Source organism: Argentina silus, assembly GCF_951799395.1.
Source record: "Argentina silus genome assembly, chromosome: 10".
Classification (NCBI taxonomy): Eukaryota; Metazoa; Chordata; class Actinopteri; order Argentiniformes; family Argentinidae; genus Argentina; species Argentina silus.
The window spans coordinates 22,033,011-22,168,689 of NC_139664.1; the positions used below are offsets into that span (position 1 = coordinate 22,033,011).

At 42.4% G+C, this 135,679-nt stretch overlaps 3 protein-coding genes across 3 annotated transcripts; 1 reads left to right on the forward strand and 2 right to left on the reverse strand.

Moving 5' to 3' along the window:
* Positions 1–3,076: 3,076 nt before the first annotated feature.
* On the forward strand, positions 3,077–42,913 carry LOC310811359 (collagen alpha-6(VI) chain-like; the record flags this gene model as incomplete). Its single annotated transcript, XM_083679479.1, has 35 exons — positions 3,077–3,152; positions 4,430–5,017; positions 5,472–6,032; positions 6,257–6,874; positions 8,320–8,880; positions 9,287–9,844; positions 10,201–10,779; positions 11,837–12,415; positions 12,834–13,183; positions 13,330–13,408; positions 17,481–17,626; positions 18,575–18,667; positions 19,098–19,151; positions 19,342–19,413; positions 19,520–19,546; positions 19,728–19,772; positions 20,003–20,056; positions 20,432–20,494; positions 21,475–21,540; positions 23,654–23,707; positions 23,886–23,921; positions 24,062–24,124; positions 24,387–24,449; positions 25,026–25,088; positions 25,819–25,881; positions 27,499–27,549; positions 27,769–27,804; positions 36,157–36,219; positions 36,519–36,581; positions 36,853–36,888; positions 36,985–37,021; positions 37,189–37,204; positions 37,454–38,015; positions 38,145–38,241; positions 42,719–42,913. 35 exons carry the CDS (start codon positions 3,077–3,079, stop codon positions 42,754–42,756), a joined length of 6,510 nt encoding a protein of 2,169 aa, XP_083535605.1. The 3' UTR covers positions 42,757–42,913.
* A 2,660-nt stretch (positions 42,914–45,573) lies between these two features.
* On the reverse strand, positions 45,574–57,283 carry LOC310811361 (ectonucleotide pyrophosphatase/phosphodiesterase family member 7; the record flags this gene model as incomplete). Its single annotated transcript, XM_083679481.1, has 5 exons — positions 45,574–45,969; positions 47,029–47,248; positions 48,715–49,338; positions 49,863–50,008; positions 57,046–57,283. The coding sequence occupies 5 exons, from the start codon at positions 57,281–57,283 to the stop codon at positions 45,896–45,898; spliced, it is 1,302 nt and encodes a 433-aa protein (XP_083535607.1). The 3' UTR covers positions 45,574–45,895.
* Positions 57,284–106,298: 49,015 nt separating this feature from the next.
* Positions 106,299–107,900, reverse strand: ankrd34a (ankyrin repeat domain 34A; the record flags this gene model as incomplete). Its single annotated transcript, XM_083678326.1, has 1 exon — positions 106,299–107,900. One exon carries the CDS (start codon positions 107,898–107,900, stop codon positions 106,299–106,301), a length of 1,602 nt encoding a protein of 533 aa, XP_083534452.1.
* Positions 107,901–135,679: the final 27,779 nt, after the last annotated feature.

Below are 135,679 nucleotides of genomic sequence, written 5' to 3' on the forward strand. Positions count from 1 at the left end.
TTCAACTCTCATTAAGACATATTCAAAAACTAGTCTACAGCTTTAACAACAGTACATTGATACATGTATTGGATTTTGGACACACAATTGTTACCTTTTACAGTGACATGCTTGAATGGATAGCTGAGTGATTCCATCCACACGACTTTGTGCATAAAACCTTTTTTTGTTTTATGGAAACAGTGTGGAGACTTGGACACAAAAAAAACGAGATTGGTCCAATCTTATTCGGAAAACATTTCACAGACCTTTTGTAACATTCAGAGGGTCCTCTGTGTTCCCAAATAATAATGTATGCTGGTTGAAGATGAACGGTGGCGGAGGTAGTGGAGCATCATGCCAGCTGTATGCTATTGCAGGATTTCACAGAGACTCAGAACTGTTGCAGATCATGTTACATTTTCTTCACATTATGTGATATAATTTACAATTATACAACAGTTTGATCAAACAGGCACTGAGAATGATGGAGAAGCATTCGATGCCGTGCTTTATTCCCTGATAAAGCTACAGCTATGACATGTTTTACCTCTTTACCATAATTCGTTAATGTCCCGGCGCAAAACACTCAAATGACAAATATTGAGTCATAGAAATTAAGAACTAGCCTCTGACTTGTCCCTGAAGCTGTGTGATTTAATTAAGCAATAATTCCCTGAAGGCCGTGATTTTTGGTCAATATTATCACTGGTAGGGGGAGTTATTAGGCACGACGTGCAGCGGAGTGCCAGCAAACTTCTACCAAGTGACAATATTGACCACAAATCACGGCCTTGAGGGCATTATTGCTTTTATACAACAAATACAGAAATTGTGACAAGATTTCAAGTATTTATTTTGTGATATATTGTGGTGGTTTGTGTCCTGCAGTGAGAAATAAAATTACAGCCTTTGTCAAGGGAACATGACACACAAAGCTACTGCAGTGTAGGAATATCATAATATGTGATTTATCTATGACATTAGCATTATTAAATCACGGCTTCGAACGCCTCTATAATAGTTAATGTGATTTCAGAATGAATATCTTATATTTATAAATATATAATATATTTTATACGGTCTCTGATTTTAATAGGAATCACACATTGTGTGGATCAGGTTGTCATTACAAACTGAACAAATGGAGAGGAACAAAACTGCTCTGGAATGCCAACCTGAGGCCTGAGGAGACTTACAGTACAACAAGTTTTAAATGGCTGACAGGAAAAAGCACAGTCGATGGGAAAACATAATCTCAGTCACTCTACAAAATTGATCTATAAACGATTGGCGAAAGACAATCCCTTTAAGTTTAGTGCAAATCCAGCACATGCAATGCAGTTTCCACACCATCCCTCGTTTGAAGGATAGTGGTAGCTGCATCATGTTATGGGTATGCTTGTCACCGGCAGAGAATAGGGAGTTTGTCAGGAGCAAGAGAAAATTATGAAATTTGCTGAGTTGGTAGTGACAGCCTAATGTACACAGTGTGTAATTGATTCCTATGCAAATCAGAGACCCTATAAAAACAAGTGTACAGTAAACATGTTGTCCCCCCACGAATGATGTAGCGCCCCTCTATAAAAGGAGAGTGATGGAATGAAGCCTGTGAATGAAGCAAGACATTTATTCATAACCCTTTTACTAAGACCGATATATCTGGCTTCTACTTTTTTTTTTTTTACAGAGTTCCTTTTTAGTACACAATAGCAAAAAGATGCTCTTAATGCTGATTAGGCATACGTCCATATCTCTATAATGACCTGAAATGATCTCCCTTGATAAATAGAGCAACGTTTATTTATTTATTTATTTTATGTGTACTATGCCTAATGAGAATTTCACCATGGAAATTACTGTGGCTGGCAACTCTTATGTTTTAAGAATGGTTTTCATTTCACCAAAATTTGCAGCATGAAAACCATTCTTAAAACATAAGAGTTGCCAGCCACAGTAATTTCCAGTAATGGTTTATTCCAGCCCTCCCCATCCGAGACGTACTTTATCAAAGTGGTCAATTCCGATCTCTTCACGAGAGTAAACAAACCTGCGCTGTGCAGTCCATGCTGATACGGTTGATTGGAACTACACACCCAAGCTGCTTAGCTAGTCCAAAGAGCTATGAGCTTTGCTAAATTCAGAGACTTAAGTAGGCACTCCAGTAAAAGCAAATGCCAATAAACAAGTTTATTCATTCATAAAAATCCATATATGTCTATAATTTTCTCTGGAAAACCCAATTACACACATTTTCTATAATTTCGGAATGTCAGGCCCATCGGTGCATTATCAGAGGAATATGTGCCGATACAGATATTTCTGTAAAAGGCCAATATCATCCGATAATATCGTTGCTCCGATATATCTGTCAAGCTCTAACCCAAATATAATGCTTGGATCAGTTTCATTGCCTCTTAATACATGAAGCATCTCTGAGTACACCTCTTCTTTATTCAGAGCTCTCTCCATTCTCCTCCCCTCACTCACTCTCCTCTCCACTCTCCTCTTCTCACTCGCTCTCCTCTCCACGCTTCTCTCCTCACTCCTGGATGGCAGGGATGTCCCTGCTGACTCTTCAAAACTGTATTCACCAGCCTCCTTAAGAAGAAAAACAAAGAACAAAGAAATTGACATTCTGTTGTACTATATGTAGCTCACTACCATCACTTCATCAAATCAATAAATCTGTACATTGGCTTTAAAAACACAAAAGGGTTTATATTTTACCAGACTTGATAGTTGGTTAATACTTAATCTCTCAAATGGGTATGACAGTGGTTTAAGGTTTGCATTACGGTTCATGGCTCATTGATTAGCAAAACAGGCCCTGGGTGAAACAGACTTGAACTGACTCCACAGACTTGATTCTGGAATGGTGTTATTTCTAACTCTTTGAATCCAATATGAATGTGTTTCTTTAATCATACAGAAAAAAAGCCCATTACATTAGGCATGGCTCCTTCCCAACCCCTTTTTCTTTTGGCGGGGCGTGTGGATAAGTTTTAGCTGCCAAACTCAGGCCTGATTCAAGTCAGATGATGAACTCCCATTCCTATGATGAAGTATCTCTTAATTTTCTTTGTTTCAGGGAAATATGGAGGGGACACAGAGCCTTCTGACAATCTTCATCATAGCAACATGTTTTTTCATCAGTGGTGCACAAAAAACAGGTAAGCATGAATGTTTGTCTCCAAGGCCCAGTATTTCAAAACCTTTAATATGGGTCAGAACAATCCAGAATCTGTAATCCTCTTTTTGCTATTCAGGATCACATAAAACTGTCTGATTTTGAGTAGTATAGGGGACATCAGCCAGATCGATCTGATCCTGGATAGCAAAAAAGGGGATGGACAGAATGTAAGACATATATAGGACCAGCTCCATCATTTTCAGTCGCTTGTGCCCCTAATAATAAGAGAATCCCAGCTTTCTAACCAAGCGAAATGCGTGTCTCAACTCCAAATAAAGAGCGAGAAAAAAAAGCCAGTTACAGTCAAAGTATTACTGAACACATTGTAGAAGTCCACTCCTGACGTTTACTCTATTTGAAGTATGCGACCCATTGACCCCACTAGACGCTGAGTATCTTCTCTGATGAAGTTCTGCCTGGCAATCCTGTTTTTGTGGCAAGGTGGTTTGCACCTTGCAGATTAGCCTCTGTGGTTCTGCTGGTGAAGTCTTCTGCTGGTGGTAGTCTCTGACACATTCACGCCTACCTCCTGGAGAGTGTTCCTGATCTGTGGGACAGTTGTTTTGGGGGGTTCTTAATCATGGTGAGCATTCTTCAGTCATCCACTGTGGAAGTCTTCTTTTGCCTTCTTTGGCATTTTCAGAGCTCTTTAATGATGTTCCAAACTGTTGATTTTGGTAGGTTGAAGGTTTTGGCAATGTTTCTGATAGATTTTATCTGATATTTCAGCCTCATAATGACTTCCCTGACTTTCATTGATGTCTCATTGCTTTCTTATGACTGCACAAAATGTGATGGAACACACCTGAGAAACCAGAAACACCTGTCATGCCAATTGTCCCATCACTTTTGGGTACCCTGAAATAGGGGGACTATCCATAAAAGGTTTTGTCATTTCTGAATGGTGAAACCATTATGTACACAAATCAAACAAAAGCAGAGAATCTGTACTTTAACCTCATAGTATTCATTTGTATGTTTGACATTGTTTGATTTAAAATCAATGCTTCACTGTCCCATCACTTACACAGGGCACTGCTCAGATATGAGGACAGATGTATTTTATGCTACCACCTTATGAGAAATGATGTGCACTTCACTACAACCCTTTTGAAATGCACACAAAAAATCTGTACTTTAGACAAATACATGTATCTTAAAAATATTCCACAAAATGTAGATTTAATGTCACACAAGTTTCCAATTATACATTGTTGTTATGACAACATAATTAAAACAATTTTTCCTCCTCACCAGACTGCCGCAACGCCACAGTGGCGGACATTGTGTTTCTTGTGACCGGCTCCTCCAGCATTGGGAATGAAAACTTCCAGGAGGTGCGGCAGTTTCTACGCAACTTTGTGGAGGGGCTGGATATCGGCACAGACAAGGTTCGTGTGGGCCTGGCTCAGTTGAGTGATGAGCCTCACCAGGAATTCCGATTGGCGGATCACACGAACAAAAGTGCTCTACTAGAGCAAGTGGACAATCTCCCATACCGTACAGGCGGTACAGCCATCGGCAAAGCCATCACCTTCCTCCAGATGCAGTACTTCATCAAGGAGGCCGGTAGCCGCGCCGACCAGAGAGTGCCGCAGATTGCAGTGGTGATCACTGACGGGGACTCTTCAGATGACGTGCTGGAGCCTGCCAAACTTCTGAGGAAGCAGGGGGTCATTGTGTTCGCCATTGGGGTGGGGGTGGCCAATGTGACCGAACTCCAGAGTATCGCTAACAAGCCCCATGAGCGTTTCCTGTTCAGCATTGACAACTACAAGGCCTTGCAGAGACTTTCAGAATGTCTACTGCAGACAGTGTGCGTCTCAGTGCAGGATCAGACGCTGGGTAAAGCAAACAATTGTGACAAATGTGACAAGTGACAAATGTGCTCAAACAAATGTCAGCTCTAATGAATATGTTCAAACAAGTGACGTCTCAAATGAAAAGCTGAATGAGACAATTTCTATTTTATATTACTTTCTGTTATCCTCATGCAACTACTTTGCATATCTTATTATTATTATGATTGAAGCTTGAGTTATAGGGTCGGTTTACATCCCTTATCCCTTAACTAAAAAACATTTGAAATAGAAAAACTTAATTCAATGTGCATTTTAGTCTAGGATTAGGCTTAATCTGTGTCTGGCAAACGGTTTGCTCAAAGTGAGTTGTCCATGTGAGCCCATTCCAAGCAAACTTTTGAGAGATGGACATAATTCACTGCCAAAAGGGTTAATTGACATTGATGTTATAATGTCTGAACATTGTCATTGTCTTTTTGTTTTAAATATTTTTTCAGCTCTGACGCAGAAATTTGCAGACATTTTCTTCTTGGTGGACAGCAGCATGGCACAGGCAGACTTTCAGCAGTTCAGAACCCTACTGGTCCGACTGGGAAACCAGCTCAACTTGGGCAGTGCCGCCCACCGTTTCGGTCTGGCCCAGTTTGGCAGAGACACAAAGATAGAGTTTTTACTCAATGCCTACAAAGGCAAGGAGGAGACCATGGCTGGTATCCGACGTTTGAGGCTGCGCCAGAATGGGGCTCGTAACCTAGGCGATGCCCTGGAGTATGCCCGCACCCACTTTTTTACTGCAGCATCCGGCAGCCGTGCCGAACAAGGCTTCAGGCAGTATCTGGTCGTGGTGACAGGAGGGAATTCGAACGATGCCGTAGTTAAGCCAGCACACTCAATCAAAGCTGAAGGGGTGACTGTTGTCTCCATCGGGCTGGGCTCAGCAACACTTAAGGAGCTGAAGACAGTGGCCACTGTGTCATACGGGTACCAAAGTGCAGCCATTGCTCCTCTGTTGAAGACTGTCTTTGACACTGAGGAGGAGGCAGTCTATGTGAGTGGAGGTAAGTGGTTTTCTTTTCATTATCAAGTAAATATTTCTGTGAGTCAACTGAATGTTTTTCTCTGCATGTAAAACAAATCACAACTGCTGTTGATTTGAAATACATCATCTTTCTTTTTCTCTCACAACGTAAACCTTTCAACCATATGGTATTCTTGTTCTGGGAACTCTACAAAACATCAATCATGAAAGACTGTTTACTAAAGACTCACCTCTCTATTGCAGATTGCAAATCAGCCAAACTGGCAGACATAGTATTCATTGTGGATTCTGGGAGCATCGGAGCAGCAAACTTTCAACTGATTCGTGGATTCCTCCGCAAGATTGTAGATAGCCTTGATGTGAGCTTGAAGAGGGTGAGGGTTGGTATAGTCGTGTATAGTGACATGCCGTCTGTCCAGGTCTACCTGAATGCCTTCAACGACAAGAGCGAAATCCTTCAGTTCATCAATATCCTGCCGTACCGCAGAGGTGGCACCAACACTGGTGCCGCCCTGCAGTTTGCCAGGGAGAAGGTTTTCCTCAAGGAGAAGGGCAGTCGAAAAGGTCAGGGCGTGCAGCAAGTGGCTATAGTCATCACTGATGGCAAGTCTCAGGACGATGTGAGTACCGCGGCCGCTGAGCTGCGCCGATCTGGAGTCACAGTCTACGCTGTGGGAGTCAAGAGTGCCAGTGTGAACGAGCTAAGGCAGATAGCATCTCATCCCACCCAGAAGCATGTTTTTAACGAGAACAGCTTTGCCAGGCTCAAGACCTTGGGGCAGAACCTGAAGAAGATGCTGTGCTACAACATCATCAGCTCAGCAGTGTCGGTCAATACCAGGAAATACAGTGCCAAGAAAGGTTAGAGACAAAGAGGATTTGTTCTTATTATGTGTCTGTTTTTTAAATAGGAAAGAAAAAAGCACTCAAATCGCCGATCAATGGGGTTACATGCCCTCCTCCCAAAAGCAGTGCTTGATAGGGCTCTGTAAAATGTTGCAAATTAAGAATCAATCTAAACATTCTATCATAGCGATCAAGTATATTTTGGGAAGCCCAATCAAAGGTGATATGAGATGTATCAAATTTATTTGGAAAAAATGTCATGGTTTCACAATCCTAGCTTTTCTTATCTCTCTGCCGATAGAATGAGGAAATTATGAAGGTATAGTATGTGGGGACTCAGAAAGGGATGGGCGGAAGTGCACAACTAAATACTTGTTCTGATTCGCCTATCCCTCTCTGTCACAACGCATCAAACCACAACTCATCGAAAAATACACGTTCTCCATACTCTGGTGTTCCCCTTTAACGTCTATTTCATAAAGCAGCCACACCACCCTGCATCGTCTATGATACCTTTCATCCAGCAACCACACCACCCTGCATCCCTCTGCTGGCTTGTCTGGGAAGCTAAGCAGGGTATGCCTTGGTCGATCCTTGCATGGGGGACCAAAAAAGGCTTCTGGAAGTGATGTTGGAGGACCAGTAGGTGGACTTCTCCCTCTGGTCTACCAGGGCAGTGAATGGGGCAAAGGTTGCTGTCCTTCAGATGATAAGTTAAACCAAGGTCCCATGGCACTTATTGCAAAATTAGGTGTGTTAATTAATGGCTTGGCTAAAGCCCTTGTACTATCATGGCCACCTAATAATCCCCTGTTTTCAATTCGCTCATTCCTCCCCACTCCTCTCCCCTGCTAACTATTCCCCAGGTCATTGCTGAAAATGAGAATATGTTCTCAGTCAACTTGCCTGGTGAAATAAATAAAGGAATAGAATTCTTTGAGAAAAATTCCCCAGCTACATCCTACAGCTATATACCAAAACCAAAAGTGATGAATAAATAAATAATCGATTGTGGCTCTAACTAGCATGTACCACTGAGGGACATTACAACATGCAAAGCCCAGCCTAATAGTCATGTATGGCAAAAATCAACTAAAATCAACTCAGACTTGGGTTGATTTGGCCACACCTTTGAAACTTGGTCAAGCTCACTCACATTGTTTTTCTGTTACTTAAGTTCATTAAAGGTAGTAGTGGCCATTTACTGAAATCTGAATAATACATTCCAGTTTCTCCTGTCACATAGACTACTTTCAGGATAAGGAACCATCTGAATATAGGGTGTAAAATATTAAACATATCCTTTAATGTGATTATGTTTACTCATCGTATCAGAAATGGTGAGAGGACACTGCCGTTAAACAATGCTATTTGTAGTCCGGTTCAGGAATATTGGCAAAGACAGCTCAAAATGTGGTGAAAGGAAATATATCCAATAATGTAAAGGTTTTCTCCTTTAGGTTGTGAGCTAACAGAGGAGGGTGACATATTCTTCCTGATCGACACCTCAGGGAGTATTGGATACCAAGACTTCAACGACATGAAGAAGTTCATCATGGAGTTCATCCACACATTCCACATTGGGCCGCATAACATCCGCATGGGCGTGGCAAAGTACTCAGATAACATCAGTGTGGAATTTGACCTGACAACTTACACAGACAGCAAACAGCTGGAGAAGGCCGTGGAAGGTATCATACAACCAGGAGGCGGGACGAACACTGGAGCTGCGCTGTCCTCTATCGGCCCTTACTTTGAGAGGGCAGAGGCCAGTCGCGGTGCCAAGGTACCCGAGCACCTCATTGTCATCACGGACGGGAAGTCTCATGACAAGGTGAAAGAACCGGCAAAGAAGCTGAGGGACCAGGGCATCACTATCTATGCCATTGGGGTGAAGGCTGCCAATGAGACCGAGCTGCTGGATATTGGTGGAAGCCAGGAGAAAATGTTCTTTGTCAATGACTTTGATGCCCTGAAGCACATTAAGGATGAAATCATCACAGATATGTGCTCTCCTGACGGTAACCTGGCTATGTTCCAATTTTCTACCCTTTACTAACTCACTTAAGTGCACACTCGCTCACTCCCTGTCGTGAATTTAAAAGCTTTGGATTGATGTAAAGCATGGGCGAGAGGGGTTTCCTTTTCAGATCCATTAGTATTGAACAATATCACATGGGTATAAGTTACAGACTTGTAACTCATATGGACAAATCTATATAGACTAGTCCTTATGTCTGAACAATATATTGACATTTCCAAGTAGCCTATCAAACAGCGTGGTGGATCCTTTACCATTTTGCTAATACCTATCCAATGTTTCTAAAATAGTCATGACATGTCTATGGGCTAGGGCTAGAGGTTGATTATGATTCCAATATGAGATAACTAACAACAAGAATTCCCCATTTTGTTGTCCCTTCACAGTTTGCAAGGATATTAAGGGGGACCTCCTCTTTCTGATCGACAGCTCAGGCAGCATCAACCCTGAGGACTTTCAGAAGATGAAGGACTTCATGAAATCCATTGTGGGCAAATCTGTCATTGGCCTGGATAAAGTGCACGTTGGAGTCATGCAATTCAGCACTGTCCAACGAATGGAATTCTCTCTCAACCAACTGTATGATAAACCTAGCATTGGTCAGGCTATCGACACGATGCAGCGGATAGGGGGAGGCACACACACTGGTGAAGCCATCTCCCTCATCTCGCAGTACTTTGACGCAGACAAAGGGGGGCGCACTAACATAAAGCAGTTCCTGATTGTTGTAACTGATGGCAAGGCCCAGGATGAAGTGGCGGCACCTTCCAAAGCTCTCAGGGATAAGAGTGTGTTAATCTACGCCATTGGAGTGGTTAACGCCAACACCACACAACTGCTGGAGATCAGTGGTGTACAAGAGAGGGTCTACTCCCTGACAGACTTTGACGGACTCAAGTCTTTGGAGAGCCAACTAGCATTGGCAATCTGTCAACCGGATAGAGGTGAGTGGCATGTATTACACTACCCTTATCTCTACACTAAGCTGCATCTTAGCTCATCTACAGCTCAGCATAGTTAATAGGTTAATAGGATATTTTCTGTGTTATTTTATGTTTTTGATGTATGGGCTGTAATGTTATTATGTGTGTTTTATGGATCATTGTGGAGTAGATATTAGATGACTGGTTAAAGAAGAGAACCAAAACTAGGATATATTTTCTGACACTATAACGTCCTTCTTATTACTATCTATCTATATCCCCTCACACCACACACACACACACACACACACACACACACACGCACATACACATTATTATTTAAAACTCTTAGATTCTCTTCTCTGCTCTTCCACCAGACTGTAAGAAGACGGAGGTTGCAGACATTATATTCTTGGTGGATGGCTCCGGAAGCATCACCCTGGACAAGTTCAGTAGCATGCTCTCTTTCATGGTGGCCATGGTGAACCAAACCACTGTCGGGGAGCAGAAGACTCGCTTTGGTGTCATTCTCTACTCCAATGAGGCTCAGTCCGTGTTCACCCTTAACCAATACTACTCGAAGAGAGAGGTCCACTCTGCCATACTGGCACTCAGGTCACCCCATGGCAATACTTACACAGGCCAGGCTCTGAGGTATACATTGGAATACTTTAACACGGCACATGGCGGTCGACGGGCACTCCAGGTACCTCAGGTGCTGATGGTCATCACAGATGGTGAGGCTACAGACCCTCACGATTTGGCAGCTCCATCTAAGGAGCTGCGGAATAATGGCATCAGCATCTACAGCATCGGAGTGGAGAACGCGAACCGGAATGAACTTGAGATCATGACTGGCGGGGACACGTCGAAGGTTTTCCAGGTGGATGACTTCAAGTCTCTGGAGACACTATATACAAATATTTCCAAGGTGTTCTGTGACGATATCAAACCAGGTAAAAAAAAATCTAACTGTGTAGTCTTCCCAATTCACAAATTCAAAGAAAAAAGGAGTTTGAAAACATGAAATATGTGTGTCAGTGTTACGACTCTAGATCAAAACTCTACTTCTAGGGGATGTAGAGGAGTCACAATAAAAACGAGCACACCAAACTTATTGTAGGAATTAAACAGGCCACAATCCAACTAAATTGCAAGTATTTATTTGCTCAGGGCAAATACAAACACAAGACACACCAAGGGGAAAAGGGAACTACGAGTGGTGCCAAAGCAAAGAAATCATAACCAAAAGTGATCCCCTAAACGAGTGCAATAGTAGGCTATATTATCAAGGCTATGCTATAATGCTATGCTACACTAGACTAATACATACAGAGGGAGGCACCCACTCCTAACCTGGTGAATTGTAACAGAGGTAAGCCTATATGATGGAAATGTAAACCCATGGGTCTCTTACCTATTCACCTTACCCCTATGGTGTACAAATAATAAAGAGACAAACTATGAGAAAACAAGATGAGGACTAGAAAAAAGAATAAGTAAACAATGACTTAAACAACCACTGACTACAACCTAACAAAAGAAAACACGATGCAGACTATAATACGAAGGTGATTCGAACAAACAATGGGACAGTGAGTCGACAGCTAACACATGAGTACAAAGAAATTGGTCAACTCTCAAAGGGGAGACAGACGGAGCTTTTGAAGGAAATGGACAGCCCTCTGATTGGACAAGAACAGATGAGTGGTGACGGGGACGAATGGCCAATTGCCGACGGACACTTGAATGTAGAATGATAAGATAAGGGAGAAACAGAAGGAAACACAAAACACAACAAGGACACACGCACATGCAGGAGTGGGAACGCAACAGTCAGCTGTTTGTCTTTTTGCTTGTTTTTGTCATCTCTAGCAATAACTCCTTTATAGTACCTTAAATAGTTGGTCAGTAATGGTACATCAATAACCCATTTAAAAAGCCCTGTATTACATGTATGTTAAAATGAATGGTTCTGCATGATAAGTGTCTTCTCTTTCTCTGTTCTCTCAGTCTGTGAAAAACAGCAGGCGGACCTGGTCATGCTGATCGATGGCTCAAGCAGCATCCGGCCACCTAACTTCAGCATCATGAAGACATTCATGACAGACCTTGTTGGCAGTTTCAACATCAGTGAGAAATATATGCGGGTAGGAGTTGCCCAGTTTAGCACTGATCCTCAAGAGGAATTCTTCCTGAACCAGTTTTATACAGAGGCAGAAGTAAAAGACCGTATACTAACGATGACGCAGGTTGGAGGGAACACATATATTGGAAAGGCTCTAACGTTCATCCGGGAGTACTTCAGACCAGCTAGAGGGAGCCGTATTAACGCCGGGGTCTCCCAGAACCTGGTGGTGATCACGGACGGGAAATCGAACGATGGCGTTGAGGATGCGGTGGAGGCACTCAGGGCACTGAACATTGAGGTGTTTGTCATTGGCATAGGGGATGTCCACTATCTCCAGCTTTTGCAAATTGCCGGCTCCTCAGAGAGGTTATTCACCGTGCAGAACTTTACCTCCCTGGCAAATATCAAGAAGAAGGTGTTGGCTACAATATGCACCTCCAGGCCAATACCAAACCCACCAAGTGAGCACAATTCCTCCCTCATCTCTATCTGTCTCTATCTATCTATCTATCTATCAAATTACTTTATCTCTCAGATGACATACTGTACAACTCATGTGAAGAAACATAATATACTAATGGGCTTTACACACTACAGGGCTGACCCAAAATGTACTGCGCTGGCTCGGATATTGTCCTTTCACATTGTCCTTTTCCAGCACTTTTTGAGCAACTCTGGTAGATACCCACTCAGGCCAGCCCAGTACAGCTCAACTCAGCTCAGCTTGGTTTGGCTCTGTAGTGTGAATTAGGGTTAAGCTTTGTATGAGTACATTATCTTCAATAAATGGTATGGTATTACCAGATAAATTGTATTTACTGGAGTTAAGTAGATTCATTTGAATGAGAAGTTAGAAGGAGTGTGTCTCTCCCTCAATAGGCTGCAGCATAGACATCGCCATGGGATTCGATATTTCACGCAGGCCCACGTCCCAGCTGCTGTTCGGAGGCCAGCCCAAGTTACAGGCCTATCTGCCAGAGATCATCAGATATGTGTCCACCCTGGAGGGACTGTGCTGTGTTGGGACCACCCCCGTCAAGACCAAAATTGGCTTCCGCGTGGTGGCCAGGGGCGGACGGCAATTGAAAGACATCAACTTTGAGGAGTACAACGAGGGGGTCTTGAAGAAAGTCATGTCCCTGACGACCTCAGAGGACACCTTTTTCAACCCCTCTCTCCTTAACTCCTTCAAGGACAAGTTTAAAACACAGTCAGGGGCTGGCGTGAAGGTGGGCCTTAACACATCCCTTCTTTCTGCTTATCTGACAATCAGGGGTAGAACAATACAATACAGTGAAGAACAGTACATGCTTCAATTCAGATTTAAAAGTTATAGGATTCTTGTTATAACAATGTCACAACTTGTCCTACCCAGGTGCTGGTGATTTTCTCTGACGGGCTTGATGCTGATGAGGAGAAACTGAAGCAACAGTCAGAGCTTCTCCGTCAAAATGGTAAAACAAACAAACAGGGTCAACACATGTATGTACTGCTACTACTTGACTCCTCATTAGCAGAAATAGAAAATAATATTAAGAAAAGAGAAGTGTAAAAGAATAAGTGTCTGCAATTCTGACATTTCAAAGACACACCAACATATTGTAGAATGCTTGAATGTTATCTAAGCTTGTCTTTTGTGGTCTGTCATGTCAGGCACATTTTTGTGGAATGACACTGCTGTGGATATTTTTTCTGTCCTATTTATCTCCTAGTCATATTTATTGAGAGTCAACAGAGTTAATATCCGACGATAAGAATTATCATTTTGTTACTCAGTTGGACATTTTGTGCCTTTTTTTTTGTGTCATTTTGTGAATTTCAAGTACAGTACCTGTCTATTAGGGTTGGACCGATAAAATATTATTGAATATTGTGATATTTGGAACATATGGTGATATTGTTGTCTTATCGTAAATAGTCTGTAAAAGTGCTATAAACTGCAGATATGTGCATAACTACATACAGTGGGGGAAATAATTATTTGATCCCCTGCTGATGTTGTTAGTTTGCCCGATTACAAAGAAATGAGCGGTCTATAATTTTTATGGTACTTTTAGTTTAACAAATAGAGACAGAATATCAACAAAGAAGTCCAGAAAAAACACATTATATAAAGTTATAAATTCATTTGCATTTGATCGAAGGAAATAAGTATTTGATCCCCAAGCAAAACATGACTTAGTACTTGGTGGAGAAACCCTTGCTGGCAAGCACAGAAGTCAGACGTTTCTTATAGTTGGTCACCAGGTTTGCACACATCTCAGGAGGGATTTTGGTCCACTTCTCTTTACAGATCCTTTCCAAATCCTAAAGATTTCAAGGCTTTTGCTTGGCAACTCGAAGCTTCAGCTCCCTCCACAAACTTCGATAGGATTAAGGTCTGGAGACTAGCTAGGTCACTCCATGACCTTAGTGTGCTTCTTCTTGAGCCACTCCTTTATTGCCTTGGCTGTATGTTTTGGGTCATTGTCATGCTGGAAGACCCATCCACGACCCATCCTCAGTGCTCTGGCTGAGGGAAGGAGGTTCTCGTCCAAGATCTTACGGTACATGGCCCCGTCCATTGGCCCCTCAATGCAGTGAAGTCGTCCTGTACCCTTAGCAGAGAAACAACCCCAAAGCATAATGTTTCCACCTCCGTGTTTGACGGTGGGGATGGTGTTCTTGGGATTGTAGCATTCAGCATTTCTCTCCCTCCAAACACGAAGAGTCGAATTTATGCCAAAGAGTTCAATTTTGGTCTCATCTGACCACATCACCTTCTCCCAAGCCTTCTCTGAATCATTTAGGTGTTCATTGGCAAACTTCAGATGGGCCTGTACATGTGCCTTCTTGAGCAGGGGGACCTTGCGGGCACTGCAGGATTTCAATCCGTTACGGTGTAGTGTGTTACCAATGGTTTTCTTGGTGACTGTGGTCCCAGCTGCCTTGAGATCATTACCGAGCTCCTCCCGTGTAGTTCTGGGCTGATCCCTCACCCTTCTCATGATCAGCTTTACCCCACGAGGCAAGGTCTTGCATGGAGCTCCAGGCCGAGGGCGATTGATGGTTATTTTGTATTTCTTCCATTTTCTAATAATTGCACCAACAGTTGTCTCCTTCTCACCAAGCTTCTTGCTGATGGTCTTGTAGCCCATTCCAGCCTTGTGCAGGTCTACAACTCTTACCCTGATGTCCTTTGAATGTTCTTTGGTCTTGCCCATGGTGGTGGAGAGGTTGGAATGGAAGAGATTGATTCTATTGACAGGTGTCTTTTATACCCATAACAAGCAGAGATTAGGAGTACTTTTCCTAAAGTGACAGGACTAATCTGTGTGCCTCATGGGCATATAACCGGTCTGTATGAGCCAGAATTCTTGCTGGTTTGTAGGGGATCAAATACTTATTTCCTTCGATCAAATGCAAATTAATTTATAACTTTATATAATGTGTTTTTTCTGGACTTTTTTGTTGATATTCTGTCTCTATTTGTTAAACTAAAAGTACCATAAAAATTATAGACCGCCCATTTCTTTGTAATCGGGCAAAATAACAAAATCAGCAGGGGATCAAATCATTATTTCCCCCACTGTATGTGCATAACCACATCTAACGGTGAACACGTCTCACATACTACAGTTAGGTCCGGAAATATTTGGACAGTGACACAATTTTCAATTTTGTACGCCACCACAATGGATTTGAAATGAAACAACCAAGATGCAATTGAAATGCAGACTTTCAGCTTTAATTCAAGGGATTGAACAAAAATATCGTATGAAACATTTAGGAATTGTAACCATTTTTATACACAGTCCCCTACTTTCAGGGGCTCAAATGTAATTGGATAAATTAACATAATCATAAATAAAATGTTCATTTTTAATACTTTGTCGAGAATCATTTGTAGGCAATGACTGGCTGAAGTCTGGAACCCATGGACACCAAATGCTGAGTTTGCTTAGCCAGGCCTTTAGTGTAGCTGTCTTCAGTTGTTGTTTGTTCATGGGTCTTTCTGCCTTTAGTTTTGTCTTCAGCAAGTGAAATGCATGCTTGATCGGGTTGAGATCAGGTGATTGACTAGGCTATTGCAGAATATTCCACTTCTTTGCCTTAAAAAACTCCTGGGTTGCTTTCGCAGTATATTTTGGGTCATAGTCCATCTGTACTGTGAAGTGCTGTCCAATCAACTTTGCTGAATTTGGCTGAATCTGAGCAGACAGTATATCCCTAAACACTTCAGAATTCTTCCGGCTGCTTCTGTCCTCTGTCACATCATCAATAAACACTAGTGACCCAGTGCCATTGGAAGCCATGCATGCCCATGCCATCACACTGCCTCTACCGTGTTTTACAGAAGATGAGGTATGATTCAGATCATGAGCCGTTCCAAGCCTTCTCCATACTTTTTTCTTCCCATCATTCTGGCACAGGTTGATCTTAGTTTCATCTGTCCAAAGAATGCTGTTCCAGAACTGGGCTGGCTTTTTTTAGATGTTTTTTTGGCAAAGTCTAATCTGGCCTTTGTATTCTTGAGGCTTATGAATGGTTTGCACCTTGTGGTGAACCTTCTGCATTTGCTCTTGTGAAGTCTTCTCTTTATGGTAGACTTGGATAATGACATGCCTACCTCCTGGAGAGTGTTCTTCACTTGGCTGGATGTTGTGAAGGGGTTTTTCTTTACCATGTGAAGGATCCTGCGATCATCCACCACTGTTGTGTTCCGTGGACACAGGCCTGGCCTTTTTGTGTTGCCGAGCTCACCATCTTTCCCCTTCTTTTTTTTCTCAGAATGTACTAAACTATTGATTTGATCACACCTAATATTGGAGTGGATTTTTTTTGTTTGTGCAGCCTAAGGATGGCCTTTTTCACTTGCATTGAGAGCTCCTTTGACTGCATGTTGTGAGTTCACAGCAAAAGCTTCCAAATGCAAATGCCACACTTGGAATCAACTCAGTCCTTTTACCTGCTTAATTGATAAATAAATAACAGGAGGAATAGCCCACACCTGTCCATGAAACAGCTTTTGAGTCCAATTACTGTTGGTCCCTTGAAAAAGAGGGGGCTACATATAAAAGAGTTGTAATTCCTAAACCCTTCCTCCAAGTTGGAAGCAAATATTCTCAAATTAAAGCCCATTAAGCCCATATTCATATATAACACTGTAACTTGAATATGTTTTAGTCAACAGCTAAAATAACAAAAATTGTGTCAGAGTCTAAATATATATGGACCTAACTGTATATACAAAACAAGCCTATGCGCTGAAGCTGTCATTTTTGCTCACGTTGGCATGTATCTCCACCATCAATGAAACATACTACTGCATATCGTGATCTTTTCTAAGTGAATTTGGAGAAAAAGAAAATGTGGGTATTGCCCAACCATACTGTCTATTTTCTTTACCTTACATTTCTTTTCTCAGGAGTTGAAGGCATAGTGATAACATCTAACCAAATTTAAAATAAAAGTATATTAAAGATACAGTATAATATTGGAATTTGAAAAGAGGAGATAATGAAAATATGTTGCAATGTCCAACAGGTATCCATGCCCTGCTGACAGTAGCTTTGGAGGGGGTCCAAAACGCCAACCACCTTCAGATGGTGGAGTTTGGCCGAGGATTCGGCTACAAGCAGCCTCTCAATATTGGCATGCAGAGTGTTGGCAGTACCATGCTGAAACAAATAGTATGTTTTAATGCCTTTGTCACCACCATATAGTACAAACCTCCTGATGTCCTCTCTCACCTACCTGTCTATGCTGTTACTGTTATTGTTTCAGATGTCATTCAGATTCCTAATATTTAGGTGCTGTTGTTTACTGCAAATGTAGGCTCAAGCCAGAATTGTATGGTCCAAATGGTTTCATGATTGTGAAAGTAGGCTATCCACATTGCACAAAATAATTTTTGTATCATAATTCACAAATTTGCATTTGTACTGACAAAAGTTGCAATCGTGAATGCCAATCCTGCAAATGGAAACTGTATGAAATTAAATGCATATGCAGTGCACTCCAAGGAAGAATACTGTGATACTGAGAATTCATTCCCCCCATTGCTTGACTTTCATACATGTTCATTCCATGTCCACCTTTTACAATGCCCAAGAGCACATAGAACCATTCTAGTTAATACCATAGTTCCTAATGGACTAATCCACAGCCTTAGGGATGGAAAAATGGTTCCAATAGAAAAGGAGTTTTATGGATGTTGATGATGTCAGGGTGTCAAGTCTGATAGCCCTCAAGCCTCTATGAAACGTTGTTCTTGTCAAGGCTTGTCAAGGCTTGTCTAGCTTAAAGTTATACAACTACAATTCAAGGGTGGTAGGAGATTGGATATCAGGTGCCATGCGATGGACTCGTCATGTGCCTGTTGTGTACTTAGCAAGATGAGACAAGCAAAACAGAGTGGAAATATGAACTACTGTTTTTAGATTGGCGCCTGTGATAAGTGTCTACCATAATGCCAACAAATGATTTTCATAGTGTATTCCCTCATTCTCCTTTTCTCTCCTTGTTCTCTCTTTCCCACCCTTTCTGTCATTTTGATCTCTCTTTCTCTCTGTCCCACCCTTCTCTTTGTCCTTTCCCCCACTGTCTTACCCCCTCCCCCTCTCTCTCTCTCTCTGTAGGACACCGTGGCTGAGAGGGAGTGTTGTGGGGTGATGTGTAAGTGCTCTGGAAATGAGGGGATCCGTGGCTTCCGGGGCCCTTTAGGGTCAATGGTGAGAGGCCCCATTGCAGAGAAAGCATGGGGATTGGGTTAGTGTGCTGACTGTGCCTTTCCTGTCTGTGAAAACATGAAATGTGGAGACAAACAGAAACATTGTATTTTACATATGAATGTAAATTATAGTAGTAAACTAATTGACTTTTTGACAACATCATGTGTAAGCAAAGTGTGATTGTGTCTAATACACCCAATGCTGTTAATGGTAATGTACCTCAAATTCTGCAGGTTCCATGTTCTTTGATAAATGCTGGTTGAGACTGTAACAGAACAGACATATGACACATGACACAGTTGCATTCCAAAATAAAGACTGTGGATATTGTAAAGAATAAGTGGCTGGTATGTAAATATAAGGTACAAAAAAACAACTCCCTGTTCCTTTTCAGTTCCCTCATCTGCTTTTTATCTCTCTCTCTAAACAGGGTCTCCCCGGACAGAAGGGTCTCCCCGGCTTCCCTGGAGAGGAGGGAGGAATCGTAAGTGTTTGTGTTTATCGGATGTGATGGGGCTCATGTTTTGTGACTGATTGATTGAACCTCATCCACCATTCACACCACACTATGCTTTAAGATGTCTGAGACCCGGATGATAATGATGATGATGATGATGATGATGATGAACCTTTGACCTGTAAGACCCTCAATATCTCTTGGTGCTTTATTCCAGGGTGAGAGAGGGCCACCAGGTCCATCTGGACCCCAGGGTTTACAGGGCTGTGCTGGGAGAAGAGGCCTCAAGGTGAGCCTCCCTCCTGTCCGCTTTTTCATCACAGAATCAGTTACAGTTTCATTCATCTGAGACAATTCAATCTCACTGGACCTCTTACTCTGCTTTTGTGTTACAGGGTTCAAGAGGCTACAGGGGGAACAGGGTAAGTGAATGTGGCTTTGGAATTTGAATAACAGAGTGAATGTTCAGTATGAAAGTATACCTGGTCATTTGTTATTCTCTTCAGATGTAAAATAATGTTTTGGTCTTTGTTGTATGTATGGACGTGTTGTGCTGTCATTGTGTAAACATGTTCTAAATCAGTGTACACATGACCTTTGAAGGGCGACGATGGAGACCACGGGCTTGATGGGGTGAACGGTGAACAGGTAACCTCAGCCATTTTGTCGCTCTGAGATTGGACCACATCGACACCTACTATAAAAAATTAAAATCCCTCATATGATTGGATCTGCGTCTCATTTCGAAATCTGTTGTGTAATTGCTTGTTAAGTACATGCAGACAGATTGGTTAATTGAATGATTGGTTGATTGATTGTTCATTGATTGATTAGTTAGTTTTGAATTATTGATCTTTTTCCTCACTGCATGTCTGCAGGGTGTTACAGGATTGGCCGGAGCTGCAGGAGACAGAGGAAACCCAGGCGGCCCAGTAAAGATATCTTCTTTCATTCATACTCTTATTCCCTTCTGCTCTCATATTAGATATATTTTTGACTGATATTTCATATTTCACATCAGCAAAACTAACTATAAGAAAATAATTTATATTTTAGATTATTATATGGTCTTCATATTTGATCTAAATATGCCTGAAATGTTCTTATGATTTACCGATGCTTTGCCCAATGCCTCATTCCCTTATATTCAACAGTACTTACTGTAACCTCATTTCTACATGTAAGCACTAAGATAATATATTTATCTCTGATGTTCTTATGGCCTACCATGCATGTGAATCATTGCCTTTCACCTTTTTAGTTTTTACCTCTAATCTAAATCTTTCTTGTCGGGGTTTCTCTTGCAGGGCAACAGGGGCATTAGGGGAGAGCAAGGAGTGAAAGGACAACGTGGACTAAGAGGTGACCCTGTAAGTTACAAAGAAAAGTAATCTAAAACTGATGTACAGGCTCCATTGACTGTGCAAAGAAAACTGGAATGAATGCGTAGGCATTAGCTTTGTGGGCTAAGGTGGTCTTATGGCACAGCGTACCTTGGTCTGAATCCCGTCAGTTACAGTACCTTAAGTAACATTTCATTTTTTCCTTGGTGTTCAAGTTCGCCCTCGCAAAAGGTTTACTGTACCTGGTTAAATAAAGGTTCAATACAATTATTATTATTATTATTATTATTATTATTATTATTATTATTATTATTATTATATTGATCTAGGTCTCACACCTAACCAAAATTATTCCTTAAGATCTAAGAATGTTTTCCTATGTGCTGGTTGAATTATATATCTGATATCACTTGTCTCAATGTATTTCTCGGGTGAGGAAAAAATACTTTTGTCATCACTGATTCACTGCAGTAGAAAAAGGAGAGTTGATGCAGAGATACTGTTGGAGAGTTAAATACATTATCTTGTATGAATACATTGATTACATGATCTTGTTACATAAGTCTGTTGAATACATGATCTTGTTTTCAATCATATTTGATTAGTTTTCACAAGCTTACATGGTTTGAAAGAGGTAGGCAGAGGTTAGTTAAGTATGACAACCTTATGGCTTGCTTACTGTTCATTCTGCTGCACGTGAGCTTCCCCTAGTGTTATCATTGAAGCAGCTCAGTAAACTGATAGGTGGATGTCAAGTGTGTAAAACAGTGGTTGATATCACAACGTTGTTATCAGTAAACTATGATAGGTGGATGTCAGGTGTTTAAAACAGAGGTTGATCACAATGTTGTTTACATTAATAATTGTCACAATTATCCAATTTACTATGGTAGGTTTCAGTAAAGGAACACCCTTAGTGTCTCATCCATAAACATTTAGAAATACAATGCAATTTATGGCAAGGTGTTTTCTTTAGTTGAACTGCTGTCTTTCTGTTGTTCTTTTAGGGAGACTCTGGAGTGGACAGCACAGTTCAGGGGCCGAAAGGCAAAAGTGGAAACCGAGGGTTACCGGTATGTAACATGGTTGGCTACAGTCCAGTCACTGGAATGTGCTGATCTTAGAACAGTTTGCTTTACACCCTCCAGCGAATAGAGTATAAGCTTATTCCAGATATGTGGTCAGGTGGACCTTGTTAACCTGCCTGTTAACCAATAATGCACCTAATCAAGATACGACCGCTCATACTCATCATATGTTCTATTGTTTCCTGCATCTAGTGTCTAGTAATTGAACTTGCTGTAATTTTACATTTTACATTTTAATAATTTAGCAGACACTCTTATCCAGAGCGACTTATAATAATGTAACGACCCTGTGTAGGCCCGTTAGCAGCTCCGCCAAGTGAGTTAACTCTCTTGGTGTTGTGGCTAGCGCGGCCGGTTTGTAAGCGGAAGGTTGCGAGTTCGATACCCGCTTAAGGCAAGCTGCTCTGCCCCGCCGTTCGCTACATTGGTGTCAGAAGTGGGATGGCGCCCGTGAGGCCATCGGAGAGGCGTGTCCACGTGAGAGACTTGTATAGTGAAGCGTGATGGCACGCTCTCCCGAACGGAGGGGATAGTGTAACGACCCTGTGTAGGCCCGTTAGCAGCTCCGCCAAGTGAGTTAACTCTCTTGGTGTTGTGGCTAGCGCGGCCGGTTTGTAAGCGGAAGGTTGCGAGTTCGATACCCGCTTAAGGCAAGCTGCTCTGCCCCGCCGTTCGCTACAATAAGTATTTTTTTTAGAGTAAATAACTCAACTATACATTTATAGGGCTTTATTTCTTGAGGAGGCTCAAATCCTTTGGCGTGTGCAGGACTCTGCTGAACATGTTCTACTAGTCGGTGGTGGCCAGCGCAGTGCTGTACACGGTGGTATGCTGGGGGGGCAGCATCAAGGAAGGTGACACCAAGAGGCTGAACAAACTTATTAGGAAGGCTAGTTCTGTCCTTGGTGTCACCCTGGACACTATGGAGTAGGTGGCCAATAGGAGGATGAGGACCAAACTCCTGGCCATCATGGACAATCCCTCCCATCCCCTACATGACACTGTGGCAGAGCAGAGAAGCTCCTTTCACAACAGACTACTACAACCATGTTGCACTAAGGAGCGCTATAGGAGATCTTTTCTGCCTAATAAGACTGTACAACTCCTCCTCCGGCTGGCTCAATCGGAGTGATCAGAGTCAGGCTGGGGGATGTTAAATCATACTGACTGTTCTTACTGTATATAATGTTTCAGATGTCTATTTTATTCAATTATTCTATTGTCACGTTATTTTGTTGTTGTTTGTGAAGTGAGCTGCTGGAACACCTTAATATCCCCTCGGGGATCAATAAACTATCTATCTATCTATCTATCTACATCACAGTCATCACAAGTACAACATAACAATAAGTGGCAAAAGCAGTCACAATGCTAGAGAAATGGAAGAAACTATTTGTTAGTCTTTTATTTACTTCCAACTGATAAAGCAACTGCAAAATGTTTAGAAATATTAAAATAATGATGCATACCCCTACATACAGGACAGAAAAAAGGGGCTATTTTGATGTGATAATGTATTTGTTTCATTCATTGGTGACCCGGTATGCAGATATCACTGAATGGGGCTTACAGTGTGAATACAGAGATGTGATGATACATCTTCTGATGCAAATCCAGGGCACATCATCAGTGATGTATCCTGAGATCATTGGGTGTTTCGGGTCTCTCAAACATCAGACACCCTCCCTCAGGTGACCCAGCTGAGGTTGATTAAGCCTCAGCTTGTGCCCTGGCAGCTCATCCACGGATCCGCTGTCTTTATCCAGAGCCACCTAGAGGCTTTCTCTGCCACCTCTGTGCTGTTAAAGATGGCTCTCCTCCTCCTTTCACCTGTGATGCCAAGTGAAAAATACACAAGCTACCAAGAGCACACTGGCTTTAAACATGATTAAACTATCTTACTTAGACTGGAGATCAGGCTTCACCACTCACTCAATCCCAAATGTCATAATATTCTTGAAGTTGTAATCAATCTTGATTATTTCCATTTTGTTATGCAAAATGTAACCTGTCAAAAAAGGCCTATATAGCATTTTGGAATGAAACACTTTTAATTTCTCTCACACTTTCTCTCTCATCGTTCCGTCCATTCCCACAGGGAGAGGCAGGAGCGGATGGACTTCAGGCAGAGAGCGGAGTCAATGGACACAGAGTAAGAGAGTTTTCATTTCATCATCTTACAGGCTTGGATCGCAACTAACTGCTATTGTTGCATTCTCTTTTGATACCACTGATTATACCATTAATATTATTATTATATTATTAATATTATACCATATTTTGGTCAATTGTAAACAGTGATGATAACGTTCCAACTGCTGCTTCTGTAGGGTCCTCCAGGAAGAAGAGGTCTACCTGGTCTCGAGGTACAGTGACATCAGTGAGACGGCTACTTCATGTATTATCGATTTCCCCCTTTTGGACACTTTGTGTGTGTGTGTGTGTGTGTGTGTGTGTGTGTGTGTGTGTGTGTGTGTGTGTGTTCTGTACATGTGTTTGCCACCAGGGATCTAGTGGAGATCCAGGCACTGTAGGACTTCCAGGGAACCCTGGCCCTTCTGGACCACAGGTAATTGTCAAGGACAGAATATTGTTCCAGAAATACACACTGTTTGATGTCAAAAAGCATCACTCTGCTTGCTGACTTTTCATTTTCCCATTCATCCTCTCGGCTGTTATGAATACATGCGTTGAGTCACACATTTCTGTCAAGTCTTAAATATGTTCCATGGTTTGTCAACCGTCACCAGGTAACTTAACTGAGCTGTGAGTGTGGTGACTCTCTCAGGGTCTGAGAGCATTATAAAACATATGAACATGTGTTTCTAAAGGGGGGGCAAGGAGTGAGAGGCCAGCCTGGACCCAGGGGTGTGATGGGCCTACCTGGACCTCAGGTGAGTTCATGTACCACTCACCCTCTATCCCATCCAACTATCGCAGTTGGTCACAGTAGCACTTTCAAATTGATCTGCCACCTTTGACATCACTCGTAGGCCTTATATTGTACAGTATACAGTAGTAGAATAATGTAGTGTAATGTGTTCTTTATCAAGCAACTGGGTAACAAGCAGGAGCAGTTATGGAGTACTTATTGTTTGCTGCGCTGGCTTCTTCTGTGAAAGCATAATTAAAGTGGTGGGTTCTACATCCATTATAAGTCCATTATATATGTTTTTCCCATCACGGTTGCCCTGGAATACTGCCTTTGTGATGTAATATGTTGTCATTTGATTGTACAGGAGTTGCTGTACAGCAGTTTATTCCAGTTGCAAATTGTATTATGAATGGATATTATCTAAATACAACATAGGGGTCTAACCTCCATTGAAATGACTTGATTAGAATGTTGATTTTAGCAGGGCCGGGAGTTGTTCCTGACTATGTGACCTGGGCAGATCATGTGGTCACGAAAAACTCTTGGCCTTGATTAATTTGTAAGTATAATTATGCCATATGAATGACTGTTCCAGGGCCAACCTGGAACAGTGGGACCCAAGGGATCCATTGGAACTCATGGGCTCAACGGACAGAAGGTGTGTGACTCCACCTACTGTGTCCTCTTTACACTGTTCCCCAGCTGCTCATGTCCTTTGTTCACACATGAAGGGCTCCAATTTGCTTGAGCAAATAGTGCCGAGCAGAGCAAAAAATACCTAACAATATGATTTTTATCATACCTTGTCTTTAACAATGTTTTTGTGAAAACAGTGATTATTCTACCAGAGGTTTAGTAACCAGTCTAAAAATGCATTGCACATCATGCACATCATGCAGTATTTGAAATTCCACTTGGATTGGTCTCATTGTGTCGATTAGAAATATGTGGCCGACTGCCATAATAATGGCCGACTGCTCATGCAAATTGGAGCCTACAATACAATATAACACAACAGGCCTACTATACAATACAATACAATACAATATAATACAATACAATACAATACAATACAATACAATACAATACAACAGGCCTACTATACAATACAACATGTAATATATACAATATCCTCCTTGGAAGCTCTTTGGAAATAGGAAACTCTGAAACTTCCGACGTGAAAACGATAAAATACGATACAATACAATGCCATATTTATTAATTTACTTTTGCATTTATTCAAGACTGTAGAAGGTGTAGCAGTGCAACTTACAACAACGTACAGTAAAGACTATGAAATAGATTTCCAGATAGCAACATGAAAAATAGCTTTAAATGTTTTATAGTCATTACTCAGTATTTTACAATACCATACTGCGTTCTATCAGGGTCAACCTGGGGATCCGGGGGTGAAAGGAGCCAGTGGACCACTTGGGCCTAGAGGGATGCAGGTAAAGTAGAGCTGTGTTTTTACACATTCCTTTTGCACTCAGTGATAGTTTGTAAGGGAACACTGTATTTACAGATGTGGTCAGAAGTTTACATACACTTGTAAAGAACATGTATGTCATGGCAGTCTTGAGTTTCCAATCATTTCTACAACTCTTATTTTTCTGTGATGGATTGATTGGAGCACATACTTCTTTGTCACAAAAAACATTCATGAAGTTTGGTTCTTTTATGAATTTATTATGGGTCTTCTGAAAATGTGACAAAATCTGCTGGGTCAAAAATATACATACAGCACCTTGAATTATCAATTTTGGTGATGTAGAAAGTTGTGTCAATCAAATTTGCTTTGTGGCATGGCCTCTTAACTTCTTATGACTGATTATGATTGACTACAGCTGGTGACTTATTTCAGCCCATTTAAATAGGGCACGTTTGATATACTCAGCCAAAAACACGACAATGGGAAAGTCTAAGGAGCTCAGCACGGGTCTGAAAAAGTGCATCATTGACTTGAACAAGTCAGGAATTCACTAAGAGCCATTTCAAAGCAGCTACAGGTCCCAAGATCAACTGTGCAAACAATTGTTTGTAAGTATAAAATGCATGGCACAGTTGTGTCACTGCCACGATCAGGCTGAGAGAAAATTGGTCAGGATGGTCAAGAGTCAACCAAGAACCACCAAAAAGCAGGTCTGCCATGAATTAGAAGCTGCTGGAACACAGGTGTCAGTGTCCACAGTCAAGCATGTTTTACATCGCCATGGGCTGATAGGCTGCCGTGCAAGAAGGAAGCCATTGCTCCAGAAGCGGCACCTTAAGGCTCGACTGAAGTTTGCTGCTGATCACATGGACAAAGAAAAGGTCTTCTGGAGGAAAGTTCTGTGGTCAGATGAAACAAAAATTTAGCTATTTAGCCACAATGACCAGAAATATGTTTGGAGGAGAGAAGGTGAGGCCTTTCACCCCAAGAACACCATACCTACCGTCAAGCATGGTGGTGGTAGTATTATGCTCTGGGCCTGTTTTGCTGCCAGTGGAACTGGTGCTTTACAGAAAGTAAATGGAATAATGAAGAAGGAGGATTACCTCCTTCAGGAAAACCTAAAATGATCAGTCAGAAGGTTGGGTCTTGGACGTAGTTGGGTGTTCCAATAGGACAATGACCCCAAACACACATCAAACGTGGTAAAGGAATGGCTAAATCAGGTTAGAATTAAGGTCTTAGAATGGCCTTCACAAAGTCCTGACTTAAACCCCATCGACAACATGTGGAGTGTGCTGAAGAAACAAGTCAGTTTCAGAAAGCCAACGAATTTAGTTGAACTGCACCGATTCTGTCAAGAGGAGTGGTCAAAGATTCAGCCAGATTCTTGCCAGAAGCTTGTGGATGGCAACCAAAAGCGTCTAACTGAGGTGAAAATGGCCAAGGGACATTTAACCAAATATTAGCATTGCTGTATGTTTATTTTTGACCCAGCAGATTTTGTCACATTTTCAGAAGACCCATAATAAAGACATACATGTTCTTTACAAGTGTATGTAAACTTCTGGCCACAACTGTATGTGTGTGTGCATGCGTGTGTGTGAAGTGATAAAAGACGATTGCTTGATTGCAGGGTCTTGATGGCAGAGACGGCTACGGAGATCCTGGACCCAAGGGAATTAAGGTGAGCAACTAACTCTACTCAAATAGATAAGGTTGTCTGCAGATAATTCAAAGACTGATAAAATTACTGACTGACTTATAAATGGATGAATCCTACCTTACTTGATATACGATTTAAACCTTTGTATAAATTATGTTTATCCAAATCAAATGATTGTCATGGTGTTATACAGAGACATTTTGATTGCAAGTCATTTATTGTGAATTGTTTTCTTGAAAGGGAGAACTGGGTTTCCCTGGCTACCCTGGAATACCGGTATGTTATTGATTATTAGCATCAGAATTCTTTTATTGGCCAAGTATATTTGCACAAACAGGAAATTGACTTGGTGAGGTTGGTGCATGGACATAAAAAACAAATAGCAAAAAGTGACAAGAAATTTACAAAATAGCTAAATATTAACAAAATAGCAATAACAAATTTACAAATTTACAAAAAAGAGCAGCAGAACAATACATCTTGTAGGCTGTGTGAGACTAAGTGGCAATGAGGCTAGAGGCTGTGAAATGGTTATGGGGCATGTACACTATAAATTAGAATAATTTGAAATAATTATAAATTACACTGTCAGTGCATCATGTGTGTGACAGGGTGGGGGGGGAAGTCCCAGAGGCAGGGGGCTTGTTTGTGAGCCCCACTGCCATGGGGAAAAAACTGTTCAGGTGGTGCAAGGTTTTAGTCTGGATTGACCGGAACCTTTTGCCGGATGGAAGTCTCTGGAAGAGGTTGTGACCAGGATGGGAAGGATCTGCGATGATCTTTCCTGCTCCCTTACTGGTCTTGGAGTGGAACAGGTCCAGGAGAGATGGCAGGTTGCAGCCAATGACCTTCTCGGCTGACCGAATGATCCGCTGCAGTTTGCCTTTGTCCTTGGCAGTGGAGGCAGCAAACCAGACAGTGATTGATGAGCTGAGGATGGACTCAATGATGGCCGTGTAGAACTCGACCATCACTTTCTGCGGCATGTTGAATTTCTTCAGCTGCCGCAGGAAGAACATCCTCTGCTAGGCCTTCTTGATGGTGGAGGTGATGTTCTCCGCCCACCTGAGGTCGTTTGAAATTATTGTCCCCAGGAATCTGAATGACTCCACAGTGTTAACTTTGGAGTCACACATGATGAGGGGGGCGGTTGGGGCTGGGCTTCTTCTGAAGTCTACTACCATCTCTACAGTTTTAGGGCATTCAGCTCCAAGTGGTTCTGGCTGCACCAGGAAGCCAGGCTGTCAACTTTCTCTCTGTAGGCGGCCTCATCACCATTGGAGATTAATCCAATGAGGGTTGTGTCATCCGCGAACTTCAGGAGTTTGACAGAAGAGTGGCTAGAGGTGCAGCTGTTGGTGTAGAGGGATAAGAGTAGAGGAGAGAGCACACAGCCTTGTGGGGCTCCAGTGCTGATGGTCCCGGGGCTCTGAGACAAGCTTGCCCAGCCATACCTGCTGCTTCCTGTCTGTCAGGAAGTCAGTGATCCACCTGCAGGTGGGCTCAGGCACACTCAGCTGGGATAGCTGGGGCGATAATGTTGAATGCAGAGCTGAAGTCCACAAACAGGATCCTGGCGTAGGTGCCGGGGGAGTCTAGATGCTGGAGGATGCTACAGGATGATACAGACCTGTTGGCGCTATAGGCAAACTGCAGTGGGTCAAGGAGGGGGTTGGTGATGGCCTTGAGGTGGGTGAGCACTAGGCGCTCAAAGGTCTTCATTACCACAGAGGTCAGGGCGACTGGTCTGTAGTCATTAAGGCCTGTGATCTTCTGCTTTTTGGGAATGGGGATGATGGTGGATGTTTTGAAGCAGGCAGGTACCATGCATTCAACCAGTGAAGTGTTAAAGATGTCCATAAACACTGGAGACAGCTGGTCTGCACAGTGCTTCAGTGTGGAGGGGGAGACAGCGTCTGGTCCAGCTGCCTTGCGGGGGCTCTGTTTCTTTAACAGTTTGTTGACGTCTCTCTCCTGGATGGAGAGAGGTGCGATGGGGGGGAGGGGGCTGTCTGGGTCCATTGTGTGTGTGTGGGGGGGGGGGGGGTAGTGCCTCTGTCCAGGCTGGGAAGAAGAGGTGTGATAGCTGTGGGGGGGGGGTTGGTTGTGTGGGTCAGAGTCAGGACTGCTCCATTGTCTGTCAAATCTACAGTAGAACTCATTCAGGTCGTTTGCAAGTCTGAGGTCATCCATAGAGTGGGGGATTTGTTTTTGCAGTCTGTGATCACTCGAAGGGCTTTCCAGACTGACGAGGAGTCGTTGGCTGCAAATTGTTGTTCTAGCTTCTTTGAGTATTGTCATCTGGCCTCCTTAATCTCCTTGCCAAACGAGTATTTAGCCAGTCTAAACCTTTCCTTGTCTCCACTCGTGAAAGCCCTCGCCTTCTCCAAACGAAGATGTTTGAGTCTTGGAAATTGGTTGTCGAGGATTTGTGGCCAAGACAACCTATGCACTGCTAACGGAGCTGGGTATTCGCGGACGAGAATTGAAACTGGCGATAAAGAATATGTCGGTAGCAGCGGAGAGCGCTAGCCAGTGGCTGTGGCTGAGGCGGAAGATCAGTAGCTGGGGTTCCCGTTAAAGGTAAGATGCAACAGCGACTTGACTAGAGCATGAGGTAGCATAGCTTGGCATTGTTTGGCTATATTAATGAGAAGGCATCGTGTCATATTGTGGTGGTGAGGGGTTTTGTACTGCCATTGTTTGGCTATATTTATGAGAGGATATCGTGTCATAGTGTGGTGGGGGGGGTTAGTACTGCTAGCCAGTGTAGGCTAGCCATGAAGTTGCACGGACACAAACATTCCCCCACAACATAAATAAAGGGCACACTCACCCCTCCTTTCCCTAATCCGGGACCGTATCCACCCGGGGGCTTCCCCACCTCTAACCCTTCCCTCTACCCTAAATTAGGGTTTGAATCCCTGCATCTACACTTACATAAAGACATAAACATAAACACATGCACACACTATTTAGGCCCCCACATACACCGTTCCCTTACCTTACAGAAAACATTTACCCTAGATAGGGCATCACACACACACACTGATGGGGTGGGTAGGCTGATAGGTTGGTTGTAGGGTTTAAGTTAAAGATAGTATTGAGGTAGTGGTGTTGAGGGGGGTGTTTCCAGGACGCTGGACTACACAGTTAAGCCTTCTCGAGGTGTCGTGGGCCTAACTTAACGAAACACCGGTGACAGAAGGTGCCCACTTGATAACCCCAATGACATGCTGCTTACCTCAGTTGGCTAGAGTAGGTAACCGGTGAATGGTACCACCTGAGGAATGACTCCGTAGACCTATGACGGCGTAGCCTGATGTTTGCTATGGTGTTGCATCGAATGGTGGATATATCACTCGCTTTGTTGGTTTGATTTGGCCTTCTACATCTGTTTTACCTTGGATCATGGCACAAGGGATTATAACATCTTGTCCTGTGTATTAATAAATGCTAAAGCTAGCTTAGGCTAGTGACTGTTGTGAATAGAGCAGCTGACAACTAGGGAAAGACCTTGTGACAGAATGGAAAGACAGCTGACAGGAGGAAATAGACCCCACCGGGGCGGCATTGGGTTAGCAACTCAATGCTGCAGTAACCAAGGTTGTATAAACCTAGTGGTTACACCCTACCTAGCTACAGAAACGACTTTGAGAAAAACACCCCTAGAGTCTGCGAGAGCGGGGGCGGAAGATGACTCATCTATGGCTAACATGGTTATTGACTCTGGAACGGACCTGACTACGAGTAGGGAAAACATGGCTGTGGAAGGCACTAGATCAGAGATGGGTGGGAAGAAGCTCCAAACTTGTTCATGCGGCTGGCAAAAGGTAACAACTTTGAAGGGTCTTAGAATCCATCAAGGGAGGAGGAAGTGCTTGGTAGAGGGAACACAGGGATCCCGCATTGACAATTATTTCCTCAGAAGTATGTCAAGTCAGTCGGTTGAAGTCCAGCGGCAGGAAGTAAACCACAGTTCGCAGGACATCAGCACCCCTGAAGTAGGTCCTAGCACTGAAGAAGACAGAGAGACCAGCCAGCCCAAAAGGGAAAAGATTAGTGCCCAGAAGCCGAGAGTTAAATGGCCAGGGGCTTCAGAAAACAGGGTATGGGAAGGTATCAACAGTGACTTGAGTAGGATTTTAGACAAGTTGAAAGGTACTGCCGAGAGTAAACTGGAGAAAATGGGCGATATTATCTATGATTATGGAGCAGAAAGATTTGGCGTGTCCGAGAAAAAGAAGAAGACAGGTACTGAGGTAATTAAATCTAGGCGCCAACAGGAAATGGATAGACTTATCAGGGAGAGAAGACAGCTCAGGAAACAGTGGAGGAAAGCTACAGAGGCTGAGAAGGAAGGGTTAAATAGGCTGCAGGTAGATGTGAAGGAGAGACTGGCAGTGTTAAGAAGAGCAGAGAGCATTAGGAAAAACAGGAAAAAGAGAGAGCGAGCTAGAACAGCATTTTACAAAGATCCATTTAGATTTGTGAAATCGTTATTTAGTAAGGGGAAAAATGGTAGCCTTAGGGCTCCAAAACAGGAGCTTGAGGGACATCTGGAGGAAGTGCATAGAGACAGAGAAAGGTCTAGACAGCTACCCCTCCCCCCTGACATTCCACCTATTGGAGAGATAACCAGTCAGTGTGACGATAGCCCACCTAGGTGGAAAGAGGTACAAGAGATAGTAAGGCGGGCTAGGGCGTCTTCAGCCCCAGGGCCCAATGGAGTCCCTTACAGGCTGTACAAGAGTGCGCCAGATGTGCTGAGGTTCTTATGGACATTGATGAAGGTAGTCTGGAAGAAACAGGTTATTCCTAGGGCATGGCGTAGAGCAGGGGGAATTTTTATTCCCAAAGAAAGAGACTCTGTAGACATTAGTCAGTTTAGGCCTATAAGCCTTCTTAATGTGGAAGGGAAGGTTTTCTTTAGTGTGGTGGCACAGAGGTTGTCTAGTTACTTAGTAAAGAATAGCTTAATTGACACTACGGTGCAAAAGGCTGGAATTCCAGGCTTCTCCGGGTGCTTGGAACACACCAGCATGATTTGGAATCAAATTCAGACAGCTAGACATGAGAAGAAAGACCTTCATGTGGTATTTTTGGATCTGGCGAATGCTTTTGGGTCAGTACCGCATAGTCTGTTATGGGAGGCGTTTGACTTTTTTAAAGTGCCAGACAGTATAAAGAGGTTAGTTAAAGCTTACTTTTGTGACATTCAACTCTGTTTTACTACAGCAGAGTACACTACAGCTTGGCAACAGCTAGAGATAGGCATTATGGCAGGCTGTACAATTTCCCCTTTGGCCTTTACCATGGCAATGGAAGTCATAATCAGAGCCTCGAAATGGGTAGTGGGTGGGGAAAGGTTGCAGGGAGGGCTGCGCCTCCCACCAATCAGGGCTTACATGGATGACATGACAACTATGACATCAACAGCCCCTTGTACTAGGAGGCTACTGGATAAACTAAATAGCAACCTAGAATGGGCTAGGATGAAAGTGAAGCCAAGCAAGTCTAGGAGTATCTCCATTGTCAAAGGGAAGATAGCTGATAAAAAGTTTTTCATTGGTGGGGAAGTGGTTCCAACAGTGTTAGAGAAACCGGTTAAAAGCTTAGGAAGATGGTATGACGCAAGCCTCAATGACAAGAGTCAATGTGAGGAGTTGAGGCAGGAGATGATTCAAGGCATCAAAGGTATAGATAAGTCAGGGCTCCCAGGCAAGCTAAAGTTGTGGTGCCTACAGTTTGGATTGTTGCCTCGGCTGATGTGGCCACTGACAGTTTACGAGGTTCCCATATCGAAGGTTGAAAAAATGGAAAGGTTGATTAACTCTAATATTAGAAAGTGGCTTGGAGCCCCGCGCTGTCTGACCAGTGTGGCCCTGTATGGAAAGGGCATGCTAGAGCTGCCGATTTCTAGTCTGACAGAGGAATTTAAATGTGCCAAGGCTAGACTGGAAATGACTCTAACCCAGTCAAAGGACCCAGTTGTTAGAAGTGCAGCGCCCATAGTTAAAACTGGAAGGAAGTGGAAGCCTAAAGAGGCAGTGCAACAGGCACAGGCAGCCCTTAGCCATAGGGATATCATTGGGCAGGTTCAGCATGGACGTGGAGGTCTAGGGCTGTGTGCAGGAAAACCTGTGTGGAGTAAGGCAACAGCAGTAGAAAGGAGGAAACTGGTAGTGGAAGAAATACACAGACAGGAGGAGATGATAAGATGTACAAGGGCGGTGGCACAGGCAAAACAAGGCCAGTGGGTAAACTGGGAGAGTGTAGTGAAGAGAAGCTTGAAGTGGAAGGATTTGTGGAGCATGGAGGCAAGCAGAATTAAATTTATCGTAGGGGCTACTTATGACGTACTGCCATCTCCCCAAAATCTTAATCAATGGTTGGGTGAGGATGCTGCCTGCCCGTTATGTTCCAGCGTATGCACACTTAGGCATATAATGACTGGGTGTAGAATCAGTCTTTCTCAAGGGCGATACACGTGGCGTCACAATCAAGTGTTGAAATGTTTAGCTGCTGCAGTTGAGGGAAAACGGCTAGAAGTAAACTCGCTAGCTAGTAGTGGCCAGCGGAAAGACATTGCATTTATAAGAGAGGGAGAGACTGGCGTAAGGAGGCCAGGGCGCAGCTGCGCGCAGGGACAGTTGCGAACTGGCGCAGATTGGAAGTTAAAGGTAGATTTAATTGAACAGCTAATCGTACCGGCTGAAATTGCTAGCACTAATTTGCGGCCAGACATGCTGCTGTGGTCTGAAGCACAGAAGCTAGTTTATATTATCGAACTCACGGTCCCTTGGGAAGACCGGGTTGACGAGGCTTATGAACGAAAGAAAGCTAAATATGCAGAATTAGCGGCAGACGCGACACAGCGTGGGTGGACCGCTTTTGTTCGCCCAGTGGAAATTGGTTGTCGAGGATTTGTGGCCAAGACAACCTATGCACTGCTAACGGAGCTGGGTATTCGCGGACGAGAATTGAAACTGGCGATAAAGAATATGTCGGTAGCAGCGGAGAGCGCTAGCCAGTGGCTGTGGCTGAGGCGGAAGATCAGTAGCTGGGGTTCCCGTTAAAGGTAAGATGCAACAGCGACTTGACTAGAGCATGAGGTAGCATAGCTTGGCATTGTTTGGCTATATTAATGAGAAGGCATCGTGTCATATTGTGGTGGTGAGGGGTTTTGTACTGCCATTGTTTGGCTATATTTATGAGAGGATATCGTGTCATAGTGTGGTGGGGGGGGTTAGTACTGCTAGCCAGTGTAGGCTAGCCATGAAGTTGCACGGACACACACATTCCCCCACAACATAAATAAAGGGCACACTCACCCCTCCTTTCCCTAATCCGGGACCGTATCCACCCGGGGGCTTCCCCACCTCTAACCCTTCCCTCTACCCTAAATTAGGGTTTGAATCCCTGCATCTACACTTATATAAAGACATAAACATAAACACATGCACACACTATTTAGGCCCCCACATACACCGTTCCCTTACCTTACAGAAAACATTTACCCTAGATAGGGCATCACACACACACACTGATGGGGTGGGTAGGCTGATAGGTTGGTTGTAGGGTTTAAGTTAAAGATAGTATTGAGGTAGTGGTGTTGAGGGGGGTGTTTCCAGGACGCTGGACTACACAGTTAAGCCTTCTCGAGGTGTCGTGGGCCTAACTTAACGAAACACCGGTGACAGAAGGTGCCCACTTGATAACCCCAATGACATGCTGCTTACCTCAGTTGGCTAGAGTAGGTAACCGGTGAATGGTACCACCTGAGGAATGACTCCGTAGACCTATGACGGCGTAGCCTGATGTTTGCTATGGTGTTGCATCGAATGGTGGATATATCACTCGCTTTGTTGGTTTGATTTGGCCTTCTACATCTGTTTTACCTTGGATCATGGCACAAGGGATTATAACATCTTGTCCTGTGTATTAATAAATTGCTGTGAACCAGGGCTTGTCATTGTTGTAACTCACCCTGGTGCGTGTTGGAATATATCTGTCCTCACAGAAGCTGATGTATGACATCACAGACTCTGTGTATTCGTCCAGGCTGTTGGAAGCAGTCTTAAAAATGTCCCAGTCTGTGGTGTCTAGGCAGTCACGCAGCTCCTCCACTGCTTCTCTGCTGCTCCAATTCTTAGATGTCCACACAGCAGGTTTAGAAAGTTTTAGTTTCTGCCTGTATGCCGGGATCAGATGAATAAGAGCGTGGTCAGATAGTCCCAGAGCGGGGAACTGCGTGATAAGCTCTGCTGATGGTGCTGTAATAGTGATCCAAAATCTTCTCCTCCCTGGTTGGGCATTTGTTTTTGATTGTACAGTTTTATCATTTTAAAATAAATAATTAAACAAATAATCCATATACACGGACAGACTGCAGTATAAGCCCAAATGAACAGAAAAGATAAGCACTAAATTAAATCAGGAAGTTATATAGTGCATCTTTTCCATTAATTTGGGACTGACACATCTGCACAAGATACATCATCGACTCATCTTGGCAATAGGCAAATTCAGAGGTTTGATTTTGTTTACTGTCCCTTTAGTTTATGACTTGAATAAACCTTTGTGCTTGTTTTCCTGTTCTCTTTCTTCTGTTTTTGTGGTGGTCAGGGTGAGAGTGGGACTGTTGGAGACAAAGGTGGTCCAGGCCCCAAAGGAAACCGGGGCAGAGGGGTGAGACACACACACACACATACACGTATGCATATTGCATACAGGCATACTGTAGATAACTCATACATACCCATTATTGAGTATAGCACTACACCACTCCCCAAATGGGGTCTTATACTTCATAGCTTGTTTATGACCATTAAGATGTGCACTGGTATGCTCTTTCTAATAAGATGTAATACAGTGTTATTCAGATAAACCCCAGACATGATGAGCAGAACTTTAGTTGACTTATGATTTCGTTATTTACTGCTACTGTTTGTTGATCATGTTGTTGTTGAATCATTTGATTGATTCAGGGAAACTCAGGCAGATCAGGTGAACCAGGGGACCCAGGGACTACAGGACCACTGGGACACACAGTTAGTAGATGATGATGATGATCCTGCTCTTGCTGCTGTTGCTGTATGATAAGGATGATCATGATGGTCATGTTGATGATAAGAGTAATAACAGCCACGGGTGTTACTGTTTACTGATCTTAATCTTTATGGAATTCCACTGTCCTTCTGTGTTTTTCACTTTTTAATGAGACCGTGGGAAAGTGAGAGGGACCAATGAAGAGGGCTCATAGGATAGAAAGTGGCGATGGGTGGTTGCGGATTATAATGCCAATTCTGTATTTTTCCCCAGGGTCCCAGAGGTCCTCCGGGAGTACGACATATGTCTGTATGTATATCCCTCCCTTTTCTCCAGGATCCTTTACTTTATGCTGCACATTTTTACTTTTAGGACCTGTTTGGTAAGGCTTCTGTTTCTCTCTAGACTTGCCAGCTGGTCACCTATATCCGAGATAATTGTGGTAAGCTCTTAGTTCTTCTATTTTGTGTAACTAATTGTACAGCAGTATCAAATCGCTAACTTTCCAATGTTAGAATCGGAAGAAGAATGTGTTTTTGTAAGCAAAGTTGAATCTATGGATAAACTATATCTAAACTATGAATTATGTTGTTTCTCTCCCCTAAACAGCATGCTCCCAAGGTATGTTGCTCCATTAACCCTTTCCCCTCTACTCATGGATGGTAAGAGCAGGCAGTATGTCCTTGTTGTACCGTAGAATCAGGTGTAACCTACGTAACTCTATGCAGTTAAATCTATATCAGCTCTCATAAATGTTTGTTATGGTTGTGTATGATTTTTGCTAAGTAATAAGGAGCTGAATATGTAAAGTTACAGGTACTATTCGTTGATGAATTGTAATGAGAAAGTAATGAAGTGAGATGCTTACTCTAAGTGAGCTGACCACAGTGAAAAAAGGTATTGTTGTCTGCCTCTGCCCCCTCTCTCTCTCTCTCTCTCTAGGTCGGTCTGGGTGCCCGGCTTACCCCACAGAGGTGGTCATCGCCTTGGACATGTCAGAGGATGTGACTCCGTCCGCGTTTGAGAGGATGCGCTCCACTCTCCTCTCCCTATTGGACGACATCTCCATCACTGAGAGCAACTGCCCAACAGGAGCTCGGGTCGCCGTGGTAGCCTACAGTGCCAACACTAAGTATGCAATCCGTTTCCAAGACTACCGCCACAAAAAGCAGCTGATGGAGGCCGTTCAGAACATCACCCTGGAGCGAACAGCGAATCGACGTAACCTTGGGGCAGCCATGCTCTACGTAGCGCGCAACGTCTTCAAACGCGTTCGGCAAGCAGTGACAATGAGGAAGGTGGCGGTCTTCCTCGCCAACGGACCCTCACAGGACTCCTCGGTAATTGCAACTGCAGCAATGGAGTTTAAGGCCCTAAATATTGTCCCTGCTGTCATTGCCCTCAAGAACGCCCCAGAAGTTCGCCGGGCTTTTGAGGTATGAACGACAAAGAATATAATAATATAATTATAATATATTATATAAATATAATAATAAATAAAATACCACTGGAACTGGTTAGGAAAGGCAAATATTAATAATAGATTGCATTTTCTTGTGGCGCAGGCTGATGACACAGGCAGCTCCGTCTTCACTGTGTTGGATAGATCTCAGGACCAGACTGCTGAGCTGAGAAGAGTCAAACAATGTGTAATCTGCTACGGTAAGCACAAATGGTGTGAGATCTGCACACTTAACTCACATTTTTGTGCTATTATACTATTGACAATTTTGTTTGCTCGAAATTCAGAGTTATATATTTATTACATATTTCCTTTTTAATTATTAGTAACTTGATTTCCGTCAGCAATTTTCATGAATTATATGATCATAGTGATCCGTCTTAAATGTGCATGACATTTCTGAGGGGGCACAACTACAGTATTTGAGTAATTTTATTTTGGCTCTCCACTCCAAAAGTTTGGATTTGAAATCAAACAATTACTATGAGGTTAAAGTAGAGATTCTCAGATTTTATTTGATGGAATCTGTGTACATATTGGTTTCACCTTTCATAATTTACAACACTTTTTATGCATAGTCCCCCTACCCAAAAGTGATAGGACAGGTGTTTCTTGTTCATCAGGTGTATTCCGTCACATCATTTCTGCAGTCAAAAGAGAGCTCTCAATGTATTATACACTTTGCATTTGCCTTTGGAGTCTGCTATTAGTGTCTGTCAACATGAGGACCAAAGAGACAGGAAAAGTCAGGGAAGCCATTATGAGGCTGAAATATTTGAAAAAAATCTAGCAGATACCTTAAACCTACCAAAATCAAAATGTTGGAACATTAAAAGGAAAGAAAGCACTGGTGAGCTCAGAAATCAGCCTGGTAGGCCAAGGAAGACTTCTACAGTGGATCGAAGAATGCTCACCATGATTAAGAAAAACCTCAAAACAACTGTCCCACAGATCAGGAACATTCTTCGGGAGGTAGGCATGAATGTGTCAGAGACTACCATCCATAGAAGACTTCACCAGCAGAACTACAGAGGTTACACTGCAAGGTGCAAACCACTAGTTAGCCACAAAAACAGGATGGCCACAGTTTGCTAAAAAGTACCTAAAAGAGGCTGCAGAGTTCTGGAAAAGATCTTGTGGACAGATGGGACAAAGATGAACATGGACCAGAGTGATGGCAAGAGTAAAGTATGGAGAAAAAAAAGGCCTGTATTGTTTCTTTAAGTTTCTGATAGATTTTCTCCAATATTTTATTGCCTTCTCTTGGGTCCTCATGTTGACAGACACTAATAGCAGACTCCAAAGGCAAACGTAAAGCTTAGAATCAATACTAGACATTTGACAGCTCTTTTATGACTGCACAAATGATGTGATGGGACACACCTGATGAAGCAGCCAATTGCCCCATTTCTTTTGGGTACCCTAAAATAGGGGGACCATGCATAAAAAGTTTCTGAATGGTGAAACCAATATGTTCACACATTTTAACCTCATAGTAATTATTTTATTTCAAATGCAAACTTTTGGAGTGTAGAGCCAAAAGAAGAAAAAAGTTTCACTGTCCCATTACTCACGCAGGGCACCTCCAACCCCAGCTGACAAATAGAATGTTTGCAGCCTATTGTGAGAGCCTATTGTGACGCTTAATGATAACAACTTATATAGGACAGCAGAAGGTGATTGTGACATCAGCCCACAGTTGCTGACAAATTCGCTCACCTTCCACCACTCCACAGCTCCCCCCACGCCTTCCCCCACACATTCGCCCACTATTTTGTAATTCGCTGCCCATCACTGGCATTTGAAAAGAGATAAATTACTGAACCCTCATCATATTTTGATCACCTAACTTATTGCAGCAGAGATGTTCATCATGGTTCTGTGATCTGTCTAATGTTAGCCTATGCATTGGGAAAGTATTTAGACCTGTTCACTTTATCCACATTTTGTTATGTTACAGCCTTATTCTAAAATGGATTAAATAAAACATTTTCCTCATCAATCTACACACAATACCCCATAATGACAAAGCCAAAACAGATTTGTAGAAATGTTTGTTATTTTATTAAAAATAAAAAATTGAAATATCACATTTACATAAGTATTCAGACCCTTTGCTATGACACTCGATATTGAGCTCAGGTGCATCCTGTTTCCATTGATTATCCTTAAGATGTTTCTACGACTTGATTGGAGTCCACCTGTGGTAAATTCAATTGATTGAGTGGACATGATTTGGAACGGCACACACCTGTCTATATAAGGTTGACAGTGCATGTCAGAGCAAAAACCAGGCTATGAGGTCGAAGGAATCGTTTGTAGACCCACGAGACAGGATTGTGTCACGGCACAGATCTGGGAAAGGGTACAAAAAAAAATTCTGCAGTATTGAAGGTCCCCAAGAACACAGCAGCCTCCATCATTCTTAAATGGAAGAAGTTTGGAACCACCAAGACTCTTCCTAGAGCTGGCAGCCCGGCCAAACTGAGCAATAGGGGGAGAAGGGTGGTGACCAAGAACCCAATGGTAGAGTGGCCAGAGGGAAGCCACTCCTCAGTAAAAAGCACATGACAGCCCGCTTTGAGTTTGCCAAACGGCACCTAAAGGACTCTCGAACCATGAGAAACAAGATTCTCTGGTCTGATGAAACCAAGATTGAACTCTTTGGCCTGAATGCCAAGCATCACGTCTGGAGGAAACCAGGCACCGCTCATCACTTGGCCAATACCATCCCTCAGTGAAGCATGGTGGTGGCAGCATAGACTACACTAGTCAGGATCAAGGCAAAGATGAACGGAGCAAAGTACAGAGAGATCCTTGATGAAAACCTGTTCCGGAGCACTCAGGACCTCAGACTGGGGCGAAGGTTCACCTTCCAACAGGACAACAACCCTAAGCACACAGCCAAGACAACGCAGGAGTGGCTTCGGGACAGGTCTCTGAATGTCCTTGAGTGGCCCAGCCAGAGCCCGGACTTGAACCCGATCGAACATCTCTGGAGAGATCTGCAAATAGCTGTGCAGCGACGCTCCCCATCCAACCTGACAGAGCTTGAGAGGATCTGCAGAGAACAATGGGACAAACTCCCCAGGTGTGGCAAGCTTGTAGTGTCATACCCAAGAAGACTCGAGGCTGCCAAAGGTGCTTCAGTAAAGGATCTGAATACCAATGTAAATGTGATATTTAAATTTTTAATAAATTAGCAGTAATTTCTAAAAGCCTGTTTTCACTTTGTCATTATTGGGTATTGTGTGTAAATTGATGAGGGAAAAAATGAATTTAATCCATTTTAGAATAGGACTGTAACATAATGCGGAAAAGGTGAAGTGGTCTGAATGCTTTCCGAATGCACTGTATGTTGCCATGTTACGATGCAGTTGTCATAGAGAGCATAACTCCTTAATATACAGATAGCAACTTGTGCTCTGGTAGACTAGATATCACACAACATTTTGGCTACAGTAAAATCAATGTTGGCATGTCAATCTTCTATGAGCTATCAGAATTTGTTAAAGGAAGAACTTTATTGTTCTAGGGGAGGAGTGGGCCTGGATTGAACTCAGCATTAGAATTTTATCTCTGAAAGGCTTTGAGCTTGTTGTAAGCGGAGCTCAAGCAAGCACACACAGGAGCTGCAGCAAAATGTATAGCCTACAGATTATGAATGTCAAACATATCAAGCACCGTCCAAGGCTACAGCAATGATATGGCACCTATATAAAAGTTATTCATTTGTAGCCAACTATGATTAAAAAAAAAAGTAATAATAAAATAGTAAAATACTGACAGTTAGACAACTACAAATGACTTGTTGGATACGGGCAGTAAAACTGTGAAAATATAATATATAATATATAATAATATAATTTGTTAACAGATTAACAGTTGTGAGTTTTATATATTAGGCTATAGCCCACAGAATATGAATAATTGCATTCTTCTAAATTAAGGTTTATCCAAGGACATCATTTCAAATTTCTCCAACCAGACAATAATTTCTCCTTTTCCAAATTGAAACAACGTAATTCATCCAGGCTGCCATTATTGTTAATTCAGAATGAAAAAAAATATATATAAATTAAAATATACAATTAATATCAGCTCACAAATTGGGCAAGTGAAGACACTGATGTGAGCTACTGTTTCACAATTTTTTTACACAAAAAAATGTACTTGCTCAAAAATGCCACCTGGTGGTTGTATTACCAAGGTGAAACAAATAAAATAAAATGTTTGGAGAAGACTAGTTTACTGCCACTGTACCCCAGCGATATATTTGCACAAGCATGAACCTTTTAAAGTCTGACATAATGTACATTTGTTCACGTAATGGATGACATTTTTGGTCTATCAAACAGTGTTCAAATGTGCAAAGTGTACCCTATTACTTACTTGCATGAGGATTTATCTCCAAACTTCTCTTTTTAGAATGTCCAGGTGGCAATAATTTATGCAATCCTAAATTAACACTGTATCCATGCGAGTTGCGTTATTCCAAAAGCGTTAAGTGCCCTTCCTGTACATGTAGTGTTTTCTTTTGGTGACCTTCCATCATTTTTGTGCAATTCAAGATCTGTTTAGTGGGTAGAAAGTATAACCCAGTCTTAAGAGCTGTTGATGCAGCAGTGAAAGATCTTCTTGAGTTTTTGTCTGACCTTTGGTTCTCTGATCCCTCAGACCCCTGCAGTCCAGACGTGGTATGCGCCAGTGGTTGACATGGACCTGGCTGTGGTGGTGGATTAACATGCATTTAATTTGCTGAAGAGGAGACTTAAGGCATGGGGGAGTATGTTTAAAAAGTGTAATTTCTGAATGGTGAAACCAATATGTACACAATTACCATCAAATAAAAGCTGAGGATCTCTACTTTAACCGCATAGTAATTGTTTGATTTCAACTCCAAACTTCTGGAGTGTAGAGCCAAAAGAAGAAAAGATGGCTTCACTGTCCCAATACTTACGCAGGGCACTGTATGCAATTTATAGTATGTTATTATTAGAGCCCTGAGTTTTCCAGTTTTCCATGTTCCCTAACTAGGAAAAACACGGAGTAACAGGCTATAGTTACTGTATGTGATTAGACATTAAAAATTGGAGTTACTGTATGTACATTTTTTCCCCACCCAACCTGAGGTGGTGCTGGAGGAAGAGGAGGAGCAGGAACAGGAGAGGTTTTTGAAGCACCAAGGTCTTTACCAGACTAACACTGGGCTTACACAGGTGGATATCTTAGATTCCCTTGCCAAGGGGGGGGCGGAGGTGCCTTGTCGTCACGACCAAACTTGAATGGTATCGTATTCAGTCATTCACTTCACCCAAATACTGTACATTTCTCACAGACAACTCACTCTGTGAGAAAATATTTCTGTTTCACTTGGTGCTATAAACATCAATGTAAAAGTAAAGCGACTTCTGTTTGGAATACTAGTTAGCAAGTCATCAGCCATATTCATGCACAAGCAGTTAGGTGAATGCATGCAATATATACGTTGAATGCATGTTGTTTTTTCTTTTAGGCTACAAGCTAGTTATAGATACAGATAAACTTGACCTCATATTTACTGCAAACCCTTACTGTTAGCTGGTTATGACAGGTTTGGTGGTCGTGCATCTCTCTGCTGTTTGACAGACAAGGAGTCAAAAAGTATAAAATGAATCACTGGTTACCACTGGCTGGTACTCTTTTATTTAATATCACTCAAATATTAAATCATGTTGCCAATTATGATAAAAAGATCAGGGTTTTACATTATGAGAACGTCTGCACCCTATGACATTTTTTATGATAACAACTGTATGCTACGTTCCTATCCAGTCTCAATCCCACTGAAACCCACAATCCATACTCCTGTCTCGCATGAAAATTATTTACTTTATTCTGAGATCAATATGTTGCATTATAAAAGCCGACTCGCGCTTATTCATGTCAGATTCTGCTCACATCTTCTTCAGTTGTCCTTCCCACGATATAACAAATGGCTATGAGCTCTCTGAAATGTCAAACTGAATTCCGATTGGTCTCCTTAAAAAACAGCTCCTAATTTAAATACTTAAGCCTATATAACAGGGGCAAAGGGATACATTATCTCTCTTTCCTGTGTCCTGTTGAGGTTCTCATCATGTTGTGTCATCTCTCTCTCTCTCTCTCTCTCTCTCTCTCTCTCTCTCTCTCTCTCTCTCTCTCTCTCTCTATATATATATATATATATATATATATAAATTAGAATGTAACATTTCTCTAAGAAGTATTTGCCTTGTAATAGTTGTATAAGTATACAGTATTATTAAAGCCTTATTTGATTCATTCTATTTGACTCAACAATTCTTTGCACAGTGATAATTACATTGGAGTAAGATTATTAATATTAGCTATGCTTTGCTATTAACAAAATATGGGCAAAAGTCTCTGCCAAACCTTCGTGTGGAAACTGATATTATTATTAAATGCTCTACAGCTACATGGACAAGCTGGATGTGAAGAATGTTTTCCGTCGGTTCCGCATTTCCCATTTTTGCAAAATCTAAAGCACATAAACTGGTGCTGCTTATGCTCTCTAGTCGTTAATTAATTAGTCAATTCATTTGAAACCAAAAACGTTTAGTTAACCAGCTGGCTAGTTGTAATATCCAGATCGGTTTTGTAGTGTTAGGCTGTGCATTTGTCATTTTGCTATTTTCGCTCACCTGCCCTGATCGCATGTGGATGTACAAAAATGACACTCGCTTGTGAGTAATGTCGGGCTGGTGTAGGCTTCATGAAAGCCAACCAGTTCCTCCACCAATTTTTCATCGCAGCTCGACGAACCTTACAACAAATCCGTTATATTTGTTTTCGTTTTAGCGGCACATTTCACCAGCGCCTCACAGCTGCCTCGAAATTGATTTTGTAAAGTTGTCCCTCAATGTGATATTACAGACAGACAGGTGAGACAATTATGGTGTTATGGTTTAAAGTGTAATTCAACATCAGACTTTTTAATGTGTCCTTCCGCCAAATCTATGGGATTTTCAATGAGATGCAGGGAAGTAGGACCAACACACTTCTAAGGATAACTCCTTGTTTATTTATTTGCTAAGCCTTGAGTTGCAAGAGCATACAGGCACAGTGAAAAGCCACATATACTATATAGCCAATGTGTGTTGGTGCAATCAGAAAGATGAGTGACTGTGTTTTGTATCAGTGCTGGGAGGCACACAAGTAATCAATCATGTTACAGCAATTTCACTTACATGAAACAGTAACATCTTTTTCGTTTTTAGAATATTTTTTACATTCTTTACCTCATGTTACAGGAATTTCATTGAATTTGTTTACACAGTACATATCAATACAACAATTAAAAGAACCAGGTATGAAATCCTGGACAACCTCATAAACCAATAAGGGGAAGCATACAGTATGGGAAGCTGTTGGGGGAATCAGGTAGGAAGTACCCAGTCAGCCAAGATCTGGCCTTTTCATAGCAAAGATAAGGCTCATGAATGGCAGCCGGAGCCGGCCCACTTCTGGCCCGGGGAACAAAGTACCTGGACCACATCTGGATGCCGGTAGAAAACAGACATGGGCCAGATCTGAGCCGTCAGTACCCTGCTGACAGGGTAACAGTTATACATTTCAGATTTTTAGACTCTTGAACTAAAGAAATGATCAGAACAAAACTAAATTTGTATGCAATCAATGGGCATACATTATTCAATGAAAAACATTTGGCAAGGGTATTGGAGCTGATTCATAAAGGCTGGTCAAGCACGATTTCCGTCATGTATTCAGTATCAAGTATTGCAGGCCAGGTTTGTGTGTGTCGTCCAGCTCTTAAGGGTGTGAGGGTGGATGCTTATCCTCAACCCAACAACATCACAGACTTAACATGTAGACAATGATTGATGCCAGAACACCAAGAGACATTGAGCTTCTTCTACTACTTCCACCTGTAGAGAACAATGAGAGAGATGTAGCGATTATCTTAAAGGCATACCTTTATAATATATCTGTCTACGTTTTTTTTTAATATATACTCCAAAAGTTGTATACATATTGGTTTCACCATTTAGAAATGGCAACACTTTTTATACATAGTCCCCCTATTTCAGGGCATCAAAAGTAATGGGACAGATTCATATAATGTCCAAATCAAGCACTCATGTTTACTCATGTTTGAAGTGTACAGAACCATTTTGTCTGCTTGAGTACAAGCAAATGCCTCCGAATTCATTGGAAGGCGCTTCATCATACAGTAAGACAATGACCTAAAACATACTGACAAAGCAACTAGGGAGTTTTTCAGGGCCAACAAGTGGAAGGTTCTTGACTGACCAAGTCAATCTTCAGATTTAAATACAATTGAACATGCATTTAATTTCCTGATGATAAAGTTTTCGGCAAAATACCTCAAAACAAACAACAACTGAAGATGGGTGCAGTACAGGCCTGGCAGAGCATCACCAGAGAAGATACCCAGTGTCTGGTGGGGTCAATGGGTTGACTTCAGGCAGTTATTGCATGCAAATGATTGTTGACCAAATACTAAACTTGACTGCTTAATTTGGACATTTGATGAATCTGTCCCATCAATTTTTTGTACCTTGAAATACGGGGACTGCATAAAAAGTATTTTCTGAATGGTGAAACCAATATGTACACAAATACCACAAAAAACCTGGTAAACTCCACTTTAACCTGATAACAATTGTTTGATTTCAAATCAAACAATCATGCTTCACTGTCCCATAATTTACACTAGACACTGTGTGTATGTGTGTATATCTATCTATCGAGAGAGAGAGAGAGAGAGAGAGAGAGAGAGAGAGAGAGAGAGAGAGAGAGAGAGAGAGAGAGAGAGAGAGAGAGAGAGAGAGAGAGAGAGAGAGAGATAGATAGTTGTAATTTCCTGCAGACAAATTTACAACAAAATATAATATATGTTCATATAGGATATGTCTTATGGTGATTAAATGATTGCTGGAGAATCTTATTAATTGTTATCTTACCATCCTTAAGCATGCCCTCAGTAAAGGAAAGGGAGCCATTATTAGGGGCTGGATCTATGCTCAGTAGCTTGCACATTAGAGGGTAGATGTGGACACTATCAAAGGGGTCTGCTAGATAATTCCTTTTGAAAGCTGGGCCAAATGCTCTGAAAATGGTTTTCATGTCCATTTCGCCATTGTGGAATCCATGATCTCCTTTGTTCACATAGACGATGAACCTCTGTTTAAAATAAAATAAGTATCATTAGAATAAACAGGGTAACACTTTATAATAAGGATACATTATTGAAAGGGGAACAACAGTCAAAAGTTGAAATCTAAGGTTGTGTTCTTCTTCACCTTTTAATATTTCATCTGATATGTGTATGTACAATGTGTCTCACCATCTAACATCAAGTTTAGTTTCTTTTTTTGAACAATAACAGTGCATATATATTTATTTAAGTAGTTTCAATTGTATGTCAATAATCATTCTAAAAATCATTCTATAGCTTTGGTGCTCTGCTTAAGATTTTTACAAATGTCTCTATTATGAGTTCCTATTGAATTTTTCATAGACACAGGGTCTGAACAAAAGCAAGGAAAATTTTGTCTACAACTGTGGCATGGTGTTTCCTGCACTAGCCCAGACAGTTTTTAGTTACATATGTTTCTTTCTTAGATACTGAGTAGTCATATTTTGGGCCTCATTCATTCTGGAAATGTGTCCACTCCAAACCAACTAATATTATGCCAAAATCCCCCTCTGAAGACTTGCAATACATTATTAAAACTTTACTACGCTGTAACAAATTGAGAGAAACATAATGCAGACAGTCTTCAGAGAGGTATTCTGTCATAATATGAGTTGGATTGGACTGTCGGCAAGGTCTTTTGGACATATGTACAGAATATACGATCATGCAACCGTTGTTCTCTACCGCTTCCACTAGCATTGCTAAAGATGCTGACTTGGAGATGCTTTACAGTAACTACCCAATAGATTTTGTCTAGATGAACTGATGATACCCTAGGTAAGTCAAAAACAAGGTATACATTAACAAGTGTGAATTGTCCTTGAAAACGAGTTTCTGTAAGCAGGAAGATGCCCGCTGTGTGTGAAATTATATCACACTGTATACAATATGTACATTCACCGAACACTTTATTAGGAACACTATACTAATACTGGGTAGAGCCTACTTTGCTCTCAAAACAGCCTAAATTCTTTGTGGCATTGATTACACAAGATGTTGGGAACATTCCTTTGAGATTCTAGTCAACGATGACATGACTGCATCACACAATTCCAGCAGATTTTTCAGGTGCACTTTCAAGCTGTGAATCTCCTGTTCTACCACATCCCAAAGGTGTTCTATTGGATTCAGATCCGGTGACTGGGAAGGCCACTGAAGAACAATGAACTCATTGTCATGTTCATGAAACCAGTTTGAGACGACTTTTGCTTTGTGACAAGGTGCATTATCATGCTGGAAGTAGCCATTAGAAGATGGGTAAATTATGACCATGAAGGGATGCACATGGTCAGCAACAATACTCAAATAGGCTGTGGCATTCAAGTGATGATTGATTGGTATTAATCAACCATTACACCACCTCGACCATGAGAAGGTGTACAGGTGTTCCTAATAAAGTGTTTAGAATATGGATGAGTACCATTGCAAAGTCAAATAAGTAAATACCTACCGAGTTTAAGTTGAAACCCAGATCAGCAACGACAACAATAGGCGGGATTCTGATGTTGTTGGCAAAATGAAAGTTTTCAGGAATATCTTCTTTCTTGTAAACTGTCATGTTTGGCACCATCATAAGTGCATTATAAACCTCCAGTTCCTTCCCTTCTTTTGGTTTTATTATTCCAAACCCACCATAGTCAAGGATCTCAAAACTAGTTAACTTCCAGAGATTTATGTAGTCTGAGAGGACTATTTCATCTACTAGAGGTTTTTTTTTAACAGTCGTCATGCCATGGTCAGACGTGATGATGACATTGAGTGTATCGTTGAGATGATTCTGCTGAATGGCTCCCCTCAGGTATCCAATTATTCTATCAATCTGCTGTATTATCAATTTCCTCTCATCATCGTCTGGCCCTCTCTTGTGACCTACATTGTCAGGTTCTCCATAGTACAGAGTTACAAAGTCAAAATCTTCCTCTGTGAACCAATTCATCACAGTGTCAATATTTTCCTCCCACTCTGTTTCATTATCATCTGGGTGACCATATTTCGCAACCACTGCACGGTTTACAGCTTGGCCACTATAATTGACGGCTCCTCCCGGATAGAAAAATGAACCTGTTTTCAGGCCCTGCAGGAACAGAAAGTTAAAATGGACAAATAAATCATTTTATTATTTATTATTTCATTTTCCCCATCATGGCAGAAATGGAGACAGTGGTAAAACTGTGCAGGTTTAGAAGATTAAACTCAGTTCAGTGCCAGGTGCAGCTAATCAATGTGGATTACTGTCATCAAACCAAACTTATTGCGAGCACTGGCACTGTAGCAAGAGTTTTCACAGGTAAAAACAACATCAAACGGCATACTTTAGCCAGCACACACTCCTATTGATATAACTCCTTGATTAGATCTGTAATCATAGCTGATTAAAAAATATACAATTTGGACTGCATAACTTATTAATTAGTGTCTTGCATAATGCAGTCGTAGCATGGATCGTTGACATGCCACTATAATATTAAAATACATTTGAATGAAATCGCAGGTGAAAAGGCAGATTTTCATGTGGCCCTCCTTTGGAGAAAGCAGGTTTCTGAAAGCTAGCATGACCTCTGTGATAGTTGCAAAGATATTTCCACTTCTGCTACCCACCTGATTTTGTGCTGTGATCCATAACGGCATGACTCCATTGTCCCACCACTCTGACTTCTGTAAAGTATCCCTATGAGTTACTTTTAGGTTAGTTGTGGAATTATACATCATATTGTGGACGACTCCATGGTCCTCTATCCATCTGCCTGTGAAAAAAATGAAAAGGCAGAGGTAAGAATAACATTGTTCACATCTTTACATTAGCCACTTCCATAGTACAATCTGCTGAATCATAATTCAGAAGCAGAGTGTTAAAGGGTAATACAAAATAATAATAAATTGTTTGCTTGCCTTTAATCAAATCATCACTCATGCTATAATTACATCACAAAGTAATGTTTGTGTTGTTGAATATTTGTTTTAAGAATATTAAGCAAAACATATATGAATTTCCAAAAAGTTGCTGTCAACAAACCCAGACAGTTTGAAAGTATATATTTGGGTTATTCGTTTCACCCAGGGGAGCAATCCTGCAGAGAGATGTTGAAGCCTGTTATACCATGTGGCCACATGAGAACTGCAGTGGCTGGTGCTAAAGAGCATGTTTCCTCATTTTAACTTATGTAGTTAACCTATGTACTTCATCTGGCCAAATAAAAAATAAAAAAATTCATTCATCCGTTCAACATTAGGGAGGACGATTTTTTTAAATTTGCTATGAGCATTTCTATTACAGCATATTGGATGTAGGTTGCTACAACCTATCGTCCAAATGAATGTGTATAACACAGGTGCACGTGAAGAGACTTACATTGGAGTAATCAAGGTGACAGTGACACATTCTGTACCACCTTGAACACCTCCTGCCTGCACCGAGCTGATCTAATCATCCGCACATACAGTTCACTTTCATATCAGCCACAAACAGCATCACTTTGCTATTTGTATAACGCGCCGTTCAAGACAAGCCCGGAAATACTAGCTCTGTATGGGAAAATCAATTTGAACGCCCCTCCAGCTCGTAATTACAAGTGGCAAACTCTGGGATCATCCTCAAGCTCAGAGTTTCCGACAAGTAGTTGTCTGATGTCATGTCAATAAGCAAGCATGGCAGGATTTTCAGACGTTTACTCTAAGTGAAGTGGAAATATAACAACAAACATTTTCTAAGGTATTAAATACACATTGTTTTGTTTTTCGTTTAAGTTAAAGAGGTTATATCTGGCCAACGTTAGCCACTACCTGCGGGCGTTCATGTTGTTTGGAGTTTCCCGACCTCAAGTCACTTGAATGCTCTGAACTCGGAGGTCTGAGATCACAAGTGGGTATTCATAGTTTCCTACTTGGTCATGAATGCACCATAATTCCTTCTCGCATCTATGCGCTCTCCTTGCACCTTTTCCCTTCGCCTGGGGACTTCAGTTCACAACAGCTGTCTGTGACCAGGTGCAAAAAGCTCTCCGGTCTTCATACCATATAACCAATAACCGCTACACAGCATATGTTGTCACCATACAACATGAAACCAGAACAAATGCACATAACCTACCATTCCAATCCATTTTTACAATCACGGAAAGCAACAAGTAGTTTAGCAGTTACACCGGCGGGCCCCGGGTGGCAATATATGAATAAAACCAAAAGCTTACCTTGATTCAGAGGAGTTGCAGTATTGGATAGACTAGCCAGCAAGCTAACATAAGGCATTGCTTTCTGTTTTACTCAGGTTGTTGAGTAGGCTAAATTAGCTGCATTAGCAAAGTAAGTGAAGGGTTGCTCCTTTGAAGCATGAATTTCTTCAAAACTTTTCAACTTTTGTTTTTCTCTCTCTTTGAGTCAACTACTCACCATGTGCACTCGCACTAGCTGTAGCTTATGCTTACTTTAGCCTACTAGATGTTAGTTCATACTGCAAGAGCTCTGATAGTTTGGAGGACGTCCTTCAGAAGTCATCATAATTACTATGTAAGTCTATAGAAGGGGTGGAGAACCACAAGCCTCCTCTTAAGTGAATGTAGCCAGGAGGAAGGAAATAGCTGTCCTCTGGCTATACCATGGTTCTACCCTAGATGGTGCTATAGCTGTCAGCAAATAACCATCTGTGAGTATTTCTTATCAAGACAATATTGATTGCTATTTGGAAGCTACCTTGCTAGGTTTGAATAACTCAAGCCATCATCATAACCAAAGCACGACAAAAGCCTACATTTATTAGATCCTGATTAAATTGTGATTATTACAGTACAAATTACAGTAACTTGAACTACTATGATAGATCTTCAAAGCAGCGCAAAGTGTTTGTGTTCTCGATTTAAATATCTATCTAAACCACAGTAATATTAACATGCTTGCAAAATGACTTGCTCTGACCAAACCTCAAACTTCCGACCTCTGGTTTGCCAACACACATAGCTGTCTCCTCAAATACCCGATGTTAACCAGCTGAGCTATCAAAAAGCTAGCTATTCGACAACGCGGGTGGGGGTATTTCAACTTGAGGAGTGAGTTTACCATCTCAACTCGTTACATAGGCCTATAAATCAATAATTCATGACCACTATCTATGGTCCTTACATTCCGTTGCTAATTCAGTGGTATGACAAATTGCAAACGTGAGCTTTCAAGACCACTAAAAAGTTAAACTTGAGCTTACCACAGGTAAGGTGGTTGCTATTTCAATGCAATGTTCAATTGATTTCAGTGTCACCTAAACAAATTACCATGAGTTCAATGTTATATTGCCTGTTGAATCAACCATCATACCTAAAAAATACTGATAGCAAAAGATGCAATTTCAAAACCTGCCAATAGTGTTGCTGGATTTAATGCAGCCTCTCCTGCACACAGGGAACATGTAGATTTTTTGTGTTTAATATTAGATGAGAATGCGCATGTCTGATATTCATGAGACACACCCCTCATCTGCATGGATTTGGTGAGATTATAATCCACGCTGGAGATCCGCACACACATTTGGTGCTAAAGCACAGATCTGTGCTTTCAGTGTGGCCAGAGAGGGTAGCAAAGTGCAATTCTGACAATCATGTATATTTTTGCCAATATTTCTGCCAGCTCTTGCTTCATTGTCTAAACAATAACTGTTGCCTACTGAAACACAGCATTTACTAGAGAAAAGGTAATTTCTTCCATTACTGCAACACTGCTCTGCAGTTTTGAGGGACAACACTAAAGTGAGACTCATTTAAGTTAATTTCTAGAAGTGATTTAATATAGCCTATTGAGATAACGTGACCTGAAGCAAATGCAGAAAGTTTTATCAAGATAATTGACACTTTTATAAACTGCTTCTGAAATAATCGAATCAACTACATTAATCAAACAACAATTATAATTCCTTAACGATAACATACAGCTTCATACATTCGCTAAAGCTAAATGAATAAAACACCTGTGCATAGTTATAAACCTGTTTAGTAAATGTCTCAACTAAGAACAAGTTCCTACGAGTGGTCTGAAGCACTTTGAAAATGAGAGAAATCAGTTGCCTTTGAGAGAGCAATATTTTTTTCTCAAAATCATGGCAGGCAAAACAACCTATTCCGTTGTTCTAGAAATGGCAATATGAACTAAAGCCATTAACATAAATTAACTGTTAATTTAGACCTAAGGACAAGAACGTTGATAAGAGGGTGGGAGTTGATAAGGGAGATTGAACTTTTAGAGAAATGTGCCTGTCGGTAGTGGCCAGGTAGACTTGTTTGATGAAACAAACAGCTTCCAGTGTATATTATTCAGTGATCCACTCACCCCTAAATTCATTAACATTGTGCCTACAACTTATTTTACAGTTTTTTTGTTGTTTCTTTAACGTTTGACAGCCAGAGTATGAATGCTTTATAAGCTAGAAAAATAAGTTCCAGAAGAAACTTTGTGGGCTTTTAAAGTCTTTGGGTTACGGTATGTAACCGCCGTTCTCTGAAGCAGACGTCTCACTATGGGATGTACACCCCTGTGTAGCCTGTTAGCTGAAACCCTATTCAATCATGCCTGGAACAAGCCGGGAGTGCTCTGCATGACTCCGCCCCAGCCTAGCCTATAAAGGCTATTGCAATGCGCACCCATTTAATTCTGCAGACCACCACTTCACAAGCCTGTAAAAGAGAGGCAATCTGGTGAGAGGTCAGAGCATCTTTTTCAGCCTACTCGGTTCAACATTTCCCTATGGGACATTTGCGAATGCCCTGATTGCCAAAGCCTGTACAGAAAACCAGAGTGAGTATGTGGAAATGTGCCCGGTACACCCTACTCAGTTCCAGCTCCAAGGACCATATGCGCTAAAGAAGGTGCAGTGACATCCAGGCGGTAGAATCTCATGAAAGTGTGACGGGAAGCCCAACTGACTGCAGCACAAGTCTCCAAAACAGAGAGGCCCTTTAGAGCCCGAGACATAGCAATTCCTCTAGTGGAATGCACCTGGACTTCTTAAGGGGGCTGCAGGCTTTTACTAACTACTGTATCACTGTGTGGTATGGCAGCACTACTGCTATGGACCGCAGACGCCTGCAGAGAGTGGTGAAGACTGCTGAGAAAATCACCAGGACTCCACTGCCCTCTCTGCAGAGCATCTACCACCGCAGAGTCCACAGGAGAGCCGCCTCCATCCTCAAGGACCCCACCCACCCCCAGCTCGGACTGTTCACACTTCTACCCTCAGGCCGGAGGTACAGAAGTGTCAAATGCAGGACCACCCGACTGAAGAACTCCTTCTTTCCCACTGCCATCAGACTCCTAAACAACCCATAGGAGATTAATATAACCGTACTACCTCAATAACTGAACTTTCCAGTTTGCATAATTGCACTGCTACATTTGCACTGTTTTATTATTATTATTGCTGCTATTTTATTTTATGCCTTAAATTTTGCTGTCTTGTACATTTGTTTAGTATATATTGTATATTCTTTAGTATTGTATATTTTACATTGGTTGGCATTCTGCGGACAGCAAAGCAAGAATTTCGTTGTACAGTGAAACATGTTTTCTACTGTGCATATGATAATAAACACTTTGAATCTTGAATCTTGAATCTCTTTTAGAACTGTACACCTCAACTATACAGTGAGAAGGTGCTGTTTGGATAGTGCCCACCCTGTACAAGGCCGGCAAAACACAGTTGATCACACTCCCTGAACGCCTCAGATCTGTCCTTGTAAATGCACAGTGCGTGCACCAGGCAGAGTGTTCAGACGCCTATCCTCCAGAGAAGAAACAGCTACTATACATCATAGAAATTACTTTGGGAACAAACGTGCCGTTAGGACGTATCGTAACCCTAGAGTCACCAGACTGAAACTGAAAAACATCCTTCAAACTAAGTGCATGAAGGATGAACCGAGAGCAAATAGAGGTCGCTACTGAGTCATGATCAAATCTAACAACAAAGCCATCTTATAAGAGCCATAACCCAAAGTCACAAAGATGATCACCAAAGGCTCAATGGAGCGCTCATAAGCACATCGAGAACTAGTGACAAGTCCCAAAGTGGGACAGGTGGCCTGTAGACTGGAGAGATGCGGTGCGCTCCCTTCCCTTCCAAAATGACGGATCAGGGGGTGAACCTCTAGCCGTTTCACCAGGACCAACATGGCATGCCAGATGGTGGCGTTAAGAAGGAAAAGGCTGTGGGAGTGGAACACTGAAAAGGCACCACACTCCGCTTCTCAAACCAACCCTCAAACGCCCTCCACTTGAGGTTGTGTAGACTCACTGGGAAGGGGACTCTAGCACCCTGAATCTACTGCTATAGATCCATCAATGGGTGGAACATAAGATAGGATAACAAGTCCCTGCGCACTGGGGAGGCGCTAAAGTCATGCTTAAAGAAGCTGTGCTATCTCCATCCACAAGGTCTCCCTGGCAAATCGGGAGAAAAGTGGCTGACAGGAGGGAAACTGTAAAGGAGCACGTCTGGTTACTGGTGAGCCAACACGTCCACGTCCAGATGGCAATATAGTCCTGTGATGCATCTCTTGGATAACATCCAGGGGGGGGTCGTCATTCCCCTGCTAGGGGGCCTCCATCTGACAGTAAATCTGCTCCCAAATGTATTCTGCCCGGTATATGTGTTCCTCTGAGAGACAACAGATGGTCCTACTCCAAAGCAGCAGTTCCCATGCAACAACCGTCCCTCTTTGGTAGTTGACATAAGTCACTGAGGATGCATTGTCCGACCAGACCAGGACATGAAGTCCCTGTAGGAAAGGATCAAGTGCATGCGAGCTGCTACCAGGGTGCAGAGCTTGAGAACGCTGATATGGGCAGTGCTCATTGAGTCTGCCCATATGCCACTCATTAAACATCCCTGAAATGACGCATCTGATGCCACAACCCTGGTGAAAGGACTCTCTCCATGAGGCAGCCTCTCAGCAGGCCAAAGGGGTCTCTCCACTGTTATAGCGCCGTTAGGCATGGTGTGAAGACAAGCACGCACAGCGCAGATGCAGAGAAGGATCCAGACGGAGTGCCATGACCCATTGCTGGAATTCTCACATGAGAAGGAGGCCAAGGAGAGCTTTTGGCACGATTTATTCAGAAGCCTAGGACGAACAGGTGCGACACTAGGAGCACTGTGTGCTCTGCTGCCTGTTCGGAACACTTCTGACAGGCTTGAGAGTGAAGAGCGAAAATAATTAAATGGGGGATGTCAAAGAGACATGAGATGTCAAACTGAGTTGGCTGAAAGAAAACTTTAAAGATGGTTTGCACAATAGATACAGTGCCTTTGGAAAGTATTCAGACCCCTTGACTTTTTCCACATTTTGTTGTGTTATAGACTCAATTTAAAATGTATTCAATCAATCATCAATCCACAGACAATATCCCATGCGAAAACTTGTTCTTAGAAAAAAACATACATCAGTATTCAGACCCTTTGCTATGACACTCTTAAAATTTGCTTAAATGCAAAAATGTCATCAACAAATCACTGAGTCCATCTTAATGCAAGCACAACATTACCTGTTGTCTGAATTGTTGCTCTCTGTGTAAACCTATTTTACATTAGAAATGTAGATAATCCTTCATCTAGGATATCGGAATGGCTGTGATAGTCATCCATGGCACTCAGCTGCGCCTTGTGCCTATGAACACATAACAGGCGTTCCGATATCCATGATACAGCACACTCTTGTGTGTTATTGCTTAATAAAACACTAGTAGAACATATATACAGTATGTGAATAAAATGCTCCTTATATACTATAGTTTGGCAGTTATTTCTTACCAGTGATGGTGGTAAAATGAGATGGAGATGTCATAGTGATCATCGGAGGAGTGATGTACTTTGCCTTCACTCCATCTACTACCAACTTGTCCATATGTGGTGTGTCGACATCTTGATCATAGTCCCATCTAAAACCATCAAAGGAGATTACCAGCAACTTTGTTTGTGTCCCCTTGGCCACTGGTTTGCAATCTATATAGAGAAGAATAGCAAATACTGAAAGCAACTCCAACCTCATCTTGATGTCCTGGTTTGTCCGCACACTTTACTTTGCTTGTGGACTGGATTGATTTTATAGAGTGCTCTGGGAGATATGGTTCTGCCGAGTGTTAGCTAAGATAAACCTTTTGGCAGATTGAATGTTATCGCTTGTTATCTAAAATAAATTGCCTAGATAGAAAGTAGTCTTTGGACCAACATAGTCAGCTCACAAAGATAATGGTTTGTCTTCTCAGCAACAATATACTGCTAATTTTGATGGCCTGGCTCGGTCCTGGTAGCTTTTTATGTAATTATGTAAGTTTTTGTTTTCATTATTCAAATATTAACACAGCTCAAACAGAGACGTGGTTGGTTAATAATTATGAAATTATTATATACAAATTCAGCATTTCTGTCATCCATTAGGAAACTTAATTTGATATTGCTGTAGTGAAGTTAAAAAAACCTATGAAATCCCCCCCCCCCCCAAAAAAAATAAAATTTAAAAAAATTAAGAGATTAATTAGATTCGAGAACTACAAGATTCGGCCACTAGTTCTAAAATGACCATTCGCAAGCCAAAAATGGTTCCCTGAAATAGACAGAAGTATTATAGTTTAAGTATTGAAGTTACCTGATTGGACAGACCGGGGCACACCTCCCCACACCCATGAAGAAAAACTTATTTTGCAAAAGTTTGTTGGCCTTAAACTGTGTGGTCTAATGAGATAAGAAATCAATTAACATTGTATCATGAACCATACAGTCAACACTTAGGCCAAAATTGCAGTAAAAATCTTGTTGCATGGCTTTAAGCCTTTGTCTTATAAACTCCTTACATGGATAAATGTCATTTATTGTTTTAAAATGAATTTTGTTCGATCTGGCCCTTCATCTTATGAAAGCACTTATGAGGTTTAGGCTTCCTCAATGTCACGAATGTGGATCCTGATTCAACACCTGCCACTAATTCAAGTCAGACTTGAGTAGTACTCGATCTCAGTTGTTCAGCGAATCGAACACTGATGTCAATGCAGAAAGCAGTGAGTCCTTGTCCTGTTTTCATTGTTGCCAAAATCAATGAATGTCAGCTAATGCCTTAATAAACTTTTTATTTAAATAAACTATCAAATGCATTATGTTATGTTATTTTACTGTCAGCCTACATGTATCAGCTATAATTCTCACAATGTTTTATATACAGTATATACACTGTATATACACATATGTATTCTCACAAAACACTTTATTAGGAACACTATACCAATACTGGTACGGCCTCCCTTTGCTCTCAAAACAGCCTCATGTAACGTCTCGTCCTGTTCGTTAGTTTGTTTTGACTTTGTTTCATGTTATTCATTTATTGCTTCTTGTTTATTTTAGTGTCCCTCACCTTGTCTCTCGTTCCAGACATCACTACCTGTGTGTTTCCCGCTTGTGTGATCGTCTACCCCGCCCTGATTGGATTCACCTGTTCCTCATCAATGCCTGTGTATTTAGTCTGTGTGTTTCCCCTGTCTTGTTGCCAGTTCATCTTTGGCCCTTGCGTCAAGCCTATCAGTGATTATTCCTAGTGTTTTTGTATTCACATTTTTTTTCTGACGTTCCCTGTTGCCATCTCCCTGAGGATTGTATGCCTACTATTCTGATAACCTTTTCTGGAAGTAAAGGTTCTTTTGGATTTTAAGTTTTGGTCTCTGAGTCATTTAAGACCTCTGCCCGCGTACTATATTCGTTACACCTCAGTTCTTTGTGGCATTGATTCCACAAGATGTTGGAAACATTCCTTTGAGATTGTGGTCCATGATGACATGATTGCATCACGCAATTCCTGCTGATTTTTCAGGTGCACTTTCAAGCTGTGAATCTTCTGTTCTACCACATCCCAAAGGTGTTCTATTGCATTCAGATCCGGTGACTGGGAAGGCCACTGAAGAACAATGAACTCATCGTCATGTTCATGAAACCAGTTTGAGACAACTTTTGCTTTGTGACATGGTGCATTATTATGCTGGAAGTAGCCATTAGAAGATGGGTAAATTGTGGCCACATGGTCAGCAACAATACTCAAATAGGCTGTGGCATTCAAGCGATGATTGATTGGTATTAACGGTCCCAAAGTGTGCCAAGAAAATATTTCCCACACTATTACACCACCTCCACCATGAGAAGATGTACAGTTGTTCCTAATAAAGTGTTCAGTGAGTGTATATACAATTAGGTCCATATATATTTGGACTCGGACACAATTTTTGTTATTTCAGCTGTTTACAAAACATATTAAAGTTACAGTTATATAATGAATATGGGCTTAAGTGCAGACTCTCAGCTTTAATTTGAGGGTATTCACATCCAAATTGGAGGAAGGCTTTTACAATCACAGCTCTTTAATATGTAGCCCCCTCTTTTCAAGGGACCAAAAGTCATTGGACAATTGACTCAAAAGCAGTTTCATGGACAGGTGTGGGCTATTCCTTTGTTATTTCTTGATCAATTAAGCAGGTAAAAGGTCTGAGTTGATTCCAAGTGTGGCATTTGCATTTGGAAGCTGTTGCTGTGAACGTACAACATGTGGTCAAAGGAGCTCTCAATGCAAGTGAAACAGGCCATTCTTATGCTGCAAAAACAAAAACATCCATCAGAGAGATAGCGGCAACATTAGGAGTGGCCAAATCAACAGTTTGATACATTCTGAGAGAAAAAGAATGCACTGATGAGCTTGGCAACACAAAAAGGCCTGAAATGTCCAAGGAAGACAACAGTGAAGGATGATCGCAGGATCCTTCACATGGTAAAGAAAAACCCCTTCACAACATCTAGCCAAGTGAAGAACACTCTCCAGGAGGTAGGCATATCATTATCCACGTCTACCATAAAGAGAAGACTTCACGAGAGCAAATACAGAGGGTTCACCACAAGGTGCAAACCATTCATAAGCCTCAAGAATAGAAAGGCCAGATTAGACTTTGCTAAAAAAGCCAATCCAGTTCTGGAACAGCATTCTTTGAACAGGTGAAACTAAGATCAACCTGTACCAGCATGATGGGAAGAAAAAAGTATGGAGAAGACTTGGAATGGCTCATGGTCCGAAGCATACCACATCATCTATAAAACATGGTGGAGGCAGTGTGATGGCATGGGCATGCATGGCTTCCAATGGCACTGGGTCACTAGTGTTTATTGAAGATGTGACAGAAGCAGCCGGATGAATTCTGAAGTGTTTAGGGATATACTGTCTGCTCAGATTCAGCCAAATTCAGCAAAGTTGATTGGACGGTGCTTCACAGTACAGATGGACAATGACCCAAAACATACTGTGAAAGCAACCCAGGAGTTTTTTAAGGCAAAGAAGTGGAATATTCTGCAATAGTTGAGTCAATCACCCGATCTCAACCTGATCGAGCATGCATTTCACTTGCTGAAGATAAAACTAAAGGCAGAAAGACTCACGAACAAACAACAACTGAAGACAGCTGCAGTAAAGGCCTGGCAAAGCATCACAAAGGAGGAAACGCAGCATTTGGTAATGTCCATGGGTTCCAGACTTCAGGCAGTTATTGCCTGCAAAGGATTCTCGACAAAGTATTAGAAATGAACATTTTATTTATGATTGTTAATTTGTCCAATTACATTTGAGCCCCTGAAAATAGGGGACTGTGTATAAAAATGGTTGCAATTCCTAAACATTTCATACGATATTTTCGTTCAACCCCTTGAATTAAAGCTGAAAGTCTGCACTTTTGTGTCCACAGATTGCATCTCGATTGTTTCATTTCAAATCCATTGTGGTGGCATACAGAGCCAAAATTATGAAAATTGTGTCCCTGTCCAAATATTTCCGGACCTAACTGTGTGTGTATATATATATATATATATATATATATGTATATATATATTAGATTAGATTAGATTCAACTTTATTTTCATTGTGCAGAGTACAAGTACAGAGACAACGAAATGCAGTTAGCGTCTAACCAGAAGTGCAAAATAGCAGAAAGTGCAATGAACAGTATTTACAGGTAGTGCAATATATGAGCAGTAAGTAGTGCAGTATAATATAGTAGTGCAGTGTAAACAGTATATGAGTAGCATTAGCATTATAGCAGAGTAAATAAGTTACAGTATGAACAGTGTAGCAGCATATGAACTGTATAGTAATGCAGTCTAGCAGTATATATATGTATTAACAGTAACATGAGGTAGATAGCAGAATAAATATAAATATGGAATGCCGTATGAACAGTATAAACAAGTACAGTATGTGCAGAGTATTAACAGTAGTATTAAGAAAAATATAAAGATATGTGCATTATGAACAGTATGGACAGATATGTACAGAAGAGCAGTGGTATTGAGTAAGAGCAGGGGAGGGGAGTGATTGTCCGGGTGGGGGGGGGTTGCAGGGGTAGTAGGTTGTCAGGTAGATTGTCAGGTATATATAAAATTAGAATTAGAATTTATCAGTCTCCTTTTGTGCAATAAGCACATGGCTTTTCATGAAATTTCGCAATTATTTGCGAGAGGGGGGATGATGTTGGGCACACGGCATAGGGCACAACTTCAGGATAATGTGTAGTTAGCCTGCCCTGGAGCAGGTTAGAGCTTCAGGATAAGTTGCTATAGGAATCTACCTGGCTAAAGGCTGAGCCAACGTCGCAACATGGGCTATCCGGAGTTGGAGCAAAATGTGGTCAAAGTTAGCTCGCTTTGGAGAATACCCCTCAGGTTAGAGCGCTCATGATAAGTTGCTATTGTAATTTACCTGGCTAAAGGGTGAGCCAACTTTGTGACATGAGTTATCTTGAGTTATTTCCCTAATGGTGCATTCAGGGGTAAGAGTGGTTATAAAACCTGAGTTATTGCATTTCTTATCTGAAAAATCACCTTTGACCACTGCCATTTATTGCCATGTGTTTTGTAAGTAAGATAATACTGTACTATAATGTATTACCATGAATTTATTGCACCATAACATGTTTCCATTATGCACAAGCATTAATTCTATCCCACAGTTTCGCACCCACAGTATCACAAGTATTATGTAAGTTCTTGATCAAATCAAGTTGTCAGGTTTGTGTATAAAAGTTAATGTTTGTAGACTACATTGAAGTGCTTCTTGGATTCATGTGGATATTTGAATCCTTTCAGGATTCAAGGGTTAGTTTAGGAGTTTAAGGTCAAAGTAAACTTTGACTATCCCACCAGTGAGAAATTCATTTGGTCGTATGCCACGCTTAAAACCTGTTACATTCCCACTCCTGCATGTGCGTGTGTCCTTGTTGTGTTTTGTGTTTCCTTCTGTTTCTCTCTTATCCTGTCATTCTACATTCAGGTGTCCGTCAGCAATTGGCCATTCGTCCCCGTCATCACTCATCTGTTCCTGCCCAATCAGAGGGCTGTCCTTTTTCCTTCAAAAGCTCTGCCTGTCTTCCCTTCGAGAGTTGACCCGTTTCATTGTGATTGTGTGTTAGCGGTCGTCTCGCTGTCCCAGTGTTTGTTCGAATCACATCTGTATTATAGTCTGCATCGTGTTTTCTTTTATTAGGTTTAAGTCATTGTTTACTTATTTTTTTCATAATTTGTTACTTTGTTATTTGTACACCATAGGGGTAAGGTGAATAGGTAAGAGACCCAGTTCACATGGGTTTACATTTCCACCATGTAGGCTTACCTCTGTTACAATTCACCAGGTTAGGAGTGGGTGCCTCCCTCTGTATGTATTAGTCTAGTGTAGCATAGCATTTTAGCATAGCCTTGATAGTATAGTCTACTATTGCACTAGTTTAGGAGATCACTTTTGTTTATGATTTCTTTGCTATGGCACCGCTCATAGTTCCCTTTTCCCCTTGGCGTGTGTCTTGTGTTTGTGTTTACCCAGAGCATATAAATACCCATATATTAGTTGGTTTGTGGCCTGTTGTTTAATTCCTACAATAAGTTCGGTGTACTACCTTTTGTTGCGACTCCTCTACAGCCCCTAGACGTAGACGAGTTTTCATCTAGAGTCGTAACAAACCAGACAACACATTAAAAACTAAAACAGACAACATTAAACATTAACATTATGTTTGTGTAACACTAATATTCTGTCCTATGGTACTCATTTCATTGTCTTTGCTATCTGCTAGCATACATCCTATCCAACCTGTCTTGCAATACAGTAGAATGCAATGCAGTTCAGAAAACTGCTTTGACAAAACCCTTCCTGATGAAAAGTAATTTATATTTTTCAGTCCAAAGGCCAGTCTCCAACCTTCCCTTTTTCCGTCCTCACCATACAGCCCTAGTCAAGTTGGTTGAGACAGTTGGTCAAGTTGAGTCAATCATTTCAAAAACAGTCCTCTCTGTCCTACTCTTGAACTTAAGCGCAACCTTGAAACCATGATTGACCTTCTGATCTTCTGATATGATCTTCTGGATAGACGTCAAAGATAGGTTGGCCTCTCTAGTACAGTTTTAAACTGGTTTAGGACATACTGTACGTATCTGACTGGCTCAGAGTTTTTTTTTGTTGCCCTTGACGGGAATAATGATTTAGGTTGATAAATAAGTTACATAATGCATTAGTATCCCTCCAAACTTGTTACCAAGCTCAGGGGCCTGGGTTTGAACACCTCCCTATGCAACTGGATCCTGGACTTCTTGACGGGCAGACCTCAGGTGGCGAGAATAGGCAGCATCACCTCCTCCACACTGACTCTCAACATGGGGGGGCCCCCAGAGCTGTGTGCTCACCCACTGTGTGGCCACACACAACTATCATCAAGTTTGCTGATGACACCACTGTCAGGCCTGATCACAGACAGTGATGAAACAGCCTACAGAGAGGAGATAAGAGCAGTAGAGTGTTGTAGAGTGGTGTTAGGACATGGGGGGGGGTGGGGGGGGCAGAGACACACCCCATACACATCGATGGGGCTGAGGGTCAGTAGCTTTAAGTTCCTCAGTATACACATCCGGTGTACACATCTGGTTTCGGACCAACAGGTCCTGAGACAGCTTCTGCCTCCAAGCAATAAGACTTTTGAACTGATACCCGCACCTGCTCCTCACCTCCACTAGAGACAATATGCAGTTATTGTTTGGTAGTTTATTGTATTGTTATTATTACATTTTTATTTTATTCCTACCCTTATATTCACTACACTGTTGAGCAGTCACTTGTGATAAGCATTTCATTGTATGTTTACAGCTGTATCCTGTGCACATGATAAATCAACTTTGATTTGATTTAGTTGTCAGATCAGTTATAGGCTGCTCAATCAGGCCCTCGTCTCTCTGTCCCTAGAAGGATTTGTTTTGTCTTGAACAGCATTTACATTCAGCGCAAGAACAGAATTGTGCCATGTGCAGTCATTGTTTTCAATGGAGTACGCAGCTGTGCTTTCCTAATCAGGAAATGAATTGAACTGTGGACACAACCTTGCTACCTCGTACCTTGCATTGAGCGTAGAGCATGTCGCTTATCATGTGAATGGCCTCTTAGGCCAAGCTGCTGATACCATTCCCATACTCATGTAAAGACGTTGACCTTGTGAATAGCACCAGCAGCCAGTGTGATAAGACAAAGAAGGGCCTGAGCGAGGTCATCAGATTAGTTGTCTGATAACTTTCCACTGGTTGTATTTTAAAACTGTAGAGGCCCTTGGCTCCTCAGACACCTTTGTAATACAATGTGCACATTGTATTAAGGCCAGTATGTAACATTCTTTCTACAAGCTTCCTAATGGTTGTTTAATAGGTAGCAATCAGGGAATGAGATCCCTTGAAATAAATATTTCATTAATGAATGTTGTTTTGGTTTGGAAAAAGCACTTACCCGACACTCGGTGCTTTGCATACAAACATGTTGTTAGGGGTGTTCTGGGGGAGTGGACTCACTGAATTGTGCCTTTCTGTCTATGGTGGCTGCCTCTTTGAATCATGCACACATGCAGAAACACAACAGCTAACGCTCAACACTGCAAGCCCATTTCAGGGGCTTATATTATTATTAAGGAGGATGTTCGCTGTGCTGGCCAGAGGTGGCAGATTTCCAACAAACTTATGCCCTGCTCTCTACACTCCTACAAACATTATAAACCATAACTGGTCTTACTGGATAAATACTTTATACTTATGGCAACATAAGTGTGGCTTCAACCTCACATTAAGTTCATATATTGATAGACACTGTATGTCTCTCTTGCTTAGAAACACTACCAATCATGGTGTAAACACATACTCCCATATGTAAGTCCCATGTATATACACACACACACACTGGCCCACATTCGCATTGTCTTGGTTTGACCCACAACACAACTGGAACATCTTAGATGCTTAATTTGTTTATTTTCTTTTTCTTTTATCATGCATAATGAAATGAAAAAGATGTATAGGATGAAATGAAATACATGTAAAAGGATGTAAAACAATAAGTAGAGTGCCATTCCACCAGGACATGACAACAGTCTAAAAGTATTGCTGTTAGTGGGATGCATGTGAGAAACTCTGTCCTCTCCAACTCTCAGCTGGTGTCCTTATTCAAGCTACAAGCTAGTATCTTAGTCCACTCTTACCTTCTTTTGACTGCTAATCCAATATTAATTTCAGCAAAGGCCATTGTCCAGCTGTGAAGAGACATCTGAGGAAGGAACATAAAGAGAGAGGGGTTTCTGCTCAAGGTAAATCAATCAATCACTGAATCTGTAATCTAAACTGTTGAGTCTATCAAAACAGTTTTTCATTAGCCCCCCTTTGCATTGTGCTCGATGTCTACTCTGCCAAGTGTGGCCATTGGTTATTGAACTCAGGTCTGTTTGCCCTTGGAAAAGATGTGAAAACTGTAGAAACATACAGAGGAAAGAAAGTGGACACGATTAACAAAAATAAACACTAGAATTGTATCTCAAGTAATTGTGTGATGGGACTCCTCTCCTAATTACCTTTGTGAAGGGGGAGATATTCTGCCCCCTTACATTGAAAGCCCTTCCACCGAGGAGATAAATGGCTGTGAGCTCTGTGGGTTTTTTTGAGAGGTGTCGGAGCTGTGATGTCATCAGTGTAGAAGTGATAGGATGAATTCTGGTTGGGTCTCCTTGAGAACAGCTCCTAATTGAAATACTGTGGTTGTAGAGTGACATAAAAGCAGAAGTCAGGGAATAGCTTGTTCTCTTTTCTTTGTCCTGTTGTGTGGTTCTCGTCATGAGTTGTAAGTAGCATTGTTTGAATGACCTGGGGTCATCTCTCTATCTATCATTTGCCATTGAGGGTAGAATGGAACACTGTTCTATGAAGTATTTGCCTTGTCATAATTGTATAAGTATACAGTATTATTAAAGCCTAATTTGATTAATTCTATTTGACAATTCTTGCACTAAATCAGCACAAACTCAACAATTATTTGCCCATAGTGATAATTGCATTACTTGGAGTTAGATTTTCAATTAGATATGCTTTGCTATTAACAAAATATCGTTGAGGCATTGAGGCATCGTTGAGCATTATGGATATGTTTACATTGCAAGAGAAGTGTACTGTAGCTTGCTGTATGAGTTGTTTCAAACGCGCTGCATTTTGTACACTATATCATAGCCTCGGTAGGCTAAAAGGATGGTCTAGCTTCTATACAGTAGCTTAACTTTAAGGTGGTGATAAGAGCTGTGAAGGAAGTTTGAAAAGACAATGGTTGTTGTGCCATAGACGTATACTGTATATGTCTGCGCTGCATTTTTTGGCCCATGCTGTAGCATCGGTAGGCTAAAAAAGGTTGCTCTACAGAGGCTTGTATAGCCTAACTTTACAGTGGGGGAAATAATTATTTGATCCCCTGCTGATTTTGTTAGTTTGCCCGATTACAAAGAAATGAGCGGTCTATAATTTTTATGGTACTTTTATTTTAACAAATAGAGACAGAATATCAACAAAGAAGTCCAGAAAAAACACATTATATAAAGTTATAAATTAATTTGCATTTGATCGAAGGAAATAAGTATTTGATCCCCTGCAAACCAGCAAGAATTCTGGCTCATACAGACCGGTTATATGCCCATGAGGCACACAGATTAGTCCTGTCACTTTAGGAAAAGTACTCCTAATCTCTGCTTGTTATGGGTATAAAAGACACCTATCAATCTCTTCCATTCCAACCTCTCCACCACCATGGGCAAGACCAAAGAACATTCAAAGGACATCAGGGTAAGAGTTGTAGACCTGCACAAGGCTGGAATGGGCTACAAGACCATCAGCAAGAAGCTTGGTGAGAAGGAGACAACTGTTGGTGCAATTATTAGAAAATGGAAGAAATACAAAATAACCATCAATCGCCCTCAGCCTGGAGCTCCATGCAAGATCTTGCCTCATGGGGTAAGGATGATCATGAGAAGGGTGAGGGATCAGCCCAGAAGTACATGGGAGGAGCTTGGTAATGATCTCAAGGCAGCTGGGACCACAGTCACCAAGAAAACCATTGGTAACACACTACACCGTAACGGATTGAAATCCTGCAGTGCCCGCAAGGTCCCCCTGCTCAAGAAGGCACATGTACAGGCCCATCTGAAGTTTGCCAATGAACACCTAAATGATTCAGAGAAGGCTTGGGAGAAGGTGATGTGGTCAGATGAGACCAAAATTGAACTCTTTGGCATAAATTCGACTCTTCGTGTTTGGAGGGAGAGAAATGCTGAATGTTACAATCCCAAGAACACCATCCCCACCGTCAAACACGGAGGTGGAAACATTATGCTTTGGGGTTGTTTCTCTGCTAAGGGTACAGGACGACTTCACTGCATTGAGGGGCCAATGGACGGGGCCATGTACCATAAGATCTTGGACGAGAACCTCCTTCCCTCAGCCAGAGCACTGAGGATGGGTCGTGGATGGGTCTTCCAGCATGACAATGACCCAAAACATACAGCCAGGGCAACAAAGGAGTCGCTCAAGAAGAAGCACACTAAGGTCATGGAGTGGCCTAGCTAGTCTCCAGACCTTCATCCTATCGAAAATTTGTGGAGGGAGCTGAAGCTTCGAGTTGCCAAGCAAAAGCCTTGAAACCTTCAGGATTTGGAGAGGATCTGTAAAGAGGAGTGGACCAAAATCCCTCCTGAGATGTGTGCAAACCTGGTGACCAACTATAAGAAATGTCTGACTTCTGTGCTTGCCAGCAAGGGTTTCTCCACCAAGTGCTAAGTCATGTTTTGCTTGGGGATCAAATACTTATTTCCTTCGATCAAATGCAAATGAATTTATAACTTTATATAATGTGTTTTTTCTGGACTTCTTTGTTGATATTCTGTCTCTATTTGTTAAAATAAAAGTACCATAAAAATTATAGACCACTCATTTCTTTGTAATCGGGCAAACTAACTGTAACAAAGTCCGGTTATACACAGAGGCAGACGCAGTATATCGATAAGGGAATTGGTCCCGTTTATTCATAAAGTGTTTCGCTGGCACTGTTTGGCTTTCCAGCCTCGTTCAAAGTCTCTCTCTCTCTCCTGTCTCGGCTCTGCTCTCCTCGCCTCGCCTTCTCCAGCTTAGCTCCCCTACTGAAATGGCAGAAGCACACACATCTTAAACATTTGCCGACGAGACTTAATTCGCAGCAGGTGTGCAACAAAAGTCTCGCCGACACAACCCCGGCCACGGTCCTGTAGCTCCCTCTACAGGCCGAACGCTGCATGTCCCCCCACATACCCCCACCGCCCGACACAGGCCGGGGAACCGACGGCCGACGACCTACTCCTGCACGGGAGAGGAAGTCTGCCACGACCATCTGCGCCCCCGGTCTGTGCACGACGGAAAAGTTGAAGGGCTGCAACGCGAGGTACCACCGGGTGATCCTCGCGTTTACATCCTTCATGCGGTGGAGCCACTGGAGGGGGGCATGGTCGGAGTAGAGGGTGAAGGCGCGACCCAGCAGGTAGTAGCGGAGGGTGCCGACCGCCCACTTGATGGCCAGGCACTCCTTCTCCACGGTGCTGTACCGGCCCTCCCTCTCCGACAGCTTGCGGCTCAGGTACAGCACCGGCCGGTCAGCCCCCTCCACGCGCTGGGTCAGCACTGCTCCCAGCCCTCTATCCGACGCGTCCGTCTGTAGGGAGAAAGGGAGGTTAAAATCAGGCGCATACAGGACCGTTTCTCCACAAAGAGCCCCCTTAAGGGCCTCGAACGACCCCTGGCACTGGCCCGACCATTGGACCGGATCCGGGGCACCCTTCCGGGTGAGGTCCGTCAAGGGACTGGCCAGCTCTGAAAACCCTGCTACGAACTGGCGGTAATATCCCGCCAGCCCCAGGAAGGCCCTCACCTCCTTCTTTGTCTTGGGCCGGGGAGAGGCGGCGATGGCCGCAGTCTTTTCAATCTGCGGTCGCACCTCCCCCCGTCCCAAGTGGTACCCCAGATACCGGATCTCCCTCCGCCCGATCACGCACTTTTTCGGGTTGGCCGTTAGCCCCGCCTGCCTCAGGGACCGCAGAACAGCAGCCACACTCCGCACATGCTGCGGCCAGGTGTCACTGTGGATGACAATGTCATCTAGGTAGGCCGCAGCATAGGCGGCGTGCGGCCGCAGAATACGGTCCATGAGGCGCTGAAAAGTGGCTGGGGCTCCGAACAACCCGAAAGGGAGCACGGTGAACTGGAATAACCCGAGCGGAGTGGAGAATGCCGTTTTCTCCCGGGACACCGGCGAGAGTGGAATCTGCCAGTATCCCTTCGTGCAATCCAATGTCGTGAAGTACCTGGCCGTACCAAGCCGGTCCAAGAGCTCGTCGACCCGGGGCATCGGATATGCATCGAACTTGGAGACCGCATTAACCCGTCTATAATCCACACAGAACCGTATAGCCCCATCTGGCTTGTTGACAAGCACGATGGGGCTACACCAATCACTGCGGGACTCCTCGACCACACCCAGCTCCAGCATAGCTTCCAACTCCGTGCACACAACGTTTCGTTTGTGCACCGGCAACCTATAGGGACGCGTGCGCACCGTTAAACCCGGCTGCGTTTCTATATGGTGGTCGATGAGCGTAGTCCGACCGGGCAGGGGAGAGAACACGTCAGCGAACTTAAGCTGCAAATCTGCAACGTCCGCGGCCTGGCTAGCAGAGAGATGGTTATCAATATCGACCGGAGTGCTAACTTTCGATTTTGGGACTTCCGGACCGAACTCCTCTCTCTCCGGAATTACCGTAGCCAGAGCAACCGTGACCTCGTCGTTCCATTTTTTTAGGAGATTGACGTGATACACCTACAAGCTATCCCCCCGGTCCGAGCGTACAACCTCATAATCCACATCCCCCATGCGACGTGTGACCACAAACGGCCCTTGCCACTTCGCGAGTAATTTCGTGCTGGAGGTGGGTAACAGTACGAGCACCTTGTCTCCCAGTGTAAACTCTCATAGGGTAGTCCCCCTGTCATACAGGCGTTTCTGACGCTCCTGGGCTTGCAGCAAATGCTCACGTGAGATAGCCCCTAAGGCGTGGAGCTTTGTGCGCAAGTCGAGGACGTACTGGATCTCGCTCTTACTGTCGCTAGACCCTTCCTCCCAATTTTCTTTAAGCAGGTCTAGGACACCCCGGGGCTTACGCCCGTAGAGTAATTCAAACGGGGAAAACCCGGTGGAAGCTTGGGGAACTTCCCGCACCGCAAACAACAGGGGATCTAGCCATTTAACCCTTGTGTGGTCTTCGGGTCAAATTGACCCGTTTTAAATTTTTACTTGAAGAAAAAATATACAAGGAAACATTTTTTCAACCTGAAACTCCATGGCCTTGGCTTATTTACTGTGAAGAACATGTCAAAGAAAAAAAAATCATTGAGTGCACATGCTATACACCCCCTACACATTTATGTCCTTCACAAGGTCTTCGGGTCAATTTGACCCGCATATACACAGAGACACACAGACTACTCACAGAAACATGCACACACACACTCACTCACACACATACAAACACACACACAAACACAGAATCTGCACAATGTTGTTACAAAACATTCTGGGAAGCCAGAGGGAGGAGACCCTGAGAGACACCAGGGGACACGGGTGGTACTGGATATGTCACAGGGCCTCAGTGGCCACAACATCACTTGGGATAATTTTTTCACATCGTACAGCCCGGGACAGGAACTTCTCAAAAGAAAGCTGACAATGGGTGGAACAGTCAGAAAAAATAAGACAGAGCTCCCACCTCAGCTTCTAACTGTAACGAACAGGCCAGTCCATTCCTCCCACTTTGTGTTTACGGCCAACATGGCCCTGGTATCCTACATACCCAAAAAGGGCAAAAATGTGATGCTTATGAGCACTGGTGACACCGCACATACAGAGGAGACAACATGTGCCCAGGAACCCAGCTTCTCTAGCCATAGTGAGGAGGGTGGAGGAGGCTCCTGCTGTCCCACCTGCACGACCCACACAACCACAACCTCCAGTGCCTGAAGTAAGTGTCCTGTTGTTGTTGTTGTTTATGTGTGCGTGTGTGTGTGTGTGTGTGTATGTTTCTGAGTATCTCTGTATGTATGTGGGTCAAATTGAAATTGACTATTAGAAGATGTGGTGGGAAAAAAATCCTGAACTAATAAAGTATTTTCATTATTCTAGATTGCAGCTGGTGGCAACAAGAGGAAGCACAGCGAGGTGTGTGAACCCTCAAAGGACTCAAAGACACAAACCACATGCAGAAACTGCTAAAAGTACATCTGTAGGACACATACTCTCAAATTGTATGTATCCAATATTATTTCAGAATTGTTTGAAAGATGTATTTTTCAGTGTACTGTATTTCATTGACAGTGAATAAAGCAGTGTACATTTCGTTCATGTTTTGTGTTTCTATTTATTGTAAATCATCTCAAATTATTTTTGAGACATTTTTGAGAGATGTATTTCATATCCAGTGACTAAATCGATCTAAGTTTGGTTCTTGTGTTTCTATTGTCGTTCATCACCTGTATTTGCTTTTCACAGCTTTGATTATAATAAGATAAAGATGAAAATCAAATGAGAATATCTCCTCAAAAATAATAAACATCAATGAAAACATTGTTTCATTTCAACTTTTCAGAGATAAGCATTCCACCCAAGTCCTTATTATAGCAGATTTTTTACATCAATTATAACTTTATCACAAAAAACGAATTACACTTCCACTGTTAAATATGATCTAGCAGAGATTAATTGCAAATATTAATCATACATGTTATCTATATTGTTTGGAATTGAGATAAAGACAATATATGTTAAAGAGTTTTGAATGGAAATTTGTATTTTTGTATTGCTTTTAAAGCCCCAATAATGTCCCGGGTCAATTTGACCCGAAGACTTCCAAAGGGTCCAAAAAGTGAAGACAATACGAGGGTTAAGCCAATTCCGACTATCCTCGTGGACAAACTTCCGGATCATTGACTTCAAGGTCCGATTGAACCGCTCACAAAGGCCGTCAGTGGCCGGGTGGTAAACACTGGTTCGAATCGCCTTGATGTTCAACAAGCCATACAGTTCCTTGAGGGTGCGTGACATAAAATTAGTGCCCTGATCGGTGAGAATCTCTTTCGGGATCCCCACGCGGGAGATGACTTGAAACAATGCTTGCGCTACACTCCTGGCAGAGATATTGCGCAGAGGTATTGCCTCAGGGTATCGGGTGGCGTAATCTATCAAGACCAACACAAATCGATAACCCTGTGTGCTCCGATCAAATGGCCCGATAATATCCATCGCAATGCGGTCGAACGGGTTCTCGACCAATGGTAAGGGCTGCAAGGGGGCCCGTGGAATGGCCGGGGGATTTACTAACTGACATTCCCGACAGGAAGCGCACCACCTACGCACCTCTGCCCGAATCCCCGGCCAATAAAATCGAGCCATTATACGGTGCAGTGTTTTGTCATACCCTAGATGGCCCGCCATGGGGTTGAAATGAGCCGCCTGGAAGACCATTTCGCGGCGGCTGCGGGGAACCAGCAACTGGGTTACTTCCTCCTGACTATGTGAGTCACGACTTACTCGATATAACCTGTCGCGGATAATCGCAAAATAGGGGTGGGCGCGCACCGTGTCTGGCCGTATCAAAGTACCATCAATTGCTATCACTTGGTCAAAGGCTGATCTTAGGGTCTCGTCACGAGACTGCTCGAGGGGGAAGTCGCCTAGCCGCGGATAGTTCGGCGGGGAAGTCTCGGGGTGAGGCGCCCCCGCCGGCTCCGGCTCCCCGGCAGTGTCGCGAGGCGCCGCCTCGGCACAGAGCACATTACACGCCACACACCTCCCTAGCTGTCGTGCACGCATCCCGGTAGCCCTCTTTACCGCTTGAGGAAACCCCTCCCAATCCACACCTAGAATCAGGGGATGCGTGAGGCGTGGGCTAACCGCCGCCTGTACACTATGGTTTTTCCCCTCAAAATGAATTTCGATAGCGACCACCGGATATTCGTGAATGTCCCCATGCACACACCTCACCCGCACCCTCGATGCCTTCAACAATGCCCCCGGCTGAACCAGGCGCTCCTGGATCATGGACTGCATGCAGCCCGAATCCAAGAATGCCTGGTGCGTATCACGTTGTATCCTTACCGGAATACGATACGCCGCTCCTGGTCCGGGGGGAGGGCCCGGTATGTCGCCGATGCGGACGACCTGTCCCACGTCCATCGCCCGACACTCGGCCTGCACGTGGCCCGGCCGTCCGCACCGCCAACACACCCCCCCTGTCGCTCGAGGTGCTCCCTGTGGGGCCGGGGTCGGTTCCGGATAGGTGGGCCCCTGCCATCTCGTCCTCGGGGCGGGCGCCGGCCTCTCTGCTTCTGCTCCCCCGGTTCCTCCTGGGCGTTGGCCCCCCCCCCCTTGCCGCGGGGCCGGGGTTGGTCGTTGTGGCCCCCGCGGTGGGAGGGAGAGATGGTCCTCGGCCAGTCCCACGGCGGTCTTGAGGTCCTGGGGGCGGTGGTACTGGACCCAGGCGGCGGTGCGGGCCGGGAGCCCCGCGAGGAACTGCTCCATTACCACCCGGTTCCCGACCTCCACCGCCGAGTTGTTGTCCAGCCACCGCCATGCGCTGTCCCCCAGCCGCTGGGCGAAGGCGAAGGGCCGGCACCCCTCCTCCATTGTCATGGCCCGGAACCGGCGCTGGTGTTCCTCCGGTGTCAGGCCCAGGCGGTCCCGGGACTGGTAATCCCGTTGGGCGGCCGCCGGCAAACTGTGGGCCGCGAGCTGCGCCTCCCCTGACAGGAGGGGCAGCAGATGGTAGGCCCACTCTCGGTCCAGCCACCCCGAGATCCTCGCCGTCCCCTCGAACACCGCGAGGAACGCCTCTGGGTCGTCCAGGTCCCCCATCTTCTGCAGCTGGACCTTGGGGGGACCTGGTGCCGCTCCGGTCCCCGGCGCCGGCCCGCCGGCCCTGGTGAAGTCCTGGAGGAGGGCCCTGTCCGCGACCCTCGCCGCCGTCAGCTCCTCCAGCGTCGCCTGCTGGGTCTGCTGCAGGGCCGTCTGTTGCTCGAGGACGAGCGTTATCCTCGATATTGCCGCTGTTAGCGTGTCCATCTTGCCTGTATTCTGTATCCCAGGTTGGGCGCCAATGTAACAAAGTCCGGTTATACACAGAGGCAGACGCAGTATATCGATAAGGGAATTGGTCCCGTTTATTCATAAAGTGTTTCGCTGGCACTGTTTGGCTTTCCAGCCTCGTTCAAAGTCTCTCTCTCTCTCCTGTCTCGGTTCTCGGCTCTGCTCTCCTCGCCTCGCCTTCTCCAGCTTAGCTCCCCTACTGAAATGGCAGAAGCACACACATCTTAAACATTCGCCGACGAGACTTAATTCGCAGCAGGTGTGCAACAAAAGTCTCGCCGACACAACCCCGGCCACGGTCCTGTAGCTCCCTCTACAGGCCGAACGCTGCATGTCCCCCCACACTAACAAAATCAGCAGGGGATCAAATAATTATTTCCCCCACTGTATCTTCCATTTTGCCTGTATTGGATATCCGACGAATTGATTCAGCCCAAGAGACACCGCGACTTGTATCAATAAAAAATAAACACTGACACTGTGACAGGTTTGTGTGGTGATCATCTATATATTTATAACCCTAACCCTTATTCACATGTTTTCAAATGCTGCTGACAAATCATGTTTTCCTATTCGTGCATACATATTGGGCACATGTGATGTGTGTAAAGGACTTTTTGGAAAGTTGTATTTATAGTAATAAGTTTATGATGCTAATTGCTGTCTAGTCTGTTTACATTTGTCGTCATTCAATGCATTCTGTGATGTAGCCCTCTGTCAGACCAAAGGTGTCTTTGGGAAATGAGGTGAGTAGATGGTTCACTCGGATGTCGGGAAACGCATAGCAAACCTTTCCGGAAGTCTTGAAAAGTGAATGATGGAAGGCATCTCTTGTCATTTCTGTTCATCTTTGGTTGGATGTGAGAGAATATAGTATACACATTGTGTCAAAAAGTGATGACGTCACATAATTTATGAGGCTGTGGCCCCGCCCACAGGATGTAGATCCGTGAGAATGGAAGGTATGGGTTAGGAGGGAGGGGTGGGTAGGGGATGTGGAGGGGGCCCCCCCTGGGGGGCCCTGAACTGCCTGAAGAACCATAGGGGGGTCAGCTAAAGTTTGTCACAGATAAGGGGTGTTGGGAAGGGGGGTTTATTGCCCTATGAGACGTGGGTGAGAGTCTAAGGTGTTCTGGGTTTGTCGGAACATGACATTTTTATGAGGATATGGTCACCCTCGGGCGCTGTAGAACCGCGAGAATGGATTGGATGGAATAGGGGTGAGGGGTGGGGGCCCCCATGGGGGGCCCTGAACTGTCTGAAGAACCATCGGGGGTTCAGCTAAAGTTTGTCACTGATAAGGGGTGTTGGGAGGGGTGGTGATGACTTTATGTGGCATACAGGCATCTATGTCAAAATTGCATATGAGGCTTAAAATAAAACTTCAATACTGGGGGGTTAAAATGTGCAATTAAAAAATGGTTAGGCTGCTACTCTAGTGCTAGTATTGTGTTCAATAATGAAGGGTTAGGGTTAATAAAAGGGGGTTTAAAAAAAAAGGTTCATTTTTTAAAAAATGTTTAGTTTCAAACGAGGGGTCTGCCACAGTGGCACGGACGTGACGTTGATAAGATCATGTGTTTCCAGGGTAAAAGGTGTATATATATATATATATATATATATATATATATATATATGATCCTGTGTGAGAGCTGTAGTAGTGGTTGTGGCTGTATGACTGTGTCTAAAATGGCTTCTACAAGGAGGATGGGGGAAATGGAAGGGTGTTTAATGATCCATGAGACATGGGTGTGAGGCTAAGGTGTTCTGTTGTTTGTAAAATTAGTTGTAGCATCTTGACATTTTTATGAGGCTGTGGTCACCCCCGTAGGATGTAGAACCGTGAGAATGGATTGGTTGGATTAGGGGGGAATCACTGGGCCCTGAACTGTCTGAAGACCGACCGACCGAGGTCCTGCTAAAGTTTGCCTCTGATAAGAGCATGTGTTTCCCTGACAAAAAGATGTATATATATGTGACCCTGAGAGCTGGTCACAAAGGCCCAAAGACTTGTGACAGCGGCATCTGATCAATCTCTCTCCACCATGGAGGTGCAATTGTGTGGAAATGGCTGTGTGTTCTACCTCTTGTTACCTGTTCAAGTGTTAGGGTAACATCACACTGCTGGTCATTTCCTCATAATTACACGTGATATATCTATCTGATTCTTGTATTGAGGTTCAACGTTTTTCAACGTTTGCCATGTGGGACAGTGAACCGGCATTCTGTAATCCTAGTTTTTGTAAGCTATCCTGAAGCATGTTCTAAATGTTTTTTCAAGAAAAAAGTGGCTTGAAAGTCTTGGGATCTTTAGCATTGAGCTGTAAGACCCAAATTGTTAGGAAAGTATTTGTGGGTCGTACAAAGCTTTTGGCTTTTTCCTTTTTTTCTACATGCCAATGGAACAGCATTTTTAGCACCTTTTTTTTTTATTTGAGATGGATATGGGAAGTTTAGAAACCAATGATGGATAACAATACAATCTGACTTAAAGAAGCGTATTGCATATCTTTGAATATAGACATGTTGCATATGTAGGTATGTTCGCAAGTAACATGTCAGTAAAGAAAAGGGTAATGAAAGTCATAGCAGCTCACCACCAAAAATCTGAATTTGACTATGGGTATTGTCTCTTATTTTAACCCTTGGCTTGACATTTTAAATGTACAACATGTACCGCTATATTCCCATAGACCCATATAGAGTTCATGAAAAGTATCACTAATTTGGTTCGTTATCTCACAATTTGTTATTTAGGTCGATTTTTAGGATAGAACTTGAGTTGCTGGTATTATTGTGGGAACTCAAATCAGTCACTCAGCTTTTTCTATAGGCTACCCTCATCAATGCAGAATATGTGCTTGTCCAATGAAATGTGAATGTTCTCGTTTCAGTACGCTGAACGCTTCATCTTTCACTCCACCGTTTCCTAAATCATTTTACCTCATATCCTTTGTTCATCCTAAATTTGTTTCTAATACTGCTTATTCATGTTTTAAGTTACCTATTTATGCCAGCACCTTAGATTACCAGACCTGTACAACATTTGATAACAATGTTATTTATGCACTAAAATAAAATGACTTTTGGAGCTATTGCTTGAGTTGAGTCTAGTGTGTTTCAGATGGTTGGACGTTCAGATTGTTCTGTTTTAGAGAGGAGAGGTGATGAGGGCAGGTGGATGTTCATCATGAAGCTTACTTTGTTTAATACCAGGCTAGTTTGTCTGGTGAGACCACACCAACTCATTGCATAGCTTGTTAACCAACTGGTCCCGGATACACGTAATGTACGTGCACTACTAATTCAGAAATTCATTTTTACACCCAATGGTCGAGAGGGATACTAACTAGCCAAATAGCATGCAGTGGGTGATATTACAGAGAATAATGCCTTTAATGTTTTATTACAGAAATAACTGCCAATAGGTTGTCATTGAATCTCCCCCCATAAAATGTTGCTGTTCATTAGTTATGATCTCAGTTTTGAGCTATGGTGAAGCGTAACAGTGCATATGCAAATCATTGTGAAACTGACATTTATTTTGACTTTTGTTGGACATTCAATATGTAGGCTAGGCTATATCTTACTGGTTGTTTGTAGTCTGTCTGTCTATCTCTAGTGTGTGGAAAGTATCCAGCAAATTGGTTCTTCGATGAATATGTGTAGGCCTAGTACTTGTTTCTGTGGTCACCGAAACTACAGCATTTATAGAGAAGTCAAGCTGCAAAAATGCATCATGGAATGTTGCCACTGGCCATGCAGATAGAACTAGTTACATATCAGGATGTAGTTGAATTATCTGTCAACCTGTACATTTTTCATCGTTGGGGGACACAGTTTATCTGAAGCTAATCTATTTCCAGTGAATGGATATGTTCATGGGTGTGTGTGTTGTCATTCCAATGAGGGATAAGTGTTTAATTTGAGAGTGACCTGAACAATAGCAAGCCCAGGATGTAAATAATGAAATCACATTTAAATCATACATGCACCATTTCTAGTCTAGTACTTGCATAAAAACTAGGCTTAAGGGTGCCCTCTGATCAGATCTTGACAGTTTTTAGGGAAAAGGCACATTTAATTGCGAAAGAGTATGGTTATGAGGGGTCTGTTTTGTTTAACTAAATGGCATATCATCATGGATATCATAGACCAATTCAGCTCACCAGTAGGCACATTTCACGTGCCTCTGTTGCTTGAATGCAACAATTGAATTGGATTCAATTGGATTGTCTGTTGATCTTTTTTCATCATGCTTAATCGAGTTGTTGGGAGTGTTTTAGAGATTGTTTAACGTCGTCATTGCTCGGCTTTACCCCTTTGTTGGTTTGTATGACTTCTTCAACTGGTCCCTACATGGATGTCTCAGTTCAGTTGTCAATCTCCATTCAAAATGGGCTAAGAATAGTATAGATGGATGCCTTTTCCATATGACCCATATTTCTCTGTGTTGCAGAAGGACATTCAAGCAAACAATGTTAATAACAAAATGAAACGTGAATCTGGGTTTGCACTATTGTAGGCCTATAGCCTACTGCTGACCATCTAAACATCTCCTAAAAGTATAATGTCAGATATATAGGCACAGTAATGCCTCTCTTTGCCTTTCTCCTATCTTCCCCTGAAGAGCTAACCGCCCCCTTATAGTAGAGTATAACTTATTTTCTTAATTCAAAGGTAACAATAGGTAACACTGAATGTACTGAAAGCCAGAGTGTTGATATACTTTAAGAAATGACGTATCCACCTGTAATATGCGTATTATGCATGTTCATTAACTTGAACTTATTGACCCCTCAAATTGGGATAGTAAGAAGTCGAAGTTGTCTTTGTTTTCTGATGTCTGTTCTCTGGCAAAAATTGACCCTAAGAATGAGACTGATGGAACATTAGTCATGTTAGTCGTTGAATAGGCATCTACTAGAAAGATTGAATTTGAGCTGGTGCGAAGATTGGTCCTACTTTGTATTGCCTGTTGAGGTGTTGTAATAGAGGAGCTGTTACCATAGTTGCGGTGTCGTGTGATCTTATTGTATGTTTAATTTTGGCTTCAGCTTTTACTATTCATATTCCCATCAGACGACAGTTTTTTCCTCAAGTAACCAACAGAAACAATTAATGTTTGGCACCTTTTGCGGAATGCCTGAAAATGTTATGGTTATCGTTAAACCCCCTCTACAACCTTTAATACGCGTAATGGCTCCATAACAATGATGCTTCTCGTACCGTTGTCCGTTATGGTTTATGAGTTGACTTCTCTTGTATTTTTGTTTGTTTAGCTTATGTCTAGATGTTGCTCTTTTATTCCCCAAAAATATGTATGATGGCTTCTGCAGGCCCTGCTACAGTATGATGGTCTCATATCTCACTCTGTTTTGAGTAGTCAACATTTTATTTTATTTTGTCTTTTTTGGTTGCGTTCATTTGGAGAACTATGATCGTCGTCACGCAGAGCTTGGCTCCATCCATCCATCGACTCGCAGCGACTCTATCCTGAGAAAGTACGGTTGCAAAAGAAATCGGAGAACTTTCGTAGAGCTTCCCCAAACCGAACCAATGCCATATAGCTGAATTACATGCAACATGCAAGACACCATAACTAATAATGCAAGGTATTTTGTATCTTTCCGAAAGCATTGAGGGCTTCAGAGTAACTTGGTTTTTTATATACCAACTTGGAAAATTACCTCAGAAAGGTCTCGGGTGCTAGTGTTGTATATCCCTAATTTAGGATGACAAAGATCAATTTTAGTGACCAAATGACCCAAGCCAATACTGTGTACAAACTTTATCATTTTACTTCCTTTAACCTTTAGTTAAGCAAAATTTGTAATTATGGATGAACTTTGAATGTATGTACATTAAAGTTCATGGGACCAAATTTTGTAATTGGGAGTTCAAGTCTCAATGTTGTTATGTACGCATGCAAATCCTCCCTTTTTAAAATGTAGTAATACTGTAACTAAAACAACCAATGAACGCTCAGCAGACACTGAGTTGGGACTCATTTGTGTGGCAATATAAGCTGTAGTCATGACTGGATGATATATTGATGTACCAATGAAATGGATATTTAGATTTGCAATGAATCACTATCAATATTCCTGCAATATGTTTTGGTAGTATAAATAGTGGGCTGCGGATTGAAAGAAAGAGGCATGTTGATGGGATGTTGTATGCAGAGCAATAATGACTAAAGTCTGAGTTGGAGTTATGATTTGCTGAGCAGTGTAGATGGGCCAACGTTAGGTAAGATGCATGGCAGGTATCACTCTGAGCGGTACCCTGGCCTGTGGTCTCCAGCACGTCTTGTGGCAACTTTCATTTAACATTTAAGCATTGGTAGGAGGTCATCTAATTAATTGAATATAGGTTACCTGTAACTTTGCAAACCTATAAGTAGTGTTTTTAGTGGTTCGTAGATGGCTTATAGATGCCACTGAGTGATCATCAAGGATCTAACATCTGCATCTTGAAGTGATGTTATGCAGTGCCGCAATAAAACCAGCGAGGCTTTTCTTGCCCTTTGCCATTTAAAGCTGTTTGTTGCAACCAGAAAACGACAAGAACAGTAGCACGCTATTCATTATCCAAATTTGATACAGTTTTTGATATGACGATAGATGTATTTTTGCATGCTACATTTTACAAAGGGAATACACATTTGAAATTACTTTTCTCAATGTATTTGTGACATGATATACTGATGTAGTGACATATATCGGTTATTCAAGAGATCAATCGATTGAAAGGCACTGTACAGAGAAGGTTGTGGGGAAATTAAATTAAAGTTCTTATGTCATTCTTGATGTCTGAGCTGAAAGCATCCTGCATGTTATTGTTTTATGTGTGCCTTTTCAGAGATTTCCTTTCCACCTCCCATATACTGGGGTTGCCATCCCTATTTCATTTACAGTGCCACATAAAATAATTTCTACACTAATTATCATGCAACCTTAAAAGTGAAGACGCTGCATAGAACGATCAGTATTTGTGTTTTGCACTTTCAAAGTAGTTTCAAAATTGCCCCACTTAAGGTTGGGCAAACTGACAAAAAACAACAATAAAAGACGAGGTAATTTAAGCTATCGATAGGAATTATAAGGAATAACATGACTTTGAAGAGCTTTTCTAAAAAGGTAAAAGATATATCTATATATATATATCTATCTATATAGATAGATATTCATATATATTCATGAAGTATCTCATAAACCTGATATATGCTGCATTGACTTTTCTCATTTCTTTTTTTCTTTTGTGTGCTTCATATTATCCAATAAAAAATTGTATTTCCCCTTTTTTGAGAGGTTTGATCATCACCTAAGGCTGTGCACTGGCCATGCAAAAGCTATTTTCTGATTAAGGAGGTCTTGAACAACATGTACTGCTACATGTTCACTGTCAGATGGAATGAAAGGGTATGTATGAATCTGAAGCGGAATGGTTACGTAGGATTATGTGTAATTTATGCAATGGTTAACATTACAATTGATCAAAGGAATATTTCTAAATTGTAGCGACGGTACTTTCCATGTTTTGCTTTGTAAGGATGCTGTATGTGTCCATATAGCCTAAAATCAATGAGGACTTAATGTCCACCAACACAACTATCGGGTACATGGCGACTCCATGCTGTTCAATGTGACTGGTGACTCAGATATTGCCGTGAAAGGGCTGTATCTGCTACTGTGTCCATCCCTGGCCTATTCCCCCGCACCTTTGGGCTTAAGATAGCCTTAGAACTACACATGGAGTACATTCTTCTCGTACATTTGGCCTTAAAAGTACAAAATTATGCACAAGAAATCCACAACTTGCAAGAGAGCTTGATTCCCATAGACACTTCAGAAACCATGTCATGCGTCAATGCCATATATCTACCTCCTATGAATGTAATTCATATGAATGTAGGAGGTAGATATATGGCATTGACGCATGACATATATTCAATTAATTAGATGACCTCCTACCAATGCTTAAATGTTAAATGAAAGTTGCCACAAGACGTGCTGGAGACCACAGGCCAGGGTACCGCTCAGAGTGATACCTGCCATGCATCTTACCTAACGTTGGCCCATCTACACTGCTCAGCAAATCATAACTCCAACTCAGACTTTAGTCATTATTGCTCTGCATACAACATCCCATCAACATGCCTCTTTCTTTCAATCCGCAGCCCACTATTTATACTACCAAAACATATTGCAGGAATATTGATAGTGATTCATTGCAAATCTAAATATCCATTTCATTGGTACATCAATATATCATCCAGTCATGACTACAGCTTATATTGCCACACAAATGAGTCCCAACTCAGTGTCTGCTGAGCGTTCATTGGTTGTTTTAGTTACAGTATTACTACATTTTAAAAAGGGAGGATTTGCATGCGTACATAACAACATTGAGACTTGAACTCCCAATTACAAAATTTGGTCCCATGAACTTTAATGTACATACATTCAAAGTTCATCCATAATTACAAATTTTGCTTAACTAAAGGTTAAAGGAAGTAAAATGATAAAGTTTGTACACAGTATTGGCTTGGGTCATTTGGTCACTAAAATTGATCTTTGTCATCCTAAATTAGGGATATACAACACTAGCACCCGAGACCTTTCTGAGGTAATTTTCCAAGTTGGTATATAAAAAACCAAGTTACTCTGAAGCCCTCAATGCTTTCGGAAAGATACAAAATACCTTGCATTATTAGTTATGGTGTCTTGCATGTTGCATGTAATTCAGCTATATGGCATTGGTTCGGTTTGGGGAAGCTCTACGAAAGTTCTCCGATTTCTTTTGCAACCGTACTTTCTCAGGATAGAGTCGCTGCGAGTCGATGGATGGATGGAGCCAAGCTCTGCGTGACGACGATCATAGTTCTCCAAATGAACGCAACCAAAAAAGACCTGATAAAATAAAATAAAATGTTGACTACTCAAAACAGAGTGAGATATGAGACCATCATACTGTAGCAGGGCCTGCAGAAGCCATCATACATATTTTTGGGGAATAAAAGAGCAACATCTAGACATAAGCTAAACAAACAAAAATACAAGAGAAGTCAACTCATAAACCATAACGGACAACGGTACGAGAAGCATCATTGTTATGGAGCCATTACGCGTATTAAAGGTTGTAGAGGGGGTTTAACGATAACCATAACATTTTCAGGCATTCCGCAAAAGGTGCCAAACATTAATTGTTTCTGTTGGTTACTTGAGGAAAAAACTGTCGTCTGATGGGAATATGAATAGTAAAAGCTGAAGCCAAAATTAAACATACAATAAGATCACACGACACCGCAACTATGGTAACAGCTCCTCTATTACAACACCTCAACAGGCAATACAAAGTAGGACCAATCTTCGCACCAGCTCAAATTCAATCTTTCTAGTAGATGCCTATTCAACGACTAACATGACTAATGTTCCATCAGTCTCATTCTTAGGGTCAATTTTTGCCAGAGAACAGACATCAGAAAACAAAGACAACTTCGACTTCTTACTATCCCAATTTGAGGGGTCAATAAGTTCAAGTTAATGAACATGCATAATACGCATATTACAGGTGGATACGTCATTTCTTAAAGTATATCAACACTCTGGCTTTCAGTACATTCAGTGTTACCTATTGTTACCTTTGAATTAAGAAAATAAGTTATACTCTACTATAAGGGGGCGGTTAGCTCTTCAGGGGAAGATAGGAGAAAGGCAAAGAGAGGCATTACTGTGCCTATATATCTGACATTATACTTTTAGGAGATGTTTAGATGGTCAGCAGTAGGCTATAGGCCTACAATAGTGCAAACCCAGATTCACGTTTCATTTTGTTATTAACATTGTTTGCTTGAATGTCCTTCTGCAACACAGAGAAATATGGGTCATATGGAAAAGGCATCCATCTATACTATTCTTAGCCCATTTTGAATGGAGATTGACAACTGAACTGAGACATCCATGTAGGGACCAGTTGAAGAAGTCATACAAACCAACAAAGGGGTAAAGCCGAGCAATGACGACGTTAAACAATCTCTAAAACACTCCCAACAACTCGATTAAGCATGATGAAAAAAGATCAACAGACAATCCAATTGAATCCAATTCAATTGTTGCATTCAAGCAACAGAGGCACGTGAAATGTGCCTACTGGTGAGCTGAATTGGTCTATGATATCCATGATGATATGCCATTTAGTTAAACAAAACAGACCCCTCATAACCATACTCTTTCGCAATTAAATGTGCCTTTTCCCTAAAAACTGTCAAGATCTGATCAGAGGGCACCCTTAAGCCTAGTTTTTATGCAAGTACTAGACTAGAAATGGTGCATGTATGATTTAAATGTGATTTCATTATTTACATCCTGGGCTTGCTATTGTTCAGGTCACTCTCAAATTAAACACTTATCCCTCATTGGAATGACAACACACACACCCATGAACATATCCATTCACTGGAAATAGATTAGCTTCAGATAAACTGTGTCCCCCAACGATGAAAAATGTACAGGTTGACAGATAATTCAACTACATCCTGATATGTAACTAGTTCTATCTGCATGGCCAGTGGCAACATTCCATGATGCATTTTTGCAGCTTGACTTCTCTATAAATGCTGTAGTTTCGGTGACCACAGAAACAAGTACTAGGCCTACACATATTCATCGAAGAACCAATTTGCTGGATACTTTCCACACACTAGAGATAGACAGACAGACTACAAACAACCAGTAAGATATAGCCTAGCCTACATATTGAATGTCCAACAAAAGTCAAAATAAATGTCAGTTTCACAATGATTTGCATATGCACTGTTACGCTTCACCATAGCTCAAAACTGAGATCATAACTAATGAACAGCAACATTTTATGGGGGGAGATTCAATGACAACCTATTGGCAGTTATTTCTGTAATAAAACATTAAAGGCATTATTCTCTGTAATATCACCCACTGCATGCTATTTGGCTAGTTAGTATCCCTCTCGACCATTGGGTGTAAAAATGAATTTCTGAATTAGTAGTGCACGTACATTACGTGTATCCGGGACCAGTTGGTTAACAAGCTATGCAATGAGTTGGTGTGGTCTCACCAGACAAACTAGCCTGGTATTAAACAAAGTAAGCTTCATGATGAACATCCACCTGCCCTCATCACCTCTCCTCTCTAAAACAGAACAATCTGAACGTCCAACCATCTGAAACACACTAGACTCAACTCAAGCAATAGCTCCAAAAGTCATTTTATTTTAGTGCATAAATAACATTGTTATCAAATGTTGTACAGGTCTGGTAATCTAAGGTGCTGGCATAAATAGGTAACTTAAAACATGAATAAGCAGTATTAGAAACAAATTTAGGATGAACAAAGGATATGAGGTAAAATGATTTAGGAAACGGTGGAGTGAAAGATGAAGCGTTCAGCGTACTGAAACGAGAACATTCACATTTCATTGGACAAGCACATATTCTGCATTGATGAGGGTAGCCTATAGAAAAAGCTGAGTGACTGATTTGAGTTCCCACAATAATACCAGCAACTCAAGTTCTATCCTAAAAATCGACCTAAATAACAAATTGTGAGATAACGAACCAAATTAGTGATACTTTTCATGAACTCTATATGGGTCTATGGGAATATAGCGGTACATGTTGTACATTTAAAATGTCAAGCCAAGGGTTAAAATAAGAGACAATACCCATAGTCAAATTCAGATTTTTGGTGGTGAGCTGCTATGACTTTCATTACCCTTTTCTTTACTGACATGTTACTTGCGAACATACCTACATATGCAACATGTCTATATTCAAAGATATGCAATACGCTTCTTTAAGTCAGATTGTATTGTTATCCATCATTGGTTTCTAAACTTCCCATATCCATCTCAAATAAAAAAAAAAGGTGCTAAAAATGCTGTTCCATTGGCATGTAGAAAAAAAGGAAAAAGCCAAAAGCTTTGTACGACCCACAAATACTTTCCTAACAATTTGGGTCTTACAGCTCAATGCTAAAGATCCCAAGACTTTCAAGCCACTTTTTTCTTGAAAAAACATTTAGAACATGCTTCAGGATAGCTTACAAAAACTAGGATTACAGAATGCCGGTTCACTGTCCCACATGGCAAACGTTGAAAAACGTTGAACCTCAATACAAGAATCAGATAGATATATCACGTGTAATTATGAGGAAATGACCAGCAGTGTGATGTTACCCTAACACTTGAACAGGTAACAAGAGGTAGAACACACAGCCATTTCCACACAATTGCACCTCCATGGTGGAGAGAGATTGATCAGATGCCGCTGTCACAAGTCTTTGGGCCTTTGTGACCAGCTCTCAGGGTCACATATATATACATCTTTTTGTCAGGGAAACACATGCTCTTATCAGAGGCAAACTTTAGCAGGACCTCGGTCGGTCGGTCTTCAGACAGTTCAGGGCCCAGTGATTCCCCCCTAATCCAACCAATCCATTCTCACGGTTCTACATCCTACGGGGGTGACCACAGCCTCATAAAAATGTCAAGATGCTACAACTAATTTTACAAACAACAGAACACCTTAGCCTCACACCCATGTCTCATGGATCATTAAACACCCTTCCATTTCCCCCATCCTCCTTGTAGAAGCCATTTTAGACACAGTCATACAGCCACAACCACTACTACAGCTCTCACACAGGATCATATATATATATATATATATATATATATATATATATATACACCTTTTACCCTGGAAACACATGATCTTATCAACGTCACGTCCGTGCCACTGTGGCAGACCCCTCGTTTGAAACTAAACATTTTTTAAAAAATGAACCTTTTTTTTTAAACCCCCTTTTATTAACCCTAACCCTTCATTATTGAACACAATACTAGCACTAGAGTAGCAGCCTAACCATTTTTTAATTGCACATTTTAACCCCCCAGTATTGAAGTTTTATTTTAAGCCTCATATGCAATTTTGACATAGATGCCTGTATGCCACATAAAGTCATCACCACCCCTCCCAACACCCCTTATCAGTGACAAACTTTAGCTGAACCCCCGATGGTTCTTCAGACAGTTCAGGGCCCCCCATGGGGGCCCCCACCCCTCACCCCTATTCCATCCAATCCATTCTCGCGGTTCTACAGCGCCCGAGGGTGACCATATCCTCATAAAAATGTCATGTTCCGACAAACCCAGAACACCTTAGACTCTCACCCACGTCTCATAGGGCAATAAACCCCCCTTCCCAACACCCCTTATCTGTGACAAACTTTAGCTGACCCCCCTATGGTTCTTCAGGCAGTTCAGGGCCCCCCAGGGGGGGCCCCCTCCACATCCCCTACCCACCCCTCCCTCCTAACCCATACCTTCCATTCTCACGGATCTACATCCTGTGGGCGGGGCCACAGCCTCATAAATTATGTGACGTCATCACTTTTTGACACAATGTGTATACTATATTCTCTGATGTGGGTCAATAGCCACCATAGCGTCATAGCAACAGTTCAAAAGTCTACATCTATGGTTTTGCGACAAAAGCAAAAGCCCAGGAAAATGACAAGGTAAACCCTGGCATACACTATGAATGCATGAGACAAGGAGAGAGAGAGAGAGCAATCTCCATATGTTATTATATTCATAATGTTTGACATTCTTCTTCTTTTGTCCTAGCGATATCATTGAAGCCCTCGATTGGTACTTGGAGGAGGATGATGAGCGGTCTGCAAAAACCATTAAGGGTCTGAGACCAAAAATATTACGTCAGTCCAAATACATACCATCAGAAAACATCTGCAGAACCTTGGGTGGAAATTTGGAAAGACACGGTAAGAATAATGCACCTAATCCACACATTATTGAATTGTTGTGATGACAAACCATAATGTACAAATAGCCTACAATTAAAGATGTGTCTTCCTGTGAAAGAACTCCCAGCCCCAACTCCTAGGCCCAAATTATGATTATAAATGTCAGTGAGGGGAATGCTCTTATAACAACAACAAAATTATGTTTATGGCTTGTTAACGATAATGACAGAATTCTTTTGCAGAATGGACCCTATGATTCATGACAAGAACAAGACCCTTTGCATAGAGCAGGCACGCACATGCATTGAAACTGATGAATATTTTCACAACGTAATCTTCAGCATTGAGTCAACTGTGACTCTGGAGCGCTTCTCCTTGACATGTTGGTGTAAGCCGGATAGAAACATCCCTTCAAACTGCACATCTGGGGTGCCTTATCTCGCCAGGGACCGGGCCCATTGCATATTTTCTAAGGTATAACATCCACATCCAATCTACAGTCTGTCATCTGTTCTTTCAGGATTAAATAAATAAAGGTGAAGATAAAGGAGGTGATTTGGTTACTTCTGACCATATGTTATTGTACTCTACATCATCTTTCAGGAATCATGGATCGAGTTTACTTTGAGGAACACATTGTGAAAGGAGTCACAGGGCCTTATGTCAGAGAAGATTTTAGGGGTCAAACTCATAGTTTCTTCCAAGGTACAGTATTACAGTGGATCAACGTTCACATTGTTTAATATATGTTTTTCAATCCAAAATACATAAAGTGTTCTTATAATAATAAACATCGTCTCACTTACATCAAAGATAACTTTTCGATTTTTTGAACTAATGCAGACAATGATCCGACCCATACTTCAGCTAGAATTTGCATCGCAAATGAAGGAATAAACTGGGTCAAGACGCTGGTAGAGCAAGTAAATCACACAATCCTAGATATTGCTGCTGGTTAATATGCTGTAATATGATGTGTTTGTTGAAATCAATTGACATGAAATAATCTTTTCACACAGGTCTCCTGATTTCAACCTCATCGAGCTTGTCTGGCACACATTGAAAGAGTACATCAGAAGCCAACAAACAGAGATGAACTCATTGAGGCCATTATTACATTTTGGGAAGTGAAGCTAACAAGAGCGGCCTGCAACAAGTACATTGATCATACAATGACTACTTCCTGCCCGTCTGTGTGTCTTAATGTTTCGTCTGATGCCTTCAATCTGTAAACATGTATCAAATTTAAATAAAAGACTATGAAATAAGAAGTGTCATTGAATGAAAGCACAGTGAATCAACATGAATAGAAACATAAATATCAATATGTAATGTAAATGTCGCTCAACGGTGTGATTCCAACACTTGATTGGAACATCTATTTACAATTGACGCAACAATCAGCATTGAGCTGTGTGTCTTAATGTTTCGTCTGATGCCTTTAATCTGTAAACATTTAAACCATCTACTCACCTCATTTCCCAAAGACACCTTTGGTCTGACAGGAGGGTACATCACACCCAGATTGCATTGAATGATGACAAATGTAAACAGACCAGGCAGCAATTAGCATCATTAGCGTATTACGATAAATACAACCTTCAATAAAGTATTTTACACACATGCCCGTATGCACGAATCGGAAAACATGATTTGTCAGAAGCATTTGAAAACATGAATAAGGGTTAGGGTTAAAAATAAATAAATTATCACCACACAAACCTGTCAGTGTTTTCTTTTTTATTGATACAAGTGGCGAGTGCTGGTGTCTCTGAGTCTTGGGCTGAATCAATTTGTTGGATATCCAATACAGGCCTACCGATGCTACAGTATAAACAGTAGCATTTACATTTATATTTTTGACATTTAGCAGACACCTTTATCCAAAGCGACTTACAACACACAGCACAGACGCATACAGTACTGTATGGCGCAACAACCATTCTCTTTTCAAACATCCTTCACAGCTCTTATCACGACCTTGTGGTGGCTTTCAGCAGCACTTCACACAATGAAATTTCTGCAGCGACGGGACTTAGACGTACGTACCCCACTGAAATGTCGGTCTGTACCTATCTGTCGATTATTCTTCTTCATTCTGGGGGACCTTTTTCTTTTCATGATACTATATTTCGGTTGTTTTCTGGATCTTTTAAAGCCATACTCCACCCATTCCATCATTATTGTATCTTTTTCTTTCTCTCTTCTTTCTTTGGAAGAAGACTATCGGCCAGGAGCATCTGTATCCGTTGATAAGCCTGTATCACTTTGTTACAGTATTTGGTTTGAGGTTACTTTTGATTGATGTTGGCATACAATATAATGTGGGCAACATTGATTTCCATTGTTGTGGCAGTGAATGCCAATGTCAGCCAAGATAAAACATTTGGATGACCTATCCCTTTAATAGCTGCCTTCTACTCCCCACACAGTTTTTCCTCTCCATGTTTTTTTTCTTTCGCTGGTATCTTCCTCATCTACCCATGTTTCATTAGTGTGGAGATCCACTTTCTTCTCTTAATCCCCCTTTTTATCTTTTTTTGTGTCATCTGTTTGGACACTCACTATCATCACTATACAGTATGTCCTTTCCTCATGGTTTATGTCTTTCTCCCCATCACTCTGGTGGTCACCTCTCTTTTCCTCATTCCTTCTTCTCATCCTTTTGATATATTTCATCACTCATCTTCACTATCTTTGCATTCCTCCACACTATTGCCATTCATCTTATCCACACTAGTTTTGTACTCAGCTTCATCATCATCACTTTTGTCACTCTCACTATAGTCTGTCTCTGACCATTCTTTTTTCCTTTCACACTATCTGTGCCCTGGTCCAGTCTTGCCACCACCCTACATCCCTCCATCCTGATCTCTCCATCTCATACATCTCCTTTTTTACTCCTCTGGATCATCATCAGTTTCTGAATAGTCTCCCGCTCCTCCTCCAGCTCTCTCTCGATCCCTCGCTTTCATCTCCTCTACCATCAATTCACCTCCCCTCCTTCTTCCCTTTGTCCTCCTCCCCCACTGTATCTATTCTATTCCTCTTCCTCTCCTCTCTCTCCTTCATTTCCCACTCCTCCTGTCCTCCATTGATTCAGTGACACACTCTTCACCTCCATCCTCATCTTTTCCCCCTCAGTCTTCCCCTCCTCCTCTTCCAGCCTCATATACGCTTTCTCTCTACCTCTCTCTCTGTTTTTCCTCATGCCTTTCACTAAGAGACGGATCTTGAGTGGTGCTTTCTTTGTCAACAGTTTGCATATTTTTTCGAGCTTTGTTTTCTTCTTCTGTATCAGGGCAACTTCATCACCTAAACACAAGTTTTCCTGACCAACACTACTCGATTCCTCCATAGGATGGACTGCATAGCATGACTGCTCTCGAGACAGTTTTGGGATGTAAACTAGCCTATATGATGCTGAAAATCGACTGCAAATGCTTCAAGAAAATGGAAAAACAGACAGACAAAGTGGAACTGTTAAACAAAATCAACAACTATTTTATGAGAAAAAAAGACATTGATAATATTTATCATTTTTCGGCCTTATACATATGAAAACATTCATCATCTAACCGCTTCACAACAATGTCTCTGTGCTAACTGCTAAACTCTAACCTTCTAGAATATCACCTGAGGACCCTATTATGGCTTTTTAAATTTGACCACTAGCTGGCATTAGATTAGATTAGAAGTTTATTTTTACACAAGGCACTTTGTTTATGGTGTCAGGCACATAGAGGCTAAATAAATAAATAAATAAGAGACCACTCCAAATTTTTCTTAAATCAGCATCTCTACATGTATGGCAGCCATTCCATTCCAGTGTCTGTTGAATTCCAATACAGGCACAAACTCGATCCTCTTGCAATAGGACCAGCTGGATGGCAAAAACAGTGCTAGTAGTACCTCAAAAGTAATTGGAATAAAAAATAACTATTGACCATGCCAAAAAAGTTTTGAGTGAGGAAAAGAAGGGTTCAATTCTGGCTTTACTGGCAGAGGGATACAGTGAGCATAAGGTTGCTTCCATCCTTAAAATTTCAAAGACAGCGGTTCATAAGAACAAGGTCAAACAGCAGACATTAGGGACAACAAAGCTACAGACCGGCAGAGGATGAAAACTACTCTCCACTCATCGGGATGACCGCCAACTCATTCGAATGTCACTCAAACAACGTAGGATGACATCAAGTGACCTACAAAAAGAATGGCAAATGGCAGCTGGGGTGAAGTGCACGGCGAGGACAGTTCGAAACAGGCTCCTAGGGGCAGGGCTGAAGTCAAGATTCAAGATTTCAAGATTTCAAGATTTCTTTATTTGTCACGTGCATACAAGTATACAGTGAAATGCAAAAGTGACAGTGCCACAGAGTAGTGCAACAACACAATAAGTTTTAAAATACAATAAAATAAAAATAGAAGTACTAAAAAATATACAGTATGGACAGTATAAACAGTATAAACAATATGAACAGTATAGCCAGTAAGCAATATAAATAGCAGATGGATGATTATGTGTGTGCATATGTGTTAGAATGACAGTGCATGTGTGAGTGACTTGAGGGGGGCACTGGTGGGGTCATCGTTGACAATTCTGATGGCATGGGGGAAGAAACTCAGTCTTAGCCTCTCTGTTTTTGCTGCATGACAGCGGAGGCGTTTTCCTGACGGCAGCGGCTGGAACAGTCCATGTTTCGGGTGGTGAGGGTCCTTCATAATCCTGTATGCTCTGGTCCTACACCTCCTGGTGTACAGGACATGGAGAGGGGGGGTTGGAGCTCCCATGGTCTTTTCTGCCAGGCGTACCACCCTTTGCAGAGTTCGCCTGTCCTGGGCCGTGCTGTTACCGTACCAGACGGTGATGTTGCCAGCCAGGATGCTCTCCACAGCTCCAGAGTAGAAGGACTGAAGGATCCTCCGGGAGACTCTGAATTTCCTCAGTTGCCTGAGATGGAACAGGCGCTGCCTTGCCTTTCCCACCAGAGAACTGATGTGGGTAGTCCAGGTCAGGTCTTCTGAGATGTGGACTCCCAGGTATTTAAAACTGCTCACCCTGTCCACAGCAGTCCCTCCGATGTCCAGCGGTGTGTAGGCCCTTAGTTGTTGTGCTCTCCTGAAGTCCACAATCAGCTCTTTAGTCTTGGAGACATTCAGGATGAGACTGTTCTCCTGACACCAGAGTGACAGGTCCGCCACCTCGTCCAGGTAGCCTTTCTCATTGTTATCTGAGATCAGCCCCACCACGACCGTGTCGTCCGCAAACTTGATGATGGAGTTTTCGCTGGACTTAGCCACACAGTCGTGGGTGTACAGGGAGTAGAGGAGGGGACTAAGGACACAGCCCTGGGGGGACCCTGTGCTCAGTGTGAGTGAGCTGGAGGTGTGTCTACCCACCCTGACCACCTGTGGCCTGGCCGTCAGAAAGTCCAGGATCCAGGCACACAGGGGAATGTTCAGTCCTAGACCAATCATCTTATCAGCCAGTCTGGTGGGGACTATGGTGTTGAACGCTGAGCTATAGTCTATAAACAGCATTCTCACATAGCCCCCCTTCTGCCTGTCCAGGTGGGAGAGAGTGGTGTGGAGGACCTGGGAAACTGCATCGTCTGTAGATATGTTTGGTCTATATGCGAACTGCAGTGGGTCCAGGGTCGGAGGGAGGGAGGAGCAGATGTAATCCTTAATCAGCCTCTCGAAGCACTTCATGACCACTGAGGTTAGAGCCACGGGTCTGTAGTCATTCAAGCAGGCTGGGGAGGTGATCTTGGGCACAGGGACGATAGATGATCTTTTAAAACAGGTGGGAACTACTGAATTAGCCAGTGAAAGGTTGAATATAGTGGTGAACACAGGAGCTAGCTGGTTAGCACAGGTCTTAAGTACTCTCCCAGGTATGCCATCCGGGCCAGCAGCCTTCCTAGTGTTCACCTTCAGCAGAGCCCTCCTCACGTCGTGTTCCGTCACGGAGAGTGCTTGCTCTGCCCCAGCGCGTGACCTCCCGTCAGCCGCGCTAGCCAGCACTCTGACGTTGTTGTTGTTAGCCGGCGCGCTAGCGGTGGTGTTGCCAGCCTCAAACCGTGCATAAAAAGAGTTCAGGTCTTCGGCTAGGGAGGCATCTGCACTTCCGGTTGAGGAGGGTGTGTGCCGGTAATCCGTAATAGATCGTAGTCCTCGCCATAGTCCCCTGGTGTCGTTGCTCTCCATCTGCGCCTGCATTGTGTCTGCGTATCTCCTCTTGGCGGCTTTCACCACCCTCCGCAGTTTGTAGGACTCCGCTTTATACTCCTCCATGCTGCCGGATGCCAGCCCGTCGTGCAAAGCTAGAAAAAAGCCCTTCATCAACGAGAAGCAAAGAAGAGCCAGGCTGAGGTTTGCAAAAGACCGTAAGGATTGGACCATAAAGGACTGGAGTAAGGTTATCTTCTCTGATGAGTCCAATTTTCAGCTTTGCCCAACACCTGGTCATCTAATGGTAAGACCTGGAGAGGCCTACAAGCCACAGTGTCTCGCACCTACTGTGAAATTTGGTGGAGGATCGGTGATGATTTGGGGATGCTTCAGCAAGGCTGGAATCGGGCAGATTAGTCTTTGTGAAGGACGCATCAATCAAGCCACGTACAAAGTTGTCCTGGAAGAAAACTTGCTTCCTTCTGCTCTGACAAAGTTCCCCAACTCTGAGGATTGGTTTTTCCAGCAGGACAATGCTCCATGCCACACAGCCAGGTCAATCAAGGTGTGGATGGAGGACCACCAGATCAAGACCCTGTCATGGCCAGCCCAATCTCCGTATCTGAACCCCATTGAAAACCTCTGGAATGGAAGATGGATGGTCACAAGCTATCAAACAAAGCCGAGCTGCTTGAATTTTTGCGCCAGGAGTGGCATAAAGTTACCCAACAGCAATGTGAAAGACTGGTGGAGAGCATGCGAAGACGCATGAAAGCTGTGATTGTAAATCAGGGTTATTCCACCAAATATTGATTTCTGAACTCTTAAAACATTTGTATTGTGTTGTATAAAAATGAATAGGAACTTGTTTTCTTTGCATTATTCGAGATCTGAAAACACTGCATCTTCTTTGTTATTTTGACCAGTTGTCATTTTCTGCAAATAAATGTTCTAAATGACAATATTTTTATTTGGAATTTGGGAGAAATGTTGTCAGTAGTTTATAGAATGAAACAAATGTTAATTTTACTCAAACACATACCTATAAATAGTAAAACCAGAGAAACTGATAATTTTGCAGTGGTCTCTTAATTTTTTCCAAAGCTGTATATAAACTCCTCCCAAACCCACTGCGCTACACTCTGTCTCTGGTTTATCAGCTCTTTCTCCCCTCTCCCCTGATGATATACTAAAACTGGTCACATCCAAGCGGGCAACCACCTGCCCTCTCGATCTTATCCCCTCCCCCTTTCTCCAATCCATTTCCAAAGACCTCCTTCCATTCCTTACCACCATAATCAAATCAACAGGATCTGTCCCAGCTGCCTTTAAGACAGCCAGAGTCAAGCCTCTTCAAGAAACCAAATAATAATCCATAACTACAGACTGGTATCCCCTCTCCTTTTCTTATCTGAAACCCTTGAACGTGCTGTCTCTAACCAACTGTCTCACTATCTTCTTCAGAACAACCTCCTTGACCCTCACCAATCTGGCTTTAAGGCTGGGCACTCAACTGAGACTGCTCTCCTTGCTGTCACAAAGGCCCTCCACTCTGCTCGAGCCCTCTCCTCTGTTCTCATTCTTCTGGACCTGTCTGTTGCATTCAACACAGTAAACCACCAGATCCTTCTCTCCACCCTCTCAGAACTGGGTATCTCTGGCTCTGCAATCTCCTGGTTTGCATCCTACCTGGCCGATTGCTCTTACCAGGTGACGTGGAAAGGGTCGTTGTCCTCTTCACATGCCTTCACCACTGGGATTCCCCAGGGCTCCATCCTAGGACTCTTACTGTTCTCCCTTTATACCAAATCTCTTGGCTTGGTAATTTCCTCACATGGTTTCTCTTACCACTGCTATGCAGATGACACTCAACTCTTTCTCTCTCCCCCCCCCCCTCTGACACACAGGTGGCAAAACGTGTCTCTGCGTGTCTTGTAGACATTTCTGCTTGGATGTCAGTCCACCACCTCAAGTGCAACCTTAACAAGATTGAGCTGCTCTTCCTCCCTGGAAAAGCCTGCCCTCTTCAAGACTTCTCCATCACAGTAGAGAACTCCACTGTGACCTCCTTCCAGACAGCCAAGAATCTTGGGATGATCCTTGACAACCACTTATCCTGTGCGGTGAACATCACAGCGACAGCACACTCCTGTAGATTCTTCCTCTACAACATCAGAAGGATACGTCCATTCCTCATAAGAGAAGCAGCACAACTCTTGGTCCAGGCACTTGTGATCTCCTGCCTTGACTACTGCAATGCACTCTGGGCCAGGCTCCCCGCCTCCGCCATCAGACCTCTGCAGCTCATCCAGAATGCTGCTGCCTGTGTGGTGTTCAATCTCCCCAAATTCTCCCATGTCACCCCCCTCCTTCGCACCCTTCACTGGCTCCCGGTAGCAGCTTGCATCAGATTCAAGACCCTGGTCCTCGCCTACTGGGCAGCAAAGGGAACAGCCCCTCCGTACTTGCAAGCAATGGTCAGCCCCCAAACTCCTGCCCAATCACTCAGTTCTTCCACCTCGGCTGGCCACCTGGCACCGCCACCTCTACGAGGATGTAGCGATCACGCTATTCGGTCATAGCTTTTCACTGTCCTGGTGCCCCGGTGTTGGAACAAGCTGTCAGGACTGCAGAGTCACTACCTATCTTCCGCTGTAGACTGAAGACCCATCTCTTCAGGCTACATCTTGACTGTCCCTCCTAAAGACCTTTTCACCCCCCACTACCCCCTGTACAGTTTCTCTACTGTAAATAAGAAGTAATCCTTCCTTCTTCTAGCATTGTGACTGCCAATGGCCCCTGGTCCTAGCATAGATTTTTTTTTTCTTATGCTGACTGATATATAGATGATACACTTACTTTAGACAAATGTACTAGTTGTAAGTCACTTTGGATAAAGGCATCTGCTAAATGTAAAAAAATAAATCAGATGGGAAATTTACTCCTGTAATTCCTGCTCAGCTCCTACAAAGTTTGTGCCTTTGTTGGATAGAATCTCTGTAACTTGGCCCCTTCTGCACATGAACCTTCACAGTGCTGCAATGCAGGAGTATGTATCCAGTGAATAGGCCATTTCTAGATGGACTGCACGGCTCAGACATGCAAATAGTACTCCATATTTCTTCACTCGAGATCGGCCCCTCTTTACCTCTATGGGTCTAAAAATATCTGTTCCTACATAGGTGAATGGTGGCAGGTCAGGAGAGATGCAACTCGTGGGTAAGTCAGCCATTTTCTGCTCTTTAACAGTTGCGTGCCAGCGTCAACAGAGGAGACAGTTGCTGACGATATTTCTGGCAACAGAATTGGCCCTTACAATCCAGTACTTCTGTGTCTGTGTTGCGTGTTTGGAGAGCATTTGATTTCTTCCACAATAACCCACTACTTTGTGGATATAGCACAGAAGTAACTTGGCTGTCTTTAGGCAGAATGAAAATAAAAGTGGCTGTCTTTAGGCAGAATGGCCGGTGCTCTGGTGCATACTTAGCCTTCCGTTGACTCTCAAGTCTCCATTGGTCAGAACAGGATCTAGTTTTTGATGCTGCTGAGCTTTGGTCCTTTTCATTTGTCCATCCAGTTGGCCTTGCTGGTGGTGGTCATGAGTCTCATGAGTGTCACTACAGTGCTTCTTTCTTTTTCTTAGCTGAAGAATTAGGTCTTTGAACTTCAGTAACCATGCTGTTGCTTTCTTCAAGTGATCCCAGGATGAGAAGTGTTTTATCAGCTTGGTGACTGGATTCTGTTTGTGAGTCACAATTGTAATGAAGGGCGTGACTTCCTTCTTAAGCTCAGGGTTGTCATCAGAGATAGTTGGTGGCTGCACCTCTCGGGATTGTTAGATTCGATTCAACTTTGTCATTGCACTTTGTCGATTCAACTTTGTCATTGTCTGAGTACAAGTACTAAGACAACGAAATGTAGTTTGGCATCTAACCAGATAGTGCAAATAGTGTCAGTGCAAAAGACAAGAAATTGTAGACAGTTCATGGTATTATAGTATAAGGTTGTGGCCAACTTTTCTCTGTCTTTCTTAGAAATTCTGGACACTTCTGACATCACATGGATTTGAGGAAGGAGTCAGCTTCATCGTCCACAGGGTTGAGTGCAGTGTTCCAATACCAGCACTGTGATCGCTGTGAGATCGCTGTATGTGGGAAACACTGTTAGCCACATACATCTTGAATTGCTCACAATGTACTTCAGGACAGATGTGCCGTCTGTCCAGAAGACAGATTCCTGAGGTGGTATTTCAAGTTCTTCTAAAAGCATTCTGTCGATATGAACAACAAGAACAGCTGCTGCCAGCTCCTCCTCGCTGACTGGTATTAAGTTCTGAGTGAACACCTCCGGTAGTGCAAAAAATTATTTACCATAGAGACCGTTTACCTCCAGTCCATCCAGCTTGTAAGTGCTTACTGGTTTCTCTCAGCCCAATGTCCTGAGTAGAATCTCAGTCCTTCTGCCTCTGGCATCCAACTATTTCATTAATGTCTCGGTCCAGAAGGTGGCGGTGCTTCCTCAATCTAGGAATGCGTAGGTTTGGATTATCCTGCTGCCCTTGGCTACCTTGATCTGAACTGGAACAATTGTGAGTTTGCAATCCGTGGTACCAGCTCCAGTATATCCACAGGTCTGTGAAGTTACTATGGTAGTAGAAGTTCCTGCACTCTTAGCTGCTGCATTGCCTTCCTTCTGAGAAGCTTCTTCTGTATCAATGTGCAGGAGAGTTGGGTGTTGTTTTTGACAAGATTGACAGTTAAGATGCTTCTTATAGGCTTTGCTCATGTGTCTTTTAGTTAAACATGCGAAACAAATTCCTTTTCCTTTCAGGAACTCAATTTTCTCCTTATGAGGTTTCAGTGACATCTTGCAGCAGGATTCCAACACATGATCTCTAGTACATAATGGTTTGTGAAAGGTGGCACTTGGATCCACATTGCTGGCTGCTTCCCTATCCTGATTTCCTTATTCCTTGTGTTTTCAACCCCTGGTATTACTATGGTGGCAAAGCTACTGCTGCCTTTGCCTCCAGATTTGAACTGATGCTTGTTCTCACTCTGCTTGATCTTGATAGATTTTATGAGAGTAGGCGGGTCCTGAATATCACAGAATATGAGGTCGAGTACCACTCTGGCCAGTCGCTCCATGAAGTCAACCAGGTCTTTAAACTTGGCTCTTGCTTTCTTTTGTTCAAGGTGGCTGCATGCAGTAGACCGCTTGGAAATGATGGCCTTGGCAGCTTGGAAATGATGGCCTTCATGTTAGTGGGGTTATCTAGCTACCTCATCCTCAACTCGGATAGCAGCCCAACCTAGGGCCTTCTCCATATAGGCACTTGTGATTCTTATTTCATCACCCGCTTTGCTTCAGTGTATCCTTTTCTGGATTCCATATGCTGGCAACCGTGCACCAAGTCTATTGCCTGACCACTAGTTCCAAGGTAAACTCTGATCGTTTCCATTGAAATGGTTTTGGGTTAGGGTTAGCTAACCCTATTTTTCGCCTCAAACAGTGGACCTCTCCCGCGTATTCTCTTTGATCTTGGTAGAGCGGGCGCTACGTTCCACGGTAAAGTCCGATCGTTTCCATTGAAATGGTTTTGGGTTCTTTGTTTTGTTAGGAACACTGGGATATTTCATTTTTATTTCGTTTTTATTCCTCTGGGAACCCTGTCTTTTTTCGCCTCAAACAGTGGACCTCTCCCGCGTATTCTCTTTAATCGTGTTAGAGCGGGTGCTGTTTTGAATAATTCCAAAGCCGCGCTCATACGTCCGTTACGTTCCAAGTTAAAGTCCGATCGTTCCCATTGAAATGGTTTTGGGTTCCTTGTTTTGTGAGGAACTCATTTTTATTCATTTTTCCGCTAGGAACCCTGTCTTTTTTCGCCTCAAACAGTGGACCTCTCCCGCGTATTCTCTTTGATCGTGTTAGAGCGGGCGCTGTTTTGAATAATTCCAAAGCCGCGCTCATGCGTCCGCTACGTTCCAAGGTAAAGTCCGATGATTCCATTGAAATGGTTTTGGGTTCCTTGTTTTGTGAGGAACTCATTTTTATTCATTTTTCCTCTGGGAACCCTGTCTATTTTCGCCTCAAACAGTGGACCTCTCCCGCGTATTCTCTTTGATCGTGTTAGAGCGGGCGCTGTTTTGAATAATTCCAAAGCCGCGCTTATGCTTCAGCTACGTTCCAAGGTAAAGTCCGATCGTTTCCATTGAAATGGTTTTGGGTACTTTGTTTTGTTAGGAATACTGGGATATTTCATTTTTATTTCGTTTTTATTCCTCTGGGAACTTTGTCTTTTTTCGCCTCAAACAGTGGACCTCTACCGCGTATTCTCTTTGATCGTGTTAGAGCGGGCGCTGTTTTGAATAATTCCAAAGCCGCGCTCATAGTGAATTGCTCCAGATAATATAGCCTGTCCCTACTGCTGGGTATGTTGGATTCAATACTATGTTCGAAAGCAGTGATGAAAGACTGATCCTACAACGGATCTCCTCCAAACACAGGGATTTCTCTAGTTGGTAGTCAGGACAGTCTTTGGTGGTGCACAAGAAGCTCAGGCATTTCGTTTTGCCTTCTCACACACACTGGTCAGTGCATTCTGATCAGTAATATCAATTTGATCAATGTTGTTTGCTGGCTGGAGAGTGTTGGTGACTGGCTGACTCGTATTGTTGACTGGCTGGTCAGAGCATTCAAACAGCAAAGTAGGCGGTCTTGGAGGTGGTCTCCTCCAAGCAGCCCCAAAGTTAAAGGAGTTCTAGGAGAGTTCTAGGAGCTCTGCTTTGCCTTTGGTCATAATATGCATTCATATTATCAATAGGGGTTATTGCAGTTCGCTGTGGAGATGAACCCTCAATTTCCTCAATGACCTTTATTTTGGCAGTAGACATTGCAATACCAATTAATTTTTTTTCTTTCTTGCTTTCAAATCTGCAAGTCTTTTTGCACACTCCATGTCCAATTGTTGTTGCTCCTCCAATTTGCGTTTCTCCTCCAAGACTGTAGCTTGCGCAACCGGAGCAGTGTGCTCAGATTCAGCTTTCAAAAGCAGAGCAGAATCAGATTTTGAAACTCTTAGTGCTAGCCATACAGGCAGATCATCATGACGTCGGATTTCATTTTCATCAGAGCTGGCTGATACAAGAAGCGCTTCCATCTTAGCAATAAATGCGTTGAAACGTCTGACTTTGAGTCTAGATCATCACCCTCCTTTTCGTCATCAAACATTGCTTGCACTGATTCATGCAAACTCATCAAAATATCAAGTGCAGCTCTGAATTGATCGACAGTGAGATTGTCATCAGTATCAACCAGCGTATTTATTGCCTGGTATAAATACTCGCCTGGTCAATACGCTCAATTTCCCTCTACGAGAGCCAATCAATTTACAGTTGTGGTCAGACGTTTACATACACTTGTAAAGAACAAGTATGTCATGGCAGTCTTGAGTTTCCAATAATTTCTACAACTCTTATTTTTCTGTGATGGATTGATTGGAACACATACTTCTTTGTCACAAAAAACATTCATGAAGTTTGGTTCTTTTATGAATTTAGTATGGGTCTTCTGAAAATGTAACAAAATCTACTGGGTCAAAAATATACATACAGCACCTTGAATTATCAATTTTGGTGATGTAGAAAGTTGTGTCAATCAAATTTGCTTTGTGGCATGGCCTCTTAACGTGATTATGATTGACTACAGCTGGTGACTTATTTCAGTCCATTTAAATAGGGCTCGTTTGATACACTCATTACACTCAGCCAAAAACGCTACAATGGGAAAGTCTAAGGAGCTCAGCACGGATCTGAAAAAGCGCATCATTGACTTGAACAAGTCAGGAAAGTAACTTGGAGCCATTTCAAAGCAGCTACAGACACAGACCCAAACACACATCAAACGTGGGAAAGGAATGGCTAAATCAGGCTAGAATGAAGGTCTTAGAATGGCCTTCACAAAGTCCTGACTTAAACCCCATCGAGAACATGTGGAGTGTGCTGAAGAAACAAGTCTGTGTCAGAAAGCCAACGAATTTAGTTTAACTGCACCGATTCTGTCAAGAGGAGTGGTCAAAGATTCAACCAGAAGCTTGTGGATGGCTACCAAAAGCGTCTAATTGAGGTGAAAATGGCCAAGGGACATTTAACCAAATATTACCATTGCTGTATGTATATTTTTGACCCAGCAGATTTTGTCACATTTTCAGAAGACCCATAATAAATTCATAAAAGAACCAAACTTCATGAATGTTTTTTGTGACAAAGAAGTATGTGCTCCAATCAATCCATCACAGAATCAAGACTGCCATGACATACATGTTCTTTACAAGTGTATGTAAACTTCTGACCACAACTGTATGTTGTACGACTGTTACATTTTCGTTTTCATTCTTGGCTGCTCCGTCCAGCAAGCTTCCAACTTGCAACATATTTGCAACATTTTAGTGATAGGGTAGCCTACAGTGAAAACCCCAGTGCGACAGTGCAGCCCGTCAATAATATGCGCTTCACAATCTAGAATATTTGCGCTCCACAGTCTCCAGCGCAACAAGCGCACAGATCAACAATGTCAGCGACATAGATTCTCATCAGATTAGGCTATGCATTCGTAATTTCACAATGTTTACTCACAGACAGTAGCTGCTGGCTAGGTTTGGGGGATTTCATCAACAAAATATTCCACAACGATAGAATTCGAGCATCCGACAACTTGCAGTATCATCATACGGCAATCCCTCCGTATGAAAACAATCTCCGATGCAACGCGTCCACAATAAATCAGTCAATGAAACGCTCCAAATCACATTGTCAGTCCAACGCGAGTCCGTCTTCATTCAATTCAATTGATACTTGCCCGTATCAAGATAGTTTTCAACTATTGTAGCGGCTATTTTAAAAGTTTCAACAGGCCGTTTCTATGCGGACAAGTTCCGACTCATCATCTTCATTACTGTAATAGCATATAGCCTACTTTTTGGTGTTGGCCTACCTCATAGATGTTCTTGGGCAGCCGTAATAATGATAATCCAGGCCAGTGAATAAATCCAGTTGAGGAGTTGCATTGCACTCAAAGCAAACTCAAACAAAAGAAACCATCCCCAAAGAAACGAAAATAGGCCTTTACAATGTTTCAAAATAAATGGATAAATGAAGTGCATCAAACAGCTATATAATATGAATAAACAACGGTCGAAAACTGTGTCACAGGATGTGCCGTCCTTGATTTGGCCTCTGCACGCTGCCAGAGTCTCCTCTGTTGCATAATACCCAGCGTAGGTGCCGGATGAAGCATAAATTGTCTTTACCCGCGGAAGTATCTATCAACAGGCCTACGATAAAACTACAAGGTGTTACATTTGAGCCACATATCAACAGGAAACCAACATTTATTCCACAATCAAATTACAATCAAATTCAAACAAGAAAAATATATTACATATTATAATTTACTTTTCTATTTCCTAACAGGCATACAAAAATATTTATTTTTCCTTGCGTTTCTCTTAAACTTCAAGTAACCTACATACAATTAAATCAACAGGTGGTCAGTAATGCCAACCTTGTAGCACTTAAACAGATTATTTAATCAAAAGACAGAACTAGGTAAAACAGAAGCGGTCACATTTTCAACTTGGTAAATATGTCTGAATGTTTTGCTCACAAACCTCCTCAGATACTGTACACTGAAAATCTTAAACTGTTTGAAACTTCAAATGTTGGTACAGTGAGAATCACGCTCTCCCTTTTGGCTAATCAGCATACGTTAAGATTGCTTTCTGCAAATTTGTAAAAAAACAACAACAACAACTCACATCCACCATTGTCAAGTAAAATCAGTTACATTGAATTACAGCTTATATTGCACATAGACATATTCCATAAAACAAAGGTGTGTCTTATCTTTACATTATTTACAGAATGCATGTGCCGGGAGTTCTTTCCTCGTGGAAAGGCGCAGCACCAAATGTGCACTTATTTGGGATAAACTCCTCTAAAAGCCCTCTTCGAGTATTCCTCCACTCAAACATGAACAAACATGTTTTCCATGGGATTTATTTTGTATTAAAGAAACTGTACTTACATTTACTTTTGAAATTAATAGTGACATCATTACAGTGTCATACTCATAAAAGAGCCACGCATGGCATTGATCATACTGTGGTTTTCAGTAGGGGTGTGCCGACTGTTGTACATCTGTTAATTAGGATTTCTCGTAATCGGATGACACTCGTTATCGGACAACCAGGAGTGAGGTTTAAATGGTCAAAATGACGGGGCTTCGCAAGTCAGACTGCGCAAGACCGGATAATAACGAGCGCCTGTCACTATTTCTCCTCAGAAATTGCAAGGGGCCTAGCGGAGATTGACATTATGATGATGGTGATGAGAGATATTATATAATTGTAAAAGAATAAATAAAAAATATTGATCATTGATTTTGTCAGTAAATATAATACATTTGGCTTTTGCAATTAACAGTTAGAGTTTTACAGACACAGAAAATCAAAGTTCAATAGTTTTTATTTCTTCTTATACAATATTCCCACAGTTTCTGAAGGTATGCGCTTTTACCTGAGGTAAACACAAACTGGTGCACGTTCTCCGCTCACCTTTTGAATGAGAGACAGGGTGAGGAAATTGGCAGCAGGCACATCGCACACATCTCCCAGTCTCGTTTACAGACAGCTAAACTGGCCAGTGGAGTAATTATTTTGAGATAGAAAGGAATCTTCTCAGATTATTTTAGATAATATCTAAAAATTATCAGATGATGACCGTACATTAAGCGATTAAATAAACCAATATATAATGAATATTAAAACAAATGTATAAATGGGTAAATAAAATAAAAAAAAAGATTAATTAACCAATACATAAATTGAGGTCCTGTGAAAAAAAATCTAAAGCAAGAAGACTAAGAGTGAGTATATTACAATTACAGGTAAAACATGAGGAATAATAAGGAGACATTTCAAGGAGTGCAGCATCATTTCCCCCTTCCTATACCCATCAACATGAGAGCATTTCAGAGTTGTTGTTTTAAAGCAACTAACACACCAATATTAAATCAGGAACACTACACATTCAATATGAGTGTAAAACTTCAAGGTCTGCTATTGGGAAACCACACATTCAATATGAGGACTATATGAGAATCCTGCTAATAGTTGTTCTATAGATTTTCAAGTGTTATATACATTGATTTCAGAGGGGCCACACTAAACGCATGACATTGGTGCAAATCCTGCAGGTGTAAACATCTAAAAAGCCAGAAATGTGTTTCTATTTCTGTCAAATGCAAATGGTATATTAATAAACATCTGCTGTAAATCTAATCTCGGAGCCTAGAATCTCATCTCTTGATTCAGATTCAAGGGACGTAGGAAGTAAACATTGTACAGGTTGTCAGCAAGTCTCCAACCTCCTTAAGCTTTTGCTGAGTCGCTTGCGATGCCCTCTCCGTTTCACCCTGCTCTCTGTTTACAACTCAGACTCCGTTCCATCATGCCCTCACAAGTCTCAGTCCCCATTGGACTCTAAGACTTTCTCCGCCAATATCTCCTGGAAGGTAGATAGTTGCTTCATCTGTTCCGTCTGCATAGAGTGTCTCCTCATCAGTTTCTTCTTCATCTTGAAGTCCGGGCCCCGCTTGGGCGAGGAAGGGGCCACTGGAACCAGGATTTTGGGACCGGAGTGGACTGGAGATGTAGGCTTGCCATTGGCTCGGATATCTGGGATGGGCCGCTGGGGGTTGACATTGAGCGGGGGCAGGAAGCCAGGCCTAGTGTGGGATATGTGGTCCAGAAGGAGGGTGCCCGAGCCCCGGCGCTCCAGCAGGCCAGGGGGACGCCTGCGCATACTGATAGGAGACACCGAGTTGGGGATGCTCTCCAGGGACTCTCGGGACGAGCTGGTGAGCAGGGAGAGGGGCGAGGCATTGTACTTCCGCCGCTCCACCGACACCCGCCCCGAATCGGGAGACCCGGGGATGGACTCAGGACACAGGTGCGTGTCCGACTCATAGTGCTCCATCCGGGTGAGTTTCGGGTGAGCCAGTGTGCGTGCCGCCACCAGCCCTGGTCCTCCGGCAGTAGTTTCCTGGGACTCTGGTGCTGTGTTCCTGCGGTACAGGATCTGGTGCTGCTGGACTTTGTCTGCCCAAGAGGAGCTGCAGAAAGTGGCGCAGTCCTCAGAGCAAGAGCGGTCAATCAGTTTGGGAGAGGAGGGGTCGTGTGTCTCGATGCTGTGCCGGCGTGACAGGAGAGGCCTGCCGGGGCCCGAGATAGACAGACCATTAATCTCTGTGAGGATCCTCCCCCCACCTTCCTCCTGCAGGTCACTGTCCACCCGTTCCTGGGGGACCCCAGTGAGCACCGAAGGCGCCACCAACCCCCAAGGCTCTGAGTTAAGCCTCTTCAGGAGCTTGCGTGGTGGTGGCCTCTTCTCCCCTGGTGGTCGGGCAGAGGGCAGGGGCAAGGCCGACGTCAACGCGAAGCTGAAGATACTCTCCTCCTCCTCTGCCTTCTCCACTGCTGGAGAGTTGGAGGTGCGGATCTCTACCTCAGAGGGCGACATACATGCCACAGGCGACAGTTTGTCTACCACATTGGGTGAGGGCGGGGAGTTGAGGTACTGCTTAGTCTTCTTGGTACCCAATGGGGAAGTGTCAGTGGTGATGATGATCACCTCCTTGCCCTTGGCCTTGCAGGCATCCAGCAGGACCTGCAGGGTGTCCCGGTCGCCTCGGTTGATGGCGTGGACCAGGGCAGAGGAGCCTGAATAGTCTTTGAGGCTGGGGTCGGCTCCATTCTCCAGGAGCAGGGACACCACCTCCTTGCCTCCCTGCTCGGCGCAAGCGTGCATCAGAGCAGTCCGGCCGGACTTGTCCGGGATGTTTGGATCAGCACCTTTCTCCAGGAGGTAACGCACCATCTTCTGGCGGGTCTGGGGGTCATCATAGCCAGCAATGCATGCGGCTGAGATGGGGGTTTCTCCCCGCTCGTTGCCCTCATTGATGTATGCTCCCCCCTCCAGGAGCAAACGGGTCAGTCGCAACTTGCCCTGGAAGACGGCTTTGAGGAGGGCATTCCCCTCTATGTGCAGGGGGCCTCCATCTCCCATAGTGCCTCCTCTTCCTTTGCTTCAACCTGCGTCCTGCTAGTTATCTTAGCAATTCACAACCATTCTGAATGAGAAGCCGGAGAGAGCCTGTGGAGAAAAACAAAGAGAAACCATCAACGTTATATTGAGTGAACCTACAGTACATGATAGTGCTGTAAGAGGTCTTTACATAGTGCTTACAAAATGATAGCTTTTTTTTCCTAAGGGGGAAGGTGCTGTCTAAAGGAAGGTGACTTGTGTAAAGGTTTTGAATAAAGACAAGTTGGAAAGCAGGGTTGACCACTCATGAAGAGTCAAGTTTGGGATGCTGTTTTGGGGCATTCAATGCATTTAAAGATCTGGTTACGGCAATGATTGAACAGGACTTTGCACATTACAGTTCCATAATACACTTTCACTCGAAGAGGGAGAGCACAGCTTTTGTGGTTTATGATTTATAATTAAAATAATTTTGCTGTTGTCAAAACCTGTTTATATTTTATTTGAATTTTAGCGTTGAGCATTGAAATTACAAATAGAATAGAATCTGAAAGCACTTTAACTGGCAAGAAACACATGAATGTTGGTTTCCTCCAAGCGCAAATCTGTCTCTTATCACTGATGATAATGAGCCATTGAAACATGGCTGTATACAGACTTCAGAGTTAATTTCCAGAAAGTGTTTATTCATTTATTAATGCCAAAGTTATCCCCACCTCTGACTGTCCTTTTGGATATAAAATGTATCAAGTTACTCAACGGTACAGTTCTATAATTCTAGGGTCACAGAAATGTGTGTACTAGTTTTAGTTAGGGGGTTACTACTTCGACTTACTTTAGTCAATACAACAAACAAAAAGCAAGAAACAAAACAAACAAAAAAATACACTTGTGAGTATGTGAGAAAAAGTATGTGAACTAGCCTAATGGGCAGTTTGACTCATCAGACAGGTCCTTAGTATGGGCAGCAGCGCTGCTGCGGCAGCCATGAGTTGTGAAGACGTGTGAAGTGCTGCCGAAAGCCACCACAAGGTGGTGACAAGACAAGAGCTGTGAAGGATGTTTGAAAAAATCCATCCTTCTGTTAGTATAAATTACTAACAGTGCTGACATTATTGGTGTTCCCTTCAAATAATCACTAAAATAACAATTAGAGAATGGTTTGTGATTGCAGAGCTTTGTTTTATCAGCTTGCCTTGATGAGATAGATTGGCAAAATCAAGTTTATTCTTTTTTTTATTTTAACAGGGACATTGAGTCTCTTTCTCAAGGGAGCCCTGCAATATACATGATGCAAATACATAGGATACAGACAAGAAAACAAACAAAACATACAAAACAAACACAAGATACAATTTCATACAAAACATGAACACTCCTCTGTAACTTAAGCTGTCTAGTTTCAGTTTCGCTTGGAGTTCATTCTACTTTTTCTGACCATACTGGCTAAATGCTGTTTTCCCAAGGTTGGTGGAATCATGGGGACCTTGAGAACTAACCAGTTCTGTGATCGGGTGAAATAACTAGTGGTTCTATAATTTAGGAGTGAGGTGATGTAGATTGGACATTTTTGTTAAAGGCCTTGATAAATAAACAAAAGGCAATGCTGTTTTCTCCTCATAGAGAGGGATGGCCAACCTACTTTCTGATAGAGATAGCAGTGATATGTGTTAAATTCGCCTCCCATAATAAAGCAGAGGACACTATGGTATACTGCGTCAAGAGGTTTTAATGAGGATGTAGTGGCATGTATATACAGTTGAAGTCATTAAAACTCATTTTTTAACCACTCCACAGATTTCATGTTAACAAACTACAGTTTTGGCAAGTCGGCTAGGACATCTACTTTGTGAATGACAGTAATTTTTCCAACAATTGTTTACAGACAAATTATTTCACTTATAATTCACTATATCACAAATCCAGTGGGTCAGAAGTTTACATACACTAAGTTGACTGTGCCTTTAAACAGCTTGGAAATTCCAGAAAATGATGTCATGGCTTTAGAAGCTTCTGATAGGCTAATTGACATCATTTGAGTCAATTGGAGGTGTACCTGTGGATGTACTTTAAGGCCTACCTTCAAACTCAGTGCCTTTCTGCTTGACATCATGGGAAAATCAACAGAGATCAGCCAAGACCTCAGAAAAAAAATTGTGCACCTCCACAAGTCTGGTTTATCCTTGGGAGCAATTTCCAAACGCCTGAAGGTACCACGTTCATCTGTACAAACAACAGTATGCAAGTAAAAACACCATGGGACCACGCAGCCGTCATAGGAAGGAGACGCGTTCTGTCTCCTAGAGATGAATGTAATTTGGCGCAAAAAGTACAAATCAATCCCAGAAGAACAGCAAAGGACCTTGTGAGAATGCTGGAGGAAACAGGTACAAAAGTGTCTATATCCACAGTAAAATGAGTCCTATATCGACATAACCTGAAAGGCCACTCAGCAAGGAAGAAGCCACTGCCCAAAACTGCCATAAAAAAGCCAGACTACAGTTTGCTACTGCACATGGGGACAAAGATCTTCCTTTTTGGAGAAATGTCCTCTGATGAAACAAAAATTTAACTGTTTGGTCATAATGACGATTATTATGTTTGGAGGAAAAAGGGGGAGGGTTGCAAGCCAAAGAACACCATCCCAACCGTGAAGCACGGGGGTGGCAGCATCATGTTGTGGGGGGTGCTTTGCTGCAGGGGGGACTGGTGCACTTCACAAAATAGATGGCATCATGAGAAAGGAAAATTATGTGGATATATTGAAGCAACATCTCCAAGACATCAGCCAGGAAGTTAAAGCTTGGTCGCAAATGGGTCTTCCAAATGGACAATGACCCCAAGCATACTTCCAAAGTTGTGGAAAAATGGCTTAAGGACAACAAAGTCAAGGTATTGGACTGGCCATCACAAAGCCCTGACCTCAATCCTATAGAAAATTTGTGGGCAGAACTGAAAAAGCGTGTGTGAGCAAGGAGGCCTACAAACCTGACTCAGTTAGACAAGTTCTGTCAGGAGGAATGGGCCAAAATTCCACAACTTATTGTGGGAAGCTTGTGGAAGGCTACCCAAAATGTTTGACCCAAGTTAAACAATTTAAAGGCAATGCTACCAAATACTAAGTGTATGTAAACTTTTGACCCACTGGGAATGTGATGAAAGAAATAAAAGCTGAAAGAAATAATTATTTCTACTATTATTCTCAAATTTCACATTCTTAAGATAAAGTAGTGATCCTAACTGACCTAAGACAGGGAATTAAAGGATTAAAAGGATTCACCTGAGTTTAAATGTATTTGGCAATGGTGTATGTAAACTACCAACTTCAACTGTATGTTTAATATTAGATTGTTTTCAAGTGTGAAACTGGCCTTGTTTCTATAGAAGAAACCTAATTTAATTTTCAGTTTCTTTGAAAGTGCATCTATATGTGTTTTAAACTATAGGTTTTTATCAATTCAGATACCAAGATATTTTTAAGATGGGACTTGTTCAATTTGGACTCCACTCAGAGTGATAATATTTAACTCTGAGGTGTCTTTGCGGGATTTGGAGAATAGCATGTATTTTGTGTTTTTTACGCGTTCAGAACTCGTTTAAGGTACAGTCTGAAGATTAGAGCAAGCCTGGTTTTCAGAGGAATAAAGTATAGTGTCATCAGTATTACAATCCTTTACTGTGGCACCAATATTGTTTATGTATATGGTAAATAGAAGTGGACCTAAAATGTAACCCTGTGGCACCCCCCTTTCCTGATCTCACGGAATTCAGACTTCAGACATCTGCTACTATAGACTGAGTTCGACCACTGAGATAGTCCGGGAACCACAGAATCACAGGCACGCTGATCCAGACCAATAGGCGCCAGTCTATTCAGCAGAAGATGATGATCAATTGAATTAAATGCCTTAGACAAATCAATAAATAGAGCAGTACATTTATTTCTTTTATCCAGAGCACGAACTGTCATTTATGACTAGTGATGTCACTGAGATGGTACTATGACCAGGTCTACAGTCAAATTGATGCAAATTCAGAATACACTTTTCAGCTAAAAAGGACCACTGTTGAGCATTTACCAAGGATTCAAATATTTTATCTAAACATGAGAGCTTTGAGATCGGACGATAATTATTCAGGTTTCTAGTATGTCATCTCTTGTGAAGCGGCAGCACATGGGCTACTTTCTATACTTTAGGAATAGTCCCAGAAATAAGTGTTTGGCTAAATATTTGCAACAATAGTTTCACAATAAGGTGTGCTGCAAATTCTAAAAGACCAGGATCCAGTAAGTCTGCCCCAGTAGACTTTTTAGTCTTTATGGTAAGTTTCAAGTTTATTGTTACGTCCCATACACAAGTGCAGGGAGTAAAATTCTTAGGCTTGGTTCCATGACAATGCAGCATACAAAATACAAATAATACAAATAAGGTAATTAAAGCATCAAGGACTTCCCTGTCTGTGAACTGTTCAAAAGAAAACCTTTGACACCCACTATCCATCAAGCTACTACTATGGCCAGTCGACACTATGTACTGCCATATCACCTGACTGCTTGCCAACAGCAGGAGTAGAATTTGACATTTCAAAGATACAGTGGGGGAAATAATTATTTGATCCCCTGCTGATTTTGTTAGTTTGCCCGATTACAAAGAAATGAGCGGTCTATAATTTTTATGGTACTTTTATTTTAACAAATAGAGACAGAATATCAACAAAGAAGTCCAGAAAAAACACATTATATAAAGTTATAAATTAATTTGCATTTGATCGAAGGAAATAAGTATTTGATCCCCTACAAACCAGCAAGAATTCTGGCTCATACAGACCGGTTATATGCCCATGAGGCACACAGATTAGTCCTGTCACTTTAGGAAAAGTACTCCTAATCTCTGCTTGTTATGGGAATAAAAGACACCTGTCAATAGAATCAATCTCTTCCATTCCAACCTCTCCACCACCATGGGCAAGACCAAAGAACATTCAAAGGACATCAGGGTAAGAGTTGTAGACCTGCACAAGGCTGGAATGGGCTACAAGACCATCAGCAAGAAGCTTGGTGAGAAGGAGACAACTGCTGGTGCAATTATTAGAAAATGGAAGAAATACAAAATAACCATCAATCGCCCTCGGCCTGGAGCTCCATGCAAGATCTTGCCTCGTGGGGTAAGGATGATCATGAGAAGGGTGAGGGATCAGCCCAGAACTACACGGGAGGAGCTTGGTAATGATCTCAAGGCAGCTGGGACCACAGTCACCAAGAAAACCATTGGTAACACACTACACCGTAACGGATTGAAATCCTGCAGTGCCCGCAAGGTCCCCCTGCTCAAGAAGGCACATGTACAGGCCCATCTGAAGTTTGCCAATGAACACCTAAATGATTCATAGAAGGCTTGGGAGAAGGTGATGTGGTCAGATGAGACCAAAATTGAACTCTTTGGCATAAATTCGACTCTTCGTGTTTGGAGGGAGAGAAATGCTGAATGCTACAATCCCAAGAACACCATCCCCACCGTCAAACACGGAGGTGGGAACATTATGCTTTGGGGTTGTTTCTCTGCTAAGGGTACAGGACAACTTCACTGCATTGAGGGGCCAATGGACGGGGCCATGTACCATAAGATCTTGGACGAGAACCTCCTTCCCTCAGCCAGAGCACTGAGGATGGGTCGTGGATGGGTCTTCCAGCATGACAATGACCCAAAACATACAGCCATGGCAACAAAGGAGTGGCTCAAGAAGAAGCACACTAAGGTCATGGAGTGGCTTAGCTAGTCTCCAGACCTTAATCCTATCGAAAATTTGTGGAGGGAGCTGAAGCTTCGAGTTGCCAAGCAAAAGCCTTGAAACCTTCAGGATTTGGAGAGGATCTGTAAGGAGGGGTGGACCAAAATCCCTCCATGTGTGCAAACCTGGTGACCAACTATAAGAAACGTCTGACTTCTGTGCTTGCCAGCAAGGGTTTCTCCACCAAGTACTAAGTCATGTTTTGCTTGGGGATCAAATACTTATTTCCTTCGATCAAATGCAAATGAATTTACAACTTTATATAATGTGTTTTTTCTGGACTTCTTTGTTGATATTCTGTGTCTATTTGTTAAAATAAAAGTACCATAAAAATTATAGACCGCTCATTTCTTTGTAATCGGGCAAACTAACAAAATCAGCAGGGGATCAAATAATTATTTCCCCCACTGTAGATGCTCCTACACCTCCATGCTGAGACCTACTGAGACCTACAGTGGAGAGAAAAACAAGCACACTTGCAGGTGAAAATACAAACATCCTAAAGTAGAGATATAGATGCCACACCTGAAGTTCTGTCCAGGTACCTTGTTGTGTTAGTCTGTTTTTATGGGTCACAGATGAGATAAGGAAGAGCTGTCTTGTCTTTTTTAAGATCTTTCAACTCCAGCTCTGAAGCATGAGTCATCATTGCCCAAGATGGACCCGGATAACAGGCACAGCATGATTGCTAGCGTTGCTACTGTCAGACAATAATGCACAGCGGTTCTTGTGCAGCTACTAATCCAACGCAGACGTATGCAGCCTTTGTGCCTGAAATCTCTCTCCCCTTTACTATTTACAACAAATTGGCTTTTTTAGGTTATTTATAGTCTGGGAGCTTATACCTGCATTCTTTAAAAAATCCCAAAGTCTTAGAGCAGAGATATTATCACCTACATCACCTATATCAACTATTAGAAATAGTTTACAAATTACTATCACTAATCACAATTATCAGTATCAAAGATATCCAGGGTTCTGCTAATTGTGTTTTAGATTTGGGATGACGGTTGTGGTTACACCTGGTCTTAACATGTGACTCTTGCTATCCGAGCATGATAATCAGATCACTTTTCAATTGCGGTGCAGTGCATCTGCGCTTGACATTACGAATAAACAAACAACTACAGCGAATCATGATTGCTGAATTTGTAATAACAAATGGTCATATGGAACCTTGAAACATAGCACAAATAAAAGCAAATCATCACACATTTAATAACAAATGACCACATTGAATCTTAAAACAACACTTCTATAACAAATGACCAAGTTGAATATTGAAAACACACACCTGTTACAAATGACTACTTTAATACTGAAAAGACAAAGTAAGCACAAGTAAGCTCCAACTGATTGTTTTCTTGCACACACATACATGGCTTTTAGTCATCTCTCCCTTTTTATGTACATGCAATATTTTAGTTTTAGTTTAGTCTGTTTTCTATTTGATGCATTAATTCAATTTGAAACTCAGTGCAACCACTGTCAATCAAAGCCCTTAGATTCGATGTGGTCATTTGTTATTTGATGCGTGGTGATTTGCTTTTAAATGTGTTATGTTTCATGGTTTGATATGACCATTTGTTCTGGGAGGGTTATGTGAAAACATATTTTGCTTGAGGGAGGGTAATACATTTTCATATTTCAGAGGTCCTATTTGTACCCCTCATCATCAATAACAATCAGTCTGTTAAAAGCTGATCTTGTCAACACGCTTGAGTTTGACATTACCGTTGCCTTGAGTCCAGACAAAAATAGAGCTCAATGTGTCCAAACTACCACTGGAGGTTGTCAAGAAGATCTGTTCACAATCAGTTCACATTGTGTCTTTTAATTGGTTACACCTGTCTAGAAATGTGAGCACAATTACGATGTGGATTCAGAATCTGAATGTTAATACCAGGTTTAACCACAGCCAAAGGCACCTAATGTAACATTCTAGTTATAAATCTAGTTAAGAATGTAGAATGCTGGAGCTTTTTGGTGTCAGCATGGAGGTCAGTGACATTCTCCTTGCCAATTTCCCCTGTGTCAAAACAAATCCAAATGCATGTGAACATACTGTAGTTGAATATACATTAGGTCACAAAGGGAAGTCAGCAAAGGTTTGGTTGTCATCATTGCTGTGTTTGCCTCAGTGGGAAGGCAGGTGTTCAGATAGAACAAATCCTTGCTGTACACACACAAACACACACTGCTGTCTTGATTTCCCCCCACCTCTCCCACACCACCTCCAGGCTCCCAGCTTGACCCCCAGTCTCAGGGCTGCGGTGAGGAGCAAGAGGGGTGTTTTAACATCAATCCACTCGCGCTTCGCAGATGAACCTCACTCCCACTCCAAGGGGAGGTAGATAAAGCTATTTCTGTCTCAGTATTTACAGCTCTTCTAGAATGAGATGGATCATTCTTGTAGTTATATATCACTGCAGTGGTTGATACAGTACGGCTCCTCAATCTATATAGATAGTGAACACACTGATCCACATTCCATTTCCATAACAATCTAGGCCTGTTTCAAAGATAAATGAGCACCAGGGTTTCTGTATTATTTATAATTTCCCACTGTTGACGGGTTTCTCCATTTTGGCTCTTCCTCTCATTTCTCTTCCATACTGATTTTGGCAAATGTATTTATCAAGGCTGTGTCAGCCTGAGTATGAATAGAAGTGAACATTGGAGTGCATGCGTCTATGCATGTGTGTGTATGTGTGCGTGAAAGTGAGAGAAACACGTGCATGTGTGTTTGTGTATGCGGGAGGCATTATTAAAATTAACAGTTTTTTCCCCACCCCCACTCGAGAGCTAGTCATCTGTCACTGGCCCTCTCTCTCTGGTTCTCTCCTTCTCTCTGATCCCTCACTTGCTCATTAGATCAGTCAAAGTTATACATATGCATCAGAACTGAAAAGGCACAGGGACCCGTGGTGGAGATTGTCAGTGAGGCAGCAGAGCCTCTGTTACTCTAGTCTATCCCCTGGTGCGCTACTACAGAACTGACGTCCCCCTACCATCACTCCTCACCATAATTGGCAGTGTTGTACCCCCTGATCTGCTATAATATCTGGGGTGACGGGAATTACGTCAAATTGTGTCTCACTGGCCTAAGTAGTCCCGCTTCCTGTTTGGGAAATGGATGCGATCGCCTGCTGCTCTGATGCTGCCTCTCATTGGCCCTCACTAGACACATAATTCATACAGGAAGTAGGTTTGTGACAGTATCCAGGTTAGGTGTGGGGGCCACTGAGTCAGTGCATAGGGATCCTTGCAATCTGATGAAGGCTATAATGCTGAAACATGTTTGTTCATGACAGTAACCATGACGTTGAGTCAATAGAGGGCATGGAGGGATACAAGTATAAGTAAATAAATTATATCACAAATTAATTTTCAAATTAATAAAAACTGAGCGTGCATTCTGAAGTGCCTTCACAACATTACATACAAAGCAATCCCTGCTTTCCTTGCGATTTGTGTATCATTTTCAGTGCTCCGTATGAACCCATTTAAGGTGGTGAAGATCACGCCTACAATGGTCTTACTGCAGTAAAAACACTAGAGGGCGACACAGCCTATGGGACGTTACACCCATGGTGTAATCAATTTACCAAAATTATATAATTACTCCTGTGATTATAATCAAAGTCAGTAATTTATTCTTACAGTAAGCAGGAGGCGTTATTATCGCAACAATCGCATTCGTCACCTTTACCAACGTAATTTGCAAGAGTAGGTTACAGAACCGATGGATTTCCCAAAACGATGTGTTCACCAAAGTTCACTCAGTTAGAATGACTCCTGGCTTGCTTAAAGTTTAATCGCAAGACTAACGCTGATGTAAATTTGTCATTGAGTAAATTGTTTTAATTTCTCCTCCTTTTATAATTATCTCAGTTCTTGATCCTGCCCTATGTTTTAAATAGTAACCGCTGGTGAACGGTTTACTGATAGGTCTCGAGCATGTGCAGCATGCAATGGATGCAATTTGTCTAGCTGACTATTGGATTCAAAGTATATTTCCAATTTTATTTAATCGATTATAATTGTAAACAGGCCCTAGATTTATTGTTGTCGTGTTCAAATGTGTAGAATTGCAGGAAATACGTTTTGAAACCCCCAGAGCCCCCGTAAAAAAAATATAGCTTCCCCAAACTTGAAAATCACGCTACACCTATGGACATAACCCTAGTTGCACTGCTATCAGCGCAACAAGTCACTCAATAAGTTGAATTGAATCCATCTTAATGCAAGGATAATAGTTCATGTGATTTTAGAATTAATATCTTTGTCTAACCCTATAGGGTCTCTGATTTGCATAGGAATCAATTACACACTGTGTGGATCAGGTTGTCATTACAAACTGAGCAAATGGAGAGGAACAAAACTGCTCAGGAATGCTACCCTAAGGCCCGGGAAGAATCTACAAAGTTGAATGGCGGAGAGGAAAAAGCACAGTCGATGGGACAACATCATCTCAGTCACTCTACAAAATTGGTCTTCATTAACCAAAGATTTTTTTACAATGTAATTGATTTGCTAACAGTAGGATATGAAGATACAATTATATGACAGGGTGATGCTTAATTCAAGCAAAGGCACAATCTGCTGATGGGGCCGGGCCCCATTGCCTGAATGACAGAACGCCACTGACAGTAACAGTTGACAGGCCATCTTCATGATGACTAAGCCTCATAGGTCCACTGTTTCTGAGGCAATGCTGGTCTCTAAGATTGAGTGTTCTCACATTCAACATGGCTCTTTGTATGGCAACCACCCATTCAAAAACAGAGGTCAACTATGAGATGCTGTCAATCAGGCCAGCAAAATAGTGGGCAACAAACAATAGTATAATTGACAATAACATGTTTTGTGTTATCACGTGTGCTGGCTATGTCTCTCAGGACCAACACAGCTGACACATTTAAGGATATACTGTATTTTATGCAACAGTGCAGTGCTTATTATCAGGGAAATGAAAATATTCAGTACAGTATGTTCTCTAAAATATATTTCTGCATTTCCTCAGATCACTTTTTGGATCAAAAAGTATCAAGTAGAGTTATTTTGCTGCTACGCCCAATGCACCCAATTAAAATCATCTTGAAAATATATTTTCTATTTGCCTATAATTGCCTATAATAACTATAAGTGTGCACATTTGTCTCATATGTTAGGCCTACAATGTCGGACCTGCATAAAAATGGCACTCTTAGTCACTCAGCTCTACCATCGGTGCCATCAGTCGTCTTGGTGCAAGCTCTGGTTTGTTGCCGTTGGTTTAAGCACTTCCATAACGAAGCCACCATTTCAGTTCAACAATTGTTAACTCTTGGGGTTGGCGTAGCAACATTAATGTTTTTCTCTTGAAACGGCAGTAGATAGGTCAATATTTTAAAATGACAGAAGCAAACGATGAAAACACAGATCGACAAAATGTACGTCTAGTCAACACTTTTGAATTTTACGTAGGGGTGTCACGCACCTTCTGAAATGTTATGTAGCTGACGCCGTCATAGATCGTCTATAACAAGGCTAGTGATGTAACATACATTTCATCACCAATACAATCCATCACTATTTGGCTTGATGGGGGAGTGAGTGCCATGTGATCAATAATGAAGAGAGTATCAATCTCATGTCTCTCCTCCCTAGAAAGTGATGGATTGTATAGGTGATAAAATGTAGCCTATACTACAGCAACACCGGTACGGGTGTGGAGGACTGATGGTAGAGCTGAGTCCAAGAGTGCGCCACATTTGTGCACATCTGCCATTAAAAGTAGTGAAACGTCATCCATTATGAATAAATGAATAATATCATGCAAATTATCATATCCTCACACACAATATGGACACAAACTTAGTGAGTAAATTGACATGAAATGCATCACATCACCACCACCTGACATCAATAAACACAGATAGGCCTACTCTTTCCAATCAAGGAACTACTCAAACATTTGCAAAATTATTTATCAATTATAGTATAACTGCACATTATTACAATTCCACCGTTCCACCGTAAACATAATGCCTGAGTAACTTAACATAGGCTAACTAACTTAGGCCTTCCATTCAAAATTATCGTTGCTGTCCATGGTTCTGAATCAGTCACGGCTGCCAAACTGAAAAAAGACTTGGGAAGGAATGCTCTAAATTCACATGAGGCCTACTGCTGTTGTAGGCTATACAAGAATGACATCAATTGATAATCTGTTCAAACATTAGCGAGTCCAGGGAAATCTTTACCAAAACTGTTTTGGTGACATTCTACGTCTTTCACTAACGTAGGCTATTGCTTCTACATTTAACCCACAGTGAAGTTGTACTATTCAAGGTGAATGTAGCCTACGAAACAGTAGACTACAACCTAACTGCATGCGACAGTGAAAAAAAAGCGGAATTAGAAGTCGGTTGAATGTTTCAATAGCAGTTAAAACATGTATTTCCCTCAAGTTTTAAGCATTGCGTCATTACATTTGCTGAGATAACTAAATAATAGAATATCGTAGTATTACAGTAACATTGAAATGTCTCATTATAGGCTACCCCTCTCATAAAAAAGACTCCCGGACATTTCAACATTCCATCATACACTCAAGGGGATTGCAAACGGCTATAGCCTCATCCACCAGGACCGCAATTAAGTGAATCTGCTGCTCTCACAAGCTCTTCATTTCACGATAATGCAGACAATGTCGACGATCTCCAATGTTTGACAGTCAACAGCCTTTAGACATGGACACCTTAGAATATGGAAATGGACGGTAATTCAGAATAAATGTAATCTATTATTAGATTTGCTTCTGGAGTAGCCAGTTGATTAGTCTTGGCATCCTTTAGCAAGGTTCCACAAATTGGAGAAACCATTGCAACTATCAAATGAACACGAATGACTTGCAGTGATGTGTTCAACCGAGAGCTTCTCCGGCGTAAATATGGTTAGAATCCAGGGATATGAAATGAGGAATAACTTCCAGTTAACTGTTAATTGCTCATTTTTCGTCGATGTTGGTCTTTTATCCAAATCTAAATCGTTAACTTGTTTGCGTCTTTGATAATAGTAATCTCTGTAGTTTTACTGATTTTGCTCACAATCCGTTTGGTAAATCAAAATGCATTAACCACTATGAAGGTAACATTTAATGACAACAACATATAATTGTGTAATCCATAATGCGAATGTAACGTGCATACACCAATGGCCGCAACAACTATGAGGCTGAAACAAGCAAGGGTCCTTACCATAAATGCTGCGTGTTTAATTCAGATTCATTTGGCATATGGGCTCTTCTGATTCAAAAGCCAGTCTTTACTCTGAAATGCTCCGCAGATATCGTGGTGGTACTCTGCGTTGTGCCTTCCTGCCTCCCCCTCTTCCCCCGTATCCCTCCCGCGACCACGGGTGTAGAAGACGCGGAGCGCCGCACGGGGGTGGGGTGTGGGCCGCTACTCTCGCGCTCCCACTCACCGAATTCGCATGGAAGGAACGCGGTGAAGATGCTGCACGCAGACGATACGCTCTGCTGATCTTTGACAGACATAGACAGAGAAAGAGAGAAGAGGAGGAGGAGGAGGAAGAGTTTCGGTTTAAGACATCCTATGGACACGCTATCTTTGTTCAGCAGCCACCCAGTCTAACGTTAATAGATTCAAGCCAGACAGACAAGATGCAACATTATGAAGTTAGGCTCCAATGTAAACAAGGGCAATCGTTATGCAAACCATATAAGCATGCCTGTTGTTTGGTTAGCAAAATGGCATTACATTTTAGAAGAGACAATTCAACTGGCCTTTAATATTGCTGTGAGTGAGGAAGTGTGAACAATCCCCTCTTCTCCCCTTACCTCAGGCGACATGTGTACCCCCTCTTCTCTCCTCAGGGGACATGTGTACCCCCTCTTCTCCCCTCAGGGGGCATACAGTGTTGCTTGAAAGTTTGTGAACCCTACAGGGATGGTCATTATTTTTGTATAAAATATAAAAACTAACTTATAAAATCTTTATCTAAACCCTAATTCATAATAAAGACATTCCAAATAAAGGACACAAACAAAACATATGATAGTTTCATTGTTTATTTAACTAAAGAGGTTTATTTAACAAAAACTCAGATTTCATGTGTGCAAAAATACGTGAACCTCTTCAGTCAATACCTTGTGGCACCTCCATTAGCAGCGATAACTTGGAGTAAATGTCTCGTATAGTCACTAATCAGCCTCTGACATCTGTTTTGAGAGATTTTTGGCCACTGCTCCTTACAGAACTCAGCCAATTGAGTGAGGTTTGAGGGGTGTCTGGCATGAACTGCCCGCTTCAGGTCCTGCGGTCTCGATTGGATTTAGGTCAGAACTTTGACTTGGCCAATCCAAAACACAAATCTTCTTTCTCCATTCTTTGGTAGATTTGCTTGAATGCTTTGGGTCGTTGTCTTGTTGGAAGACCCATTTTCAGCCCAGCTTTAGCTCCTTGACTGATGGCTTGACATTCTGTTCAAGAATCTCCTGGTATACCTCAGAATTCGTGGTTCCCTTAATGATGTGGAGTCGCCCAGGTCCAGAAGAGGAAAAGCAGCCCCAGATCTTCACATTCCCACCACTATGCTTGACTGTTGGGATAAGGTTCTTTTGGTGGTAGGCAGCGTTGAGTTTTCGCCAAACATAGTGGTTTTGATTGTGACCAAAAAGGTCAATTTTGGACTCATCTGTCCAGATAACGGACTTCCAGAAACCTTCAGGCTTGTTCAGGTGGTCTCTGGCAAAGTTAAGACGGGCAGTTTGGTTCTTTTTTGACAGCAGAGGCTTCTTCCTAGCAACCCTCCCATGAATGCCATTTCAAGTCTGTTTTTCTTATTGTTGAACCATGCCTGAGATGCAGCAAGGGAGGTCTGCAAATCTCTAGATGTTATGTTTGGGTTGGCTTTTACCTGACTTATTATTTTTATTGTGGCTCTTGGGGATATTTTGGAAGAGTGTCCACTTCTCATGTCATGTTAAATGCTCTCCATTTGTAAATTATTTGCCTCACAGTGGACTGATGGACCTCAAATCTTGTTGAGATGATTTTATAGCCTTCCCCAGACTGATGTGCTCTCACTAACTTCTTCCTGATGTCCTTTGAGATCTCTTTTCCTCTCAGCATGGTGTGTTTTGCATTCACGTATGGGTAACACAAAACTGACCAGGTTTTCTATCTCTATTTATCAGAGTCCCACCCAAACTCTTTCCTAAAGATCTCTCCTTTGATTGGTTCATTTGGTACCCAATTATTTACCCACCTAAGTCTACTTACCTACTTTATTTAACCAATGCAACTTGGGGTTAATTTAGTTTTATATAATTTAGTTTTTCTACTACACGCATGATTTCCTCTAAATCAACATATGGAATTGGTAAATATAAATCTGTTATGTCAGACAAAAAGACTGGTTCTGATTAAATAAAGACTTCATTGAAAAAACTAAAAATCTATAATTGCACAAGGGGCTCACATACTTTCAAGAAGTACTGTATGTACCCCCTCTTCTTGACATATGTACCCCCTCTTCTCCTTTTACCTCAGGGTCATATGTACCCCTCTTCTCCCCTCACCTCAGAGACATATGTACATACCATCACACCACATTGACCAAATGTGTGTTTTGTAATCATAGGTCGGAAAAACCCTTGGGTTGGAATTCAATCATTGTGCATGTATGCCTTCTCAGCAATGCTTGTTTATCATATAGCTTAGCCTAATAATGTATACCTTTTTGTTAGCACACTGAATTGCATTTTATGCACGAATTGTGCTGTATAAATAAAATTGTGACATGACTTTTATATAATTTTTCACACACACACGTTTCATTACTGTATAAATATACCTAAGGCTAATCTGCACCATTTTTTCACTATATGATGTCCTGAATGTAGTGAATGGCCTACCATCCATGTTATCCATGTTTTCATTTAGGTTTCAATACAAAAACAATTCTTTTTTTTCTTCAAGGATAGTCTCAGTATACTTGGTTCCACAAAAATCATGTAATAATAATAATACATTTCATTTGATTGGAGCCTTTCTGGACACCCATGGTGACCTTACAGTAAACTAACAATACATTAAAAGTACAATTAAAATCAAGGCGATAAAAAATATACAACATGTTTAAACATAATAACAATGGGCAAACCAGCAACAACAAGGCATGGACAGAATGGCGCCAATCAAATAATATGTATTATTATTATTATTACTTGGTTCCACTATAATCATGTATACTGAGAAGAAGAAAAAAAAGAATTGGTTTCGTATTGAAACCTAAATGAAAACATGGATAACATAGATGGTAGGCCATTCACTACATTCAGGACATCACATGGCAACAAAATGGTGCAGATTAGCCTTAGGTGTATTTTTTTTAATTGTATTTATACAGGGGAGTACAAGAAACAAAACAAGAAAGACATACCACTGATTTTAGCTGAACACACAGGTTTAACTGAAAACTTAAAGAAAGACAATATTACGTGCTCACCTTAAAGAAGGATCATTGCATTGGTAAAGATTGAGAGGAGGAAATACTTGTACAACCTAGACTGCATAAAATACTAATTCAGCGCCTGTTGCTATTATGGAACACAGTTTCTATGGCAACTGATTTACTGGATTCCTACAGAAGCGTTCCCACAGTGACACGCGCATGTGTGCACATGCACACAGACACACACACACACACACACACACACACACACACACACATACAGCTTTAAGGCACTGTCTGATTGACGATGCTTGTGCACCCCTGATCCCCCAGATGGGGTGTAAATCATCGCCACGTCCATTGAGATGATGGGCGTATTTGCTAAAAGAAAGGCCATTTGATCCTCAAATTAAAAATAGTAACGAGTACAAGGATCAACTTATTTTCGTGTATATACGGTTATGGAATTTTTAAAACATATTTTATAATGATTATATGCTCTCTACATAGAACCTCAACAGTTCTACCTTGAACACATTATTATCTCAGGTAATAACATAATGAATATTGGAATCGTTTCTCACTTGTGTCCTTGAAAAACAAGGACAAAAGAAGATGACATGGTTACAAGCCTAACATAGAGCTATCCTATGATTTGATCAAAGCCTACATATTATTATAAACTGGTTGCAGGCAGGAATGTGCTTTTTATAATTTGCCCCGGTGTATTCCCTCCCTCGATGAAATTGGCTAAATTATTAAAATTACTATGATTGTCACAATCAGTGTCACATGAAATCATTAGATTAGACAAAAATAAATAGGTTAAAGCGATAAACTGGGTCTTTTCCTCATGGCAAGGCCATGAGATCAAACGGCTGTCTGAGAAGGGTCAAGGGAGAGCCTTAGAGATGTCTATCAGGTTTACAGCAATAGGGTAGTGTGAAAACGTGTTCTTTATTTGAAGGAGAAGACAAACTACTTCTTACTTTTAGCTATTTATTTATATGTCAGAATTCCAAACTTGTACAAGGACCACTTTTGGCGAAGAAAATCACAGTCAGCAAGCTGTTAATCTGTAACCAACCTTCCAAAAATGGATACATTCAAAATGTCACACAAAGCATTTACGGTAAAACAAAGTAATTGTGATTGCTATTTGGTTGGGGAGGAGCCGCGGTTTAGACTTGGCTCTTCTCTCGTTGGTATATGGGCTGGTCACACCCCTGACACTCGATCCGTTCCAGGTAGAGATATCGCCGGTCCGTTCCCTCTTGGGAACGAGTTGACCTGCTGAAGAAAACATATACCTACTCTGATTTGTCCTTTCCTAGCCTAGTATTTTTCCATTACATCATTCTTGTGTTATGCGTGTGTTGCAACATCCATCTTGATGACCTGACCCTAACCTCTTCATGTATTAATCCAACGTACCATGGAACTAATGCTTGATTCATCTCTCATTTATCAACAGGCCATCACATTAGTAAATTTAGCACACTGCAGTAATGTATTTTTCTTATAGCAATAATAAACTGTTTTTTATAATAATGATTTCCAACACTTCTCAATCAAAAGTTAATGATTACCAAAGATAAATGTTTCCTGAATCAATGATTAAAAAACAAGTTAATTCAATTGATTTGCACATGGAGCATCAAATACAATTATATTAATCACCCTAAATAAAGAACTGAATAGCTTTATTTACTCGTCTGCTATTGAGCATTATAATGCAACTGTTTTTATAAAAATAATTTCTAACAGTAGACAGTCTTTGATTGATCAGCTTTTATATGACTGGCGTAAATGCACAAATGCTCTTTTGCATCTGTAGATGACTTCATGAGTAACGGTTTTGGACCCCATTGATTTGCACTAGCATTACTAGTAAATGCTACGAAGAGGCTACTGCTGTTTAGTCAATAAACAAAGCACTGGTGTAAAAAGTGATTAAATTTAAAGGAGTTGGTTGGTTAGTGGTAGATGAAATGGTATTAACAATCCTATGAACTAACATGGAAAGGCCGTGTTCACGCTTTCTCCAAATATGACTGCTTTAGAGAACAAACAAGTACAGATACCACAAATGCTCCCTCTGTCAGTTTCTGGAAATGTGGAGACCGATGATAAAATTCATACTTCAGTATGACATCCACAACTAAGCCATTCAATGCCAAGTACTGCAGAGTAAGGTATCTTTGTAGTGAGTGAAGAATCACCATTAAATACCTTTCATACTGCATTTAATCCATCAAGTTAGATTTGTACCCCTGCTTGTTTTCTGTTTAATGTCTACAGCTATGACTGCAGTGGGACTTCACATTGACAGGTATTATCACTTTCTCAAAGTTCAAAAGCAGTTAAAAGCAGCTCTTGGCACATTTGGTAGAACACTGATATTGTCACAAGTTCACTGATCTTCATTCTAGAAGTGTTGCAAAATAGACTGGTACCAGAGATAAGTTGATGTAATCAAAAAATATTTCTGTAGAGTCCATTTTTACTACCAGTAATCAGCAATCAGTAATCAGTGTCATACAGAGTGTTCTTGTTTTTTAAGGTACTGTCCGAGGTCCTGAAGACATCTAGTTTGTATCCTGATCGAAGCTTGACTGTGGACACCGACACCTGTGTTCCAGCAGCTTCTAATTCATGGCAGACCTGCTTTTTGGTGGTTCTTGGTTGACTCTTGACCATCCTGACCAATTTTCTCTCAGCGGCAGGTGATAGCTTGCGTTTTCTTCCTGATCGTGGCAGTGACACAACTGTGCTATGCATTTTATACTTACAAACAATTGTTTGAACAGTTGATCTTGGGACCTGTAGCTGCTTTGAAATGGCTCCAAGTGACTTTCCTGACTTGTTCAAGTCAATGATGTGCTTTTTCAGATTCGTGCTGAGCTCCTTAGACTTTCCCATTGTAGCGTTTTTGGCTGAGTGTAATGAGTGTATCAAATGAGCCCTATTTAAATGGTCTGAAATAAGTCACCAGCTGTAGTCAATCATAATCACTCATAAGAAGTTAAGAGGCCATGCCACAAAGCAAATTTGATTGACACAACTTCCTACATCACCAAAATTGATAATCCATGGTGCTGTATGTATAATTTTGACCCAGCAGATTTTGTCACATTTTCAGAAGACCCATAATAAATTCATAAAAGAACCAAACTTCATGAATGTTTTTTGTGACAAAGAAGTATGTGCTCCAATCAATCCATCACAGAAAAATAAGAGTTGTAGAAATGATTGGAAACTCAAGACTGCCATGACATACATGTTCTTTACAAGTGTATGTAAACTTCTGACCACAACTGTATATATATATATGTCATTTAGCTGACGCTTTTATCCAAAGCGACTTACATTGCAGTGAGTGCATACATTTCAGCATATACGGTCCCAGCGGGAATCAAACCCACAACCTAAGCATTGTTAGCGCCATGCTCTACCAACTGAGCCACGGAGGACCACAGATAGAGAGTATATTACAACACAGATAAGTTTAAAAAATTACACTCATTGAGGTGAAACAACACCTCGTTTTGGCATTTGTAGAAGAGAAGAGAAACTACAAATTTAGTTCCAAACTAACTTCTTTGCACACCACAATTACCCTCATTATTGTTGGGCTACAGTAAAGAGCCAAGCACACTGTATGACACCCCTCATGGTTGAAACTCACTTGATTCATTCACCAAGTGTTGCTGAGTAGAGTGGTAGTAAAAATCATGCTGGGAAATTATTTGTGTACAGTCCATTATGTGTTTGCAGTGCAGCAGTCTTTCAGTCCAGGGTGACACCGAGGGCTAGGGCCCCTCTTGTACAAGACATCTGTGTTACCAGTCCAGTTTATTGTCCAGGTGCACCCCCAGGGTAGTTATAGGTCTGGACCACCTCCACGTCCTCTCCCTGAATGGAAACAGGAGACAGGTGGACCCTAGTCCTCCTAAAGTCCACCACCATCTCCTTTGTCTTGCTGATGTTGAGTCGCAGGTGATTCTGCTCACACCACTCAACAAAACTCTCCACCTGTACTGTCTCCTGGCCTCCACTGACACATCCCACAATAGCAAAATCGTCCGAGAACTTCTGCAGATGGCAAGTATACAGTGCCTATAGAAAGTCATCATACCCTGTAAAATGTTTACCTTTTGTGACATTACACCCTGGAAATTAAAAGAAATCAAATCTAACTTTTTTGAGCTGTATGTACACATTATAACCCTCATCATCAAAGTGAAAATATATATATTTTTAATTCTGGACAATTATTAAAAATTAATTAGTGAAATACCTGGTTTGGTTAAGTGTTTAGCCCCTTAGAGTATACCATTATAAACTTGCTAAGGTGCAACCAAACAACTTTCAGATCAAACACCAGGCTAATTGCCTCCCACCTGACATCAATTGTAGTGGTTTTGATTACTTTTGATTAAAACCAGCTGTTTCTTGAGGATTCCACTACTAGAAGTGCATGGTTCTGCAAAGAATTCACCATGGTTGGAAAAGTACTTTCAAAAGGCCTCCGGGATAAAGTTGTAGGAAGGCACAAGTTAGGTGAAGGCTACAAAAAGATTCCGAAGGCTTTAGCTATCCCTCTGAGTACCATTCAGAGCATCATTAAGAAGTGGAAGGCGTATGGCACCACCAACACCTTGCCTAGATCAGGCCGTCCATCCAAACTGGATGACCGAGCCAGGAGGACATTGATCAGAAAAGCTACCAAGAGGCCAACAGCAACTTTGAAGGACTTACAAGTCTTTATGGCTGGGACTGGTCTGTCTGTGCATGTGACAACAATCTCACAAGCTTTACACAAAGCTGGCCTGTATGGCAGGGTAGCAAGAAAGAAGCCTTTTCTGAATTTGTGCTATGCAAAAACACACCTGGAAGATTCTGTTGCCATGTGGAAAAAGGTTTTATGGTCAGATTGAACTTTTTGGACTGAACTCCAAGCGCTATGTTTGGCGAAAACCAAACACAGCACACCACCCAAAACACACCATACCTACTGTGAAGCATGGTGGTGGCAACATTATGTTGTGGAGATGTTTCTCTTCAGCGGGGACTGGGCAATTGGTCAGGATTGAAGGGAAAATGGATGCTGCCAAGTACACCCAAATTCTTAAGGACAACCTGCGTCCCTCTGCTAGACAGCTGAAGATGGGCAGGTCATTCACCTTCCAACACGACAACGATCCTAAACATACCGCCAAAAGAACAACGCAGTGGCTTAAGGATAGAAAGGTGAATGTCCTTGAGTGGCCAAGTCAGAGCCCTGACTTAAATCCGATAGAAAATCTGTGGATGGACTTGAAGAGAGCAGTCCATCGCCGCTCACCACGGAATTTGACTGAACTCGAACAATTCTGCAAGGAAGAATGGGCAAATATTCTCCAATCTAGGTGTGCAAAGCTAGTAGAGACAATCCAATCCAAACAGATTGATGGCTGTAATTGCAGCAAAAGGTGGCTCTACAAAGTATTAAATCAGGGGACTGATGACTTTTCCAACCCTGTTATTCTTGTTTTTCTTTTTTTTTTTTAATGGGTTTTGATTTCAGGCTGTACAACAAATACAGTAACTATTTCAAAGGGGTATGATGACTTTCTATAGGCACTGTATGTATTGTGCCAGAAGTCTGAGGTATAGAGGGTGAAGAGGAAGGGAGGCAGAACTGTCCCCTGGGGGGCGCCAGTGCTGCTCCACCACCCAGTCCGACACACATCCCTGCAGCCGTACAAACTGTGGCCTGTTGGTCAGGTAGTCCATAATCCAGGAAACAATGGGGGAGTCCACCTGCATCCTCAGCAGTTTATTCGCAAGTAGTAAGGGGCTGTATGGTGTTAAATGCACTGGAAAAATCAAAGAACATTACCCCAGCCTTATCTAAATGGGAGTGAGCTCTGTGTAGCAGGTAGATGATGGCATCATCCACACCAATGTCTGCCTGGTAGACAAACTGCAGGGGGTCCATGGATGTCTTCACCAGGGGCCTCATGTATGCTAGCACCAGTCTTTCCACGGTCTTTATAATGTGGGATGTCAAAGCTACTTGTCTATAGTCATTCAGAATAGCCGGTACCAGGCTAAATGTTTTCCACATTGATGGGACCTTTTCCAGACTGAGGCTCAGGTTAAAGAGATACTGGAGTACTCCACACAGCTGGTCCGCACAGACTTTGAGCACCCTCGGGCTCACACTGTCAGGGCCCACAGCCTTCCTGGTGAGTAGTTTCCCCAGCTCTCTCTTCACCTGAGCCATACTGATGAAGACACTGGGGTGGGGGGCAGAATGATGGTGGACACTGAAGAGTTGTGAAGTGAGGAAATCGTGGGGCTGGAGGAGGAGGGGAATATAGGGGAGGTTTGATCCGAGTCAGAGAGGCTGGAGGGGGAGAGGGAAGGGAGAGGGGGTGGACAAAGGGGTAGGTGAGAGGTGTGAATGGGTCCAGACAGGACAGAGGGAGGGGAGGAGAGGGAGGCTGGTCTGGTAGCTGAGCGGGGCTGGAGGAGCTGGGGGGAGGAGAAGGAGAACGGAGTGGAGAGTCGTTGGTGGAGCTGTGGGGAGGGAGACAATGAGCCCCCACGTCAACCCTGTTGAAGAACCGGTTCAACTCTTTGACCCTGTCCAGATCTCCAGCCACTTGCGGGTCGTAATATATAATAATAATAATATATAATATATCGCCTGCTTGTAGCCGGTGATCCTCCTCACGCTGTTCCACACCTCTCGTGTTGTCCTCCTGCAGGCCATCCTCATTTTCCGCCTGTAGGTGTCTCTGCTCTCCTTCAGCTTCTCCTTGAGCTTCCTCTGCACCCGCTTCAGTTCTTCCTTGTCACCAGACCTGAAGGCTCTCTTCTTGTCGTTGAGGAGGACCTTTAGGTCACTTGTAATCCAAGGCTTGTTGTTGGGAAAGCACTGCACCCTCCTAGTAGGTACGGTGTTCTCCAGACAGAAATTAATGTAGTCCGAGATGCAATGTGAAAGACCATCAATGTCCTCCCCATGTGACTCAGAGAACTTCCCAGTCTGTTGTCTCAAAACAGTCCTGCAGAGCCTCATCAGCCTCCTGTGTCCATCTCCTCACAGTCCTAGTAGTCACAGAGCGCTGCTGGACGAGAGGCGGACTAGGTTGTGATCTGACCTGCTCCGGGGGGGGGGGGGGGGGGGGGTGCTGTAGAGATGTAGGCATCCTTCACATTAGCATATAACAGGTCCAGAGTGGGGCATTTCACAAACTGAGAGAACGTGGTCAGTGTTTTTGTCAGGGTGACATGGTGTAATGACTGTGGAAATGTCTGGCAGAGGACTCAAATGCACGACTCTGAGACGAGCCTTAAATCCAATAGAATAGTCTTTACTTTCAAAAAGGTTTGGTACACAGGTAGGCAGTTAATGGGCAGGCAGATAATCCGATAAGGAGTAGGCAAAAGGCAAAGTCTGAAACACACTCAGAGATAAAAAAAAATAATAATAATAAATTTAAAAAAAACAGGAATACCTATCACTTGGAAATGCTGGGAAGAATGACACAAAGGTACAAAAGACGAACTGGCACAGAGACAGGGGAACACACAGACTAAATACACAAAGAAGGATGATGAGGAACAGGTGAAGCCAATCAGGGCGGGGTAGACAATCACACAGACGGGAAACACATGAGGGCAGGTGGTGAAGTGTCTGAAACGAGAGACTAGATGAGGAACACAAAAATAAACAGGAAACAATAAATGAATAACATGAGACAAAGACAAACATAAACTAAGGAGCAGGGCGAGACATTACACATGGTTAAAAATCCTCAGAGATTGCAATGAATGCATTGGGATGCTGAGTCTGTAGCCTCGCGATAACAGCGCGCATAGCTTCACATGCTGCCTCCGCGCGAGCAGAGTGGGGGATATACACACACCGGCCATTTTATTAGGTACACCTGTTCAACTGCTCTTCAACGCAAATATCTAATCAGCCAATCATATGGCAGCAACTCAATGCATTTAAGCATATAGACATGGTCAAGACCAGTGTTTCTCAACCTTTTTTCAGTCGCGGCACCCTTTGCATGAATGAAAAATCTCAAGGCACCCTAATATATATATATATATTTTTTTTAATGTTGATTATCATTAGAATACACACACTGTCTCTGACGAACAACAAATGCATGACGCATGTAGCCTACTACTCTTACACGCACGCATACACACACACACTATTCTCGCAGGAATGGATGACAGACACACACGTAGCTCCTGGTTCACAGCTCGCAGGCGCTCTCTGGATACGTCCGCTACGTTCCACGGTAAAGTCCGATCGTTTCCATTGAAATGGTTTTGGGTTCTTTGTTTTGTTAGGAACACTGGGATATTTCATTTTTATTCGTCTGGGAACGTTGTCTTTTTTCGCCTCAAACAGTGGACCTCTCCCGCGTATTCTCTTTGATCGTGTTAGAGCGGGCGCTGTTTTGAATAATTCCAAAGCCGCGCTCATACGTTCGCTTGTTCTTGATGCAGGTTAAGCTCGAAAAGCTCAGTTCACACACATATGTCGTGGAAAAGGGTAACAGTATGTCAACGGCACTACTTGACACTATCGGGTATTCCTTTTCCAATGATATCCAAAATGTATCCAATGTCATATCTTGAAATTTCATCCTTAATGTACGATCTTCTTTCATCTCTGCCAGTTTCTCCTGTGCCTGCATTGGCAGGTCGGCTGCGCTCTCCAAAGCGCACGAATTCCAAGGGTCACGGACCCAGTCAAAACCAGCAAAGGTCTCAGCTGGAAAATACTTATTAAATCTCTTGTCAAGGGTTTGCAGATGCTGAGAGATAAGGCCAGAAAGTGTTTTGCTGTTTGGATGTGCACTGTACAGGGGAAACATCTAAACTCTCCCCTGTTTCACACAAGAGCGCCAGAGAGTGAGTTTAGACTTGAAGCCACGCAATTTGTCTGATGAGCTTAGTAGATTTTCCTCTTTACCTTGCATTTTAGAATTAAGTTCATTGAGGTGCTTAAATATATCGGCCAGGTATGCGAGTTTCGCGCACCATTGCGCATCTGCAATGAACTCTTTATATGCAGAATTCTCTCCCGCTAGAAACACTCTAGAAGACTTCTTCTCTTAACTCGTACAGTCGGTCCAAGCACTTTCCGCGTGAGAGCCAGCGGACATCCGTGTGCAGCAACAAGCTCTGATGCTCGGCTCCCATTTCCTCGCATAGAATGGAAAAAAGACGGGACTTTAACGGTCGCGCCTTTATGAAATTAACTATGTCCACTGCCCTGTCCAGTTCATCTGAAAGATATTTCGGTAAAGGCTTGGCAACCAGTGCCTCCCTGTGAAGGAAACAATGCGTTGTGCGAACATTTTGGTTTTGCGCTCTGATCCTGCTGATGAAACCTTTGACATTGCCGGTCATCGCAGCAGCGCCATCAGTGCAGACACTGATACAATTTTTCCAACTTAGACCTCCCTGTTCAAGGTACTCTGTTGTGACACGGTATATTTCCTCTCCCGTTGTTTTGTGCGGCAAACACTTGCAAAATAAAAAATTCTCACGAATTTCTCCTCCATCAATAAATCTCACAAATCCCAAAAGTTGTGCGTGGCCACTCACGTCTGTTGATTCATCAACTTGCAGAGAGAATTTCCCACATAGCCTTATTTTCTCTAAGACCACGTCTTCTATGTCTGCCGAGATGTCATTTATACGCCTTCCAATGGTAGAGTTCGAAAGTGGTACCTATCTCTTTAGCTGCTTGTGGGCCTATCATTTTGTTTACAATAGCCGTGCAGGCTGGCATTATTACTGATTTGGCAATGGTGTGAGGCTTTTTAGCCTTAGCTATTATTTCGGCTACCAGATAGCTAGCCTCCAGTGCATTGTTTGAGACTTTCGCACACTTGAACAAAACCTGCTCCTGTCGGCTGTGTTCGCTTTTCAAACGAACAAAGTATTCCCTACTTTGGTTGGCATGTGATGGGTGATTGGTTGTCAGATGTCTTTTCAACTTGCTGGGTACCATTGCCTGGTTGGACAATTTCATACCACATAACAGGCACAGGGGGAGAGGACATGACAGCTCATCATACTGTCGTTTCTTCATCTTGCTGGAGGTGCCTACCTCCTTCACTGACTGACCACACGATGACGATGTTGAGGGCTCAGATTCAGATATATCAGACTGTGGAGCTTTTCTTTTCAAAAACTTGTCCATGCTGCTGGCTAATTAACCGCTGCACAACGCTATGAAAACTCATCCGATATCGCGCGCTGTAAATAAAAGTATTTGCCTACGTCATGCAGCCTACTTTCCAAACACTGATTGCAGCGTCGGTAGGCTACTAGAAAATTAATCCGAACTATTTTCTCTGATGTGTGCCTCGATTTACTTAACTGTATGATACAGCTAAAAGAAAGATTCCAAAATGATGCATTCATTTATTTCAGTTTCACTATATTAGCCTAGTGTCAGCCACGTTTCTGCGGCACCCCTAAGGATGCCAGGCGGCACCCAAGGGTGCCGCGGCACCCCTGTTGAGAAACACTGGTCAAGACAACCTGCTGAAGTTCAAACGGAGCACCAGAATGGGGAAGAAAGATGATTTAAGTGACTTTGAATGTGGCAAGGTTGTTGGTGCCAGACGGGCTGGTCTGAGTATTTCAGAAACTGCTGATCTACTGGGATTTTCACGCACAACCATTTCTAGGGTTTACAGAGAATGGTCCGAAAAATAGAAAATATCCAGTTAGCGGCAGTTCTCTGGGCGAAAATGCCTTGTTGATGCCAGAGGTCAGAGGAGAATGGCCAGACTGGTTCGAGATGATAGAAAGGCAACAGTAACTCAATTAACCACTCGTTACATACAACCAAGGTATGCAGAAGACCATCTCTGAACACACAACACGTCGAACCTTGAAGCAGATGGGCTACAGCAGCAGAAGACCACACCGGGTGCCACTCCTGTCAGCTAAGAACAGGAAACTGAGGCTACAATTTGCACGGGCTCACCAAAATTGGACAATAGAAGATTGGAAAAACGTTGCCTGGTCTGATGAGTCTTGATTTCTGCTGCGACATTCTGATGGTAGGGTCAGAATTTGGCGTAAACAACATGAAAGCATGGATTCATCCTGCCTTGTATCAATGGTTCAGGCTGGTGGTGGTGGTGTAATGGTGTGGGGGATATTTTCTTTGTACACTTTGGGCCCCTTAGTACCAACTGAGCATTGTTTAAATGCCACAGCCTACCTGAGTATTGTTGCTGACCATGTCTATCCCTTTATGACCACAGTGTACCCATCTTCTGATGGCTACTTCCAGCAGGATAACGCACCATGTCACAAAGCTCACATCATCTCAAACATAACAATGAGTTCACTGTACTCCAATGGCCTCCACAGTCATCAGATCTCAATCCAATAGAGCACCTTTGGGATGTGGTGGAACGGGAGATTCGCATCATGGATGTGCAGCCGACAAATATGCAACAACTGTGTGATGCCATCATGTCAATATGGACCAAAATCTC